At 42.6% G+C, this 130,624-nt stretch overlaps 1 protein-coding gene across 1 annotated transcript; it reads right to left on the reverse strand.

Moving 5' to 3' along the window:
• Nucleotides 1-5,486: 5,486 nt before the first annotated feature.
• CHN1 (chimerin 1) lies at nt 5,487-113,634 on the reverse strand (the record flags this gene model as incomplete). The annotated part of the gene is made up of 13 exons (XM_082483341.1): nt 5,487-6,420; nt 9,738-9,843; nt 11,306-11,443; nt 12,606-12,683; nt 13,395-13,568; nt 25,254-25,338; nt 38,633-38,710; nt 60,442-60,730; nt 76,753-76,866; nt 77,754-77,785; nt 85,762-85,817; nt 87,949-87,987; nt 113,532-113,634. 13 exons carry the CDS (start codon nt 113,632-113,634, stop codon nt 6,249-6,251), a joined length of 1,464 nt encoding a protein of 487 aa, XP_082339467.1. The 3' UTR covers nt 5,487-6,248.
• Between the last annotated feature and the right edge of the window lie 16,990 nt (nt 113,635-130,624).

A 130,624-nucleotide genomic window follows, 5' to 3' on the forward strand; every position in this document is an offset into this window, starting at 1 on the left:
CAGAGCAAGAACTGAAGAACTGGATCACTTGATGTAAGGCTTCCTCCTCTCACCACATCAGCCCGAGGTCCTCATGTTCTGTCGGAGGCAGAGCTCGCGGCGCTAACCAGCCCAGTGCCGCAGAGAGGGGACCCCGGAGAGGGCCGACGGAGGGGCAATAAGAAGCCCCGCATCCAGCTTCTCACGCTCGGCTCTCGGGCACGTGTCCTCTGGTGGTTACGTACGCTCCTGCTGGCGCGTGACCGAAGCAGAAGGCACTCTTGCCTTACATGGTTTGCTCAGCAACCGCTTTAATCCACAACCCTCCTTCTCCTGCATTACATAAGCTTTCTCGGGCCGATGTGCAGTTGCTAAGCAGTAATTTCGCATGACTAAAAAAGAAATCCTTGATTGCTAGGTTCACTACATGTTCCCCCCCCCTTATTGCAATATAATTATAGTTATAATAAAAACATTGCAGAACATCCATCAGCATGCAAAAATTAGGTCAGGAACAGAGCAAGGATATCATCTATGCCTTTTTAGAAGCCTTTACTTCTTCCATTGCCATCGGAGGGGGAAGGGCAGGAAAAGGTTGGTATTGCACAAAATCATAAATAACGGGTTTTTCCACCCTGTCAGCTAATCTGCCGTAAACAGAAGTTCGCATTCTTGTTTCAGAAGGCAGCTCGCTTCCCTCGTCGCAGGGCTCTCCCGACGCCTGGGCAGAGGCTGCCCGCGTACGGCCCCAGCACGCAGCGGCGTGTTTCCCCCTGCCCCGCGGCCGGAACTGGGGATGGCGACGCATCCCTCCGGCAGGGAGCTGGGGGGCAGAGGTGGCCCCCCTCCAGGGAAGGAGCCTCGCACCCGGGCCACAGGCGTGGGGAGCACAAGCGCGGCTGTCCCCGGGGGGTGCGGGTGTCCCACACGCCACGCATAGCGGGTCCAACGCGCCGCACAGGTGCTGGGCTCCCCTGCATCCCTGCGGGTCTGCCGGGACGGAGGGCTGGACCGAGGGGTGCTGTGCCCAACCTGCCTCCAGCTGGGACATCTTTCCCATGGCGATGCAGAGGCCTGGCCTGGCTGATAAGAGGTCAGGTAACCCTGGGCCAAACCGCTGAGCTAAATCACTGTGGGGATGTTTTCCTGAAATTCCCAAATTGCCACAAGGTTGTTTTTTTTTTTTTTTTTTTTTTCTCATTTTTCCCTTTTCATCCTAAAGCTCCTAATTGTGCCCCTAAGCGCTGTCCTCAATATCTTTTTTCCCCAATAGTTCTGACATTTAACTTTCACTAGACATATATTTTTAAGTTATTCACTACCTCCATAATTTTTAATAATTTTGCCTTCCTTTATCCACATTGGAGACTTGCTTTCCCTCATGCTCTGCGCAAGTTCCTTGACTGCTACTGACTCGTACTTCTTGCCAGCGCCCCTCATTTCTACCTTAGAAGTCTGAGGAAGAAGTTTTTCCCCATTTCATCCCTTCTTTCCCACTTTTTTGACTGTGGCCAATTGCCTTTTGGTAAGATGTTGCCAGTGAAGTGGCTGCAGTGTGTGCCCGGCCCCACGCTGTGCTGTCGACACGCAGCCTGTGGCACTGGAGACAACAAGGTCAACTCCTGACCTAGAGATAACATGCACTCATCATGGAAATCAATTTGTTTAGAGGACAAATACTAAAAATACTAGTTTTCTGCATTTAATTCAAAATTTGAGTAAATGTAACGTAAAACATGTAATTGCTTATATGCCCATGCGAAGCATCTTCCTGGTTAGCAAAAAGAAGTATCAAATTTATTGCAAAGACAACATTTATTTCCGCACTACCTGCTTTAACGGTTACCACTCAGGAAAGACCAGAGTTTCATTAGCATAGTAACAAAACCAAGATTAAAATGGAGGCTTTGCCCTCACACTTAATGGGAAATCACAATTAAATTAAAGAGATTAAAAAAAAAAAAAAAAGTCACTGGAAACAGATTCCAGGGATTCAAAGTCACGCAAGTATTTCGTTGCCCGTTGGGCTCCTCCATCCCACATTCCTGTCCCTAACGCAACACACAATATGTGCATTTGACTCCGAGACACGCGCTCAGTTTTGCCCTGCGACGGATGAGCAGCGTGGCTCTCGGATGCTCTCAGCCCTCTTTACTTGAATATTGAGATTATTTGGTGTTAAACACACTCTGAAGTTTCATCATCGCTTGGCACGTAGTTTCCTTCATATCTCATCAGAATTTGAGGCTCGGGGAAAACAAAGCGGGCTTATTACGGCAGGGACTCGGCTGCCTGACCTCTGAGCTCCTGTGCCTCCCGGCTGCCGGAACTCCTCATTAGGGAGCTCCCAGGGGAGGGCCTGCGCAGGCATTAAAGAAAAGCTATGCTTCTTGAGCTGGGGTTTGGGGGGATTTTGCTGGGGTTTTGGTTTTGTTTGCCTTTTTTTTGTTGTTGTTTGTTTTTTCTTCCCCAGTTGGTCAGCAAACTGACCGCTCTTCTCTCAGCAGTGGGTCCCCGTTTAGGTTTTCTCCTTTCCTGCAGGAACTCCCGTGATCATAAGTCACTTGTTAAACCCTGCTGGAAAACAGGCATCTCCAGCAGGAGCCCGGCGCCCGGCAGTAGCTAGCAAACCTCGTCTGCCCTGCGTGCGTTGGAGGGGTTGACTATCCCCAGAGCGAATGTCGGCTTGCTGGTTTGGGCGGTTTTCCTCTGCCTCTGATCCAGCTTTGCACCTATCATCGTTGCTTCCAAAGGCAGTCCAAAGCATCCGTAAAGCGAGGGGAACAGCCATTACTGTCAGCAGCACCCATCTGCGCTCCACTGAGAGGGAGGAGCTGGATATTTCACACCAGGGGATAATTTAATTATCCCAATTACTACTGTTTACTACATGCTTCCTGCTATATGCTTTAGAAGCGGGACTACAACTACCCGCTTCAGGTTCGCTAGCGCAGCAATGAGGAACGGCAGATGCCTTTTGCTCCCGTAAGCCGAGCGCTCCTCTGGCTCTCCCGGGCTGCCAAAGGACACAGCGTGCCACCGCAGCAGAGCTGCCGAGGCAGAGCCATGTCCTCTTCTGGCCGTGGCCCCCAGCAGCCCCTGCCAGCTGCTTTGAGAAAAGGATGCTTTTGCCGCAGCTGGCTGTGGTGGCATTAGGTGTCAGGGACAAGCACGCAACAAGGAATGAAAACACCTCGCCAGCATTATTTAGAAAAAAATCCTATCTCCTGATGATGTTAGGAATAAAACCATGGGAGAGTGCCACACCAGGGAGGTGACCGCAGAGACGGGGCCAGCCAGAGCCACACGGTCCCTGTGAGGTACCCTGGAAGGGCCGGCAGGAGTGATGGATGGTCCGAGGATGGGGATAACCTGGGCCACCAGGCCACACAGGAGTGAGGAAATGCATCGCATGCTGTTGAGGCAGCGGGGGGAAATGCAGCATGTTTGGGAGCTGGCTCGGAGCAAGGTAGCCGTGAACATATGTGGCTGCTGGAGAGCACAAGGCAGATGGGACTGGGGAGCATATGGGCCATTGCTCTTGGGCTGGCCGGGGAGGGGGGGCAAGGCTGTGGTTGGAGACATAAGTTTTCCAGCTGTGTCAGTTCATTGGGATAAAGAAAGTGATAATGTGTACTAATTAATATGTGAATAATAGCAGAAAGTCACTTCTAGTGCTACAGATGATTTAAAAAAAGAAGGGGGGGGGAGAGCAGAAGAAAAGGATGACACTTCTTTAGATTCTCTTAAACCCTCCCCTTGCTCTGTCCCCCAGCCCAGAGCAGCTCTCCCCATGCTTACCAGCGCACACCCTTTCCGTCCTGGGATCCTCCATTCCCCACTTCCAGGGGAGCTGTAGAGAGAGCTGCCGTCTCCTCTCCCCTCCTAGCTGGGCGCGTAAGGGAAGGGGTGGGATGCAGGGAGGCACCCTGTTGCTGACAGGCAGGGAGCACAGCTGGTTGTAATTGCCAGGGGATTCTTCCTCCTCCTCCTCCTCCTCCTCGTCTGGATGGTGTTGGCTGCCTGAGAGGGGGGAAAGGGCAAAACCTCCAAACTGCCCAAGCAGCCTCACCTGGCCGCTCTCCGGTGGGGCTGGTGTTAGGGAAGGCGCCCAACCAAAGCATCTCCCTAATCCTAGCATCTCCTATGTCTTTCTTCCCTGCAGGTTCCACACTCACTCACTCCTTTCTCCTTTTCCCTGATTTATTGCCAGCCCTTGCCTCCCCCAGGGCAGCTACGCCACTTTTCCAGGACTTGCTGTTTCATTCTCACACCTCTTTTCTACCTCTGTTTACCCCGGTTCCTCCACTCTGCCTTGCGCCAGGGGGTTCTGCTTTCCTTGATAATCAGACATTTCCACTGTTCGTCACAATAATTAGGCTCCAAAGCATTCCTCAAAAGTTTTGAATTGAATCAATGTGCCATTTGCCATTGATCTTCTCTGATGTATTTTCCCGTGCACAAGGCAATGAAGAACAAGAGCCAGGTGGGTGACACGGAGACACCGTTCGGTGACGAGCAATGCCGCTGCCTCGTCTGCCGCTCCCGGCTGCAGCAGGAGCTGCCAGAAACTCCAACAGGAGAGGGGGTGTTTAGAGTCAGGAGGATTACAGCACAGAAAATTCCTATAATGCCAAACCAAACTCCCTGGCAAACTTGGTTTGGCTTTTTTTGTTGTTGTTTGTTTTCGGGGGTTTTTTTTTTTTTTTGGTCAGGGATTGTAGAAAAGAACACTTGTAAGGACCGTCAACCATCCCAGTGTGAAACTCCATGTGCCCTGGGATAGGTACTCCACTGGGGCGGCTGTTTCTGCTGCGCTGGGAAACGCTCCTGGGGACAGACCATCAAGGGACGGAGTGTCTCCATCAGAGGGGAGGGACGGCAGCAGAGGCTGATGACAAGTGATTTTTTTACGCGTTGCTTTATCAGAGCAAACAGAAATTGTTTATAAGACGTGGTCATGCTCCTTTCACGTGGTGTCACGGTTGGACCCCAGTAGGCAGCTAAGAAACGTCTTTAGGACAGGCCAAAGCGCTTGCACCAGCGCTGAACACTTTAATAAGCGCAAAGCAAACGTTCTATGATGCATTTGCATTTGAAATTCAGCTGCGTATCCATCCACTCTGGGCAGCTACAAATGCCTAATGGTAAACTGCAATTCCGGTCCATATATAGGTAATTATAACTATAGCTATATATATACACATAAAATATTAAGTAGTAGATGGCAATATTTTTCTGGTTTAAGAGTTCTGAAGCACCCTTGAGAGGCATCTTGGACAATGAAGAAATTTTCAAACCAAAGAGGAATTTGTGGGAACCTTAGCAAAGTGTCAGGCTCCAAAGCATTTCAATCAGAATGGTTTTGGCAAAACCGGTAAAACTTGTAACTCACTTCTTTTAAGTCAGAGGTTGTTCGTAGTTAAAGCGACAATGTCAAAAATTTAAAAAAAACAGTATTTTTGAGACACTTCTGTTAAGCAAAAATAAATAGCTTAATGTTAGAGTTCTAAAAGCAAAATTTAATAAATTAATATATGCATGCCAGATAAAAATACAAAATTACAATTGAAATAGCAATAATAATAAAGGAACACTGCTCAGCATTGCAGATTTCACTGCAACCACCATAAACATCATGGAGAATTACTTAAAGTAACATTTAAAGTACACATTTTGTTTCTGTTAAAAACAAATTACTATATGAGGAAAAAAACTGAAAGAAACCCAAGAAGAAATCAGCCCCCAAAGTGGCAGAGAATGATATGAAATGTCAATAAACTGCCAGAGGCTCCCTTTCACATAAGTCGGCTTTCTTTTTAGTATCAGAAACCAATTACATAGAACATAAAAGCAAATTCACAACAGGTTTACACGGAGAAACATGCTGATAATTACAATCACAAACTATCCAGAACAAAGATGCTGCACCAGTTCAGTTGTTTTCTTCATGGAATGAGTCTCACCAGAACAGGGAGAACAGGGAGCAAATCATGCAATAGCTTTTTGTTTTGTTTTTTTTTTTTTTTTTATTTTGACATGATAAACACCCAGGATTACTAGTACTGGAAAGTATGTGTTAACCTTTTTCAACATCAGCTGAATGGCACTACAGAAACGACAAAGAGTTCCTTCATTTTTATCCTGAATACATCGAAAGCTCTAGCAAATATGGAATTCAGCGACAAGAGCCATTAAATTACTTTTAAAATATTCCTTCATCCATAGAACACTGTTGCTTCCTTTTTATTACAAAACCCCCAAAATATTCAAAATAAAATGTCTTCATTTTTTATAAGCATCTCCACCACAAGTCTCTGATAACGGATGTCATTCAATGCAGCCATCGCATCCAGTTCTGGCGCTCTCATAAGAGTTGGTCCGAAAACTATGCCCAGATTCTCTGCACTCATCAGATTTTCCTTTTCATGGAGCGTTACTCTGTGAAAAAAGGAGAGTGGTTTTCACATTCCTGCAGTGCCAAACTACGCCTGCATACGCTCGAAAACCAGGGAAACTGGACAGAACTGTTTGCCTCTCCCCAAAGCCCAGGAGAGGCTGCCGTTCCCCGCGGGATACATTCGGAGGCGTCGGGTGCAGCGCTCAGAAGTTGGCGAGTGCAAAGGCTGTGCGCGTTTACAGTGAGTCAGATGCCTCTGTCCTCCCACCTCGCACACAGACCGTGGTTAGTTGGAGGAGGGGTCGGTACTCCGCGGCGAGGGAGGGGGCCGGGGGGTGAATTCAGATAAATCAGAACAATTTGGCTCTCGCTTTTTACGGTGGCACCATTCGGAGGCCGTTCCTACGGGGACCAGACTGTGCGCGTTACTTCGTTAGCCGTTTTGCGGTCACTAGAGACGTGCTGTTGTGGCCGCCCAGGTGGGATCCAGCCCAGGTTCCCCTGGTGGGTACGACGGCAATGGGGGCGAAGCACATCACACGTGAATTCCCTGCCTTTGGGGGCTACAGGTTGACTGTGCTATGCAGGACAGCCGGCTCACCCTTCAGGACAAATTCTGTCCTGTGGCGTGCACTTAAAAAAAAAGGCGATTCATCAGTTCGGGGTGGCTTTGAAACCACCAGGGCCTCGCTGTGACCTCACTCGCACAGCAGTGTGAGCAGGTCGTTAAACCTGTGCTCTGACGGGCCCCCTTCCGCCCTTCCTTCTTCTGGGGTCCTCAGCAGCTGCTGGGCAGCCGAGCCCCCAGCTCAGGGAAGCCTCCTGCCGTCTGGTTTTCATCAGCAGAGGAGGAGAGGGAGGCGGGGAGGCCGCGTTTTGCTGCCCCGCAGGAATCTGACCTGTTCAAAGCTGCGGGGCAGGTTTGCTGGCCACCTCCCGAAACGTAATTTGCCCAAAGAATTATACCTACAGGAGAGGCAGCCTCTGCAGAAACTCGTCTGCTCAGCAAATGCCAGAGGGGTCACTGCTGCCCAACCGCGACAGTCTCCAGGATCACGGGATGGTATTTCTCCATGTGTCCAGTTCTGGGCTCCCCAGCTCAAGAAGGACAGGGAACTGCTGGAGAGGGTGCAGCATAGGGCTACCAAGATGATTAGGGGACTGGAACACCTCTCTTACGAAGAAAGACTGAGGGAATTGGGTCTCTTTAGTGTGGAAAAGAGACGGTTGAGGGGGGACCTGATCCATGCTTATAAATACTTAAAGGGTGGGTGCCAGGAGGATGGGGCCAGGCTCTTTTCGGTGGTGCCCAGTGACAGGACAAGAGGTAACGGGCACAAACTTGAGTATAGGAAGTTCCACCTAAACATGAGGAGGAACTTTTTTACCTTGAGGGTGGCAGAGCACTGGAACGGGCTGCCCAGGGAGGTGGTGGAGTCTCCATCTCTGGAGACATTTAAAACCCGCCTGGATGCGTTCCTGTGCAACCTGCTCTAAGGTGGCCCTGCTCTGGCAGGGGGGTTGGACTAGATGATCTCCAGGGGTCTCTTCCAACCCTATGATTCTATGATGTGGGCTCAGAGGCAGGTTTGTGGTCTCCTGCGCTGCTCTGCCTCAGCACGGAGAGCACAGGGTCTGTCCCGCACGGCGGGGGCGGGAGGAGGACACCCTGCCTGCGGTATCCTAACACGGAGCGCGCTCATCGCTGCTGCCCGCTGCCACGGACACAGGAGACGCAAACGTGCCTCAAAGCCCGAGCTTCTTACCCTGGTGAATTGCCTTGCTCAGGGAAACAAATTCAGACTATGCAGATGTTTTAATACACACTATGGTTTAAAGAATCCATAAGGATTCTCAGAAACAGCTAAGAATCCAGGGAGAGCGACCGAAGGAGTCCGGCTTTTTGCACCACTTTTTTTTGGTTTCCTTTTCTCTTTATTTCTCTTTGCACCACTGTGGCATCTTGCGTTGCACGAACAAATCCTTTGGTATATACAAAAAAAGGTCAAGATTTTTCTTCCTTTTTTTCCCCCTTTTGCCTTTATTTTTATTTTGAAAGAAGTCTGATGTTTCCAAGCTGCTGTGTCTTCGCTTTGTAATTATTCCACATAAGGGATCTGTGTCTGATTCCCTGAATTCAGCAGCAAGACAAGAGCCTGTCGAGCACCACGGCTCTTTTTAGCAAATGGATTAAAAGGAAGTTTAAAAAGGAGTGAATTTTGTCACCCTTCTACCTTATCATTCAACTATACCAGAAAGACGATGTGCAAAAGCAACTTGCTAACTAGAGCAGCAACAGCTACTCTTGAACGGGGTAAGGAAAAATCAACTTCACACTTCACAAGCAGTACGGTGGGGTTTTTTTTGTTCCTGAGTCTCTCATCTCTGTGTCTGTTCTAAAACATCCATTAGAAATGTCATTGAAATAAATGGACAAATCAGGCAGAAACCCTGTAGCTGAATTTTGCCTGAGGCACTCAGCAGAGTCAACGTATTCCTGCTTGTAGAAGAACTATAAAAGGAAAAAAGCAGAAGGGAGCTTGAAATAAAGTATTTTTTTAAGGAAAGCGAATGATCCTTATATATTGACAATAACTTCAGTTTACTTGAGAAACTAAAATGGATACCCTAATATGCCACATTGATTTCCCCCCCCCCGCTTTCCTGAAAGAAATAGAACCTGTGCTGTTGTACCGGATATTCATCCGTCAGTCTCTCTCTAACAGTTTTTCAGCCTACTGACCAACTTCAATCGTATCCCAGGGAGAAGGAGAAACCTCAGGCAGAATTTACGCTCCTCCAGTTTTGAGAAGGTGGCAGGTGGAATGAGGGGCCTCCACGCTGATGACGAATGACTGGCAGACCTTATCAGATGTGTGAAGGCCAATTAACACTGTGCCTAATTGGCATCAGCTCAAGGCTAGTGCGCGCTGTCTGATTTAGGGTGTCAGGGATGACCATGGTAGACAAGACTTAGCAGGAAAAGACACCAGTCTATAGCCATTAAGCTGTATTAGTTCCTTGCCCAGGGAGTGATTTATCACTCCCAGAGGTACTAAAGGCTTTTTTTTACCATAAGTATTCACTGTAACCTTAGATATAGTACATATTTGTTAGGCAGTTGACTTTTGTGTTTCAAAACTGTGGATTTTTTACTTATTTCTTTTAAGGACTTTGCGAGTGCTTTAAGTAGGATAAAAACCAGCATTTGGGTATTTGCTGTTGTGCAGAATATCATTCCCCGCCACAGTCCATCTCCAGGATTTGGTGGGCCTTGCCCAGACTTTTCTGGAGGTGCCAACACGGACTTTGCTAAAAATGAGTTTGGCTCCGAGTCCTTTCCAGCTAGTCCACCTACCTCTTCAGATGTGCCATGAGATACCGTAATGTTTCACAGTGTGCAGGTGGCAGCAGTTTCAGCGCCTCATGGAGAATTTCCAGCTGTTCATCCGGATCGGTGGTTTCTGAAACACAGATGTTCAACCGTCACCACACGTACAGCCAGAATTCACACACAGAAAGACAGCACTGGTGGCCTGCAGAGGAGATAGGGTCTCACAGCTCTGCTGGGTTACTGATTTCCAGAACCTATCCAAACCTCGTAGTGGAAGATTTGCCCGTCGAGAGAGGTGCTGAGAGCACGGTCAGGATGTGACTGGTTTTGGACGAAGAAAACTTCCCAAAGCAAACTGCACTCCACCAAAACAAATCATATGAGGAGTGGTTGAAGGAGCTGGGACTGTTTAGTTTGAGGAGGAGGAGGCTGAGGGGAGACCTCATCACTCCCTACAACTATTTGAAAGGACACTGTAGAGAGGTTGGTGCTGGTCTCTTCTCACAGGTAATTAATGACAGAACAAGAGGGAATGGCTTCAAGCTCCACCAGGGTAGATTTAGACTGAACATTAGGAAAGAATTTTTCACCGAAAGAGTGGTCGGGCATTGGAACAGACTGCCCAGGGAGGTGGCTGAGTCACCATTCCTGGATGTGTTTAAGAGACGTTTAGATGTGGTGTTGGGGGATATGGTGTAGGGGAGAACTTTGTAGAGTAGGGTAGATGGTTGGACTCGATGATCCCAAGGGTCTCTTCCGACCTAGACAATTCTATGATTCTATTATTCTATTCTATGAAAAGTTTCCCTGCAGCCTACTGAAAAAAAAAAATCCCCTGGTAATCCTTGCTGACTGGACTAGTTTTGCACAAATAACCTACAGGTGCAACCCTGGGATAGCAGAAGGTACCGGGAACTTTGCCATCAGCGTCTTTGGCTGTGTCCGTACTGCTTGGAAAAAGCCTTCTCAGAGGAGCGGTAAGCCCAGCATCTGGCCCTTGTTTTCCACCCATGGCTACCTCACACCTTTCCAGGTGTGGCTGGTGTGACTGCTGCATCGCAGAGATGCTTCGGGCAGGCAGGATGCTTGGGAGAGACGTTCCAGCCGGGCTTACCGCTGCGCTTGCAGACTCACTGTCTGCAAGGTCAGCCTTGAAGGTGGCCTTAGGATGAGCGCTTATCAGCTTGTGAAAAGGCTCAAAACGGACACCTCTAGAAACAAATGACTTCTTATTTCTAAACATTTTCATAAATCACCTTCTTTCTGGCAACGCAAACCCAACAGACTTTGAGTGTTAATGTCCAGCAGCTCTAGGGATTCGTGCAAGACCTAAAAAGCGACGTAATCCATGATGCGTGACGAAAAGGAAGCATTCCTGGTGACAAAGGCAAAGAAAAACGTAACCCTGATCACGTAGCACCACGTGACCGTGTCGTAATGTGCAGTGCATATCTACTCCTGCAATCCTTACTAAATAGGGCACGCAGGGTAAGAGCTGGTGGGACAGCTATTAAATCAATAGGCAAGTACTGCGCAAAATGGGGAAGAAAAGGATGAGAATGAAAACTAGGAGCAAAACGCGTTATACTTACTTGCAGACTCTATAAACTTTGGGTAGGCATCATACGTGATGAGCGGAATTGGCAAATCCCTGAAGTACAGTTTAAGTGCACCAGTGATAATATTGATATCTTCATACATATTCACAGAAATATCAGCTTTTTCCCCATCTGTGGGGAGAAGGCACTGACATTAAAGCCTTGGAAACGTAAACAGATGTGAAACAGCATTCAAAATAAAAATAAGAAGTTGCTCAAGCAAACATTATTAAAAGGGACACGACGACAGATTTTGGCTTTTATAAGCAAAACAGAGATTTACTGGGCTGGGAAGTTCATCGTTTCAGGGTGAAAACCTCAAGCATTTTATAAAGAAACCTATCCTTTCTTCGTTTCAAACGATTACAAAAAATGCAGGGTTGTTTTTTTTTTTTTTTTTGGAAAAAAAATCTGCCTGATCTAGCAGTATCTATCTCGTAGAAACGTGTGGAAGTTTAGCTATTTCTGAACACGCTGCGTTGCCAAACAACACGTTTGTCAGCACTGAATGAGAAATCAGGGGAGCCTGGGAAAAAAAGTAAAAGAAAGAAAACCAACTTAGCCTCCTCGTTTTATAGGAGAAACGTGTGTTCACCATTTCGCTACGGCGTATACTACCTACTCCTGACCGCGGCGGACACAGATCCCGAACTTGGCTTCTCCAGCGCATCCCCGCCCTGCTAACGCTGCAGAGGAGGCAGATGTTGTCTGAATAGGTCCAGTCCTCCGGAAAAACAGGAGAGAGAGTTTCCAGCATGGATTTTGGCCTTCATTTCTACTGGGACAGGGGGACTGCAGCTGGAAAACCTTTAATTTTCCCACTGCCTTTCCTCAGAGAGAAGAGTTTGTTCTCACTGACCTTCTTTTAGACTGTAACGATTCAAACTTGGTTCGCGCTATTGTATTCATCTTATTATTTTGGAGCTTTCATCCAGAAAGATGGATTTAAGTTGCACAGCCTTCTCAAGGCACTTCACCACTTGCCCTCTACCCCTCCCCCACCCCCCTGAGCGTAGTTTTACTTGCAAACTAGGGCAGTAGTTCAGAGAGCTTCCTCCTTTCCTATACACATCATTACTGAAGCACAGATACTGAGGGAAGGAGAAAAGGAGATTCTGGTAATAAAGGCCAAAGTGAAGCTGATAACGCTTTTCTGATGGGGAGATTCCCCTTCCGCAAGCACAGCTGCTGGACTCCTTCAGCCCACCGATGCAGGGGAGCATGAGACAGAGAGGGGCTGAGCAGAAAAAATCCCGTACGTTTAATACATCCAGCATGCAGGAAAAGACTGTACCTCTGTCAAATGCCATTTTGACATCTTCAATAAGATCACTAAATCCTGAGACCCTGTATAGTCCTTCGGAATTAAGACCTGCGAGGAATATTTGAACGAGATTAAAATTCGTCTTAATTTTACAGTTTCCTTCCACCCACTTCTGCCTTTGCCAGGTTCTTCATTTGAGGCAGAAAAAGCAGGCACGTTTTAAAAGCCTTATTGGGCTTTTCTTTCAGAATGAAATCTTATCCTGGCCTTTTAACCCCGACCCTTGCATTAGCCGCCTTGTTCTATCAGCACTAAATTATGTTTATACAAACGATTTCAGAGCTGAAGAAACATATTAAACCAATTACAAGCGATTTAAAAATAACCGAGATTAGCATACTTGATGTTCAGTCATTACTTCAGAATGAAAACAAATATTCTAATTCTAGAAAAGGACACTCAGTGCGGGCTAGGGGAACTAGCAAGAGGAAACTCATCATTACTAACTGCCTTTTTTTTAGCACATTCACTTAATTTTTTTAATAAAAATATTACTGGAAAGATAGGTGCCAATATATAACTATAAAGCAGTAATTGTCCATTAAGCAATCTCTAGCAGAATCTATAAAAATTATAAATGGGCATGAACCACGAAATAATGCAAAGGAGAGTATTAGCTGTGCGGGGTAATTGGCAGTCACAAAATGTCCTGTGCAAATCTGTTTTGAGCCATCATACATTCAGCAGAAACCCAGATGACCCAGATCAATCTAAACGGATTATCAGTAAAGCAACCAAAGTCCATTAACTATGCCTTACCTCTGGATTCAATTTCCCTAATGCACATGTCGACTACCATTGGTCTCTTAGTGAAGTGTGCTTTTACTAGCGTCGTAAGGTCACAGCTGTACACTTTTTTGACATGCTTCAGGTCTGGCTTGCAGTCATTTGGGACCATCTTGGAACACTGCTTGTGCACATTTAAACCACAATCTGAGAGAAAAACGAAAAGACGATTAGGCTGGCGGTTGGTGCAAACGCGTATGGCAAGGTCAGTGCTGCGGAGGGCGTACAGCTCCTGCAGGATCTGACCTGATCTCGCAGCCACTACTTCCGTTAAGACCTCTTAACCATCCAATGCGCCAGGTAGGGACCGACCCAAAGTAAGACACATTTTTCTACCCAACGCATTTCTTCTATCCCTAGAAGATTTAGCACAAAGTGACAAACTTTCCATATGTTTTTTTTTTTAATCAGTATCTAAGGGTCAATTATGTTCCTCGCCTCTATTACGTATTTTGCTACCACGACTTAAACTGTCTTCCCAAGTTGCTGCCGATTTCCTAACGCTTACAGTTCTAATGTAGCGCTGGACGGTGGCACTCCAACACCTCCTGGGGGAGCTGAAGGTAGGGACGGGGTCTCGGAAGGCTATGACCCCCGGCAAGGCAGCCCCAAGACCCGAACCACTTCAGGGACCGCCACGCTCCTGCCAGATGCGGCAGCCCACGCGTAGCGTCGCTGGTGACAGGGCCCATTCCCTAGCTCGCAGGGGAGCTGAACAGCAGACGCAGGGGTCACCAAGCTGGTTCTGGTTGGTGGTTTCTCGCTGCGGAGCAGTTTACCAAGGACTTTTCTAAGTCACAGCGGCTGCAATTCTGATGCCGTTTCAACAGGGTGTTTCTGAAACAAAGTGTTGGCAGGCACCAAAACAAGTCTGTTTACTTTAAAAATGACTTAGGGGAGATCTGTTGGCTCTTTTAAAAAAAAAAACAAACCATAAACAAACAACTCCACAGCTTTGCTGTAAACACACTGAGAATGAGATTTAGTTCAAGTGACACTTAATTGAAATCAGGTTACAGAAAAATGTTTGTTCTGCCCCAAACCATTCAAAACCATAATACTCGGGGTCTGGGGAAAAAAAAAAAAAAAACAACAACTTGGAAAACACCAGCAATTACACAGTGAAGGTGGGAAGAGCAATACAGTCCCCTTTAAGCTAAGCACACACTGCAGTCAACACTACCAGGCAGCCTCTTGCCCTGCGCAGGGGCACGGGGCAGCCCCCAGTGACTCCATGTTCACCGCCATTCCTCCTGTTCTGCAACGGAGACCCACAGGTGCCTGCGAAGAACCAGTGACCAGCAAGAAAGGCGGCACTTGGCCATCAGGGTGTTTGCCATGCTCTGACGTGCGCTCGGTATACACCGAGACTCCGGTTCTGCAAGCGTTTCTCTGCACTGCTGCACTGCCCACAGGGAGCTCCCTGGATTTCTGCAGAATTAAGGGATGCAGGAGCTTGAAGGATCAATGCTTCGATGAAAATCTGTGCTTTCCTCTCCCACTGCAATACCGAGTATCTGTCTATACGGATTCCCTTTGTATTTGATTCCTGTTGATTTTGCCAATACTTCTGTTTTCATTAATGCTCCACAGATTATTTGACTTTGTTCCTTCCAAACCAGTAAAGCCCAGAATTCATCGCTAGGTTTAATTTCCACTAAGTCAGCTGCAGCCTGCTGCTAAAAGCACTTTGTTTACTTAACAAGCCTGTAAAAGCAACCAGCTTTGTCACTTAGGATCCTCTGTGAAACATGCAGTCTCTGGTTGCAATTAAAGTTCGGCATGTCACCTTCAATCAGTCAAAACACGCGCAGATCCCGATCCAGATGAAATGGCTGATTAAAATTCTCTTTAGCTATTTCCCTGCAGGAGCGACTCCTGTCCTCGTGAGGAGTGGTTAACGCGCAACACAGGCAGCTGTGAATGCCAAATTTCCCACCTGGTTGTGATTTTGGGTGGCGGACCCCACCTTGGGCACAGCCACGCAGCGCGGCCCCCGGCCCCCTGCAGCCAAGCAGTGCTGCGGGGCCCCACCCTGGCCAACCTCGGTCGCTTGCATTGACCCACAGCCCTCTCCTGGGCTTGCTCCAGGTGTGGAGGAGTTCAGTGTGGTCGCTCGGGTTCCTTCAGCGTTTGCTCAGTTGCCTCATTCGTGACAAGAGAGGAAATAGTAACAACCAAAGCCTTCCCCTGACCATTTATTTAAACGCCACATTTAATCAAGCGCTCTAAGACCCCTAGTTGGAAGGTGCATGACCACACAACCTCCTCATGCACAGCACCTACCCTACCTGTGGTTCTGGGCTGGGGAACGAAGAAACTCTGAGCACGGCAGCCAGCACAGGCAGGGGGACCTCCACCTACGCTTTAAACATCTACCGCCAGCGCTGCAGTTTGCCTGATCTTTGAGAAATCAGGTCCCTCTGTGCTTTAAACGGGGAACCCAAATTCATTGGAAACACGTGAGCTGAACCCCTTAGTGTCTCGGTGCTTCAGCTGTAGGATGGGAAGGAGAAGCTGTTCTTGCCTCCTCTTGTCTTGTAGAAACAAATTCATTAAATGTTTGTGGAAATACAGAGGAGAAACGACTCATCTTTGGTGTAAGGTTTGAATACTGGGCCATTAAGAAGACCAATGGCTACACTTTTAACAACAAGACGACGCAATACCGAATAGGTGCTACTAAGCAAGTACCATCCGTTCTGCTTTCAGAATAAGAACGGAATTGTGGATTAAAAATAATAAGTAGTCAAATAATTAGAGGCAACGTGTTAATGCACACAAAGAAGGGAAGCAAATTAAGATCACATAGGAAATCTTAATTCTTTATTTCGAAACCCAAACTTCGCAATAATAGTGTTTATGAATGCAAATATAATTACTATATATAGAATTCCTACAATTGCTGCAAGAAGCACCTATTCCTACATGCGTGAAAGAGTCTGGTACGTCTGTCGAAAATGACGTCTACAAGACCGGAATGGCAGTGCCTTGCTCATGAGGACTCGCTAGTGATTTTGTGAGTGCAAATTAGCTGCTTCACACAGACAGCAATATAGTTCAGAGTAATGCTTCTGGGAATCCAAGGATAGTTAAGACTAAAACATACACAAAAGGAAAAACACGCTTCAAAGTATCTTATACTTGACTTAAAACAATTATCACGTTCACTGAGATCATCCTAATTATATTTATATACAAGAAAGTTTCATTTCATTAAAATAGCTAACTTACAGAGATGTTTTCGATGAGAAAGCCTTGCTTCTGAAAATAATTGCGTTACTGCTAATCCCATAGATTCAAATGGGCTTTGGATCTGACCTCATTAATACCAGAATAATAATTACAAATGCAAAAGTCAATTTTCCTCCTCTCTCGTTTGTTCTTCCTTTGCATTTGATTAGACTTTATGCACCAGCCCTCTGCTTAAGGGCTTACAAACACTCCTGAGAAACATTTAAAACCTAGAAATATTTCAGATACTTAATGCTTAGAAAATGCATGAGCACTAGGTTCAATATTACTGGGCTGTGTGGCATCCTCCTAACAATCGAGGCTCTTTACCTCTTAAGTAAGGGCAGCAGAGCACCTCACTTTAGCAGTTCTGCATCAATATATACTTCTAGAAGCCTTCAGCGACTTTGCAACAGAAAATTTGTATTTTTTCCAATAAAGAAGCTAAAACTCACCAGTGCCGCGCTTCCTACCAGGTGGGCCCCTCTCCTGAGCTAACAACGCTCCGTGAAAGGCAGTGCAGCCACGTCTCAGTCACTGGTCTCTGGTTCAGTTGATAACCAGCGCCACGCATGGATGAAGGATGATCATCTGTCTTGCCAACTCCGAGAAGGTAAAAGGCGGCCGGGCAGGAGGTCAGCCCTCCTCTCCACTGAGCACTGGGAACGTGCCAAACTTCTACTCTATACTCAGCTTACTTCTTAGTACTAAAAGACAGGAATTATGCTGCAAATTGCATATTATTAAACAAAAATGTCCTCTCTTCGCATTGCAGATGCTTCATGAAAGCTTTGAAACCCATTATTATAGAATAAACTAGGAAGGAACAAGAAAGCCGAGTCCTGAATCAATCTGCGTGCTGCCACGTGGTGAAGCTTTAGGACTGCTTGCCTTGTTCACACACAAACTTCATGATTTGGCTGGGTTTGTTACGACCAAGAGGATTCATTTGATTTCAAATTTAGGGTCTACTTACTTTTGGTTATATCAAAATAAATCCAGAATAGCTAAGTTGGCGTTAGCAGCTTTACTCCGGATCTAAAGTAACCAGGAGCCTTATCCATTTCTTACAGAAGTTCATCAGAGCTTATCTGCTGGCTGGCTATAAAAATTGGAGAGGAGCTAAAGAAAAATCCTCCTAAAGCATCGTAGGTGCCAATAAATCCTACAATAATACAGGACAGATTTAAAAGATGCAGTCGTGGACCCCTGCAGGTCAATAGGAAAACTTCTGCTGACTTCAGTTAATCAGGATTTCACCTTATAACAGAGATGATTTGTCAGGACTAGAAATGTAAGTCACACGTACTATTCCTTTTTACAGTGCTATCAAATCGTGGCCATCTTTCAAACACACCAAATGTGACCCAAAAAAATGCAGTTGTAAATTCCAGAGTTTATAGGAAGTTTGGAAATTTAGAAAAAAAAAAAAAAAAAAAAAAAGAGTAATTTTAGATGACAGGTTTAGAAGTCTGTGATAAGCTGCCCTGACTTTAATAGCATATTGATCTAGGAGTTCAGGTGGGCTGTGACATTACTTCTATGAGAGGTATTAAATTTAAAAATAGCTTGACAATACTTTCCTATGATACCTAGAAAAAGCTCTAGTAATGTTTTCGAAACAGCTAATACTGATGTTAGTCCACCGGGCTGAAAGAACAAATAACGTGTTCATATTAATGCATGAGCTGAGCCAAAAGATAGATGTGCGTTAATACCGCCCCATGAGCACACATTAGAAATATTTGCAGAGACTAAAAAATACTTAGCTGTCGCTTTTTGTTATACTGCTGATTTGATTTTAGATTTCCTTTGGTTTATGATTTACTGGCTGACACGGCTGCCGATCACGCTCCATTGGAACAATACCCTATGCTACATACATCACTCTAATTATATTTTTGAATCATCCCAAAGAAAATTTATGCGTTTTGTCACTCTGAGGAGCAGCTTGAAGAGCGACAAGGTAGATTTACATTATCTGCATAAACCTCTGAAAGACTCTTCAGAGGTTTACGGGAAGCGTGGGAGGGTGGGAAGCGTGGAGCTGGGGGGCTGGCACGGTCCACTGCGGTACCGGCCTGACGGGAGAACACCGCCGCCTTTGGTAAGCTGACATACGAAGACGACGGGTTCTACACAAGCACAAAGTATCGGCATCATTACTTTTGCAAGGGTGAAAAGGTTATAAAGGGATTTGCTCTCATAAATCGATCATGAGCTAGTAGCTTTCCTTTAATAATTTAACGCTCTTTTCCGTAGCAGAGGAAGCAATGTTTTCTGTTCCCTTGGATGCAGTGTGTGCGAACAAGCATGTGAATGGCCCCCTGTGCTGCACTTTGTGCTTCCAAGCACAAGGCAAGGGGGTGCTGTGAAGGTCTGACCTCTTCCTCCTCCTCAGCAGAGCTGTCCCTGCCCGGGTGGCAACACTGGAGCTGCTACACTGCCTTACGTACGTGCCGGTTGTTAACGTGCAACGCACATCCGGGAGCATCCTCGGTCCCACCAGACTCTTAAGCCACTTTATTAAGCAGCACCAAGGCAAAAATTGCTTCCAAACACATGTGCATGCTCGCCTAAACCTGCTGGCACCCATACTACTGTATCATGCACTAGGGAGTACATTGTTCTTTAGGAAGGACTTTCTAGAGGGTAGCTAGTTACTTGGCAACAAAATTACCTAACAGCAAAAGTCAGGGCTTATGAAAGAAAAAGAAAAAAAGCCCTTCCAACAAGCCAATCCCCCCTTACCCCAAATCAAAAGAATAAGTATGCCAGTGCCTCCAAGACCTGGCTGGAAACACAGGTGAAATGTTCTTTCAGCAGAACACGTCTGGTGGCGATGGTTTGATTTTATGGACGTTTTGAAAGATCACAGAGCGTTTGTTCAAAAACTTCCCCAGCCTCCTGCCACGACACCTGCCTACCTCCTCGACAGCTCCCCTGCCGGGCCGCTGGCTCGCTCGAGGCTTCCAGGTCCGTGTGGGCTTGGAGATGAAACCGCTTTTAGGACTTAACAGTTTCAAGAATATATAGCTCCAGAACAGCTTTCCCATGGGAACGGCTCCGAAGCAAGGCTCCACTGCCTGATTAGCATTTCAAAATTCTGGAGCTCATTTCTCGCAGGAACATCACCAGATCCTGAGCTGGTGGAACAGCCCGTCAGGCAGCACGCATCTCCTCCAACAGCATCACCACCTGCCTGAGGCGGCCAGGTTCTCCAAACAGTCCCCTTCCCACAGCCCTGACCTCTCGTGCCTTTGCTTTGCTCTCGTTCCCTTTTTGGGACGATTGTCTGTGCTTTACACCGTCAGGAAAACCAGCAGAATCTGGCTGCACATCTCAGAAGCAGCTTGGATGTGTTTTTAAGTACAGGTGTGGGCAGAATGGGAGCTTATCACGACTAAGGCATGCAAAAATCCTTCAGAGCGGGCAACACCTTGCCTTCGCCTTTGCTGAGCTCCTGTCACAAGAGCATCAGCCGTTCTTCCACGCGCTAAAAGCGCGAAACGCTGTGCCTGCACAACTAACGGCTGAGGGTGGGCAGGCTCCTTTGCGGTCTCCTTCATCCGTACACACCAGTGGAGCAACACAGGGCTGTGCAACACAAGGGATTTAACAGCAAGGCAAAACAAAACAGCAAAGGAAACGGGGCAGTTGGATGTTTTTCAGTCGCTGGAGAAGGAAATGGATGAAAAGGGGAAATTAAAAACCTAAGCGGTAATTCACAAAACAATCCTGCTTTGAGACTACACTTTAACTTTTCTGAAAACGAACTCCTGGGGCTTACTGGGGTCAGGGCTGGCGGCAATACTGCTCGAGCTCAGTCAGCGGCAGCTGGTTGCCCCCACACTGAGAGTTCAGCTGCAAGTTTATTTCTATCAGTTCTTCAGAGAGAAGTTACCTACTCCAAGGGAAACAAAAGATAGGCAACTGCTACGTGGGTGGCAGGCTGAGATAGTTCAGAGCACATCTATCAAGGCAGCAGAAATGGTGTTTCACGTACAGCCTCAGAGGGTGGTGCTGCCTGGTGTTAAAAGGAGCAGCCCAAAACAGTATCAGAAGCATCTAGTGAAACCGTAAAAAAAAAAATAAAAAAAATATCTTTCCTTTAAGATAAGCTAACTAATGCTCCTAAATCAGCCCGTTCCAAAAAATCTTCTGATTAAATCACTTATTCGTTAAGAACAAGCAAAAGGGTCCAGAAGAAGGAGCAGATTATACAGTAACTTAAACAGTTCTGATGGGCTGGGGAAGGGGACAGGACACACGCAGCAGCTTGACAAGTCTGCTAGCCGACAAGTCTGCTCGGGTAGTACACTAACAGCATCGTTAATGCCATGCTCTAGTCTCGGAGAACACACATATTCTTTGTTAATGCTACTGGGTGTTATGTGTTTGTATCATTCATAAAATGAACTCCCTGGTGCTTATCTGCAAATTTTCTTTGGCTATTGTTATAGTTTCTCTCCTGAACACATTCTGGGCAATGGGATGAGCTCTGTGAGCACAGGGGAGCCTTACATAGGAGGAATGTAATTAAGAATACATTTTTTTTAAGTTCATGCATTGGATTTTGAGCTGGGGTAAACTCTTATGTCTTCATTAGCTTCTGCTGAGCTTCAACGTTTACACAAGCTGGTGGCATTATAATTTCAAACGCTTCTTCAGTCATTTCTACTTATGGCAAAAGCCTGCAGGAAAGCGTGCTGGAGACGGAGCATGCCGTCAGAAAAGGCAGATTCCTTGCATACAGATGAATCTTCATTCCACAACAATTTTAAGGGCCTGTGGCTAGGATGCAAAAATTGGAAGCACGACCCTCCAAGGCAGTAGGGCAGATGCCTAATATAAGGATTCATTCCAAGGAAGCAAATTTGACGTTAAAGAAGTTGATGAAATAAACATCAAATTTGAGAGAATAACATTTAAGGAAAGAGAAACTATTCCTGTTCTGCTGGATATACCTCCAGCAGAAGTCAGACTAAGTCCACCAATTAATTTCCTACAGGTTCCAAATCCTGGACATCACCTTAAGTCTTAATTTTGGAAGACAATAAAGTCTTCCCATGTTTGGTGGTTTGCATTAATCCCAAAACCTTTGTAGTCAAGATGACAGCGAACATCTTACTTCAACCAGTAACAACCCCTCAGGTGGCAAACACGGGGTCTACATTTACCTCTTGTCTTTAGGGAAGGAAAAGACGTACTCCTCCTCCTTTATCTGCCATAAAACCCAAACAAGGATAAGCTAGGGAGAACCAATCTTCCAGGGGTTAATCATCCGGGACTGTACCTGACAAGACACTGAACGCCCTCAAGGCTGTATTTTGGCTGAGAGGGACACACTTAGTCATGCCAAACTGCAACAAAGCATGAGTCAAGGCATCTCAAGTCGCTAAGACAGCCTTGCTGGTTGCTATGGCATGTGTACTCTTATGAACGTTTGGTTCTGGTTTATTATTTTTCAAAGCATTGGCTTAGTTTGTGTAACATAAACTAATCTATCAGCCATTAGAAATAAGCTGCACTTTTTCCTCTGGCTCCTCCTCCTCTTTTCTGAAATGGGGGAGATTTATCTTTGTTGTCCGGTCTTGGACTGTCCCACACTTTTCTTCTTGCGTGTTTTTGTGCTTCTGCAGAGTAGAGGATTTAAAATGGTTGAGAGTAGCCCATGCAGTAACCCATTTGTATTTGTTAAACTTATCACTTCTGTACGGCAAATAGAGTCCTCTTGAGATGTGCAACTGTTTGCCGTAAAAAGCAAATGCTTTAAAAAGTATAAAATTACATACGATCAGTGCAGTTTCGCTCATAGGTATTTTCAATAAAATGCTCATACAGACCACCAAACAGATTTTCTGGATTTCCCTGGAGTGCCATTGAACCCCATTTGAATGCAAGTGGGCTGCCTCCTGCTAAAAGCTGTAATTTTTTTGAAGTACGAACCCACTCTGAAGAGCAATGGCCTCATGTGGCTCCTTGTTTACTGTGCCTCATTGTTTCCATATTAAAATGGCTCAGTTCAGAAGCAAAATGCTTACTTTTTTTCCCAAAAAAACCCCAAACAACCAACCCCACCCTAACACCCATGTAAACTTAGCCAAACTCATGGCACTCAAGCCCGAGCTCTTCCACTAGTATGTTAACACTGGTCCTCACTATCTATCTTTGCACCTCTGACTTTCCTCTGATACACCCAGATCTGTACAGCTTCTCTCTCTGATGGCTTGTACAGCCCCAGCTGACGGGAGCAGGTAGACACCGCTGAAGGTGAGGCATGGACAAGGCAGATGGGGGAACCACTGAGCCTGTCCTGCCATCTCCACCTCCATGGGGCTCTGCCTGGAGTCCCTCTCCTCTACCCAGCCGCTGATTTCTATAAAATTTATGAGAACAAAATCACCTGCGAAGCCCCTAGTTCTCTATCGGCTATCGCTGAGGTTGGCCAGTGGCTAAAAGGCAGCCTTGCGGTGAGGGGAGGACAAGCAAGGTGGGTCAGCTGCAACACATACCCTTGGAAAAGCCCAACTCTCCTGCTCCTCAACCCCAGCAACCAGATTTGCCAGGCTGAAGAAGCTCTGCTTGGCAGCTTTTGCCACCACACAGCTCCTTGCCTGGCTCCTCCATGCATCCCACCTGCTGATGCTGCACATCAGCAGCTCGCCTGGTCATGCCCACTGACCTCGAGTACGGCCCAAAAATCCTCAGCCTCCCCCCATGCCTCGCTAATGCTTCAGCAAGCGTGGTCATACAACACGGGATTTTAAAATATAAATAAGATCATTGAAATTACTGGAAGCTACCAACGCTGATATGAAACCTTACACAAGACCGAAAGCTCCTAATTATAGTTTCTGAACCTATGAAGTCATCTAATACACATATGTTCCTCTACACTGCAAGGAGGAGGAAAGGAGACATGCAGTACTTATTACCATCCTCGTAAGGAGGAAAGATAACCAGACTTTGGAAGCTTTTGGAAACTCATAATTGAGAAAAATCTGCATAAAACCAGAAAATCAGCTCTACTTCAGATTTAAAAAAAAAAAAAATAAAATAGAAGCAGTATAAAATCAAAAGCACTTAGGGTTTAATTCTAAAAGCAATGTTATTTGCTCATTCCGCAGTGCCATGCAGCATTGCGAGCCTTCACACTGTTCGTTTTTATTGATTTTCTGGATCAAAGTTACTTAACATAAATCTGAAAGATACCTGGTATTTCTCCTAAACGCCCAAACTGAGGAATCTACTTCAGGCAAGGAAGGAAGATGGCACACTTACTGGCTCACGTGTCATCAAAAAATGACTACTTTAATCAGAAAACAATTTGGGAACAAAATCAGGCTTCCTCTTTCTTTTCTAGCACTGTACACCCTGTGTAAAATCAACAGCCGTAAAAAGTACTAACAATCTTCATTCAGAAGCAAGGGACGTGGTTGCAACCCTAAATACTTAGTAGGGGCAAAATACAGAGAAAGAAAACGCCATTTTTACAGAATCATTACTTAAAACAGAGCTGCACTCTCTAATACATCCTGGACAGTGCAGAGTCTATCGATAATGACAGAATATTGCATTCAAATAATTATTGGTGAAAGAGTTTAAAATATTTTAATCACATTTGGCTATAAATTACTTTAAGTTCTACATTATTTTGCAGTTCTGTGATAAAAAGCCCTCTTATTTGCTTGAGACAAGATTTCAGAAAGCTTTAGACAGAGCAGATTTTCTTAAATTAGCTTGAAAATTCAGTTTCCAGGGCAACATACGCCGGTCTTCATACATCAACATTTCTTTGCACCATTTCTATAAATGTGGTTGCTTGCTAGAATATCATAAAATACTTTTTAAGTACAGTAAACTACTTTGATCACTTCGAGCCTTTTTTTTTTTTTTTTTCCTTTGAAAAAAGCTGACTGTCCTTTCTTTTCAGAAGAATCATATCAATAAAAGTGTCAAATTGTTTTACTTCAGAGCGGCTTTATCCCAGAAATGCCTCCAGTGACACCCATGCGTGTAATACATTTCTACCAGCACCTGAATGTTTATGTAACATTTCAGTACGCATCCCTTATCCGTCATCCCTTTCCTTACTTTCTTTTAAGTTTGCAAGTAGGAGACGTGACTTAGGGTCTCCGGCACGCTGGGAGTCCGCTGGCTTATACAGAAAATTAACCCGACTGCCCGTTTCACGGCGGCGATGTGAAATTTGCCGATGGCCCACGTTGCACACTGAGATCCTCAGCGAGTTCCTCACACCTACCGATATACGCAAGCGTTATCAAGGAACTAAAGCTAACAGCACATCCACCTATTGTCTCCTCCACTCTGAAAGGGGCGGGTGGGGGGGAACCCCTTAACGATGATTATAATTTCCCCTCTGTGTGCGCTCGAGAGGCGCTCAGCATCACTGCAGTGACGTTATGGAAGTGGTACCTGAAACCATCAGCAGCAGAGTGGATGTGTTCCCCCCTCAGATTTTAACCCGGGTCAGATGAGACCCTTGCCACGCGGCGTTACGGTGGAGCAGGCAGCACATTAAGTAGTTACAACATTAGGAGTGTCTTAGGAAAAGAAGACTGAAACGACTGTTACCTGCACATTTTACTCCCTGAGCGATGAGGCCCCACATGAAGTTGGCGCAGTATTCACACCAGTGCGGGCCCCTGAACGTGTGCACCTGGAAGACAGCAGCAGAAAGGAAAATTACAGAAAACGACCCAACTATTTCACAGACATCGCTATCAATGTGCCTAAACAAGGCAGAATTCCTCTTCTTCGAAGGCACAGCTCGCCGTCGCTGGAAGCTTCCCTTTATCGCTGCAGGAAAGGAAGAAAGAAACATAAGACTGATTTAACTGCTAAGATTCTTGCAGACCTATGGGAAATGGGAATTCTCCATCCCGAGCAGTCCGGAGCGCAGAACCGGGTCTGGGGGGGGTGTGGGGGTGTGTGTCTGCTCCTGGACCACGCGGGGCAGAGGAGCGGTGGCAGGTCGCAGCCCTTCTCCTGCCTCACGGCATCCCTCCGTCTGGGGAGGATTTTAGCCACGAGGTGATGCTTTTGCAGCGACCGTGCAGGAGTTCACCTCTCAATTCAAAATGTCTTCTGCGTTGCCCTCCCCTCCAGAAGGCGCTGTGTGAAATGCGTAGGGGGCTGCAAGATTTCACCTCCGGCAGAGGGAGTCCTGCCAGGCAAAAATACCAGTGCTACACAGAAATATTGCAAACGCACTCAGGGGCTTTCCAGTTCAGAATAACTCTAAAAGGAAATTATTCTTTGCGGACTCATGCTACATATTGAAAATCCAAATGAATCTAGTAAATGGAAACAAGAATCCACTGAACCAGGAAAAAATTCAAAGCTAAGGAAGAAAAAAACCAAAAACCAATGTGGCTTTCAATCCCGGCTGGCACGCTTGCTACAAATCCTGCAGCCACCATTAGCTGCTTCTGATTTTATTCTGATAAAGTTTCTGCTGTAGAAAACCACAGGATTCTTTGCAGAGAAAATCATTACTTCCTTAGCCAGCGTAAAAGCCTTCGAGGCTCTATTTAGAACAGACAGGCCGACAAAAAAAAAAAAAATCAGTAACTACTGAGCACAAAGAAATGAAATTTGCGGTGAAACGTAGTAAAAATGCTTTAGGCTTAAGTCACTTGGTTCTCCAGAGCCACAGCGGGGGTATCAGAGCGGGCAGTAACCTCACGCACGTGCACTGCCCGGTCGGATCAGCGCGGCGCAGGAGAGAGGAAGGAGCTGGGTGAAACCCACTGTGCCTGACGCTCGCACGGCGCTCCGGTTATAAACAGCAAAGCGTGCCGTGGCCTGACCCAGGTGGGGAGCATCCCCCGCGCCGCTGATTTAACCAGCGGCTGGATCCCAGGTGACACTTACCTCCATCAAGTGACAACCCCGAGCAGCACCCAGTAATTCAGACCACGTTTCGGTTTTGGCTACGGGAAGGTCTGCAGCCTCCTGGGGGCTTGCTGCCCACCAAGCAGCAGTAAGGTAGATCGCTGGGTTAGTTTGGAAAGCAACTCTTAAAACTCAGCAAGTAATTCACGTGCGTGTCTGTGCTAAGCTTAGGCTTATAATCGCCTCTAGCCCTACACTGCCGAGCATCTCTGGAGGAAGCGTAACGGTGCGAAGCACTGTGTTCTCCCAGCGCGGGCAGATGCTGCCTGCATCCCCTGGCCGCGCGAGCTGCCGTCCGCACCCACTCCCACGCGACTCCAGAAGGTGCGATGTGCTCCACCAGCCCCCTTCTCCCTGCAGCTCCAGCTGACTTCTACAAAGCAAAGCAAACGATGACGAGACTGTCGGCAGCTGCAATCTCCATTTTCTTCCCCCCCCCTTCCTCTCCCCACAAAGAGATTTTTCACACCTTCCTCTCCGTTACCCACCTGCACTGCCCACACCCTCTTGGCTTTCTTCCTCAGCCTTGTGGGGCTTTTTTTTTTTTTCCAGGTCCTTTGGCTGTGTTCCCTTCCCAGAATAACCACATTCTAATATCCTCAAGCAAAATGCTGTGCTTTACTGCCTGCAGGACTAACAGAACTTTTTCAGGGGGTAAAAACCACTTCCTTTCAGTCACCATCTTTTTTTTTGTCAAAGGAACATTGCCCCCAAAACACTTATTTAAAATATTTGTCAACATTTCTGCTGAGGAAAATCAGGAAAAAAAAAAAAGATGGCAGGGCAAAAGTTTGAGCAAAAAATAATCTTTTTTTCAGAATCCTTTTCAGTTTTATAAGAGAATTTTTTTTCCCCCGTATTCCTGATTGTAAAGGAGGGGGGATTTTGTCTTGTTCCTTGAAATACTGACATTTTAACTTCTTTCTTTAGGCAGAACAGGAACAAATTCCAACACATTACTATTTCTTGCTAAATAAAAATAATGATACGATCCTGTGCCTCTCTGCTTGCTGATTTCAATTCATCAAATTCACTGAAGGTGCCATTTGCTGAAGCATTTCTAATGCTTTCCTTGGGTGCTGGGGCCCTATCCTGGCCTCTCCAGGGCCGTCTCCAGTGCTGACACTCACCAAACCTCAGGTGCCCGATGTCTAACTGGCTGTTGTTTTAGCAGTGAACATTCCCTCCTTCTTGGCATCTTGCTCCCCACCATGGTCTGCACATCTCCACTTCCTCCTGGCTCTCCCTAGAACTCTTCTACGGGGTCTACCACATCCCAAATCTGCCACTCCAACCTTTTGCTTCCCTTCATTTTTATTTTTATTTTATTATGATGATTTTTTTTATGAGCTCAGTTTCTTTCATGTTTCTCATAACAATTATCCACCTAGATAAAAAAAAAAAGTATCACCTTCCTACTACAGCCAGTCCCCCTGACATCATCCTGGCTCTCAGCTCACCCCTCAGAGAAGCTTACGTGGCTCATCAAGTTAAAAATGACAAGGACAAATCAGACTTTCCTCTTCCCTACCAACACTGCACGTATTGGTCACCCTTTGCAAGATCAAGATTGACTTTCCCCTTCAGGATCACTGTCTCAGCATCATTTGTGCTGTTCTCTTGTCCCATGCATCCAAGCTTCATCCAAATCCTGAAACGCCTTTCCGTATTATCAGTTAAGAAATTAACTTCTCTGCTAGAAGATTTACCCAGAGCCTGCTCAGCTTTACACTGCCCCATCCAAATCACTCTATCTTATCCATTATTCTGATTGCAAACTCGAAACAAATTCAAAGCCGAGAGTAGGTTTTTCCATGTTCCATAATGCTCCACCTTGCTTCATCCGTTATCTGATGTGAAATAGGGAGGTTCTTTGGCAATACTAATTAGGAGGCCCAAAGGCCATAATGTCCTTCCATCCCCGGTGTACACAACCCCGCGGGATCAGCTCTGAAATCTCTTCTGGGGTTTCTAAGCGGTGCTGTCCTTTCCCAGAGCTCAGTGGTGCCGCAGCGTTAATCATCCCACTACCACAGAGCGGAACTGGACATCTAACCCTGCGCTGGTCTGAATACGCCCCATCTCTGGAAATTAAATCCGACACAGTAAGCGATGCCAGAAAATAGCGAAAAATTGGTCTTCTGAGGTCAGAACAGCCTCTGATCCCGTTTCATCCCGCAGAGTGGGACCTGGCAGCATGCTAAAAAGAAACACGTTTGCATCCCTTTGCTAGTTCTAGAGCCAGCACCTGCAAACAATACTGCATTTATTACACGACACTGTTTAATACAGCATTCTGAATCTTGTATTTAATTCCCCATTCTAAAAATCTGCCAAGCGACTTGCTTGTTTTCAAAACTAAAACATGCTTTCCAGAAAAATTTCCGAAAACACACCCAGCAGAATCCCAGAGATCCTGACTTAAATTACAAGGGCTTTCTTTCCCCTTATAAAAAGAGCATCTGCCATATGCAGATTTTACTGTCTTATAAAATGTGAGAGAGAGGGATTGCCAACTGTGGCTTTATATCTCCCAACCCTTCCATTCTCACTCCCGCCCCAAAAATCTTTTCCTCTCCTTCTTTCCATAAGACTTCAACTGTGAGTGATTTTTTGAGGGTGTAGAAAAACGGGTGAGCGAGGGAGCAAGATAAACTGGTTTTAATCTTAATTTGTAAAATCCCAGGGGAAATATCCAATTTAAAAGAAAAATCTAGATAACTTTAAAGGAAAATACCTGCTTCAAAAACTAGGTAAAATCCCATTACTAAGCTGTCCCACAAGTCTGAGGCGAGAGAAGAGCCTCACGCTGGGCTTCCACCTAGGCATTTCCATTTTGAACTCTCCCGCAACATCAGCAAGGTATAATAAACATTTAACTACTGTGATTTTATGTAGGAGGACAGTTTTTTGCTTAGGCTTGAAAGACATTTTCTTATATACAGGGAAAAATAGCTTAACTCCTGTGATTAAAAACTATAAGTGCTACAGAGCTTCATTTATTTAATGAAAATATTTCTCAGAAAAAGAGACAAAGTTTTAGGAGAACCAAATAAAAAATGATGCGGTGTCTCTGACAACAGATTATACCACAAGCTGTGAACTCCTCAAGCAGATCTCCCACCGTTATTTTTCAGGCTCTATAAAGGTCACTGTTCAAGTTAGTTACCCATGTATCTCGTAACTCCACTTATTTTTTATGCTTTTGGTTTTTACCAAGCAGTTGTTCAGCGAGGCTCGACTGCTATCTGAAAACCAAGAATGAGCCAGCAGATAATTAGCATTCATAACTGGGAGACTTACATTATATCGCTTGTCAAGGCAGGGAGGAAGATAAGGAGGAAAAATCAGCAAAGTGCTGCGCAAACACGATGTGAAAGAACACGATGGATCGGCAGAGCTTTAGCAAAGGCACTGCTGGGAAGCAAGCAAGGCTGGCTCTGACAAACTACGGGTATGCAAAAGTCACACCAAACACAGAAAAACAAAGTCTTTGTGACGTACAAAAAAAAGACTTCCCTGTTGAGCGGGTGCTGCCACGGTCTCCCTCCGTACAGAGCAGCGTAGTTTCTTCCGCGACCCTCCACACTGAACTGCTGGTGACAATAATGGGTTTTGGAAAATCCAGACACTACCATCTGGGTTGGGATGAAACACATCACCTTGAAAAAGGATGGAAAAGACCATTGCTGATCTACCCTCTCGGGCTACCAGCGTTCTACGCTGTGGGTAGAAGCCTCGTTGGTGCTCCGGGGTCGGCTCCCCAAGCCGACCGGGGACTGAATAAATGGCACACATCCAGCATTTGCGCTGCGTGGTGCTCCAGAGGTACAGTTCTGCTGGCTATACTGTCTTTCAAACGAATTCCCAAGGATGACGGGACACTGCTGATGAAGGCTGTCAGCTCAGTGGTCCTAGCTGATTTGCAATTCCATCAACTGAATTCTGCCTGTTGGGACTCTACCAAGCTTTTAATTGGATACGGGAGACATCGTAAGTCTCAATTAAAGCGATGAACTCAGCCTGTATTATTAATGTCTGTCTTCCCTGTCACAGTTGATTTTATCAGGTGCTGAGCGTACCCATGCTGGCACCCAACAGGCATTGCCCTTTTCATCCATCCCTGGTCCAGGCAGGGATTGCCTGGATGCGAAGGGAACAGAAGAGGTATCAGTGAGAAAGTCAATTGACTCAACGATCAGTTTGGGCAACGCTTCAATTTAATCATTGCATATATTACGATGATTAGATAGTGCTTCTAAAACAAGGGTCTCAAGCACTCCCAATACTCCAGTACATGATATTCCTCCTGTGAGGCAAATATTGCTGCTGATGAGTAATCTGAGAAGCGAAAAGACTTCCATGACAACCCACACAGCAGAGCTGTATCTGCAACATAATCGCTTCCATGAAAAGGCGTCACAGAAATGACACTAAATGAGACCATTGGAACATACCTTCTCCAAAATGAGAGCTGATTTTGCCTAGAGCAGTGGGGGTGCTAACGCGGGGGGCCAGTCTAGGACCACCCCAATGACTTTGTCCAGCAGCTCTTGAGAGGAGAAATGCTGGCTGAACGTCGCGTGGTTCAGAGCGTGGAGTAAAAATAGCATCGTTATCGCCAGTGGGTACGCTGGCACGAATGCTGAGCAGGCAAACCTTCCTCCAGGTCCTCATCCACTTGGAGCCAGAAGGGCTGTCATGTCTCGTTTACTTTCTGGTTTGCCCTGATCGTGTCAGCAGAGATGGGAACAACTGGAAATTGTGGTTAGGTCGTGCTCCACAAGAGCCAAAGCAAAAAAACGGAGAGTAGTAGGCCGTTGGCTTTTTTTCGCTTGTAAATTCAATGAAAATTGCCACCTTTCTTTCAGGATGGAGTAGAAGATTTCCTTTAAACTGGTATCTAGAAATGGGAACACTGTCCATTTTATTCCACGTCCAAGTTACTTGATACCTGTGTCCATGCAAAAAATTCTGAAACTAGAGGTGAAAATTCAATAAAATCCTTAGAATTAAAATTGTATATATATACACATACTACATACGCTATATGTAATCATGTAAATATAGTATATGTAATGATGTAAATTGACTATAAAACCCTAAGAGACTCCTAAGGAAATGCTTTTGCAGCGATGCTAAGGCTAATTTGGAGGAAAAGCTGTTGATTATGAGAGAGCATGACGTGCGCTATGTGCTCTTTGAGGCAAACTCTGTCCTCCTCAGCAGAGCTCTTCCTCCCTTCACCACAGACACGAGCTGGTCCGTTCTTGGGGCTGTGCACACAGAAGACTCACAGGATCCACATCTGGGGACTAATAAAACCGCTGTTATGGTGGGAAGGAATTACAGCTCCAATAAATTAAGGATTTAGAAAAAAGGTTGTTTTCTTTTTTCTTTTTTTTTTTTTCTTTTTTTAAACAGAGGGAAAGCTTGAATTCAGGGACTGGGAAACCAGAACGGGTTAAATAATAATGTGCTATTTGGAATCTGCTTTGGAAAAGCCCTGGCTTTTCCAAAAAAGTAAAAAAGTAAAAATAACATTAAATAAATAACTTCAGAGACTAAAATCCATCAATGGCTAAAAGCTTTTCTGGCTTGAACTGTCTTATAATACACTATGAGTTTCAGAAGCAACAACATAGAGCTGATGAGACCTTCTCAGAAGTTTTGCGGAAGTTTTTCTCCAGTTTTGTTCTCCAGATATTTCCTCTGCCTTTGAACATCTTCTTCCCTCAAGTACTAGGAGTCTAAAAGAAACATCAAATTTCCTGAGGTTTTCTTATCTGTGAGAACGCGCAGAGACTCTCCCTGGGGACTGCGCTACAGGCACCCAGCTCTCTTTCTGAATATTCATTTGAGTGCAGTGACTCACTTAAAGATGCTTTGAAAATATGTTCAGTGCCGTGTCCGTACCTAATAACAAATCAGCATCCTCTTTTCAGCAGAGCTAGACCAATTTACCCCAAATCGGCACCTGCCCCGGTTTTCAGAAGATCAGAAATAGAAATGAGTTCATGTTACAAGTCACGGAAAAATGGCTCTGCTTAATATAGTAAGAGTTTGTTACAGTTTCTGGTCTTTTTGCAGCATTTCTTCTGCACTTTCTATCTCCCCGTTCCCGGTGTTTAGGCATGGCTTTGCTGAGCAGCTCTTGTTAGAAAAATAAGATTTGGCACGGGAGTGATTTGCTATGGCTTTTTACGCTAACGAAACACCTCACACAGATGCAATTACACCAGTAAAATCTGGGCAAGGGCCAGGCTAACTTACGTGTTTCCAAGAAGCAGTACAAATTTCACCGGCAGAATAACTCTTGCTAAAATCAGTGGTGTCTCCATTAAAGTGATGCTTGAAGTCTGGCTATATTGGCAAAGCCTTTCCAGTAGAGACTGGTCCAGTAGGTCCTCCCCTTCACTTTTTGTGCACATTTAAGGCTATATTCTACTCCCTGTTATTTCTGGAAAAGTACGTTGTCTCTGTTCTGGAGCTCGCTGTTCTGCCTTTCAAACGGGCCACGCTCAAAGAAAAAGGCAGGATGTTGCTTCACTCGAGGAGGGAGACGAGGAATCTCAACAAACAAGACTCATCAGCATCTCTGCTGACTTGGCTTAAGCAACCGTGGAAAAACATCTCTCCTTTCTGGAAGAAGCGTTGGCTTGAAAGGGAATTATGTTCTGAATGTTCACCGGTTCACCAAGCAGCCCTGCAACTGTTATTTATTACAATTAAGTGACTGTGCCGTCTCAGGCATTAGTAAGATTGTAACTAAGGAACAGCATGACAGCACCAAATACTGCACACAAAGAGTGCAAAAAATAGTCTTCTGAAGACATATCTATTTTGTGAAGAGCAAGAGAGAAATGAGACAATATCCTAGGGAAAATGATGCATGGAAACACAGATTTCAGTCCAGCTCTGACAGGCACGGACACCTTCTTGCTTCAGTGAAGCACCACACTACTAATCTAGGCAGAAGAGCGGTTTTATGCCTTGAACTATTGGCAGTTACGAAACACCTGCAGAGTGCTCTGCTGGCTCAAGTCATCAGGAGCCGGAGGTGTCTGAAGGAAGACATATAACCAGCCAAGGGAGCTAAAAATTCCCCAAGGCCCATGAGTCACACAAGCTGGAAGGGAGTAAAGTCCTTTAAGGTGTTTTGTCCAAGCTTATTTTAAATTTGCCAAGCGATGGAGAGGTTATCGCACCAACTAACAAGTTTCACTACCCAGGAGATTTCTTGCTGTCAATCTCAAATTTTCCCTTTCCTCTTCCTTCTAAGCTATCATCCCATAACTCCCCGCTAATGCTCCTCTTCCACGATTGGCCTCCTTGCCATTAACATTTTCCAGGCATAGTTTTACCGTTTTCTCCAACCCCACACAAACAGCGGGCAAAGGAGCGAGGTCAGTGCCCAAGTCCAAAGCACAGCACCAGCTCGGGAGGAGGTGCGGAAGATGTTCCACGTCGGGTAGGGATGGACTCAGGGCAGAAAGTACCTCATTAGCCATATCTTTTTTTTTTTTTTTTTTTTTTTTTAAACAGCAAAAAAGTATGGGATGTAGGGGGGAGATGGAGAGATGAGGAGATGCAGAGAGGGAAAGTCCAGAGGACCGAGCAAGGGGAATCCTGTGTGTTGAGTACCCTAATAAAAACTGCCTCACCAGAGAGAGAAAATGGGGTAACCTTAAAGCCAACTCGGATTCCCCTGCTGCGTAAGTCCTTTGGCCTACAGCCCACCTCGCACACCTCAGCCCAGAGCTCCCCCTGGTCCTCCTCTCAATAACCAACCCAGAAGGTTTCAAACCCCATGGTACCTTGCCACAGGCCTCTTTTCCCCTCAAATTTGAGGTTCCTGGTGTTGCCTGAAGCTCCTCCTTCACCTGCCTGCCCAGGAGGTGCCCAGCTGCTTCCTCCCCTTAAAATTATTGAATGGATCAGATATCAGCTGGGTAATTGTATTGTAATTTACAAATTGTATTTTAATTTTAATATTTAATTTAAAATTATATTTTAATTTATAAGCTATCACGGTTGCTGCATTTTGGGCACAAGATAAGCAAATATGAGATTTATAAGGGTCAGAAAAAAGCATTTTTATTAGTAGGGTCCAGCTGTAGAATAAATTTATGGGAACGATTGTGAATAAATCTACTCTGTCCACTTCTATGAAATGTTACAGAATTTTCTCCTATGATAAAGCTTCTTTTTGTAGGAAAGTAATACCATTGGCTTCAGCTATGATCCTTGTCAGCACTTCAAAGAGCACTCCACAGATCTCTCAGAACTTCCAAATAGAAGATGTTATTGTTCATCTGCGCTGGGGGGAACTACGAACTTGACATCCATCACACACATGTCCATATAGATACATGTGTACCAGAGAGTGTGGGGAGATTTCTTCCCCATAATGGGTAAGAAACTGAACGAGAGGAAAAGCCTTTCTGTGAAACAAGGTGGGGCTGAAATTTTGAGGATGGTGAAGTGACTGTCCTGATTTGATCTGATGCTTAATTTTACAAGAGATCTCATTTGGCGTGCCGGATTTCAGAAAAGCGGAGTACATGGAGGGAAAGCAAAAGAAATCAGATATGCAAATAGAATCATAGAATCAGTGAGGTTGGAAGGGACCTTTAAGATCATCAAGTCCAACCATTAGACAGACCCAATCAAGTCACACTCACAGTCCTAGCTCACCTTCGAATCCCATTATTCAATTAGAGCAAAATAAAATACTGTGTCAAACAATGTAGATCTTTCAGCTGATATATTTGCATTAACAGAAAATTAATGTTTTCTATTAGGTTTATAGACAACACAGAAGTATTAACCAAAAACTTTTTATAAATTAGAAGAAGCCCAAATATGCTTAAAAAAAACCACAAACTATTTTTAATACCTAGCTCTCATCCTGAGCAACGGGCATTAAAAACTCAGTCAGATCTGACATTTATAAATCATCATCCATTTCTTTACTTATGGAAATTAATTTAAGAGAATTCAGCCACTCAGTATTTGCATTTGAGATGTGCTCGGGGGAGATCAGACCTCCCCAGTCAGGAGGACGTTACAGAGCTGGAGACCTTCACCGGCCAGTTCTGCCCACAGAGCTCCCCGTCACCCCGGCTGGCCAGCCTGCTCACTTCAGGCAGGAGACAACTCACATTCCAGCAGATTTAAATAAGATTAAAACCTTTCAGAGACCCAGCCATGTCAGCACTCCTAGCAGAGCTGCCTTCACAACCCTCGGAGCAAAAGATAGCTTAATAGATTTATTCAGGAGATGTCTTGACAATTTAAGAGTTAAAAGCAGCTTTTGTGTTCACCCCTTCTCTCATCTGCACTCCCGTGAGGACCATCGCTACGCTGCTCCTCTGCCACCACGCTCCTCTACTTGAGCTTTGCTGGAGGCAACAGAGCCTGAGTGTCCAAACTCCACCTGCGCACCCATCTACGCACCCCCACAGGGACAGGAGGTGCAGGGGCGGAGGGAGAACTGAGGTCTCCTAACCGGTGGCCGGTTTGCTAACCCCAGCCCGCCTCCGGAGCGGCTGCTGCTGTCTTCATCCTTTCTCCAAGACAACAGCGATGGTTGTCCTGCATTAAGGATTCTCCACTTCTCCTCCCTCTGCTGGGATGTTACAGTGTTTCCAGGATAAAGAGATTTTCTTCATTTCTGTGACTAGCAATGTGCCTGATCAAAGAAGCTGCCGGGAAAGGCTTAGCGGTCCCTATCTGTTGCCTCGTGCCTGTATAAGGAAGAGAAGATTAGCCGCAGAGGTGCAAAGCAGCGTGCATCCTCCTTTTTGCTGGTGGAGCCTCAGGGGACAGCAGTCACTGCTGGTTAGTTGAACTATACGAATTTATTTCATTTGTGGGTTGTTTTTTCTTGTTTTGCTTCAGAACTCCAGCTTGAAGACTCTGGGACTGCCATTTCCTTCCTCCCCACATGGGTGGCACATTTGCTGCTTGGCAGGCAACCTAGGAGACTTCTGTAGACATTTTAAATGATGACGTCTATACATGCGAGAAGAAAAATTTGACAGGTGCAAGGAATGGTAAAGGAGAGATGCGCATGAGCTAAGGATGGCCATTCGTTTTAGATCCATAACGCAATAATTATGAAGAGCTTATGGTTATCTTTTTTTTTTTTAAAAGGGACAGTGGCCACATTTAGAGCTCACGAATGCCAGCGGCATTCTTTCAGCAGGTACGCTGGTTGCTGTGCACCCTTTATGGGGTAAAGGGTTTGTTCCCTTCTACTTTTTTATAGCAACAATTATCTGTGTAAGGTGACGCCATTTCACCGACTTCAGAAAAGAGTTACTTCTCAAGGTATATTTTTGTGGCAACTGTGTGAATAAAGGAACTACAGTGCAACTATTATGAAGAAAACAATCTGTGTGGAAAGTCTGTGCTGTACCTATGACCTTGGATCAGACACACAGTTTGGTTTTGAAAAAAGACTGGAAAACTCAGAGCTTCCAAACTTTCCAGAAACAGTTTCTGGAAGAAAAACAAATAAACAAACCCAAGCGAATGAAAGTCAGGTTACTAGATTATTTTCAGAACAGATGCGTTTCAGGCTGTTCTAGGAAACCAACTAAGGAATACAGATGTGTGCAAAATTAAATATGCATTATCCTACATACACTGTAGTACATGGAAAATAGCTGTCTGCAAGAATTATCTTCAAACTCTAAGGAGCAAATGAAAGTTGTAAGACATTTCAGATCTCTAGGACACCTCAGGAGCCTGTGAAAAAATACTCTGCATTTAACTGACAGCCAGCAGGAATATTTTATGCCAAGCATTCGTATTACACACTTTTTTATGTAACATTTTGTACATGGTTTTCAAACTTGTACTTTATTGAAGAACTCAAGTGAAACAAACCATCCTGATCATATAAAGTTTCCGATTTTATTCATTATCTGAACTCAAAAGCCAGAAGCTGGATTAAATAAAATCAAATGGACGACAGATAAATGTGTACGTGCACGCATGCGTACATTCACACATGCACATGCATGTGATGGAAATCAAAACTGAAAATAAGAGACAATTAACAGACGCTTATATCATCAGATGCCAGTATTACATGAATCATCTCCCCTTCTCCTAAAAGAAATCAAAGCAAAAGCTACAGGGAGGAGGGGGAGAACACACCTTATGGATAAAATCTGGGTTTCAGGTACTATATATGAAGTTTGTACCGTCATCTACAGGAATGCAGTATAACATCAATTCACTTAGTTTTACAAATACAGACTGCCTATTATGCAATGCATTTGACCGCCAAAAGGTTAATTTACTAAATCTTTACTGGACACTTATTACAGATACAGACACAAAACATGCATATGATGTATTGATGTATGTCTCTCTTACCAAAGAGCATCGTTTATTTAAAATAATTACAACAATAATTAGAAGCTACGTAGAAGACTAAGTAAAACACAAGGTAGTTGCTAACACCAGCAGCTCCAATAGCCCCATGGTATAAGCTGTGCCGCTTTCAACACACTCAATTCATTAATACAGGAGGAAAGCCAGAAACCAAAGGAAATGCAGACCATCTGCTCCATCCAGATGCAGAACATGCTTCTTACCTCCAAAGCTATTTACCAGCGACAAACTGAGATAAGATCAGTTTAATCCTCTAATCACAGACCTAAAAGATTTTTCGGCATCGTATCATCGTAAATTAAACTGAACTACGTTCATTTGAATTGAAAGAAAACTTCGCCAGTTTCTCTCGCCTTTAGCATCTCTCTGGGTATAAAACCATTCTAAATAAAAGAGAGAACCTAGGTACGGCAAATGTTATTGAAGCAAATACATGCACACAAGCAGCCAACAACAAAATCCTCATTCTTCTGCTGATACGTTCTAAAGATGTCTAATTGATTTAACCAGCAACGAGATTTAATTGAAGCATTTAAGTTCCCAGAAAGTCATGGTCTGCATACATATTATGCAACACCGGACCCATTTTAAAATAAAAAACTACAGCCCCTGTGCCTGAAAAAGAAAGAAGTAGCGTAGTGCCTTACCTTGAAGTTATGAATCTTCTCGTATTTTGGAACGTGCTCGTTTTCTTTCAGAGTCGCCCTCCTGACGAGCGATGTCAACTGCGAATAAGCAAAGAGTTTAAGAGGTTGCCAGATTGTCACAGACGACTTCTGAGCACCCAGCTTCATCCCCAAGGCTGCTATCAATAAATCTTGCTGACGGCTCTCCTGCTTCGAGTTGTGGACCGCAGACCTATTCGCTCTGTGCCCTGACCAGCACTCTTTGGACGGCATGTTGGAGCGGAGGGGGAAGGAGGCGCAGCCCCTACCCCGCACCGATCTGCGCCCTCCGCGCCTCTGGATCACACCCGATGTGGAAAACCCGGGAGGACCATTTCGGGAAACTTAAACTGCTGGGAAGGGCGGCGCGGCCATGGCAGGGCGCTCGGTTCACTCAGCGAGGCGGGCTCCCCTTCCCGCTGGGCTCGGGGGGCTCAGGCCTGCCGGGGGGGGCGGCCGGCCGGCGGCCCGGGCATGTGCGGCGGCGGCGGCGGGAGCGGGGGGACAGCCCGCAGCCTCTCCCTCCATCAGCGGCCCGGCCGGCGGGGCTGGGGGGGACGCACGCCTCGGCCCCCTCCTCCCGCCCCGCTGCCCGCTTCGGGGGGCGACGCCGCTCGGCGCGGAGCGGGCGCGGCACCGGCACCGCCCCCGGGGCGGCCCCTCCGCTCCCCACCCACCCCCCGCTCCCGGCGGCCGCAGCCAATGAAGCCCCGGTGAGGCGGGCGGCGCCGCTCCCCCTCCCCGGCCGGCTCCGGCACAAGTGCCAGCGGGAAGGCTGTCAGCGGGGGATGAGTCACGCACCGCGACAACATGGCATCTCTTCGCCCTTCGCCGGGGGGTGTCGGGGCGTCCTCAGGTGCGCAGAGTGAGCAGCTGCCCCGGGGGACCTCACAGAGAGCGGCTGTCGCCGACATCTCCCCCCCACCCCCACCCCCCCGGTCTGACGGATTGGGCACCAGGAGGTAAGGAGTTATCGCAAGCGTTGATGCTCACCGCCCTGCCTTTAAAACGACGTTTTTTTCAATGCCTTTCATATAAATAGAGGCTCGTCAAACTCACATCCTGTATCAGCCTCTTCTAGTAGTGATGTGAACACAAATGCTGCCAAAAAGTTCACCACACCACCCCTTCCACCAAAGACCCAAACCCTGCATTGCTGTGGTGTCTCTCATTAGGGGTTTATGACTATTAACAGGAGGTGAATGACACGTAGTCTTAAATCAGACCGAAACCCGCTGTTTGGAGTGATGCGACTGGAGATGAAATGCGCACAGGACAACCTGGTCCTCACTACTCCTCACACAAGCCAAAGGAAACGGTATTTCACAGCAGCATCATTAAAGCGTTGCCGCAGGACGCAGCTGGGTCAAAGTGTAAGGGGCTGACAAAGGACCAGGGCAGACCGCGCCGCATCCACCCGGAGCAGCTCACCCGGACAGCCCAGCGCAGGGAGGCTCTCTTCGGCTGCACGCCGATGGCCGGGGGGGGTGTGGGACACCACGACCACTCAACTCCTGTCTTTTTTCTTCTAGTGCCCTCCAAGCATTTGTGGACAGTTCTTGTCAGAGACTTGCAAAAACGGACCTTTATTCTGACTTACTATGGCAGCGATTCACACCGTGGGGCTGACAACCGTCCCAACACATAGGGCTCCAGAGGATGTCTCTGTGTGCCACTAGCCAGAGCGCAGCCCCCCCCCCCTTCCCTTGCCACGGGCTGCCGCACCACAACCGCTCTCCCTGCTGCAGCAAAGGTATTTTTATCTCTCATGACTCAGTAACAATCCAAGACAAGCACGGTTTGTCGCAGTCTTCTGGGTGGAATTGGTGTGTGTTTTGCAGCTGGATCACAGCGCTACCGTTTAGCTCAATCCTGCCCATACAGCCGAGAGTAATGCTCACCGTGAGCCCCTCCTCTGTTCCCTGGCGCCGCCACCAGTACCTTCTGGACAGGTTTTAAAAATCAGCTGGGTTTCAGCGTAGGGTCAGGTTGCAGAGATTAAGGATCAACATACATGCTTCACCAACCACTAATCTGCAATGCAAGTTAATAGCTAATAATCAAAACACTGGCTATAGATTATACAGGATGAAGCTGTGGGGCATTAGTGGCTCATACAGGGGCCTTAGGAGTATCTGGCTCAGTTCCCGGTTTCAATCCAAACCAGAGGCTGGCTGATCCACCCCACTGAGAAATACTTTTCCGACCTCTACCTCAATCTGCCTATCTTGCTTTTAACTGCTCATTTCTGCTGTAGGTGAAGAAATGCCCCTCTCACATTTTTCTGCGCATCCTTCTAAGCGTAACACTCCACGGCAATACGAGACCAAGAAAAAGGAGGTGAGGAGTAAGAGATGGCAAAAACTGACCCCCTCATCTGCGTGAAGCGTAAGAACAGTAGGGACTCTGAGGAGGAGGAAGCAGATAGGCTTTCGAGCTTGTTCTCTCCTTTCTTTTTAGCTCAAGCCACTTCACAGAATCACAGAATGGTCAGGGTTGGAAGAGACCTCTGGAGATCATCTAGTCCAACCCCCCTGCCAGAGCAGGGACACCTACAGCAGGTTGCACAGGATGGCGTCCAGGCGGGTTTTGAATGTCTCCAGAGTGGGAGACTCCACAACCTCTCTGGGCAGCCTGTTCCAGTAAAGAAAGTAAAGAAGTTCCTCCTCGTGTTAAGATGGAACTTCCTATGGTCAAGTTTGTACCCGTTACCTCTTGTCCTATCACTGGGCACCACTGAAAAAAGACTGTTTCCATCCCCCTAACACCCTCCCTTTAAGTATTTATAAGCATTGATAAGATCCCCCCTCAGTGTTCTTTTCTCTAGACTAGAAAGACCCAAGTCCCCCAGCCTTTCACTTCATGGTTTTATTCCCAAGGACTACATCAGATAAAAGTCCCCATGGAACAAGGTGGACCTACTGCCCCACAGGAGTCATCCTCTCCAAACAACTTCAAGTGACAACAGGCTCAGGAAGCAAATTGTGGAGTTCGGGAAACATAGGTTTGTTACATGCTTCCTTGGAACCCCAAATTCCTCGTATTTTTTAAAGGGAAAAAATAAATCACCAAAACTTAATATTAGGAAATATACTCTTTGAAAATTGAATTTGTTGGAAATAAATAACCCAGCAATTTTCAAGAGTGTATTTACTATCTGAATCAACTTCTACTATTTTGTATAATTCCACTTAGGAAGCAAGATAAAGCATTCTGAATTTCCCTTGCAATTGTTGTTAGAGCGCATATTTGTTTTTTGACATACTTATTACTTAATTGTCAGCTTCCTTTTTCCTAATTCTGAAGAACTGATTTATTTCAATTGCACTTCAGAGTCCAGTTAGTAGAAACCAATCTCTGGATTCTGGCAAATTAGATCTTAAGATTGCCAATAAAAAGGTAAGCAAAACTACCCAACAGGGAAAGGTCTTCTCCCATGGCTGTAATTATGAAAACACATTGTAATCTGGAAAGAAGTTATAAGATTATGAATTTTAATTCTAACATTACTTTGTGTTACAGTAATCTAACTCAGTTTTATGTAAAACTATTGGGTTTACATAAAATCAGCTTCCCATTGTTCGGTGCAAAGCATTTTCTGCTGTTTACAAATATAGGAATACTGGGCTCACCTACACCTATAGCCCGTCACATGTGCTATATGCACTATAGTTGTGCACACCAGAAACCTCGACTGAAAGAAAGCTAAAGCCATAAATCTAGCAACTGAAAAATTATGAACAATATATATTTGTTATCTATCTTACATATATTTTCCCAACATAAAGTAGTGTTGAAATTAAAATTCATACAGCTGCTTTCAGATGACATAATTCTATAATGCATACGCTCATTCAGAGAATCATAGAATGATTAGAGTTGGAAGGGGCCTTAAAGATCATCTAGTTCCAAATTCCTGCCATGGGCAGGGACACCTCCTGCTAGACCAGGTTGCTCAAAGCCCCATCCAGCCTGGCCTTGAACACCTCCAGGGATGGGGCGTCCACAACTTCTCTGGGCAACCTGTTCCAGTGCCTCACCACTCTCAGAGTAAAGAATTTCTTCCTAGTATCTGGTCTGCATCTATCCTCTTTCAGTTTAAAACCATTACCCCTCGTCCTATCGCTACACTCGTTGATAAAGCATCCCTCCCCATCTTTCCTGTAGGCCCCCTTTAACTACTGGAAGGCCGCAATGAATTCTGAAGAATTCTTCTGCCACTGCCTAACTTTGGGGGTTTGGCATCGCAACCTAGTGAACTTCTTAACACAGCAAACTTCCTTTCTTTTGAAACGACGAATGAAATTTCTGTTGTACACATCTTCCTGACCACAGTTAGGGTCATGGGGCGGGTCCAGGTCTTCAGCCTACCAGTATGTGAGATAATAAAGTAAGAGAGAGCAAGCCACTGCCCTCAGGTAGCCCTAGTCATTGCGGAGATGAGTCACCATCCCTGAGAGCAAACAAATGAAGTCATGGACCTGGGGGTTCAACTCAAATCCTGCAGGAAGCTGTTTTCTCCCAACGCACTCTCCTGCTCTAGGCACTCTATGCTGCCTCTATTCCCAGCCTGCAGGTCCTGCTCTTCTTCCACCCTTGGCAATGCCTGCTCTCCACCGGTGGCTCCTGCACTCCCACCCACCAGCAAAGTCTCCTCTCCATAGCCCTTTCATTTTCCAACAGTCATCTTCATAACCTGCTCTGTCTGAAGTCATCCTTAACAGGGACAATTATTAGATACTGTCTGCTACATACTGGATGAAAAAGAGGTAGAAATCTGACAAGGAAAATCTTCTCCCTTCCACTTTCTAAGTCAAGTCTTGATTTTATTGCTTTATTAATTGTTTGTGACAGACAGTTGCAGTCATTGCATGTGTAGGGAGCAATATGCTGTGCAGACTCCAGGAGGAAGGAAACTGCAGGGCTGTCTTTTTAAAATTTAATTTAAGGACGTGATTTCACAGGGTTGAGGTGAACTGCAAATGGTATGACTGGAAGTCATTGCTGAGCGACCTTTCAGCAGAGCACACAACCAGAGCAGCCCCTCAGTCCTGTACATTTTAGTGACTTCTATGAGCACTAAAAAAAGTCAAACCCAGCGAGGTGACAACCTTTAAACCAAGACATCTGTTTAGAGGTTCTACATTGCACATATGGACTAAAGAGAAAAAAAAGAAAAGACTGTAACCTGCTATTTCAAATGTTCTCATTTGTTCTAAAACCTCAACCACAAAAGTGGTTCAGCCTAGGTCCTACTGGGACTCCGCTTTCCTTACTTCCCCCTGGAGCAGTCCTTCAGGGTGCAGGAGAAACAGCTGTTTTATTGAGCGCTGTTTGCTCTCAGTGTTAGCTGGATAACGTCTGCCTATTTTGTGGTACTAATCTCACAATCAGTAAGTCTTATTATGAAGATTCCACAGAATTGATTTTAAAGTCTTCCATGGCTCGCAGTAAATCCCCATTAGTCACTCTCTGAAAGACACATTATGTAAGTTTAATGCAGTCACACAATTCAGTCAACATCGGATAAATTATCTTTCTAAAAAGGCAAATGGATGCATTTCCCATTTGTTGAGTAATAAACCAACATCACCTCAGAAAAAAAAACAACAACCCAACAAACCAGAAAATTCAAGAGTCAGGTTAAACTCAGCAAGTCCTAAAATGCCCAGATTAGACCTGATCAGACCTCCTGAAGCCCACGTGCATTTCCACATGATGTAGTGTTTAGTTTCATGACTACCTGGCTCCTCTCTCAAACACAGTATCATGTTTTCTTCAGTCTTGGGAAAGCACTGCAGGCTTTTCATTCTCCTATGGTATTTTCACGTTGTTATGACTAAATATGCCTTTATTGTTTCAGACTTATGATCCCTTGCCTCTAAGGAATGCATTTTAATAATAATAATAACCAGCAGTTATATTGCACGCATTTAAAAAAAAAAAATCAAAGGTGATGCCCTATTGTACATATCTAAAGAAACAGGATATTTGGGTTGCTATGTGGTTAGCCACTGTATATTTTGTCGTGTTCTGTTTCACTGTACAGCTAACTTAGCCAAATGTATATGCTCGGAAAACCTTCCTTGCCTGAACACTTTATGAGCGTATTTTACGGGCTCAGTACACAATTTTCAAAACTAATCAGTCAAATTGTGAAACTGAGCCCAGTTTCCCCAGTGCAGTTCTCGGTGGAGGCTTGTTCCATGCTAAATATAATTTTGCCAGTCATCTCTTTCACAGAATTATTCCAAGGGGGGAAGAGGAGCCCACAATTTTACTTTTTATTTAAAATTGGTCATAAGCTGTTTTCATTTAATTTTTCTTCACTTGTAGACATGCTGATGCCAGGCATGGCCTCTGCCCACAGATAGATGGTGTCAGCGGAGGGTAGGAATGCTATTCCAAGAAAAGTTCAACCTGAAAGTTGGCATTTCAGGAGCTGGGAAGGACCATCACGTGGTCTCAGCCATCAGGGTAAGACTTCTCTTGCTGCCGTTCCAAAACGGCCACATTTACCTGGCACGTGGACAGCATCGGGCTCACACAATGCTCAAAGTATACTGGGATCCTCAGGCAACACACAACCCCGCTTTGAGTCCACAGTTACCCACAGGGGAGTTGAGGTTTAAGACATGGTTGAATGATGAAAACTTGCTGCTGAGAAAAGTTTCTATTTTTTATAACAAAATTTTCCAAATGGACTGGCTTCTAATTAAATCAGATCTTCCCACCCCCCCAGTGAAATACTTATCACAAAAGCTAAAGAAATAGCTATTTATATTTTTGAATTTTTATTTCTGGTAAAAGTATATGTGATTTCCACAGCAGGTAGTGAACATTTTTATATCTAAAATTTAAAAAGAAGTTTTTAAATTTTTTTTTATTAAAACCTTAATTAAACAAATTTAGCCAAAGCGTTGGCTTCGTTTAAAGTATGACTGTTAAATTAAAAAAAAAAAGTAATCTAAACCAAAGTTTAAATTATGGAAAAAATGTTGCCCAATATTGCTGCTACAAATTGCTGCATAAAAAGTGAGTTCATTTGGTACTGTATTGTGCAATACGAGTGTATTAGCATTATTTGGAAAGATTTTATGTTCATGGCTACCAGAAATACCCTGAAGTACCCTTGTTTTCCTAACAAGAGAGCATATTCACAAAAATGCAGAGAGATCTTAGGGGAAGCCACCAGAGAAGTAGTTTTTCTGCAGCTTTAGTCCTATAACCTACCGGTCACTGCAGCTGATTCGGATGTAGGTCAGTTGGCTTATTTTGTTCCTAGTGGGACGACGGGTTGTAGATTTGCTCCTGGCAGTTACCGATATGAGCCTTTGGAAATGACAAGTCGAAACTGTGCACTGGCAAAAAGCAGCCACTGTGACTATTCCTCTCTTTCAATAACTGACAAGACAAAAACAATTAACATTTGCTGTTCTGGATAGAGGCACAAAAGCAAAGCACTTTCCAGTGGCAACCACCATGTTTCTTTTCTCAGGGAGGGGACTATTTTGGTATATAACCACGGACTTAGCCACGGCAAAATAAAACAAAAATTGTGCAGTACCTGCAGTAAGAAGTTCTGCTTTTGTTCTGGAGGACTTTGCTAACATCAAGCGACTTAGCTTTTAGTGAGGTCAGCAACTGGTCCACTGAAGGAGGGGATGTAATTCTGGGGATTTCCTTCACACCCCATAGGTACAAATACCACCACAGGGGTGTACCTGGGCACAGGAGAATGCACACCAGCAGGGATGTGGATGTTGCAATCAATAATGGGGCTAAGCTGGGTTTTACAAGCAATAGCTACGACTTCATTTATGCCGTATAAGTAATAATACACTGCCTCACAGGGTCATGTTCTGGGCGAGACAGCACAGTCCTGACACCCTCCTGGGGCTCCTGCCTTGTCCTGGTTTGGTCCTGAGCTGGCCGAAGCCACAGGGCTGTTCCCTGCAGACACCGATGCAGGACATCCCTACGGTCCCGGCTGCTTCTGTTAAAATAACCAACTGCTCCTGCCCTGCCCTTAAAGACAGAGACTACCAGCCTGCTCGCAAGGGCAAGGTATGGCTGCTCGACAAAAGCAGAGCTGCTACCAAGCTGCATGACACTGAGACAGGATATGCCAATCAAACACCATGATAAAAGCTACCCAGAAAACTAAGAAACGGCCTCTTTTCACTCCTAACTCTGTCTGCGTTGAGGAAAGCAGTTCCCCATGACCATGAGTTCAAGGTGAGGTATCAGCCCCAGAAATTCTCTCCTTGCTTTGCAGCAGCTCGTTACTGCAACCCCGTTCTTTCCTCGGGGAAACAAGCTGCCTTTAAAGGGGGCCAACCCCATCCAAACTTGGTAAGTACAGAAGGGGACCAAGAGCTGGTAGAGTATAGAAGGTACCACCTCTTTGCCTCAGGCAGCATCACTGTTCCCAAGGCAAAAGGTGCAAGACAGTTCACGAGCAAGAAGAGCAGCATCACGGAACACCAGAATTTGTCTCCAGTAAATCCTTCAGATGAAGCCTGTCCTTTACAGCTTTGCTTTCAGTCCTTTCCATCCATGCTTCCATCCTTCATAGCTTTGGTTTTGGTCCATCCTATCTTCCTCTCCCCCTGCCAGGAGCCTAGGCCGTGGAGGTGGTAAGCTGAACAGTGAGTTAAAGCAGCCACCTGCACCAGGTACTCCTCTCCCCAGAAAAGGCAGAAGACTGGGAGGCTCCTCACATAGTTTGTTAACTATTACAGCGTTCCACATATTGATAAATTTGGGCTAGAGAGGTCTGTCGTGCAGCTACGAGACCTAGGGGAAGACGAGTTGATGGAGCAAGGAGCTCTGCCTGAAGGAGCAACCCTCGCACCGGCCAGCAACACGCTGCGGCTGCTCCTCAGCAGCTTCTCCATCTCGCTCCCATTTAGTCAGCATTTTCTATTTCAGCTAACAGCATCACGTTTTCTTCCTTTCCCTGGTCCGTGGCACATCTCCGCGCTGGCCTGCGGGGAGCTGTGCTGTTGTGACCAAGGCACGACTGACGGTCATTGCAGCAAGGAGTCACTCCAGCAAAAGCCTCTTGACTTGTGACATGTCAAGGCAGACTGTATTCCAAAAAGACCTTAAAAGTCATTTATAAATGCCTCAAGACAACGTGTGCTATAGGAGTGATAACAGCCAAAATGTAATGCAAATTGGCAGCTGCATGAATGCTATTGGCGTTCTGGCGAATGCTATTTGTTACTAATATACTACATTTAAGTATCATATGATAAAACAGGCTGTTAGACTAATCTTCCGGAACCACAAGGGACTGGTGATAGTTTATTTCTCATCTGACCCACAGTTCTAAGGATTTCTTCAAGCAAAAGGAAAAATAAAAAAAAAAAAAGAGAGAAGCCATCAAAAAGCTTAACCATTACCCTTTGATGAGGAACCTTACTTGTATCCTAGGAAGGAAATGTTGACAGTGGCCAAACTTTATGAAATAAATAATTTACAACACTGTCTTTATCCATTTAAGAATTATATTGATAAAAGCAGTTTTTATAATGAACCTCTATATCTTTTTGTAGCTGAAAACATATACACTTAGGGATAGTGACAATCATGTAATCCACAAGGTCTTTCTATTATTATATTTATTAGGCTTTTTTTCCCATCTATTCCTCATGGAATAGGAGTTTTGGCTACTGGTATAACATGGGCAAGCAGTATGGAAATGTCTTCTTATGTCTCATTAATATTTTCTTACCTGATGTATAATATTAATTTCACATTAGTCTTGTCTGGCAGTCTAATGCATCTAATATTAGCCTTTTTTGTTCTACACAGTAATTCAATTTAGAGTAATTCAATGTATGTTATAATTGAAAACTGCAGCTCATTAATTTCTAAACACTCTTTGTATTTCAGACTACACCTGCTCCTTTGGCACATCCTCTATTTTGAATTCATCCACTTCTTCCTGAATAAGCCATGTTGCTATGATACATGTGCTGTCACAGTTTCTTTCTTCAACACACTTTCAGTCCATAATCATAGTTATTTAGCATAAATAAGACTAAGAGTGCAAAGTCTCCTAATCTTTCCCTAATTATCACTTGATCCAACCCCATGAATCACAGAGAAAAAAAAAATAACCTGAAGGAATACTAGACTTGTGACATGGACACTCTTGCAAAATTTACAATGGTGAAAACCTGCTTATTGACCACCTAACTGCAGAATAATTACGAAATAGGGTAACCCCCAGTGTCCACCAGCACTCCTTATAGACCCCGATTACCAGCTTTCTAGGTGCACGTGTGTCCATGGGCGTAGCTGCATCAGCGCTGTGGGTCAAGATCTACATTCATTTTATACAGGGCAATTAGGCAGATTCAGAAAACGAGGTAGGCTGATCATCCTTCAAATGAGTATCTCATGTAGGGTCCCACCATCCTTGCTTAAATCTCTATTTAAATCAGGACTGATTTGAAACCTGCAATGAATTAAAGCAGAGTGGAATTGGCAGTGGAATTATACGCTGCTCCCAAAGTCAAATTAATAGTTATTATGAAATTATCGGTTTATTGCCACCCATAAAATCTTCTAATCCCTGATCACATTCTCAGAAAAGGCTCATTTTACATTCTGTTGACCAGCGTTTCAATTTTCTTATTTTTCCTTTTCCACATATGGTTCATCTTTCCTATTTATTCCCTCTTAGTTTCCTAATTAACATTTTAAAATGCCTCTGCCATGAAAATTTTCATGTAAGGGCAGGAAGCATCTCGTTCCCCTAGAGGAAGCTATAACTGTTAAAAATTCTTACTTGAGATAGGCACTCAAGAAACCATCATCTCAAATGGTGAAACCCAGCATCTTTGAAACAAATTTAAATAACGTCTTAATTTGAAAACTGAATCATTTCAAATGATTCAAAATGGGGCTGGCAATGCAACTCCCATCATAAATTCGGGCCACGCAGACTATTTACCTTTTGGGGGAGAAGCAGGCATTGGCATGTGGACAGGTTATACAACTTCTGTTACACAGGAAGGACGGGGACGGGTGGTATTTTTTGTTTGTTTACTTGTTTCAGCAAGTCTGTGGATTCTTGCAACATAATGTTTAGTTGATGTCTATTTTCAGTTGAAATACAGTAGTCCTAGGTCCCAATCAGTACCTCAAAGATATGACATTTGGGATTTCAGAGGCATACGATGTTTGGAAAACAGCTCTTATTTTGCGTATAGGGCTCATCAAAGCTGAAAGACTAAGTTTGGGGTATGGTTCAGTTTCTTAAATTCATTGGCAATGAACAAACATTAGCAATGAACAAAATCTTTATCCAGCACAACTGCTTTCCTCTTACTTAGTCACGTTTTTCATCTCATCTTACAGGGCAATATTTTATTTGTACTGCCACCATCAATTACCACTTTAAGCGACACTGTTCATAAGATTTCCAACACTGAGGTTGTTTGAATTTTCAACAATAAAAATAGCCCAAGAGAATTAACCCATAAGGCCCATTAAAAAAAAAATAAAAAAATCCAGTAAGCTCTCAGCGTGATCAACTTGCTGAGCAGTGAGTCTGCCTTGCGAACTCCAGCGTGTGACAAAGGAGACTGGCAACTTCCAAGCACCAGGCTGCAGCGCTGTGACAAATGCTAGCAAGGATTTGGAAGCTGGAGTGAATGAGAAGCTGTCACTTAAGAGACTGAGCCCTTCAAATTCTGTGAAAGTCAACAGCACACGATACTTTCTGCAATTTTTGTGCATTTGTATTAAACACATCATTTACTCTAATCATCAGCCAATTCACAGAAATGCCTGAATGCAAATGTAATTCACTATCATTAACTTTGGTAAGTGCTTCAAGATATTTCCAGCAATGTAAAATCATTAGAAATCTTCAACCAATAAACTATTTGATACATGATATAATGCATAGAGCTTTAAAAATATTTCCCCATTACATGCAAAATGGAAACTGGGAATACAGCCTTTCCCATTTTCACAGTATTCCTCCACTCTTCTCAGGAAAGGGAAAAACTGCTTGCCTCTAAGTGCTACTAATCCAATTCACAAATTGGAAATCATAAAAAAATTTACTAAATCACATACACATATGAATAAGGTTTAAGAGAGGACATTATAGTTTGTGATACTAGCGCTAATGTTCCTTAGGCAAAGTACTTCAAACTGCTTTAGCTCTAACGAAATCCAATAATAATCCCCCCCCAAAAAGCAATATAGTCTAAGTGCATTACAATACGAACTTCACTATTAGAAACACATCATCCTGTAGTTATCTTGGAAGCTGTATGGATGTGAGGAATATCAATACTAAAATGATGAGGATTAGAGCAACAACTGTTCATCAACTGAGAATCAGATTTTCCAGCACGATGTTGCTTCACTTGCTTAAGCATTAGGACTGTAGGAACAGCGAATGCCAAAAGCAACACTGTTTCTATCTGCTGATGCCATGCAGAAAAAAGGTTAAATATGGAAAAGCTTAATGTTCTAAAAGTTAATGATCAAAGGAAGACTTTGCAAAGCTGTCAAGAGTTGCTGTCTTCACTGATGACGAGTGTGACAGGTTTGAAGTAATAAGAGCACACAGTTTATTGAGCTTAGTAACAAAACGGCTCTCCTGACTTTGTTCAAATTCAGAAAAGAAAAACATTCTGCTGGAGACTAAAACTAAGCATGAGAAGTTTTATCTGAAAATATCTTTTTTCTTGTGAAAGATTAAAAGGAAAGAAACAGGGGCTAGAACAGACCAGCTTCTGCAAGCATTAACTGCAGGATAAATCGTTGTTCTTTTTTTCTTTCATAGTCTAATACTTCATTTAGGATCCTCTAACTACTCCTCTTTCTGCTACCACTTCTAAAACAAGCATTTCACTCTTCATGGGTCTTAAGGGTTTGGTAACCACTTATGAATGGGCAATTATTAGTGGAGCAGATGTGCCTGCCTATCAAGGGATTCTCTAACCGAGTGAGGGGCAACACACCAGACCACCACAGCTCCACGTCCTTTCCATCTTTGTACAGAAGCCAAAAAACATGTATTTGTACTTGTGAGCATGTAAACAGTGACCAATGAAAAATGCTTTTCCCTCTCCCACCTAAATTCCCCCCCCCCCCCCCCCAACCCCTGCAACCAGTAAGGAGAAGGAGCTTATCTGAATAACGATAGAGGCAAGTGGGGAAAATCCCTGGTAGTCACACTCTTAGTACAGATTTACGCAGGCTACATAGAATTGCAGAGGGTATAAACACAAGACATGTTGGATATTAGTTCACAACAAAGGTGCTACAAACCCCGCTTCCTGCAGCCCCGGTTTTAACTTGTGCCTCTCATGTTCAACTAGTGACCAGACCTGACCCTGCCTAGTTTATGAGATTAGACACAATCGTAGCCCAAGGTGATTATCACCAGCTATACAGTGTCACGTTATAAAGTCTAAGTGAGGTAAGAAACTTGTAAATAACAAAATTATCCTTTTACAGGGCTCTTAATTCAACAGTCCAGCCTGTTTCCTGTAGAAGTGATTAGTAATAGAAAATAATTAGGAGATGCCAGATGGGAGGGGGAGTTAAAAAAAAAAAAAAAAAAAAAAAAAAAGACCCAAAACTCACACAGCTAAGGAAAGAGAACAACAAACGAGGGAGCTGCCAGCTAGCAACCCACCGCAGTCCCTCACCGTCCGGGAAGCTCTTTGCATAAGCAATAAATGACAGTCACGCGCCTGCTTTAGAGACTGCTCTGAAGGAGACCCACCTTCTCCTTACTGTGGCCACTGCATGGATTATTCAGTTGTGAGAAGGCATAAAAAGTCAAGGGAAACCATAGTTCAAAAGAAAAACAAATATTATAATTTCCTTATACACAGCTATGAAGCTTCCCCATTATACATCTAGGCAGCCTTTTTTGGAAACTTCAAGTATAAGGCCCATAAGGAAGGTAAGCAGCAGACTCCTACAGCTTGTTAGGACTGAAGCCGTGACAGCTCTCCGTTGCTCATAAGGAGTTGAGCTGGACCTCTGTGTTTCTGTGTCCCACCTACTAACGTCCACCAGGTTGGGAAAAATCTTTCCTCCCTCTGAAGAGCGTCCAAAGAAAGGTATCCTCTTTGGCTAAGGGAGATTTCTTCCTCCCTCCCCGTGATCCTCGTGCTAGCCTATTCCAGTTAGAAAGGAAGGAAACTTCTGCCAGTACACATAAGAGAAGCTAAAGCTATATGGTATACTTTTTGAAGGGCATTAAAAATGTAACCAGATCCAAACCACCATGCATTAGAAACTCTGGAAAGAACTGCTGGTGAGGCCTTCACACCGACTTACCTCACAACACCGAGAAACACAGGAAAAGAATAATAGCTTATTCATTGCTAATGGTTTCACTTCACCAGTAACAACACAACCAGTATTCTTCAGATTTAATTGCACAGCAACTGTACTGCTTTACAGCCCTTTTAATAGTTATGTACACTATTCATTTTACAAAAAGCTTGATCAGGCACAGGGCATATACTCAGGGTAATTACTCCCCACGCTTTTGCTGGTCTGTGAGTCTGAGTGACCAGACACCCCCCCCCCGCCAAAATTCAAATGGCAGCTGCCTGTCTCGGTATAATTGGACACTGGACTTTCTGAAGACTCTATCTTTGTGTATACATCTCGCATGCCAGATCACAGAAGAGCCACACTTGCATGAAAAAGCAAAAGGTAACCTGAAAAGTCATCTCAGCGAGCAGCCAAGTGACTCGTGCCCATGTCAAAAGGCTGAGGCAGGATGCTGACCCTCAACTGTGCTTACCTACAAAACAGGGGACACCTGTCCACAGGAGTAGCATCGTGATGGGAGGTGTGCTATGCATTTGAAATACAACCGGACCTAAGCCACTCCTCACTATCTGAAGTTTGTGGAGCCTTATTTGTTTTGAACCTTGCAATACTAGACCAGCAGTATGCAATCAGGCTACCAACACAAGCATGCCACTTTCATTTCACATTAATCCCACACATTATTGTGTGAGCAGTAAATTAACGTGCTTTGGAGGCACAGGCGCACACACACAGAGGAAGGCAGGTGAGGTCCTAGGAGGCTAACTGCAATCAGCTCGGACACCGTTTGTAACCGGCAGGAGCTAATAGAGCACAGCTGAGCACCAACCAGACCTGGCAAGGAGAAAAAATGAAGGAATTTGGCCTGGGAAAAACAGGAGAGTTATGGGACCCCGTTCAGCACTGGAGCTGAGCTGCAAGTCCAGAGAGAAACCCTTAAAAAAAAACAAATCCTGCTTGCTAATTTATCCTTTGTAAGCATGAGATACCAACAAGAGAAAAACTAGATATTCTGTGACCTGGGGATTAAATTAGCAAAGTTTATGCTTCATTTGGAAGCTCTGAATCTTAAAACAAGATCAGTTTATATAATCTTTTTAGTGTATCAATTTTACTGCCACACTGAACATAAATAAGGGCTTAGGTTACTCTCAGTGATTACGAGTAGAAAAAGCACCCTCCAGGTTGGAGAATGTAATTTTGTCTGTGCTGGTATCTGCACACTGGACAGCACGTGCGACTAGCTCACATTTCTTAGGTCTTAATAAACATATAGTTAAGTTAAAAGTTTACATGCTTATAAAAAGGCATCATAATCATTTGCAGTCTTAGCTTGAACTGTGTGTGCCATATATAATGACATATATGGCACTAGATCCCTACCGCCATAAATGCTAATGGACAGAAAGGGAAGATGCAGACTGAGGCCGCGGCAATCTCTGCAGTGTACGATCTTACAGATACACTGGAGCAGCTACCTAAGAAGTAGGCTCGTCTTTCATCCTGCTAGGAACTTTCTTGGTATTGACAAAATTGTCTGTGCTTTGAAGCTTGTGCTGAAAGATGGGCTAAACCCAGAAGAAATAAATAGAAGTTTTTGCCTTCCACAGAGCTATGTTTTATTTATAAATTACATTAAACATACAGAGTGATTGTCATGGACACCCGCGCAGGGACTGGAAAGGAAAATTTGTGAGAAAAGAGTTGACAATCAACTCAAGTTAACCCATGGGATTCTTCAGTGCTCAGTCTCCTGTGTCTTTAAATGTACTTTAATGTAAACATTTATTAGTTGTACTTTAAAAAACATTATTGCTTTGTTGCTACCCTTGTTATAGCTACGGCTTGTCTAGAGTTTTATACGCTGAACACCCATCTTTTCTAATAAAATTAAGTTAATTTGAGTAAATGGAAAAATATACAACTTTCAGCACCAAGATCGCTTCACTCTCAAAGCACATTTTCCTCCCTGATTATTAAGACCACATCTTCTTTTTAGTTCCTATCAGTCCCAGTATTGGCATTACTAGGCACCAAACAGTGTTGTTCAAAGCTGTCTTGCTCCATCACAGACCTTGCTAAGGGGGCTTATGCTTCTACAACAGCCTACTGTAACTCCCGTGGCTACATTTTCTGATGTCCTTTCACCAAAGATAAAATGAGCTTCGGCGAAGGAAGGTTTAAAGCAGATCTTACTAACAGATTTGACTGAGAGCAAAAGTAGAAAAGCAGTAGTGTCATTAATGAAAATATCAGTGTCAGTTCAAGGTTGCAAAGTGAGACTGGTCCCTCTGCATACACCCATAAGTATGACCCTTGATTTTGTATGCAGAGGCTGTTATGAATCCGTTAGAAACGTACACAGAGATCGCAATTAACTTTGTGATCTGGATTATCTTCAGAGGCAGGCTTAAAAGCATGTTTCCCACTAAAATGACACAGATTTACATTTCCAGATCTCCTTGCACAGGGTTGCAGACAATCAGCCTTCACCACTATGGAGGAAAAAATGGTATCACCACTAATGTCATTAAAAATAGAACAAAAGAGGGCTTTTGTTGGGTGACTGCTGCCACAAACCTCCTCTCAATTCTTTCAGACTGCAGGAACTGAACTGAATATAGTACGGTCTAGAAAGGCTCTTTAATTGATATGCAGCCACTGAGGTTTCTTGAAGAAATAGCACTTATCACCAAAGCAAACATTAATAAATGTGATTCAGTTGCTATCCTAACATTAATCTCAGCATTTCATTCTGAAAGATGGGATAACTCATAACTGATTATTTCATTTTCTCATAACAAATATCAAAACTTAAATAAATCACTCATACAACTTCTCACATTCATATCTCAAAAGCATGTCAAAATGAAAATAAAATCATTTTTTGCAGGGCTTTCAAGAAGGACTTTGATATATATATCAAGGTATTTATTAATTTCTGAGAGCTACCATTTTTATAAGGTATTTAACTGAATCAAGTCATCTGCTCCAAGTCCATAATTATCTTTGAGAGTAGAGAATGTACAGAGACCCATCAGTATTCAAGGCACGGGAGGAATAGTAAATCTTGTGATACTGGGTATTATTTCCATTTCCACACTAGGCCATACAGACTGAATCCACATGGGAAGCCCTCTTTCAAATGAATCTTAGCCCTCTCTTAACATACAGACCACGATGGCTGCACAATTGAGTTCTGAACAATCTGCAGACTGTTTTGGGAACCCGCATTACCTTTTTGGCACGGCAGCTAAAATAACTGTTCAGGGCATTTGAGCATGACAAGCACTCTCCTGTTTTCAATCTGCACTCCTCCAGTTATCTCTGATTATTTATTAATTCTTTCATAGGTTATGAAAATCATAAATCATTAACCAGGAATTTTAATTTTAATATATACTTGTATATGGTAAACAGTCATATTCCTTCTCATAATCAGGGAAGCACATGCTGCGCAGTGGATTATATTCTCATGCTTTTCCTATTAAAAACTGCATCTTAAATCACACCACAATATGGTGTCTTGCAGGACTCAGTACTTTGGAGTATTGTGATTTGCGTCCTACAATCCTCATCTAACGATTGCAGAATTTTTGTCTTTTCATCTTTTATGGTCTTTAAATCCTTCCCCTTTACTAAGGCTCATTTTTAATGTATTGCATATGACAAGTCACCCAACACATGCTGAATTCTTCTACTATAAATTAATTGCTGAAAAGAGCGGGGAACAAATAAGGTATTATTAGTGCACGCTGGGAGGCATCTAACACAAATATGTGACGTTCCCTCCTACTGCCCCACACCAAATTGAAGGCTAAGTGAAGTGCTCTTCGATATTTCATTCTCAAGTTTGAGGTGTGTTCTCTGGCTGCCCAATTTCCTCTATTTGATTTTATGACAGAAAGCGAAACTACATTCCCACCGGCTGTTCCCAAGTCAGAGCCTGAGTGTCTCTCCTTTCCTTCTTCTCAAGGATTTATCTTTCATACACCACCCACACAGGAGTGGGCAACAGTCACAGACACAAAGTTTAGACTCGGATCTGAACAGCCTCAGAGTCTGCAAGCCCGGGAATCTATTTTGGTTCAGGGTGATCAATGTTCAAGACCCAGACTTTTCCCTGTCTTTACGGAAGAGGAAGCATACAGTGCAGGGAGAAGCTGTGTGGCTACAGCATAAAACTGATAAAGATACATTAATTGCCAAATACTGTACACTGCAGAAATTTTCATCCTCACCATGGGGCTAACGGGCTGATGTTGTGGCACACGGATTTTTGTTTGGGTCATAAAACAATGGCTTTTTCTTCTGGATTTTGGACAATTTTATTTGCATTCTTTGTTAGAATTGTCAATATCGATGCAGTGATATTGTCTTTATATTGGACAACAGGAATCACTCTGCCATCAGAAGAGAAAGAAAAACTGCTTGACCTATTTATAAGTGTCCTGTGAGAAAGCTTCCTTGGATCATGGTTAAATGGTTCATAATAAGGTAAATACTACGCTATTATTAATTGAAGTTCTCAAGTAAATTTCAGTAGGAAGCAGGAGGCTACACAAAAAGGGTAAAATTACCTTCTGATCAATTTAGTAGTGGATACATATATTTTCCATATGACATTATTATTATTATTATTATTATTATTATTATTATTATTATTATTATTATTATTTTACCAAAGAAAGCTTATAAACTAGCAGAGAGATTGTGTCTTCTGTTAAAGCGGAGATTTAATATCTCCTGTGTTCCTTGTGCTAGCATTTTAACTTTTTATAGTAGGTAGGTTTTTTAAAAAGCTAGAGAAATATTTCCCGTCATCCAGTACTCATGCTTTAAATGCAAATTATTTGTCAAACAAGTATGTATCTCATGATTTCAATGCTTTTTTTTTATATAAAATTAACCACCAGATGTGATTTGGTCACCTGCCTGCACAGTCCTCCAGCCAGTCAGTTCTGTTCACCCCCCTGAACCTGAAATAGTTCTCCCAGACTGTCAAGGTGACAGCTCTAGTGGGTGTGCAAGTAACCGAGTCCCCCAGGCGGTGGTGGGAGACGCTTGGGAAAGCCCTCCAAGGTCTCCTCTCCCTGCCACTCCTATACTGCACATAGCCACCCCCCCGCCCCCCGCCACGAGACATTCAGCGAGGCCACCACCATCTCTCTCCCCCTTCCCATGCTCCCCACATCCTGTGACTTACAGAGGAGGGACAAAGGATTTGGCAAGCCTTAGCTGGACGCTGGGGCTTGTTCCAAATGCTGAGGTTGCTACCGGGGTCAGGTGTTGGTCATGGGGTTGAATGCTTTATTCCCCTTGGAGATTTGCTGGGTGAAGCGACACTCAGGACACTCTGTGTCATCTTCCAGCAAAGGCCCTGAGAGGTGTAAAAGCAGCAAAGATGTCACCTCTGCACCACTCCACTGTAAAAAGGATCACACCGTGCCTTTCCCGTGCAGCTATGGGTAGTAATCCCAACTGGATAATGAGTTGAAAATTAAACTGAAATCTCCCCGTTTGTTACTGTGATGTCTGTGTGCCTCATTGTGTCCAGAACAACATGGTTCCAAGACAAATAAAGAGAAAATGCTCAAAAACTGGGCTTCAGGCCAGTAAACAGCATCACTGTTGAACTATGTTGCAGATATAGCCACTTTAGTTGCTTGTAAGTTACAGACAAACAGGGCGGGATGTTGCAATTACATGACTAACCTCTACAGGTTTTTCACCTAAAATTTCAACCTGTGAGAAACATTGAATAGTTCTTGAGCTATTTCATGAAAAATGTTTCAACAGGCACACCCTGTAGATGAATCTGACATAACACCATGTAATCTATGGAAAAAACATCATTCTTCAACAAAATCAGTAAAATCCCTTTACTGTGAAAACTCCTTCATCAGTCTAAAAACCGCTGTGACACAACAGAGTTCTGTCGTCACCTGAAAGATGCTAAATGCAGGAAGAGTTAATTTTACCAAAGAAACCCAAAGCGGTGACTTCCAGAACTCTTATTTTTAACCGGGCTTTGCATTATAATGAATTCTGTGATGACATGCAAAAAAATCCTTTCGAAACAGCACGCTGCAAGTCAGTGACTGTCAGGAACTGTAACTGATAACTCAGCCTTCTACTACTGATACCTAACAGGCAAGAAATTGGATATTTAACGTGGTCAGCTAGCATCAATATCCCCAGCAGTATTTCTTTTGTCAAAATGATCTGATAACAGTGAAGATTCATACTTTAAGCTAAGTTGGGTGCTTCATCTCTCAGCAAAATCAGTGCAGGATGACAGACTGCTGCAGAAGGATTTGAAGGACCAGAGCTATGAGCTTCCTCTCTCTGTGGACTCCGTATGGAGCTTAGTTTCACTATAATGGTCATGCGTGTTGGAAATTGTCAGTGAGACCTTTCCTCCGCCTCAAGAAAAACTGAAATCACAGACAAAATTCTGATTGGAAGGACAAACAGATGATCCCAACTAAGGTTAGCAATTCTTCTAAGCACTGTAAGCATAGTAGATACTCCTAATGTCATTCTGAAGTTTGTGAAATAGGGGAGTGTATCATACTATTATACATGCATTAACACCTACACATATGTACAAATACAATTTAAAAATGCTTTCACATGTCAGCTTTTCAATAAACAAAGTATTTAGTTTAACATGACTGAATATACATTATGATTTCTTTTTAAGTTTAGTCTCTGTCACACAAATGAAGTTTCAGGCAGCTGCTTTGTCTGCCTGATACATTCCCAACCTCCTTTAATATTTCTATTTTCACCGCTTCTAAGATTTCTTTGTTGTTCGTTTTTCTTTTATAATCCAGGACGCAGTTAGTTCTCAGCTGATACTGCAACTCTCTGAAGAGAGCAATCCTTCTTCATAAGTCTGGCTGAGGCCAAAAATAGCTCTGTCAGCTTCTGACAGGCTGAACTTAGCCAAGTGAAATGTTTTAACACTTTATCATCTTAATGAACAGGCTTATTTATAACGTGGACAACTTTACTGTCATTGTATGCAGACTGCTGAATAGATTATGGAATGCGTTTGTTTGGGGAATGCTCAATATATTAAGAAATACAATTTTTGACCAAAGGGCAGTTGTTTTAGACTCTGTAAACAATTTTAAGATAAAATATTCTTACCCCATTTGAAATAAAGGCATAGCTTAATGGTAACATCTATAACTGTGAAAATACCTGAAGAAAGGAACCTCACAATGATAAATAACTAATCTCCAAATCAGAGAAATTTGCAATAAGCAAAAATTACTATTAACACCCTCCATAACCAGTTTAAATATTACTATTAATGCAATACTGGAAATAAATATGTAGACTAAATATCTACAGATACCTTTAGCACTTTATGGTAGAGAGGGAGGGTTAAAAGTACAAAATAAAAAGTTTAACAGAAAAAAAAGTGTGGGTTAACAATTGCTTACCCTCTTTTCTGCTACCTCATCCTCTCCTGTAGACTCTTTGCCATCATGTTCATCTCTCAGGGTTGGCATATGTTTTTTGTGTGCTGGCTCTCTGTTTAAAGTTGTATATCCTATGTGTTCATAAATTGGATTTATTGTCATCTTGGCAATGTATTCAGCTGCCTTCGTTTCAATATAAAGAGTAATCAATCCATCTGTCACCAGGTCATGGATGGACTCAAAACGTTTCTCCCCAACAAAGTGCTTTCCATCGTAGTAGAGTCTGAAGTTTCTGGTTTGACTTCCAAATCTGCCTCAATGAAACGGGAAAGTTTTTTTTTAAAGAACAGTAAGCAGAATAAAGAAGAGTAAGCAAGCCTTTGCAAACAATAAAACACACTTTATCACTTAAAGCCGTGACTGTACTCTGCGTCTGGTCCAGATGAGAATGAAAAACTCAACTACTACTTAGCACAGATAGGAAGGCGAGATCAACAACAACTGCAGATAGATAGCCAAAACAGTGACTGTCCCAGTAGGAGCTGTTTGTTCTTTTATTCTTTTAGCCCCTCCATTATCCCATGGAAAAACTGAAAATTACTTCACACTCTTTATGGCTTTTTTTAGTACTTTACTACTGCATCGCCGTAGTCAATTTGCTTGGCTCTGATATGAAGAGTTCTCATAATAGAGTCCTCTATTACAGTTGATCAATACGGAGTTTTGATGCCGTCTCGGACCTCTGCGCCCCTGCTTGCTTGCAGGAAGAGGCCATTCAGGGTTCAGCTCAGCTTCAGTGCCAACAATTACACTGAAGCAGAACCGCTGCCAGAACTGGAGCAGCGCAGGACAAAATGGCACAAGGGCAAGCATTCTTTATTCCTGGCCAAAAGCCAAGGACTAACTCTTCAAGCTTTGTACAAAAGTCCTTCTGTGTTATGCTTGTTAAGTCCTGAGCTTCAAGCAAATCTTTGTAATATACAGGATATATAACGTGTAAACTATCTGCTGCTAGCAATTCTACAGTCAGGGTGCAATAGGATTTCGATACAGCCTCTTAACAACCATAAGAATGCCAATTTTACCTGAATATTAGAATATTTAAAAAAAAAAAAAAAAAACCAAAAACTTTACTTTGAATCGGCAACAATTTTCTGGCTGAAAGCAATCTAAACATGTGAAAACACACCAGTGTTTGCACTTGGCAACAGCCAAGTTGTTCTCCTGCGGGGAAGATGGAGGCAAGAAGCTGCTTTCACAGCTCACTCCAGTGTTATTCCTCGGTCAGGCAGCAGCAAGGGTGGCTGCTCAGGGTATTGGGCCCCCTTGTGAGGTCAGATCTGCCAAATAAATATCAAAAACTAAATTTGAAAGGATGGATTGCTTTCATTTTACAATCAAATGCTTCATAGGAGATGTTAAGGCACAAAGTAAACACTGGTGCTTTGCTGAAGTGGCTCCTTTTCACCGGGGCCTTGCCAAACAGGGGAAAGCATAATTTTAGACCTTGCCTCAAGTGAAATACTGCACTCTTCTTGCAAATATAGGCAAAACCACTTGTTCTGGGAGGTAGATTTTTTTCGTGTGTTCTGAATCAAGATGCCAAATCTTCCCAACCCCCTATCCATAATCTGACAGTGACTGTAACTTCAGGAGCTGCTATTTTTACACAACGCTCAAACGTGAGGAGGCCCTCAGGAATCCACGTCCTGCTCAGTAAGAAAAGAGGACGCGATGCGTAGGAACTACCTGGGCATTTGACTGGAAAGGAATTGGTACTTCTATGCCCATTTTTATGCCACACAAACTAAAAGGTCACTGAAACAAACTGAAAAGCAAGAAATTACAAAACGACAGAAAATACATTTTTACCCAATGCTATTTTCATCACGAGATGCAATTCTGAGTGAATACAAGTCATTCAGAAAGTAGAAAGATCATGTCCCTAAGTTACAGCAGAATGGGGTCCCTAAGTTACAGCAGAATGGGTAGGAACACGTTCCGGCTCATTTTTCATAGCATCTTTCTACTCAGCATAACGTGTGGCAAATAAGCCTTGACCGTGAGACGTACTCCTTGCATACCCCCCTCCACCATCAGAGAGATCAAGACGTGCCAAGAGTGCTCAGCACTCTGCAGTGCCAAAGTGAGCAACCTTCACTGTCTTCTGCCTGAGTCAGTGGGATAATGCACACGGAGCGCATACAAGCACTATGATGTTCAAATTTGACAAGAGAACCGAGTAAGTTGGAAGGTGAAGACTAATGGCCCTTAAACGACAATATGCAATAGAATTATTTTTATTAACAGATGTGGCAGGTGAACTGCTGCTCTAATCAGTAACATATGCTCTGACAGTACTTATAGCAGAGTTTTAAACAAGCTGGAGGTCACTTATTGCTCTTAGCTTTCTAGAAGAGAAAGTATTACACTAATCTTATCAAGAGAAGATAAGGCACAGAAAAGCTTCTCAGGGCCTATTACTAAGTACACACGGTGTCTCGATTTTAGTAACATCCTTCAGAGTCTAAAACAAAGTTCTGAAGAACAAGATGGCCAAATGCAGAGAACCAATGAAAGTTCTTAAAGGATTAATCCTCTTCCCATCAGGGTCAGTAGGTGCATGGTTCTAGCCCAGCTACGTTTTAGCGAGCAGCCCTTATGCTGTACATCTGTTCAGACTGCTGCTGCACATAAAGCGTGTCTTTGAGAGATACTACAAGGAATAGGATTCCCAAAAGTACATAATCTTTATCCCACTGCTCCTGACCCACATTTCAGCGCATGAGTATCTCATAAACAACGTTCCACAGTTTTAATTCTTTAACAGCACCCCACACCTAAACTCATCTCTCTCGTAAACCTCACAAACAGACTGAAACTTCCTCCTATATGGATCTGAGGAACTGCACATCAATTTCTTTTGGCATGAGTGGCCGTCCAAAGGTACATTCAACTTTCTCGGTTTAAAATACATTAGGATAATTTAACAATCACCACTTAAAGAAAGGTATTTAGAAAAACTAATTACTGTGCATCTGTGTCATAACCACTTGGAAAAGGTGCTTAAGGCATATCAGCTGCAGGAGGTGAACATTAAATGGTTTGCCTTGGTCTGATTTCCCATTTGTTCCAAATCAAACTTTTTTCTCTCTATTCATTTCTTATTGGATACATTGTGGGGAAATGTACTGTTTTTCAAATAAAATCCTATTAGTAACAAGGAGGAAAAAACCCCACCCCAAATCCTCACAAATCAATGAAACGCCAATCTCTTAGAAAGACTGTACTATCGATAATGTATCTCGGAATCCTCTTTTATTTCTTTCAATCTCATTTAAGTTTCTTTCTGACCACACAATGATACTATTTGATCAAATTACAATATAAATGCAAACATACGTGTCTAATTGCAAATGATCAATTAAAATGTAATCTTCAGTCCCTTCAGTCTTACTTAAAACTATGGTTTAAATTTTCCACTAGCAAGAATATTTCCTTATGTTTACTTTCTATAACATTACCACAGCCTGGTTAATTATACATCACCGTGGCAACTAAGCAGAGCCAAGATTTGATATTTCAACTTCCTGATGGTCTCTTCCTGAAGGCAAGCACTAGTACCAGCTGGTTTTTGTTTAAGAAATAGAAAGCAGGACACAGATAATGTATGTTCTCTTTTGGTTTAAACAGGGGAACATTAGATGTTTTTCCAAGAAAAAGAAATAGACCTCTGACATGTCAAACAGTCTCATTGTGTCCATTGTGCATTTGTTTGCAAGCAGCAGGACTACAGATAAAAGACTTTTTTTATTCCAAGTTGTCTGAAAAGCAATCAGTCTGTCTAGTCCCTTTGGTTGCCAGTGGGGCAGAGTGGATAACAACGTGGGAAAACGGATTAAATGGTAGAGCAAATGTGGCTAGTAATAAAGGACTGAGGAGTTGAATTAGGTATCATAGCATGAGAGAGACAGGCTTCAGACTCAGCCACCTACTCTGTATGCAGCATTCACTGGTGAAACAAAGGAAGAAGTGAACAACCGAGAGCCCATCCGCACTTTCTTACCATCTAAGAAGATGGATTTAACAGTCCACATACAGAATTGTCCAGTAGCTATTCACCTCTTTCACAGGCTATTTTACGATGAGAAGAGTACCTAGACAAAGGCATTATTTAAAATGTGTAGCTGCAATCAGACCACAAAGTTAACACCCCTCGCGGCTACTTGTGTCCTTATTAGTTTAAAGCATCTTCATACACTGAGCTGGGAAATCTTAAGTTCTGTACATGTGCCTGAAGGTCACTTGGACTTAATCCTCCCTTGGATAAAAGGTGTCTTAACGCGCTTTGCGGCCAGAAGGTAGAAGTCTCACTTAAATTTAGGTGCCAGAATTTCAGCTCTAACTTCTGAAAGCTCTCAACCGACACTTAAATCTAGAGGCTTGACACTCCATAAAAAGCCACAGAAACATAAGCAATCTTGCAATCAGGAATGTCTCCTAATCATTTTGTGCTCATGTAAAAGAAAACAAATTATTCTGCAGATCCTCTTTTGGCCCATTTCCTTATCAAAGATACACAAGTCTTGCATGCAGCCAAAACCTCTTGTACACAGCTATCCCTGAAGATCTCCAACTCATGAGAGCGGCTATGGTTTTGGTTGTTTTCTTTTTTTTTTTTTATGGCAACAGCATTTCTGAGGATGGCCAGGGAATTGTGGAACTTCCCATCCTCCCAGAGTACCTGGCTGACAAAAAGCATCATTTCCAGAACCTTAGCAGTAGTTTACAAGAACGCAATATGCATAAATGAAATCAAATGCATTAGGGATCGAAAGTAAAGGTGCACTTTATACAAGTGGAGACAAAAAATCCTCATTGCCCGACACAGCTGAGAAAGGTGCCAAAGTACCGTTACTACAGAGAGTTTTCCTCTGCCATTTCAAAGGGCAGCATTGGCCACCTGGCTGACTGTTGCTTAATGAACATTAATTAGGTATAAAGTTATCTCTAACCTGATCAGACCCATGCACTGGCTGAACGCGTGACAGTTTAGTTTAGCATGGAAAAAGTGTGGCATCCTTCAGAACAGAAAACAAATCCCACAGCTGGAACTGTAACGCGTGGACCCTACACCAATGCAGACACAACCCAGTCTAATCGGGATCAAGGAAAAACAAACAACAGAGCTGGTGCTGTTATCATTGACAACAGCCTCCAGCAGTCTGTCTCAATTGAGGCTGAAGACCTGCATCACTGCCCAGACTTCCTTGTCCAAGAGGGAAACAGTATTGTGCAAACAACAGGCAGTGAGGACCAGAGCAATGGCACTTTCCTGTGCACCCTGAGCACTGTCAGAGACAGCACAAGTGAGAGACAACTGCTCTCGGGCATCAACAGTGGGTAACAGCTGCCGAAAACAACGACGACTCAAAGTGTTATCAGCCTTTGGTACCTGTAATCATGTGTTTCACAAATAAATCTAACAAAAGAAAAGACTTATTTTTGTCGCAATGTCCTATTTTAAGCTTTTAAAAGCTGATTTTCACCATCTCAGACTCTGAACAAACGTCAGTTGATCAGGGACCATGTATGCTGTTAATATGCAGTAGGATCACTTAACACTTAAAATCACTCTTAATGTTCTTGATCAGTGATCGATCGTTGGAAAATAACGTTTGGTTCTGAAAAGAAGCTCGTGTACAGATGTATTACCTCTTCTTAGTGCTGTGCTTGTGTGCCGTATTCCATTTAAACTTTATATATATAAAAATAAAAATATATAATTGATTTGATGATTGAATCAGAATCAATACCAATGTTTTGGGCAATGTTTTACTGCCTTCTCTACCCGATGAAACCTCTGTGCTTCCTGGGAAAAGACTCAGTGTGGTTAGTCATTAAGACACATTTGAAGTCTATATACACATGGGAAAGTAGTAAAAGCCTGATATCTTCTCTTTAAATGAAAGCAGTATTTGGAAACCTATGTCAACATACCTTCTGGAAATGTTATTAACAGGAATGTTAGTAACTTTCAGATTTTCATATTAAGCAAATAGTTATGTTTCTTTACCAAACATTTTGAAGAAATGTTTTCCAAGAGTTAATTTTACAGCGTGACTTCGTGCTACTGAGATATTTCATGTTACTTTAAAGCAGAATTGTGTTTTAATTCTTCTAAACTAAGTTATCAACCCTCACCAATGTCTGCTCAGCAAACTTCAAAATGTGTGTGCACGTTTTACTCTGTCTATGTGTAACATGTTCATTTTAGGTCATATGAGACATTGTTTTCCTGGTAAATTTAGAACAACATCAGATCTGTAACAGAAATTCCACTGCAACCATGCACACTATGGAGAGAGAACTGCCACAGCATAATGCTCAAACATGTTAATTTTTGTTTCACTTAAAGCAGCTTTTCCTACAAGGGTTTAAGTTACTCATGACTGTCACATTTCTTTTTTGCTTCTACAGGTTTTCTCATGCTAAAAGCAACTTGCTCTTAATTTATCTTACTAAGACAATATGCAGATTTCAATTCAATATATCAAGGAAACCCAAGTGGAAGACATCGAGTGAAAACTCGAAGAAATATCCTTATCATAAAATAGCTTTGCAAGTGCAAAAAGGGCTTTTGGAGAGCAGAGTGGGAAACACTGGTTTTGTTGTTGTTCCTGGTTTGGTTTGTTTTTTTTTACTGTACACTCTACAGGTTCTTGTTAAAGGTCTCAAAGTTTTTATTTAAAAAAAAATAAATTTAAAGTTTCCCTTAGATTAAAAATAACCACAGTAAGATTTCTGTCCCAGAGAGATTTTGTTAAATCTGATTTGCCTTAAACCACTGTTAATCCCAACCTTACAATGCAGGTTTACTTAACTTATTTAAAGCTATTACACAATTTGGTACTTACTTAAGTTGTTTTCCCAATGTATTCTACCTCTGATCTTCTAGGAATGACTCACCACTTTTTTGCTAACAGCGAGAATCAGCAGCATACTACTCCTGCTCTCTAAAAAATTTTTTCCTAAAACCTGCATTCCTTAACAATATACATGCATAATAATGCAAAATGGAATGGTTCCTGCACATGTAATATGCATGGTTATAATTTTGGGGGCTACTATCAGCTGATCAATAAAGATCAATAGCTTTTCTATTATTATATTCTGTTTTTCTAGAATACCATTTCTTCCTTCGTGCAAGTGCAGCAGTAGGTGGGGCAGATGTCAATTTATTACTGAAACTATTAGAGTTCATTTACTCATCTCAAGCTATAAAAGGAAAAAAAAGTTAACTTGATTCTCTTCCTAGCACCTATCAAATCAGGAGGAACTATACTTAACTCAGCTGAGCTACATCAGCTATAAAAGAGGGAGAAGGAAGAGGAAAACTGGGCCAGATAACATTTATTGCTGTCAGTTGTTTTACTGTTTGAATAATTCATAAATGTTTTGATAAAAACAATTATGAGATTAAACAACAGTATGAGGCTATTGTGTGTTATTTTGAAATATATTTATAAAGTATCCATAGTATCTACAGCTGAAGGACTTCTTTGTTATTGATGAAGTACAGGAAAAAGGTTGTTTCTCTGAACACAAAGACTTATAAATATGTATTTCAAAAGCATATAAAAGAAGGGGCCAACCAAAAGGACTAACTTGAAGATACATTTCTAACTAGCATTTTTTGAAAGCAATAGAGCAAAAAGGCATTCCGGTAGAACCTGCAGAAGACAGAAAAGATATGTATCCTTTTGACAGGGGAGAAGAGGAGAGAGCAATGTATGCTATGCACACATATACACAAATCAATTATCAACTGATTGCATTATAATTTGACTTTTTACTACTTCAGCTCCACAGTGCCAAAAAGCTTCAAACCAGGTGACCTTATACACCATAAAAGTAGCACAGTACAACACAGAGCTCCTGCTCAGGAGCTGCGACTGGGAATAGTCTGACAGATGGGGTACAACTTTCAGTTTGTCTGGGTCATTTTTAAGAGATCCTAGACTTTTGTACTGAACAGGCATGTGAGACAATATGGGAAAGAAAATACCCTCTCTAATGGAGAAATGAGGCACGGAAAACTTAAAGGCCTTGAGCCAAGTCATATATGAAGCCAAGAAGTGAGCCCAGATTTTCTGAGCTCCACCACAGTGCCTCACCACAAGCCCAATGCCTCTGCTGTGCACCAGATTACAGTAGATCTTTGTGGCACGGCAGGAACTATAGTCAGAGGTGAAGGACACGGCATAAAATGAACATGAGCTATATGCACTGAGCACAGACAGCTCTTGGACAAGTTACCAAAAAGTTCACACCACCACCAAAGCAGAGAATATTCCTCTGAGAAGTGTTGAACTTACACGAGCAGGAGAAAGACTGCAGCAAACTGAATTGCCAAAGATAAATTAGACACTCTAGCCAAAAGAAAACAGAGCTGACAACAACAACAGATGGGAAGAGGAGGGAAGGAGAACAGGAACACAGCGAGGAGACGTGAACCATAAGGAAAAATGCATTCTAGTCTGTGGGAGCGCCTAGGTAGCCAGTTAATTACTCATTAAGGTTAGTAGCTATTTATTATTATTCTAAATACTTAAGCGAAGCCATGTCAGTAGTGCCCAGGTGCACTCACATAAGGCAGATGACATGCAGGACACCTATGCTGTTTACTGGTAGCTGAACCTTCCGCATTATTGACAAAGTAACAGAGTAGATTATTTAGTATGAAATTTTATATAGGAAAATAAACTTATTTTACATGGAAGATCATTTAAATCGAGGTCCAATTGTTTTACTTGAAAGCTGAAAAGCAAGCTCCAAAATTTATCAGCACACTTTCCCCTGGGGCTAGCACTAGCTTGTGTGATGCACCCAGCCAAAAGAATGACAGCTTTAGTTTGAGCAGAATTTAAGCCTCCATAAAAGAAATATTTTGCTCTTCAGAAAAAAAAAAAAAACAAACAAAAAACCCGAGCATATTAGCTGGCATACCTGTTGTGTGTTAGCCTATTAAAATAGCTTTAAGCATGAAATGTTTCTTTCATCTAAAATAAGCCGCAGATACCTGAGTGGCCAATTTTTGAAACTCACCTGAATTCTACGCCTATGGAAGTGTGACAGGCTAAGCCTGCGGGAGAAGGAAGAGGCCCCTCCCGAGAGCTTCAGCCAGCCACAGAGGAAGGAGAACTCTTTTGCCATTTCATGCAGAATAAAGAAAACTGATCAAAATGGGTCAGGCTGAAATATATTTATCCTACAGGTATGTTTGATCACATTTTTGAGCAATTCTACTTAACCCAGGTAAGCTTTAAAGGTGGTGCATGCATGTGTCTGTACACACATATGTATATATAATTTCCCAGGTTTCTCAGCTGCCAACCAAGGAATATTGTGCAAATATTTTAGAAAGGTTTCTAGGAACTGAATTCAGCCCTTGCTACTGCTGATCAGTGCCTCGCATAGAGCTGCAAATCAGGTAAAAGACACACAGGTAGAAAGATACACAATGTTTAGTCTTTAAAATGGTCTTTACGATTTTTTCCAACCAACTAACACGATGTCACAATACTGTTACCAAGATAAAGTGAAGAGATGCAGCCAGCTCCTGTTTTGTTGGGCTCCCCCTGACTACTTTACAGATCAGCTGTGGATTCGGGATGAAGTATGACCAAATTTTGCTATGGCCATAATTAAAAAACCCACACCATAATTCAGCTATTATCACATAGAAAGTTGTTTCAAACAATTCCTCTTTCCACAATTCCTCTCCCATGTCCCAGCCTGTACAACTAGGCTTTCCAGCAGAATGCAGATGCACACTTTTAACCTCTGAATTCAAGAAGCCTTTTGCAGATGTTGGATTTTACATGTGTAAGTAATCCCAGGGCAAACAATGCATGTCCTAGAAGAGCACTACACATGTCCCAAAAGAGCCGACTGAAAATCAACAGAATTTGGCTACGAAAGCAATTGTCCTCTGAAATTAAAAAGGTTCATTTTCAGTGTTATGCTCTGATAGCCTGCCAAATATGTCTCCTTTTAAAATATCAGTGGCTAGTTTCTTAAGGCAATTTCATAATTTGGGGAGAGGGAACATATGTATCAATTTCTTGCACAATACATGCAGTTGGTCAAAAAACCTAAGGATTAGTAATTTTTGACATTTATTTCACCTCAAGAATTCTCTTCTGATGCCACATAATCTTGAATGTACCTTAACTCCAAAACATAAAGAAAACATGACTCATAATCACGGCTAACATTATTACCCTTTTTTTTTTAATCATGCTGCAGAACCTTATTTCGATTCATTCTCAGTATCACAACAATAGAATTTGCAGGAAGGGAAACCATGGTAACCAACTAAACGCGCTACAGCAGATATCTGCTCAAAAGAACATGCAGTACCATCACACTTCAACGCCTACCACTAGTACAATCTCTACCCATTTCCTCTTTATCCTCATCCTAATTATTAAACAAGCTCTCAACCACAAAAGGCTACATTGCGAACCATGTCTTATTGTTACTGTCATTTGCAGGTCCTAGCATTAAGCACTGTACTAGTCTTTCGCCAAATTTAAAAGCAGATCTAATACCTCCAGGAGTTAATTAGGAATTTTCAGTTCTTTTCATCTGTTTGGAACATCTAATTAACATCACAATGTATTTTATGTATTTTTATTGTCACAGAGACTTGCTGATATGTATGGACATACATACATACCTACCATAATTTTCTCTTGTAATTTTTTTTAATCCTCAGAGTTGCAAAAAAATATTCAGTAGCATCCTCTGATTAATTAATTAGTAAACACTGGTGAATTCTGTTGTTCTCTTCTTTTTTTTTTTTTTTAAATAAGCTTTGAGAAACTACATCCCTGATTAAGTACAGGCATTAAATATAGTAGGGTGCTGATTTGCTGCTCTCATTTGTGTTCATGCTTCATTCTCTTTTATCCGGTATCTGAACTGATACAATTTCACAGGCCTTCTTAGACTCTGAACATCAATTTTATTTGAAGGACAGCTCTGAGTATTTAGCCAAACTCACACACTTAAAAAACATTTAAATTATCATTTTCTTTTTCCCTGAAACCATACTTCTACCTCTGTTACAAATTCTGAGAAATTTGTTTTCTGAAAACAAAAATGGTTTTGTTTCAAATTTAGATTTAAAAGGGAGTCAGTCTTAAAAAAAGTCATGATGCCAATTAATTGCACAATAATGGATGAACATAGACAAAAATAGCTCATCAGAAGATGATCAAAATGCGGCTTCTTATATAAGTGGAAAGCAGATTTTACTGTAACTCACCGGCAACCTTAATAACTGAGAAGTTTTTTGGGGTAAGAATGACTTTTTCTACCTTATTAAAGAAGAAGAAATATTCAAAATCTTCACTTTGAACTCAGCTAACTATTCCACCACATTGCACTAAGAATATTTGACTGCCTCGGTTAAGCCTGCAAAAGCCATTATTTATCCTGTCCTATATTTAGTCATTTAATAGGTGCTAGGCTATGCCTATTGCAGCTCAGGAACAAGATCTTTAGACCTACTAAAGTTAGTTCTATAAAAGCATCACAGCCTAATGCTCCACAGCAGTTAAAAATTCACTTAGAAAGGTTTAGAGGACAAAGAAAGAAAACTCCATGGCCCACTTCATCTTGAACAGGATGTGCAGTCCCGGTCCCCTCATCTCCAAAAGACCATTACAGAGTAACAGAAAGGCACAGAGGAAGATGACAGAGACGATGAAGGGTATGGAACAGCTTCACTACAAAACCTGAATGTATAGCCTAGGACTTAGCGACCTGTAAAGAGAACAATAAGGGGGACATGAGTGGCATGGGAGATGTAAATGGAGATCAATTGTTCACTGTTTCTCATAATACAAAAACTAGAGATCATCCAATACAATTGCAAGATGGAATCTTCAAAAAAGGGATGCTGCTTCCTATAAAACCTAGTTAAGGCACGGAACTCATGCTACAGTTGCAGACAGCAAAGTCTACGAAGGTTCAAAAACGTGCTTGGAAAGCCACTAGACAAAAATAAAAAATTGCTCCATCAAAAGCATGAAAAAGTAGCAAAGATAACAATTCTGCTTGGAGGCCACTGAACGGCAAATTTTCAGAGGCTGGGAGAGAACACCAGAGAACTACTACTACGTGTTCATCTTGTTCTTATACTTTTCTTTCAATGTCTGCTATTAATAGCTACCGAAGAGTGGATACTGGACTGGACTACGAACTAGTCCTTTTATCTGACCCAGTGTGTTCACAGAGAACTTGCTAATACAGTAACAGAGACATATAACTGGGGAGAAACCCTCTGCAAACAATTACCCAGATCTCTCCCCAGATCTGCCTATTTTATGATGACTTAAGGCATCCCTTCGAGTAACTTAAAAAGAAGTGAGATGTGGAAGAGTTGTGTTAGAAGTACAATGGTCCATAAAAGAACCTTCACACACCAACTGCATTTGCATTCTGTGCATTTTGGCTGTAGCTGAAGGCTGTAGCTTAGTGTGATTGTCCAATCTGCTCCAGATTTCACAAAAACATGTTTTTGTAACTGTGAATTCTGTCTGCCTACAAAGGAGTTACAATTTGTGGTGTTAACAGTTTATTCTTCTAGAAAGATTAAGTTGTTTAACAAGTGGAAATCTTCAGAGCATAGACAATCTGAGCATCTCTGGAAGATGCCCGCTATAAGTCAGTCTGGAACGGAACGAGCAGTGAGGACAGAGACAGAACAAGAGAGAATGTCGCTGTTTTTCCCCTATAATATAGCCCTCTGTGAGGTGATCTTCTTTAATAATTCCAGAAGAAGATAAATACTCACTTTACAAAGTTTCTATAATATAGCCCTCTGTGAGGTGATCTTCTTCAATAATTCCAGAAGAAGATAAATACTCATTTTACAAAATTGAGCTAGGGTTCATTAATCTCAATCAGATTTGCAGCATAGAGGATGATATATTCAAAAGTACAATGTTTGGGCAGTCGTAGCAAGGATTCTGAGTTCTACCTTTGTCTCTCACCTAGCTTGCTTTGTAGCCAAAGGGTTTTTTTTAGTGTTTTTTCTAACTTCCAATTTAACTACGTTAGAAACTCTACCAACACAACTGATACCTGATATTGAAGTCAATTAAATAAACTGTAATATAAAATAAATAAATCAAACAGCAGGATATCTTCCTTTTCGAATTCCAAGGATGCAGAGCCTTCCCTTAATTTAGTAACACCAAACCAAAATATCTGACAAAACAGAACTAAAATTGGAACTAAATTCCAGAAGAATTTCACCAATGGTTGGTATGAACATTCGATTCCACCAGCTATTGTAGCTAATGTCTAAAATCTCGATGTGGAATCAAATGTAGCATTCAAATTGTTCCATGATGATTTGAGGAGTTGGCTGGTTTGGATCCTCAGGACAAAACACGAAAAGCTTGTTTTTTCCATTGCAGAAATGAAGACTGGAAATATTTCATTACAGAGACATCATACCTTGCCACAGAAAAGGTTATGATCCTGTTTCACTAAACTGCTCTTCACGACTGGGTGCACGGGGCTTTTCAGGATTCCCAGGCACACTGACACAATCGCAGGAAGAAGACATCTGCCAGAGCTGGGTGTGCTGAGCAGTCTGTATTACCAAACCGCCTGCCCCAGCAGGAGAACCAGTAACTACAAGCCAGGAAACAACCCTGTCTCAGTCTCAACAGCAGCTGATCCTAACCAATGTTTCCACAAGACAGTTAGCTCTCGATGAACTGGGATTTTATGATGCAGTCACACTTCATAGGGAGTTACCAATTTGTCCTAATCACAACTGACAGACTGTCAAAGACAAACACGTCAGGCAACAAACATTCAAAGTGAGAGATAGATTGAGCAGATACACAGAAATAAAGAGGGAACCAAGTATTTATGTCAAGAGTCAATGGGTACCCTCAAGCACCTAAATTTTACTCAATATTTTCCATTCATTTTCCAAAGCATTCCCGAAAAACAATCAGAAAACATGAATATTCCATTTTATGTATTGTCACTATGTTATTTATTGCAGGATTAGAGCACCACTTCAGCATCGCTGGGTTAACTTTGTAAAATGCTGTGAAACCTGTTCTGTGTCTGTTTCTTTATATAAAACTAAGTTTTATACAGGTTTTTTTTTTCTTCCCACACCTTCTAAAGGGTAAAAAAAGGTAAAGAAGGATAAGCAAAAACCATACAGAAGTGATCTTAAAATTAACATACTGTTTGATGACAGAGTGGCATTTAAGCCCAACATGAAAAGATCACACTGATTCACACGGCTAGAAAAGAAAGGGTGAAATTGGTGACCCTGAAGTCAATCAAAAGTCTTCCATCGAATTTGGAAAGGATTTGCCCATACATACCACCCTACTGACAAGCTCTGTTTCTGGCCACGGAGATGACATTTTGAAATTCCTACTGGGATTATTTAAGCTGCAGACAGAGCTACCTTTGCTGTCTGGCAGTGTAGCGACACAAACACAAATGATGGTCTCAAAAAATGATATAAATTACAGGTAAAATTACATAAACTCATCATGGCATCAAAGCAAACTTCTCACAGTCACAATGAACAGGCAGACTGCAGAAATTACCTAGTTTTTAAGAGATGCTACAACGTCAGCAACACACTGAGTGGGAATATTGACTAATGGGTATATTCTGCATATATAATTCCTGGGAGAGGAAAAACAGAAACTGACGAAAACTCTGCCTCCAGTCAATGGAAACGCAGACTCTTGTTACACTTCTAGTAGACACAAAAAGAAATCCTAGTGGTAAAATTCCCATGTGTGGAAGACACAGCGCTGCAGTTCACAGACAACTTTCACCTAAGGTATGAGAGAAAAGACCCTCAGTTGTATACTTTAAAGGCCAACAGCAAGACAACACAGCATTACTTGCTGTGGGATGGAAAGCAGCCCCTAAGATACAAGTCATCCAGCTAGCGCTTAAACATGATGAATGGCTGCAACATGCTCCAGTTTCAGATTCTGAGGTGTTTTGCTAAATGCTGAATTTCCTCAAAATAAATCAATGATAATAGCTTCGGTATCATTTGAAACTGTTTCCCAAATTGATCACCAGCAGCTATCCATTCTCTTTTCTATTTGGTATAAAACCAGATTTTATTGTTTTCAAAGAGGTTTTCCAGTTTGAAAGAGAAACCAGCAAACCTAGAAAGTCCCATCTTTTGACTTGCTGGGCTGGAGGAGCATTTGTAAAACAAGCTATATCAACACATCCTGCAAGATGCTCAGCAGCTTCATTGTTCACAGCCCTGTGCCTTCTGCACCACCAGAAGCAAGGGACAGGAGTTCTGTCTTCAAGCCAGGTGTTATGACAACTGTTTTCTTTTCAGCTTTAAATGAATACTGCAAGAGCAGAAGTAGATGAAATGGAATATTAGACCCTAATAAGCAACACCAATTTATTTAAACTGTTAATGCTAACCAGTGTAAATGTCAGTAACATTTCTATTTGGAATCTTATTACTAGGAGAAACAAATATCTCAGTAAGATATACCCCATCCTCCCCCCCTCCCCCCGCCCAAAAAGAAAACTAATTCATCACAACCTATTATTTCAAGACATTCTTATTTTAATCATAATCTTATTTTACCCATATAAAACTTTCAGTAATTAAGTAATTAAGCTATTTAAAACTTAAAACTATTGAAGTTATTTTTTATTTCAGTTTTTATTTCATGTTTTTTATTTATATCTGATCGACTTGCCAGAATTTCGCAGAGTGAGGAAACAGACCTGCAAATGTTGTTAGCTAACAGGTGTTCAGACAAAAAACCCTCCTGATTTATTGGCCATCCCACAGAGGGACTAGAGAGAATTAATTGCTCTTCAGCAACAGCTAGCTAGCTAGTAAGTAACCCACACAGTAGACTAGTCACGTGAACTCATAAGATGCCTTTTATTTCTTGACTGCCTGCTCTCCCAGTGTCTACATGGGGTCACATCTGTAACGTAGCGGGACAAGAACAAAACGAAGCACCACCAGCAAAAATACAATTGCTGTTATCCTGATGGTGCAAACAATAAGTAATGTTACCACTTCAGAAAGGGTCAGGGAAGGTTAAAGATACCAAATCTGTAATTAGGGTAAAAAAGTAACAGTTCATTAAATGCTGACCATGATTTTTTTAAAAAATTAAAACCATCACAAGGAAGTTTAAGCACTAAGGTCAACAACACAGTACAATCTTTTGAATATTTTATAAATTTAAAAATGAAATATTAATTACCAACCTTAATGCCAAAGTGTAGGTTCCAGGTTGCCGTTGGCTTTCACGAATGAGATAGCTTCCCTCTGCAACACTTAATAATTGGTCAGCTTCCTCCCTTGAGATCATCCCATGGAATCTAAGGAACAAAGACTTTTTGAAGCACACGCCTTTTCACTTTTAAATTACCTTTTCCTCTTCTTTAAAAAACACCAACCACGGTAATTAAAAAAGAAACAAACATAAAAATGACTGATTTGCAGGAATCTACAGCTTAAATTAATCTCTCTTTCTGCCTGCATTTGAAGTCACTTTAAACAGTTTAGAAAGGCTTCTATGAAACAATATCTATGAAACAAGTACATTGCTTTTTAAATCTGCATCTACCAATTTAATATGTAGAAATAAATCCATTTTCTCCTGCTGGCTTCATATGTTTTGTGCCAGTGGCATGCAATCCAACATTTTGCAGCAGCATTCAGGGATATTGTGGCAATTTGCTAAAATCTTGGGGACTGCATATAATCTCAGTACTTACTGGGGTAATAACCTTGCAATACTACATATCTTTTACCAAAATAAACACAAATGAGATCTGCTTTGTTTCCCACACTAAATCTAACCATCTTTGCCTTAGCGGCCTGAAATAGAAGACACATATATACTGTACACTTATATTACATTTGTGATCCTAATCTTTTTTTTTTTCCTGCACACAAATATCTTTTGCAAAAGCCGACTGGAGGTGGGGGTAGAAAGAGACAACCCTTTGAAAGTACAGAAACATGTGTTTTTCTCACTTAAGGTAGCACTCAATGAAATACATATCCATCAGAAAATGCAGCTGTAATTTTAGGCAGATGAAAGTGATGGTACTGCAATGATAATCCGATGGTGAGAAAGACACACTGCTGTAAAGCACACAGAAGAAACAAAGGGCCCAGAGCAAACACTTGCAACCTCTTCTGTAACTGGTATCAACCAACAGGTCTGGATAAACCACTTTCAGAGATGTATGTTACTTACTCTCTTCCATAATATTTGGGTCTGTTCTCCACCTAGAAGAAATAACAGAAATTGTAATGGTTCATAACAAGTGAATCCATACAGTAAGCATACTGCCCATAACATGGTATTAAAGATAGAAAGGGACATAATGTGAAAGTACAGACAAAAATCATCTGCTATCACTGCATTTTCCCTGTGGGTGGAATATAGGGCAAGCAAAGGTAGACTTTCGGGAAAGATCGCACTTCTGAACGGCTTAAAATGGAGGGAGAAATGATGATGAGCCACTTGAATCACGTTATCTTCAGGGCTCTGCTAATACAAACTGATGGCATGAAGCATTGCTTGTACAAACTGCCAAAAAGGGGAAACAAAAGATTCATTTCATGGGTTTAAGTGTACTACATTGTTATGTGCAGTAATACGGTGAAACATCTACAAAACTCTTAAATTTACAAGTTGTCTTCCACCATAGAGCTGCTGTTGCCACTGCTGCGAGAAATAAAGCCACTACCATATCACCTCAGAGTGGGGGCAAGTGGTAGATTAAATGATCAAGTGCCTAAGTCTTGCACTTCTTGACTTCACTAAACTGTGTGATCTGCAGCATTACCTAAAAGACCTCAACAACAGATATACTGCGTAACACCAGCCCGTCCGTACTCCAGAGACCATACAGCGTAAATGCACATGACATGCAAGGGTGTCAGAACACAATTTGCCTGCCAAGTATCTCGGACAAAGGAACTCATCTGCAATTGTCCAGGCAGCTTATAGACAAGCGAGGAACTGCAGACCTCCCAGGAATCAGCTCAATAATCTAAACCACCAGATTATGCCTCCTTGCTTAAAGAAGGAAACTCTTTGGGGAGTAAAATTCAATGGTTATACAACCCAAACTACAAGAGTATAAAACGATCCAGCTATAATAAAACACAAAATACTCAGAATAAACTGCCACTTCGGTTTCTTTTTTCCAACTTTTCAGGAAAAAAAAAAACATTAACATTGGCTCTTCTCTGCAGTTATCTCAGTGGAGTATAAATAAAGATTTCAAATGTCCAAACCAACAAAAAATACATCCTGGTGTACAGTCTAATAACATCCCAGCAAATAAAAAGCTATTGCGATGGTTCATCACTTCTGAAAAATCATTCCATTGCTGGAAAGATTTATAATGTTCTAGAAGATTTCCTTTTCCTACATAACAGCAAATAATTGTTGACCGGTGTGATAACCGTTTTCAAAGGGCCTGAAGAGACTGGATCATTTCAGAAAATTAAAAAAGTCTTACGTATTTTTTGTTAAATGTATGCTATTTCTTCAATAGCAAGATAGCAACATGAATGGAGAAAAAGTGAAAACATTTTATTGTTGTTATTATAGAAACTTGCAACAATTCCTAACTAAAACCCTCAAGACAAGACAATAGTGTCAGGCAGTTGTTACAAAAAGAATCCCGTCATGAATAAGATTTCATAGTCTGTCTGTTGAGATTTTATATTTCTCAATACAGTGAATTTATATGACACAACTGGAAAAATTATATAGGCAAAAGCATTCCATTTCAGAAACGGATTGATAAGGTGACAAGGCATCCTCAGAATACTTGCAAATCCTCAAGACAAATTATAATATTATACTCCTTGTGCAAACATTTGAAAATGTGACCTGGCAGGTGACTGGAGCAAAGCATCAGAGAAAAGCTCCACTGCACTTCCAGGCAATGGTAGCTGGGTTTGTAGCTCATCTTGGTGGATGATGGGTTAAAGAGGAAAATAAGCACTTCTGTTAACATCGAGTCTCTACTGATCAGTTTTACCAGCTCGCAAAAACTTCAGTATAAATGTTCATGTATAACACTGCTTCTATAAGATTCAGTATGACTGGAACCCTAATTCACTGAGTCCTACTGCCTGGTTTTCAGTGTCTTGGGGTTTTTAGTAACTTTAAATTTATGATAATATTAGAAGGTTTTGACATCTAGATCGAATGCATACATTTAGACTCTAAGGCAGCTCCGTCAGAACTCAGCAGGGGCCTTCTAATTCACTCAGAATTAGCTGAGCTACATACAGACGCAGGCACCCACATATCCTCCAGTTGCATGTGAGCACTGAAAACCAAAACAGTTCAGTTCAGAAGCATCATTAGCCTGACTTTCACACTCAGTCAGCCGTAAAGAGACAAAACCAAAACATCCATCTGGACTGGAACTAAAACCCACCTAAGAAAGGAAATACATTTTGAAATAAAATCAAAGCAGTAGCAAGAAAACGGTCATTTTAACTAAAGCTGTTAGCTGAAAACACAGTGTAATTATCCTCTGCAGAGTTTCTTTCTGATTTGTAGTATTTTTGGACCAAAGTATGATTGAGCATGAGTAAAGGCAGCCTTAGCTACTTCATTTTCTCTGTATCCAGTGAAGATCAGCTGAATGCTAAATCTTTTGACTTCTCAGGACTTTTTATTTATGGGGAAAATTTCCTATTGCAGTTTGTTTAGCCTGTGTCTGGCAGAGTTTTAACAATTGCTTCTAACTTAGAAAAAAAATCACAGAATCACAGAATTATCAGAGTTGGAAGGGACCTCTAGAGATCATCTAGTCCAACTCCCCTGCTAAAGCAGCATTGCCCAGAGCACATTACTCAGGACTGCATCCAGGCGGGTCTTGAAAATCTCCAGAGAAGGGGACTCCACAACCTCCCTGGGCAGCCTGTGCCAGTGCTCTGTCACCCTCACCGTAAAGAAGTTTTTCCGTGTATTTGAACGGAACTTCCTATGTTCTAACTTGTGCCCATTGCCCCTTGTCCTGTTACTTGGAACCATTGCAAAGAGCCTGGCTCCATCCTCCTTCAACCCACCCTTTAGATACTTGTACGCCATAATAAGGTCTCCCCTCAGCCTTCTCTTCTCCAGGCTAAAGAGTCCCAGCTCTCTCAGCCTTTCCTCATAAGGCAGATGCTCCAAGCCCCTAATCATCTTAGTTGCCCTTCGCTGGACTCGCTCCAGCAGTTCCCTGTCCCTCTTGAACTGGGGAGCCCAAAACTGGACACAGTATTCCAGTTGTGGCCTCACCAGTGCAGAGTAGAGGGGTAGAATGACCTCCCTCGACCTACTGGCCACACTCTTCCCTATGCAGCCCAGGATTCCATTGGCCTTTTTGGCGACAAGGGCACATTGCTGGGTCATGGATAATTTACTGTCTACAGAAAGAAAAAAGAATTGTGAGATATTTGTTTTCAATGTACTTATTTGTATACCACTGATGCAGAGGCCACAAGAAAGAGTCAGGTCTCACTATGATACCTACAAGACACACAAAGGTCAGTGAGGTATCCACAATTGCTTTGTTTCTGATTTTTTCAAACTGAGGTGTGAAGCCAACGAAACCAAGTTTAGGAAAAGGCAAATGGGGCAGACTTGGCAAGTGCCTTACAGGAGCCATTCCTTTGGAAAAGAGCTTAGTTACCGTGAAAGTTGGGAAGTAATTCTGGGTGAATCACACACCGATAAAGCCACCTTTGAGAACAGCTGTCACAAGGATGTATGTTATATATGCCCAGTCTATGCTATGTTTCATGACTACTCACAGAGGCCATTTTCACAGGACTACATAGAGATGCTGTTTAACAGGCTCGTTAACTACTAGCACTGAATTAGGGTGAAGCCTTGTAATAGGACGGAAAATGCCAGTGATTTTAATTATCTCCATCGTTTGTCTGTTTGATTTTTTTCATACATAGTTATTTAAAATTTATCATGGAGTGCCTTCAGAGAGCAGTCAAGGATGTCCTAAATATGCCTGCGTGCACACTGCACATGTATATAAAAGATTATATGCACAACAAACACAAATTCCAGGGAGGTAATACAATATTAACTGCACAAACAACATTACAATTTGGATGTAAGCCTCATGCAGGAGTCAAACATCCTTAAAATGTAATGAAAACATCAACTTTACAACTGAACTTCATACAGTGTTGAAAACCTTGGCTCTGTTGCACCTTCACAATAAAAAAAATCCCAAATGAATGCGACGCTCTTTTTACCTCAGTGCAACTCCACTGATCTGTGTGTTGCTCTAATATGAAAGTGGTGTAACAGAGCAGAAACTTGAATTCTCTGTATTTGAGAAGCATTTCATGTTAAGTAGGTCACTCTGTTGAATATACCTCTCAATATCAGCACTTGTACAACACATGCCTTTGCACCTTAAATAAAAGGTGTTTTTTTTTTTTATGGTGTGATTTGCAATTATTCTTTAACAAGTGCTTTTCCTCCTAATTGTCACTCTTGCTTATGTCAACAAGTGGAATACAATAAGGCAAGAGGAGCAATTTACGTGCTAATACCTTACCAAATTACATGTTGTTCCCTCCCACTGACCTCTTTGATGTTCTCTGGACCAAAATTCTCATCCTAATATTTATGAATTTGTTTATACAGCTGAATAATTCAACCACTTAGGAAAAGATTCTGCTCCCCACTGACTCATGCATGGCTGCTAATAGAAACCCAGCTGAGAAAGAGCAGATCACAAAGCTCAACACTAGCGGGAGAGGCTGAGACCAGAGAGAAAGGTTAAACAAGTTATTGCTCGCTGAATATATTTTCACTTTAAATCTGGCTCAGCTGCAAAAATTGTTCAATACTTATAATGAAAAACACTTATCTGCATTATAACAAATTAATGCAGAAGTAGGAAAATGCACACTGATAATGTATTCTTTCAATTTTACCTTTATTGGGTAAAAATAAGCTTCAAAGAGCTTTTTTTTTTGGTAAATGGGTTCTTTAATGAGAAAATGTGTATCTAATATGCTCTGTTCTGCAGCTAAATACCTGCAAACTGACTGATTCTTTCATAGCTTTATTTTATTTAGTTCAATTCTCACTAGTTTCTAAAAACTGCAGATTTTATTTCTCAGTTTCTACAACAATGTTCATGGTGCAGATACAGGTTTACTCTGCAGTTCAAGGGCTGGGATGAAGGTATTTTAAAACACAGAATGTCTGTCTTCTATTTTTGTTCCCTCTGGCACAGGGGAAGTTTTACACTTACTGAAAGTTTTTCATATGTTATAATCTTGTTTTGGAATAAATTTGTAGAAATGTGATATTATATAAACTAATGTGTTGCATTTCTTTCTTCTGTGATGACAGGACTTAGCAGAGTGTTTTAACTGCTTGTGGAACTTTGGCTAATCCCCCATTGACTCTAACACACCACCTGTTTATAGAATTAGACTGGGAGGATCTCTCTACATTAGGGATGCAGTAAGCTCAGATACCCTCCAAACAGCTTGGATAATTAGTTCATGCAGGACATCACCCACCCACAGCAAATTTTCCTTTGTAAAACAGTCCAACTTTTCAATTTGCTGCCCATATAATAGCTAATAAAATTTTATAATTAACAGCATTAAAATTCAGTGATTACACGGATGAGAAAATTATAGTGGTCAGTGTGATTCATATTTAAAGAAGCTTTACACAGATGATTTTATATTTGGCTGACAAGAGTAGGTCTCTCGTTTTATTCTAAAAAAGAATGTAATCTGGATCTGATCAATAGCTGAAGGATTTCCAGCATTCCAGAGGCAGGAGACATTTTTAATTCTCAGATACTGAATATATATTAATACCTCTGCTTATTTGACTGACTAGGCTAATAGTATTCTAAGAAATACCATGAAGGAGAACTTAGTATAAAATTTGCTTGTGACTTCTAATCACCTAGAACAAAAAGACCCCAAAGCACTTCTCTGCAGTCAAACTAGCATGGGATATATTGCCAACAGATGTTATTGAATATGCTGGACCCCTTTATCAGTTTAGTTTCTCCCTGACTACAGCATACATAAGCGTTGTGCAGTTGACATGCAAAACGTTTATAATCATTATGTTATCTGCTGTAAGATTTTCTTAACTGTGCTGGTACTTTCCCACTCCTTACATTTCTGGGGGCGGGGGGGGGGAGGTTGCTTTTTGTTTGTGTGATTTTCTGTGGTTTTGTTTTTTGTTTTTTAAAACCAAACAAAAGGTATATAAAAAAATTAAGGTTTTAATTCTGTAAGAATGAAAACATTCACAACTGAGGCTCTCAAAGCATCTCACTGATGAAACTGAAGAACTGTTGCTCATCACCACAAGAGTCAGGCAACTTTATGAGCATACACCAAGTCTGTCACTAGATGAGTAAACAATAGCAGGGCTCCGAAATGAGACTCAGCAAATAAAAGACTGCAGTGATTGTACAGGCATAATGTCAGGATCCCAATGAACAGTGTCAGAAGGCTACCAAAAATCCCTCATACGTTTTACAATATGCATATATACATATACCTACATATGTACTAGCACTTCTTCCACCAGTGAAATACTTTTGAGGAGAGGAAGGAAAAAGCATCTATTCAACAACACTTGGCAACAATCAACACAATCCATTGGAGGCAGGGCATAAAATACTTCATCCTATCCAAGTGAGCACTCTGTACAATCACAAGCCACTATTATAAGACTAAGCTCCTACAAGACTTCAGGTATTTTGTATATTAATGGAATGAAAAACCCTGTCATAGAGAACACACAAAATCGCAGAGAACCTTCCTAATACTGTAGTAACGGGAATAAAAAACTGGAAAACCTCCCATTTTTTTCACAGCTCAGATCTTATCTTCTATAGATCTCTCCCTTCAAATCTCCATCCCACCTTATCTGATGTACCTAAGATATCTGCACAACAACCTTAACCAGAATACCCCTTGTTTGGACCCTCATTAACAATAGGAACACTGGTTAAAACAAAACTTTTTTTGCTACTATGCTTCTTGTAAAATTCACGTGGTGTTCTTTTCTATAGCTATGTCTTGCTTAAGTGCAATCAGCTGTAGCTATCCCTTTTATAAAAATATAAATATATCAAATTAACAAAGGAAAACAAGAGTGCTTCCACTAAACACAGTATTTCGCTTCTGTTAAATCTCTACTTTTTATCTTAAAAACTGACAGACTACTTTATAGAATCACAATTGGCTACTTGAAAAGACGACAGAGAAATGCCTGTTTAATTCTGTAAAGTAACCCTCCTTGTGATCTACACTGTAAGCTATTAATGTTCCTGACAGTGTTATGTCCCTCTGTCTTTAATTCTAAGTCAAAGTGACTAACATATTTCAAAGATTAATCTCCTTCTCTTGGCACATGATAAAAATGCTTAATTTTTCTTGCAGCAATGTAATAACTCTCAGTAGTTATTCAGTAAGAGCTGTGTTTTGTAACACTCCTTAACAAGTCAAGCCTAACATTTTAGCATTTTTGAAATTGAAATTAATGTTTCCCAGGTTCCTAACTGAAGCTGCAAGAGAGATGCAGTTATGAGTAAAATCTTGCTGTCATCCATGTTTGGTATCAGTTAAACCCTCCAGTACCACAGCTCTGGAGAGGTGCTGCTCTGCTGGACGGCAGCTCAGGGCACACTAGCAATCAAGGGTCTGCCTCAACAACTGTCCCCATGAGCAGGTGCTTCTGTATCGCTGTATATCAATAGGATCCCATTGTTACTGTTTGGATCTTTAAAAGCTAGGGCTCTGCATAGCTTAGCTGCTAGTATTCATGAGTCTTAAGTACTACAACTCAAATAACAGCATGAGGGGAGGTTCCAGTCTTCCTTCTGTTGATTTACTGCACGCATCTAGCAGTGATGTGTGTGCAGGTGCATAGTTTCCCTCTACAGCTCTGCTCTTGCTTCTGTGAATTTCTGACCCCAAAAGGCGGAGAAAATGAATGTTTCTATTTATCTAAGGATCAAAAACCAGTAAATGATTCTCAGGTATACACATCATACTCAAAATGCATTTAAATTCAATTTTTAGATCAAATGGATTTCCAGGTACTACTGGCCCCAAGGCTACTTACTCTAATCACACTGCCAAGTCTCCCAAGGAATCATTGTTTGGGTTGGACAACAATAAGTATAGACTTGAAATCACTGGACTCTATAAAACTTTGTAATACCCACCTCACGAGTGCAGGTTATCCTTCTAGGATGGGGAGCTTCCTGTTGCAACTGATACACTGAGAGAAGGCAGAAGTTAACTTCTTATTAATACACAATCATTGTACAAATTAGGCATTTTAACATTAAATTTTTCTGTCTAAAAGACAAGAAGACTTTCTGCAAGATTTAATGAGAGGATACACATATCAAGGTCTCAAAAATTACGTACAAGTGTCAGAAAAAGAATGTTGCTAGCCAAACTGGGATTATTGATCATCTTCACAATTAATTGATCAAGTACTAGGGAGTCACTGAGTTAAGACCAGTGAAGTTTCCACCAAGCTGATCAAAAAAGGAATAATGATAAATGCAAATTAAATTTTATTATATGCCAAATCAGGCTGCTGTCAGACTTTCTGCAGTAAGCACACGGAGTCCCATCCTACCATGTTGAGCACACACTCAGCCACCTGAAACATGTCAAGACTTTACAAGAATCATTCAGAACTTTGCAGAATCAAACCCTCTGCTTTTGCCACTGCTCAGTGATGACTTTTGTGAACAAAGAAAAAAGTGATTTTTGCATTTGCTGACATGAAGACATCAGGAATTGAGTAGCGGGGTAAAACAGTCAAGGCCCAAATTATGACATAGACCTACTAGTATCTTCTCCCCCCCCCCTTTTTTTTTTCCTTCTTTTCTTTAAACAAGCCTCATCAAGCCAGGATAAATTTTAGAAGCTAGTTGTAAATTTAATGGTACTAATGTGCGGACTTTCTAGTATAATACCAAAGGAGTGACTTTCAACTTTTATCCCAAAAAGAGTTTGGTTCGCAAGTCACCTTCAAAATGAGGCTGTCAACACTAAATTAGTATTTGAATAGTACGCTAGAACTGATGAAATGGACCTTTGGAAATTGTAATCTTTTAAAATTAAATTATCTTTCAATCATTAGTACTAACACCAAGGTCTAATAGCACGTGCTGTCACCTTCTTCAGGTAATAAGACCACACATTGATTTACCCAATGAGGTTTGACTCATTTGATCACAAGTCCTTTCTGCTGACAAATGCTACATTTATGTGTTAAGTTTAAATAATGTGCTAAGTTTTAAGTAAATGTAGGTTTGACATCCCTAAACTGTTAAGTGTGTTAAACACACAAACATTCTGCTTTCAAAATCTGCTTTTAACAGAAGACTCTTCTTCCCTGCTGCGGTTCCTCGAGTCTCAAAATGTCTCACACCTTAGCTATTCTATCTACAAAGAATTAGAATTTAGAGGTGAGACACTGTGGGTAGCTACGATGCTTTGCTATGCTGCCATTTGTCTCATGTATTCTCTTCAGTCTTCCTGAACGTCCGCCAGCACTGCCAAATAACAGGTCATTCCTTTATATGATTATTTTTTTTTATTTAAAAATGTAAGGGCTTTTGCCTTTATTTTATTTTATTTTGTTTTGTTTTGTTGGTTTTGTGCTTGGTTTTAGGGTTTCTTTTTGTTTGTTTGTTTGTTTGTTTTTTAATTAGGAATGAAAACCAGTGAGTTGTGAAATTCCCAAGGAAGTGGTGCTCTGATCTCTGGGCAACGCACCCGGACTACTGCCCTGCACACCTGACGGAGGCAGCCTGCAAGGGCAGCTTCCTCTGAGCTAGGGCACGCGCGTCGAAGAGCTGCAGAACTCGAGCAGGCAGATTGATAGGAAAAGAGGCCCTTATAGTCAGGGCTTCAAAAAACCTGCTTGTGATTTGTGACACCAGGCCAAACAAATGCTCTCATTTTACTACATCAGCAAATTCTGGGGGAAAACTATTTATTTTGAGTTTTTCTAACCAGCTCAAGTTTCAACTCTAGTGATGCAAGGTGCTAGAGCACAAGAGCCCTAAAAGTTTGCAAGTGATACCAACTTTAAGGCACGGATGCACTTTATGTAAGCCCCGGTCTAAGCAACCAAACCAATATAAGTCAGACCCACACAGGAGTGGGACCACTTATATTAGTAAAGTGCAGAGAATCTACTCCTCCAAATAATCTGCATTCACTTGTCCTTGAGGATGAACATCTGCACCTATCTCTAAATAGTAATGAACCCCTTGATGCTTCTTAAACTCACATTCTAACGAAAAGAAAAATGAGTCTTTTAAAACACCCAACTGAAACATTTTAAGCTCGACTTGGAAAAAAAAATAATCTGTTGAGATACTTACAGTAAGATTTCCAAACAGGTGGTCTGTATTCATCAGTATCTGAAAGAAAAACAACAAAACTTAATGTTGTGTTGGAAACATTTTAACACAGAAATAACCCTGCAGAAGCACTTGCAGATTTATTAAGATAAATATTACATCTAAAATAATCTAAAATAATTTTTCGCTGAGTATAAAACACCCCCTTTTTACTTCAACTGAAAATATGAAAAGGTATTTTCTTTAGCCAGCTAGAATAAAAACTCTAGAAATACATTTGCAAAATGGCAAACATGCAGATCAGAAGCCAAAATACTGGCAGGGGGGGAAGGGGAATGCACATCATTTTACTATGTATATATCCGTAAGTTCCCTTTTCAATTACACCAGAACGATTTTTTAATCTCAATTTATATGCCGATAAATCAGTTTTCATCCAATTTATTCCTGCTATTAGCTTTTTACTCTTCTGGGTAGCAATTAACAACTCCTAAAATAAAATCAGAGTATGTAAGTACTAGGAAATATTTGGGGGGGGGGGGGGGAAGAGAGGCTTTTAATACTGAGTACAAGTTGTACTTGGAAGCAGTCAGTATGTATTAAAAGTACCATCATATTTCTAATCCCGAATTTTAATTCTCAAATAAAATTAAAGAAAAACAACAATCCCAGTGTTTTCTGAGTTCTGTCACCCTTATGACTTCCTGACAACTGATCTGACATTTTGAGCTCAGGGCTCTGTTGCAAACTTCATCTCTGATCCACTGTTTTACCACCCTGGCCAGCTTCAGTTCTGATGCTACAAGGTACCAAGGCTTTGTCCAAGATGCCGTGCTTATCTGCCTTGGAGCTCGTGGGAGTTACTCAGTACTCATTACACCACAGGGTCACCAGTTGAGACAACCACGCAGCCAGCCTTGCTGTTTGCAACCTTTTCTCACTGCAGCACTCATTTCTGAGCTCATTTTACAATTGTCTGCTCACTGGGACTACCTGCTGCATCCAACAAAACCCTAATTCCTAGTTTTTATTATAAGGTTATGTAAAGATCAAGCAATCTGGGAACCTGTTGCTTGAATTTTGGCCCAAGTGACACCTCCGCTTGAGAGTCCTTAAGGCCTCCAAAACTGAGCCTGAAGCTGGGAAAGGATTTTGTTTTGACTCTCCTTAGAATAAACAATCTGCCTTCTTCAGATACTTGCTTTAGTCCGTCTCTCCCACATACAGTAATATCAAAATATCTCTAAATTAGAGCTTAGAGGAATGAGATACTTTCCAGTTTAATTGGCACAGACTAGCCCAGACCCTCCCCAGACCTACCCGTCACGCTCTCTGCCCTGCCTGAGCTATCATTTTGCTCCATTTTTTATCCTGTATTTTAGCACTATGCGTGAAGAGGGTGCACTCCTTACGGACTACCTCAGTGGTAGTGGGTTTTATAAACACATTTCATTATGACTTTATTATTAAGGCAGCACTTAGTCAAACTGCCACCCCCAAGAATATGATGGGGTTTGATCTTTGGAAGGTCCTGCAGATGCGCTACCACGTCCTGGGGATCGGCCAAAGCACCTCGAATCTGCACAGAGACCTTCAGTGGCCCCGCGCTATACTATGGCAGTGAAAGAAAATCAGCAGCAACAGATGCAGCCGCGGTTATTCATTTCTACTTTGATACCTTTAATTAAGGCAGTGCAAGTCGATTCATTCCAGAAGCATTGTAATGTGATCCTTAGCACTGCAATGTCACATGGAAAAAAGGCAAAACTTGCAAGTAAAAATAATGGGTTTAGTCCCAGAAGACAACTCTCACCCCACCAGCTGAGTTTTCTTTTGCTCTAGTCTGTTTTTTGGCAATATATGCACTAGCTGAATTTACAAATAAATACTTTAAGTAAAGGACAACACACACCGCATTTGTAAAACACGAGCTGACTGTTATGAAAATACAAATATCTTGGCAGTCTAACCTATACTTGCTCACACTCAAGCCATATAATTGTTACAACTAAGGGCAGCATGATTATAAAACTGAAAAGCAACAATATTTGTGCCAAACAAAAAACCCCAAGCCTTGTTTAAGTCAGGCAACAACAGCAGTAACTTTCATACAACAAACATTTAACCTTCAGAAATTGGAGGGAATGATTTATGTTATGCAGCTGTGCACAAGGATTTGGTTAGAAAAATCTGTCGGTGAGCTTTACTGCCTTTACAGTGTGAGAATACCCTCCGGCCATCCCACATGAGGTAATGAAAAAACAAAAGGTCATTTCTATTGTGATTAAAAAAAAAAAAAAAAAAAAGTTATGTGATATAAAATACTGAAATACTGTAGCAGCAAATACAGTGCAGTAACAACAGTGAAGCAGAGGGCTTGTAGTGTTTATTTCTGTGCAAGAATGTTTCTATCGCTAAAACCAATCCACTACACAAAGATAAAACAGAATGAGCATAAACATCAGACCAGTCTGTTAGTTATTCGTTTCTAAAGATTAATCGATGTGGTCCCATTTAACACATCATCAGTATTTTGAAATGCATTATTAGGTAAAGGGCTTGATTTTCAGATAGCACAGGCTTCCACATACAGCATCTCCAATTAGGCATCCAAAGTACCCGAAAAGCCCTTTAAGGCATGATAAAAAACCCACAGAAAATGCTGAACCCAAAATACCTTTTCTCACTAACACTGCACCACTTTCTAATTAACGCAATAAACTCTATGCTGTCAGTTCTCAGATTTTCTACAGCTCCCATCAGCACAGTATCTCAGCTCTGCTAAATATTTCCATGATAAAATAAAATAATTTTCTACAAGCTGTGCATCCTGTTTTATCTTAACTGTATTTTCTGCCTTAAGTGAGATGCAATTCAGCTTAAAGCTGCTCTTCTCCAAAGGTCTGGAGCACTACAGAAAACATAAATGCATAAACTGATCCTACCAACGCCCGTGATCCTTTTGCCAGCATGAGGGCAATCTCATCAGCAAGTACATTTTAGATTGGGCACATTGTCCGTGTGCATAAATTGCAATTTCAAACTCAGCTCATTTTCAAACTGACAGATGCTGGTGCTGAATAGTCTTCTAGTCTTCCTAATATTTAAAAGTGAAAATGTTTGGTAATATCCCACTATCCCAAGCAATGAGTTTTTTAATTCCTCAGAATTTTGCACTGATTAGAAGGGTATCTGTGTAAGTTTTATTTTTACATATATAATGGAACTTCTTCAAATCCTCTACCCTGAATCCATACTGATATCTAATAATTTTCCAGCCTGGAATACATTAGAAAAGAAACAGCTGTATGCCCAAACCTGTACTTTTAAACTCCTAAATAGATCTGTCATAGTATAAATACATATGTATGCGTAAAGAAAAGAGTAAGACTGTCTTAAACAGATACATCGCTTGAAATCCCAGAGACCCAAAGTTATATGCAAGGTAGAGGGGTGGGGGGAAACAATGCTCCAGGACACATGAAAATACATTCACAGTTCTTTACCCTATAGAATCAGTTTTTGCTCTTGAACCAAGAGCAAAATCAAACTCATCTTCAAAGCAAGCACCTTATCATAGACCCGTAACAGCTGGTGCCTCTAGTTCAGGCACGGACCTGCATTTCTTGAGTACCCTACATAATAGGTTATCTGCCTCTCAGCTTCTCCAAGGGCAAAGGTTTGCCAGCCCATCTCTCTCTCCAATGGACAAGAACAGAAGTGATCTCTATTTCTTAAACAATACTCACCACTTTCTTGTGGTCATCTTCTTTCCTCCCAAACACACTCTCCTCCTATCCTTTCCAGGACTTAGCCTTCCCCCAGCCTTAGCAACCTTCATCTGCACACACGACCTCTCCCCTCATCCCTGAGCAATGCTTTGGTTTGCTCCCCACTGCTGTCCTGCTAGGACTCACCCACCCAGCTCACTCTATCTCCTCAGCATCTCATTCTCAAGCCATCTCATCTCTGCTCATGGCTTCCTTGAAGTTTGCTCAAATGCAGAGAAAACAGAGGCAGAAAAGCCCAGAACAGCACAACAGGCAGCTTCTGGCAGCAGCCCCTTTACAGGCAGAAATGTCACAGGGGGGCAGGAGAGTTGCTTTCTGGGCCCAGTGTACCCTCCTTGAAGCACACAAACTAATGAAAGAAAAAGGAAACTATGCATCTTGCACGCAAACCGTCTGCAATTACATAGTGAAAAGCACAGAGTGATCATCAGAAATACATGCTTGCACAGAAAAGTGCTTCTGCCAATAGAAAATCATACAGCCATTTAGAAGTTCAGATACAGACAGAAACGCTAGGAGAGCATCTCAGATTTTTCCATAAACACAAATGTGACTAATTGTGACATTACAACGCAGCATTTCCCTTCGTTATTTTCCTTTGTCCTTACCCATTTCCATTTTATCCCTCATATAAATCTGGACAACTGTAGTACTTTCAGAGTGTTCATTTTAACTGCAGATATGAAAACTGTTACTATTGCCTCATACTGTTTAGACTGCTTGTCTCTGTGTATTCCTTTTATAGAAAGAATAAAAATGTTTACCTCTGCTTGAAATGGTTCTTTCTCTCTCCCCACTGAAGATCAGCCAGGTCTAGGGTAGAGCAGCAGCAGCAGCAGCAGCAGCTTAAGGACGCACGGTAACCCCATAAAGCAATTAAAGCAAAACCCCCTGTAGAGAATTCAGTTTTATTTTTCTTTTACCGTACGTCACTCCCTGCAGCACGGTGATCTGTAACATCATGCTGGAGATTAGTTTAACGCTGTCTGGGAGGAAATAATCAACTATCTGCTGACACAGCAGCTCTTGCCCCAAACTTTGATTTTATTTGGCAATATCCCCATTGAACCCAGGTGAAGCCTCAGGTGGTGAAACCTGTGGAAGAGGCCAGTTCTTAGCCATGCGGACCAAACATCAATATGATCAGGAGAAAATCTAATTTCATGTTTTCTGAACTGATCTAGGACCAAAGAATGGTCTAAGTCATAAACAAGAAAGTATAAAACATTCTTCTGTAAGCTATGTCCTAGGAAGTAACCAGTAAGCATTAACATGTGTTTTAAGATGCTAATCTTGCTTTGTTTGGCAGCAGCATGTGTCAAAATTTAAGTCCTGGAGAGATGCACAAGGAGCAGATGTGGCCGTTTGCTGACCCATACAACAGACTCCTTTTTGTGCCCGAAAAACAACTTCGAGAAAATTCCTCCTCAGCCTCGAAATCTTCCTTATTAGCACCTTCTCTGTGCCCAAAGGATGCACATAAAAATCACTCCACTTACAAAAATAAAGCCATCATTTATTTGCTGGTGAGATTCTCAAGCCCCCAAAACAGCGCAGTTGAACAGAAAACGTCATTTCATCTCTGTTTTTCAGAGTACAAGTGCCAACAGCATTTCAGAAACTATGTTCAAGCCATCACGAAACATTTTAAGCAGCAGCCAAGCAGACCCTAGCAGTTAGGGCTTTTATGCACTCCAACGAAAATAAAACTCAAACAGCATTAAGGTAATTAAAGGATGAATACAGCCACCACCCTAGGCAGTGGTAGTAAAACAGATGGGCTGCAATACTATGGTTTCAGGGTAAATATGAGAAGCTGATCGCTGACTGTGGCAGCACCCAGGAGTGCTGGAAGCGTTTTGCAGAAGCCCCTGTGCTCCTGGCAGCAGGAGGAGGGGAAGCTAATGGTGATGGCAGGTGGTTCCCGGAGAGGCGGTTGCAGGGCGCAGGGTGCAGAGAACGGCTAAAATATCCCTGTCTATTGCATGTGTACCGAGGAAGGAAGAGCACACATCAAAGGTCCTTTGTCACTCCTAGATGAGACCTTGGGATCCACATGTGCAGACGAATATGCAGATTGGAGTGCGAGGATGATTAAAAGAGACATCAGGGCCTTGGGACAGTCACTATGAGGATCAGGAGCACAGGTTATTTTTTCATCCCTACTTCCTGTTGTGGGCAAAGACGTTGAAAGGAACAGACGAGCTCAGTCTGTTAATACGTGGCTCTGTGGCTGGTGTCACCGCCATAATTTTGGGTTTTTCAACAATGGAATAGACCAGGCCTGCTGGCAGCAGATGGGGGGTTGGCTCACTCAAAGGGGGAGAAGGGTTTTCACCCCAAAATTAGCAGAGCTTATTAACAAGGCTTTAAACTAGATTCGATGGGGGAAGGGGGTATTATCGGGTTTGCCTGTGACCAACCAAGGGATGTTGTACCAAGGATAGAGGAACAGGGTGCTGGTGAGGGCCTGCAGCCATTCGCTCCAATATGTGCTGGCTACACTGCAGCATGCTCAAAGACTTACACAGAAAAGCCAGGAGCTCCTGGACCAACAGGAGCCAATGGGGAGGCACCGCTAATACATGGCATAGGAATGCCGCCTGGAGAGCAGCGCAAAGTAATTACAGCTGCTCCAGCCAAGTCAGCCTCAATGAAGACATGGCTGAAGTGCCTCCATGCAAACGCACGTAGCATGGGGAACAAACAAGAGGAGCTAGAGATGTGTGCACGCCTCCAAGGCTACAACCTCATTGGCACCGTAGAAACTTGGTGGGATGACTCCTATGACTGGAGTGTTGCCATGGAGGGCTACAGGCTCTTCAGAAGAGACAGGCAAGGGAAACGAGGAGGTGGTGTTGCCTTATATGTGAAGGAGCAGCAGGAACGCATGGAGCTCAGCCTAGGGATGGATAAAGAGCCAACTGAGAGCCTATGGGTCAGGATTAAAGAGAAATCGGGAGCAGGGGACATTACAGTGGGGGACTGCTACAGGCCACCCGACCAAGAAGGCCAAGTGGATGAAGCCCTCTATAGACAGATAGGGGCAGCATCACGCTCACAGACCCTGATTCTCATGGGTGACTTCAACCACCCCAACATCTGTTGGAAGGATAACACAGCCAGGCATAGGCAATCCAGGAGGTTCTTGGATTGCATTGAGGACAACTTCCTTCTCCAAGTGGTTGAGGAGCCAACGAGGAGAGAAGCTATGCTGGACCTTGTTCTTAGCAACAAGGAGGGGCTGGTAGACAGTGTCAAACTCAAGGGTAGCCTGGGCTGTAGTGACCATGAAATGGTCGAGTTTGAGATCCTCGAGGCAGCGAGGAAGGTGCGCAGCAGGCTGACCACCCTGGACTTTGGGAGAGCTGACTTTGGCCTCTTGAAGAATTCTGCTTGGTGCGGTGCCATGGGATGAAGTGCTGAAGGGAAGGGAGGTCCAAGAAAGTAGGTTAATATTCAAGGACCACCTCCTCCAAGCTCAGGAGCGATGCATCCCTACAAAGATGAAGGCAGGCAGAAAAGCCAGGAGGCCTGCACGGATGAACAAGGAGCTCCTGGACATGACCAAAAGGAAAAAGGAGGCCTATAGGGAGTGGAAAGAGGGGCGGGTAGCCTGGGAGGTATACAGAGGAATAGTTTGAGCAGCCAGGGATCAGGTTAGACAAGCTAAAGCCCAGATAGAACTAAATCTGACCAGGGACATTAAGACAAACAAAAAATCCTTCTTTAAGTATGCCAGTGAGAAAAGAAAGACTAGGGAAACTGTAGGCCCTCTCCAGAAGGATACGCAAGAACTGGTTACCCGGGACAGAGACAGAGCTGAGACTTCTTTGCCTCAGTCTTCACTGGCAAGGACAAAAGATGCAGCCACACTACCCTTGACGCAGAATGCAAATATAAGGACTGGAAAAATGGAGAACCGCCCACTGTAGGTGAAGATCAAGTACAAGACCACCTGAGGAATCTGAAGGTGCACAAGTTCATGGGACCTGATGAGATACATCCGCGGGTCCTGAGGGAACTGGCAGATGAAGTCGCTAAGCCACTAGCCATCATATTTGAGAAGTCGTGGCGCTCTGGTGAGGTTCCTGCCGACTGGTAAAGGGGAAACATAACCCCTATTTTCAAAAAGGGAAATAAGGAAGACCCAGGGAACTACAGGCCAGTCTCACCTCTGTGCCTGGCAAGATCATGGAGCAGATCCTCCTGGAAACTCTGCTGAGGCATGTAGAAAACAAGGTGGTGATTGGTGACAGCCAGCACGGCTTCACCAAGGGCAAGTCATGCCTGACAAATTTGGTGGCCTTCTATGAAGGGGTTACAGTGGCAGTGGACAAGGGAAGACCAAATGATGTCATCTACTTGGATTTGTGCAAAGCGTTTGACACTGTCCCACATGATATCCTGGTCTCTAAATTGAAGAGACATGGATTCAACAAATGGACCACTCAGTGGATAAAGAACTGGCTGGATGGCTGCACTCAAAGAGTTGCGGTCAACGGCTCGATGTCCAAGTGGAGACCAGTGACGAGTGGCATTCCTCAGGGGTCGGTACTGGGACCTGCACTGTTCAACACCTTTGTCGGCGACATGGACAGTGGGGTCGAGTGCACCCTCAGCAAGTTTGCCAATGATACCAAGCTGTTTGGTGAGGTAGACACGCTGAATGGGAGGGATGCCATCCATAGAGACCTGGACAGGCTGGAGAGGTGGGCCCAGGCCAAACTCATGCAGTTCAACAAGGCCAAGTGCAAGGTCCTACATCTGAGTCAGGGCAATCCCAAGCACAAATACAGGCTCGGCGGGGAATGGCTGGAGAGCAGCCCTGAGGAGAAGGACCTGGGGGTGCTGATTGACGAGAAGCTCAACATGAGCCAGCAATGTGCGATCGCAGCCCAGAAGGCCAACCGTATCCTGGGCTGCATTAAAAGAAGTGTGGCCAGCAGGTCAAAGGAGGTGATTCTGCCCCTCTACTCCACTCTTGTGAGACCCCACCTGGAGTACTGCATCCAGCTCTGGAGTCCCCAACAGAAGAAGGACATGCACCTGCTGAAGCGTGTCCAGAGGAGAGCCATGAGGATGATCAGAGGGCTGGAGCACCTCTCCTATGAGGAGAGGCTGAAAGAGTTGGGGCTGTTCAGCCTGGAGAAAAGAAGGCTCCTAGGAGCTCTTATTGCGGCCTTCCAGTACCTAAAGGGGACCTACAGGAGAGCTCAGGAAGGACTTTTTACTAGGGCACATAGCGGTAGGACAAGGGGGAATGGCTTTAAACTAGAAGAGGGCAGGTTCAAATTGAACATTAGGAAGAAGTTTTTCACTTTGAGGGTGGTAAGGCACTGGCACAGGTTGCCCAGAGAGGTTGTTGAGGCCCCGTCCTTGGAGGTGTTCAAGGCCAGGCTGGATGTGGCCTTGGGCAACTTGGTCTAGTGAGAAGTGTCCCTGCCTATGGCAGGGGGGTTGGAACTCGATGATCTTCAAGGTCCTTTCCAACCTAAACCATTCTATTATTCTATGATTTTTTTCCACAAAGCCTCTCTCCACCCCTCCACTACACCCCTGCTATCAGCAGCCAGTAAGTTAAATGACAATCTTCAATGGGGTGACGGGGAGAGGCAGAGTCTTGATTAAAAGAACAAGAAGCACCATGCATGGCTAGCTTGCCCATCAACACAAGGTCCTGCAGAAACCAACCCATCCCTGCCCTAGCAAGCAGGGTACCATGCACACTGCTGCCAAAGGCTGCCGAGATGTTCATTTCAGCTGGTGTGCGGTAAACAAGAGAGAAAGTCGTGGTCAACATTTCTAGCCTTGCATGAAATGTTTTCTTAGGAACAAACACTTCTTCGGCATTTGGGTCCTCCACATGAATATAAAAAGGGAAATGATCCTCTGGCTCAGTCTTGTTCTGTCTTTGCCTTTCCATAGCATCAGGGTAACAAATTATTTCTGACTCAAATATCTCGCACGGGCTTACAACACACTTTTTTAGACATGTCAAGCAACTTTTTGGTATATTCCCTTTCTCTTAAATAAAAACTGTTATATTGTTGTGTTACAAAAAATGTTGGGGTTTAAAAGTGACTGCATAAATAATATAAATCCAAAAGTAATGTTGCTCTATTAGTCCCTAAAAACAAAGACATTAATGACAAGAACGCGATGACAGACATGGCCTGGGCCCATGTGGAAAACATGCGGGGTTTCACAACTAGGGCATCACAGAATTTCCTTTGTTTATGGAAAGATCCCTGCAGGGCTGAGAACACCCCAGGCAGCAAGCAACACGTTTTCTCTCAATTCCTGAATACACGATATACTGTATGACACTCAGCAATGATGACTGATACTTCTAGACTGTTACTGAGTCTTTGATGCTACTTTAATGTTATTCTTGCGCACAATTTCCTTTGAATTAAGAGGGGGAAAAAAAGAAAAAAAAAAAAGCTTTGAAAACTTTTAGGCTCTTCCTCAGGCAGGCAGACACCATTGCATGGTGTAAGGCGCTTCAGCGCAAATGCTTCCAAATAAACCACCATCTTCTCCAGGTGGAGAAAAGACACCAGACAGGTGTCCACTTTAACATGCAGGCAGATGCAAGATCTCAGCACATGTCCCAGCTGCGTGCAGACAGCTAACACTCCCAGCGGAGGACGCCCTGCTCCGAGCCTGCTGTGCTGCTGACACAACCCACTCTGCTGGGGAGCTGGAGTGGGGCAGCTGTTCAGTGCTAAACTAAAGCCCAGTCTGACCACAGAGGCAAATGGCCTCTAGGTGGAACGGGGAGCTATTGCCACCCTAGGCAGTTCGCTTCCTGCCAGGGGACAGCAAGTGACACACAGAGGTTCCAAAACTGGCAATATGCTCAGTGAATCATTGCCTGGGGCCTTGGCCCACAAGGTTTAAAGTTGGGCACTGCTGGGCGAGCTCTTGAGGGTGGGCTGCCTGACTTAGGACAACCTTCATGTGGACTGTGACATTAATGGCTTGGTGTCAGGGGGTGAGGGGGTGGCCCCTCATTGAGAGCCACAATCACCACCAGCACCTATCCTAGTGAACGGAAAAGATCTTCCAGCCGTTGGGCACTTTACAAGCAAATATGTGTACAATATTGACCTGATTATGTCAGCTGTGACTTGTAACAACACGACTATGCCTGTTTTTAATTAATTTATGCTGTGCAGGTAAAAGGTGGTATGAATTGGGACCTCATAGTGATTACAATAACATGACGCATCACCGGGTGATACCAACTGCTGGCTATGACTAGGTGGACAGGCCACCTTCCTCTAGCCCAGAGAAGGAACATATATATGAGTTCAATAAATAGCCACCTCAACCGCACCCAACTGTTTCCAGGCCAGCCCTGGAAAAGCTGGCACACCAGAACGTCACTCCACCACTATAGCCATCCATCTACAGTGACATGCCCAAGCCTGCGGGCAGAGGGCACAGTCACCAGTGACAAGTCTCCTTACACAAAGTTTTACGCTTACCTTGACCTTTGGCTCAAGGTAGTCATACTCCTTAATGCCCATAAAACCCCATGCACCTAGACAGCTTTAGACTTTTAAAATTAAACTGTATTTGACTTACAAAGCAAGAAAATAAAAACAGCTGAATGTATTTTCTTCACATTTTCCAAAGGCATTCTCACCTGGGAGGAGAACAAGAGTACAATACAATCTAAGGGAAAGATACAAACCAGTGAAAACATGCACCAATAATGAAAGTACCCCTTTGGCTGCAGGATGGCACAACATCACACACATTGTGCCCCAGGAATTTTTTAATGGAAAAAAAACTTATTTTTCTCTGCTTTTTCATCCTCACATGGTTTTGCTTATACCACTCCAAACAAGTACAATTAGGTTTCTAATTATTAGTGGAGTAAAAATAATTAAGAGAAAGCTAGTGTAAACAATGCCCCAGAAAACTACAAGGGCTACTGCCGTTTCTCTGATGTGACCAAGTGGGAGGCAAGAAAGCACTTTCAGCAGAAGCGAAGAGGCTTAAAGAAGGGCATCCCTGAATTATTGCATCAGTCTTGAGGGGGAGAGAGAAAAAAGACCGCACTACCATCCTGGTTTCCACAAATGTCTGATCTGGCAACAATAAATTCTGTGGGAATGCTTTTAATGGGAGACCACCAAAACCAGCTAGAGTTCAATGCCATTTATTAGCAGGTCTACTATTACTGCCTCTTTGTGAATGATGGGAAAATTTTAATGAGTAATATTTTGCCTATCACAGGCACTGCTGCTGTTAAATGAACTCATCTTCTAACTGATTAGACCAGGTCGCAAATGATCTGTTTCTAGATTTTCATTTAACCAAAGCAAGGGAAGCAAGTACTCATTTTTCCTCATCTTTGCCAGATAAATAGTGGCATCTGACTCCATGAGCGATGACAAATAAAAACTCTAAAAATCCTTTATAACAACAAAAAAATTATTTCTTAATTTTAAGCTGGAATTTTCACATGTGCCACGATAACACAGCTATTGCCCTCTTTCTCTTGACTGTCATTTAAGGGAGGAGCAGGAAATACCCCTCCCATGAAAGCACAGTTAGCTTACTGTTTAAGAAAAGTTTCAAACCTCTAAAATTATTTCTTAGTGTTGCTGCAAGTATAGAAATTCAGACCTCAGAGAGGTAAAAAGATGACAAGTGCCACCTTGTGGGCATTTAACAAAGACAGAATTTAATGTTGCTTTCTGTTCCAGTGGGGTATCACAGCATTCAGACAAGATGCTGCAGCCAATTTTCAGCATTTCTGGGAACACTATCTTCGCTTCCCAAGAAGAAACAGACACGATGAGAACTACTACCTGACATGGCTCTGCAGGTTAGATGCAGGTACAACAACTGAGTCAGGCCACCAGCTGTCTGTACCCCTCCGATTTATCTCGCTATAGGAGCTCTACAAACTCAACGGTATCCCAAAATGTCTGGTTTACACAGTAAACACCTTCCAACTGAAAATGCTGTCAAAATCAAATATGCCTCTTCAATTTATCTATTTTGAAGAAAAACAGCCTGTCAATTTTTTATTTTTTTTTTCCAAATTCATTGTGGCAAAACTGACTGCGGCTGGTTGCAGCCCCAAAGTGCTGGATCAATGAGTTAGGCATTTTCACATCTTCCCTAAGGGTTATTTGAATGGTCTTTTGCAAACTAATTTTGCAAGTTCAAAATTGACAGAAATATGCCTTTATTGGATTAATTGCATCTTTTAGATTTGACAGATAATTTGTCCAAGTATCTTCTATATCAGTACAGTAAAGTCTTGAAGCAATTCAGAGTAACATCAGGTAACATAAGCTTGAACACTGTAATAAAACTTCCCTGGTTTAAATCCAGACTGGTTTTCATTGGAGACACTGTTTCGATCATGGTCAGTGAAGTTTGCTTGGAAGCCTGGAGAAATACCCATCGAGGCTATTGCTCTTACACTGCTCTCATTCCGACCGTGGCAAGGGATAATGCAGGAGAAAACATTTATCCTTTGACATTTCCTTTCCTATTTTTTGTTTCCACAAATCCTTCTCTTTGTGTCCTATTTTAAAAGTCTGAGCTCATTTCCCACCACTCGTTTTACTTCTCCCAAACATTAATAATACCAACAAGGGCACATCAGTTTTACCGTAACTTCAAGCCAGTGACAACTGTTACAGCCACAGCCTCAAGGCATTCACAAAAATATGTTTTTGTCATGATTTCTGTAACATATCTAACAGGGAATATTGATCGGAGCTTGACTACACAAATACTCTGAGCAGTCACCCTAATAATGAAAAATAACACCATGATATGGTATAAAAGTGTCTTCTAGTTATAAATTTATCCCCTGCCCTGAATAAGAAGTCTGTCTGGTCAAGGTTGAGCAGAAGAGATCCTAAACAAGGTTGAGCAGAAGAGATCCTAAATAAAGGACGAGCTTTCAGGCACTTTTGAAGTACAACTCCTCTATCCATTGCATAATACCCTAATTTGCTGAATGGGGAGGCATGTTTTATCACCGTTCACTGCTGCTTTAAGTTACTTTTTTTTTTTCCTTTACACAGCACTGAGACAATGCACATACATTCACCTTCCTGCTCTAAAATCCCCTTTTAAATAGAGCGTTGTGGTTTTACCAAAAGCTGAACCACAACAAAAGAGCACAACACTGACCCTGCCCCCCTATTCATTGGTAAACATCTGCTGAGAACTTGTCCTCCCTTGCATTTTAGACCAAGATAGCTGCTGTGCATTCATGAGTCTCCTGGGGGAAAAACAAAACAAAACCAAACCACCCATTAGCAGTCCAGGCAAAAATCAGAGTCACCTGGAGAAAATTAAGAGCAGATCTGATTTCTGACTGCTGTTATAACTGGCCTAAAGTTGGACTCACATGTTCCAAAGCACATATCTCTCTCTGTGTCAGATGGTCTAATAGATGCTGTTGCCTCTCCTTCCTTCCCCAAACTTGACCCATTTAAATTCTTAGACCATCAGAGTTATAACAAACCTATTACAATTCTTATTACAAACAGATTTTTCATTTTCTAAAACAGTCATCAACAACACACACCATTGCTTGTGCAAAAATATGGCTTGTATTTACGTCCTTATTTCCAGAACAGATGCAATACATCAACACTTGTGGTTGGAAGGAGGACAGACTACCAAGTAAAGTACCCTTGCCTGCAACCGTGATCATTTTTTATAGCATCATGAAGGAAACTCCTAAAAAACATTATTGGCAGGGTCAGAGAACGGGAAATGGACACAATGTGGTGGGATGCCTTTTCTTCAATTGGAATTAAGCTTTCATTCCAAAAGTCATTCTCCAGTTGCTGTGAGCTTTTCCCCAATCTGAAAGCTGCAAGTGTCATTCCTTACCTCTTCCTGTTCTCATATAAAACATCCAAGAGGCCTCCAAAGGCACAAAGTAGGATGCTCCAGGTAGAAAAGCTAAAAATTTCACATTGCTTTTTGGCAATTCTGTGGCTCGCTATTGTAATTGCAGTCAAAGAACTACGGTGAAAGATACTCACCCACCAGCCTCTCCCTGTTTATAGCATTGAAACCATCTTTTTCATAACTCTTTTCCCCCTCTGCAAGTTCATCTACTGCACCAGGCAGGAACCAGAGAAAGGAGAAAAAGCAGGTGTGAGCTCCAGCATGTGGAGAAGCTGTGCTCAGAGTCCACTCCTGCACCAACCCTCACACTGTGGGACTGCAGCAACAGCCGAACAATCATCTTGAAGGTGGTTTAGCAGCTTTGCAAACACTGAAAGGTTTTCTGCATGGGCCCACCATTTGTCATCAGTTCCCTCTATTTTGGGAAGATGAAAGCAGAGCTCTGCAGGCAGGGGAGCTGGGAACAGGCTGCTGGAAGGAGAGCTGAACACAAAGGTTTGTCACTGCCCCGCAGGAACAGGAGAGTTGGCCGGAAAGCTCGATATGATCCATGCTCTGAGATAACCTCCAAGTTCTTTTCTGGGTAACTCCATACTTCCCCCCCCAACCCCAGGAAATTAATTCAGATGGTTTTCTTGTCTCTGTTTTGAAGTTCTTTGTCCTTTTTTCCACTAATTAGAAGAAAGACAAATTGGTCCGCAAATAATGGAAACTTGGATTTACTACCTCTCACTTTATCATGGCACTGTGTTAAACAGGAGTTTATCAGCAATTATTAGCCGCATTTCTGGGATATTGATGGATTGTTACTGGAACTGAGACCCTGTGGGAATGTCCACAAGTGAAAAGCAGACTTCGTCCTACAGAACGTCATGTCTAAACAGAAAATAGGAACAGTTGCTGGCAAGAGCAGCAGAGACCCATGTAGATGAAGTCATCTTACAGATCAGAGATCAGTATCTCTATTCCCAAGTCTTTCCAACCCAGTACTCCCCCAGGCAGCATTGCCTCTCTGGGTAACAGCAGTTTCGGTGTCTTTAGCTCTACTTTGACTTTATAAAAATAACCCTGTCATGGCAACTGGCAGGATGGGAAAACACATACAGACAGAGATACGGAGAGCTGTAGGATGTGACAGAGCAAAAATCCAGTTTATAGTTTAAAAATGTTCCTGGCCTACGTACGTGGCTAGATGGGGACTGCGGTAACAATTGTCAGAGACTCTGATACACAGGATTTCCATACAGAAATAAAGGCAGATGCTAATACAGTTCTGACATCTGGCAAGTCCCGCCTGTGTCTTCCGCGGCTGTTCTTGCACAGCAATGGGAGAAACAAGATGCCTTCCAATAATGGCAGAGTTTTTACATTTAAGAGTCACAACTAACAGCAGGGCTACCCCATCGACAAAGCATTTAAGCAGCAGAAAAAAGCTCTTCCTGCTTCTCACAGACCTTTCTACTAAGTAGAAAAAAAAAGCCAACAAGCTTATCAGCTGAGTTAGCCAGTGTGAGCTCTCCCTCAGACAGAGCAGTCTGCAACTCACTCATCTCGGAGGTTGCTTGGAGGCATCCCCCTGAGTTACATTCCCAGGAGCGCAGCATTCTCTGTCCCACTCTGGCACTTGCCAGGCTTTGGGGTGGCAGCAACACAGGAGCTACGTTTCACCTCCTGCAATTTCTGAACCTGCAGAAGAGAAAGTTAGGAAAAAAACTGAAAAGGAAATCAGTAAAATTAATTGCCGTGTCAAAATCATGGTTCCATTATTGGAAGGATATACCCATGTGTGCATGTTCAGCCAGTAAGGCAGAGGTAAGGAAGAGCTACATCCTGTTTGGGGTTTTTTTTTTGTGAGTCGATTTTTGTTTGCTGGGTTTTTTTTTAATGAAAAACGATCCAAGATTGTACTGAAGCGTTGTGTACAGATTCGTATGGAAACCATAAAGCACAGATGAAAAAGTATGGAAGACTAGCCCTACCAAATAATTAACAGCAACTTTTATAGTCTGGTCTGGACTGTATATGTATCAGATACTAATTCAGGATTGAGGAGACTGACTTGTACCCTGCCAATGTGAGAGCAAGGAACAGTTAGGTACTGCACTAAAGCACTGGGTTTGTCTGTCAGAACTGTACTCTTCCTCTGTTTTTCACAGTCCCCTATTTACTCTGCACAAGGAATAATTCCATACCTCCTTCTCCATTGCTGCAGCAGTACTCAGCCACTTTGCTACCTGATGCTGTCTTGTACTTGCTATATAATTTAAGTGGTTGCAGTTGTGGTTCTGCTGATCACTGTAGCACAGCACCATGCAGTGGGCAACAAAACAATTCCAGTATTTAGGAAACAGTGTTTTACCTTTACTTTTGGAGTAGGAATTTCCCACAAGCAAGCTGCCCCAGGACATTCGGTTTCTGATCAAGGTCAGAAACTATGTTTTTATTTCAGTTTCTTAAATGGCAAGGCTACCTGTAAACAGCTGCTCTTGCAACAAAGGAAGCAGGAAGGAGACGGAGATGGGGCGGAGGAGAGCAGCAGAGAGGCAACCACCACCTCCCATCAGCACCAGGAACATCCATCCCCGACCTCGTGATGTATTCTACAGAGCCAGATCCTGCCACCTGCACCAAAGGTGGATGTGACTGTGGGCTTCCTCACAGAGACCACTGAGACCAAAAGCACAGTTACCTGCTCAATGTGAGCAGCAAGGTCTAGCTTGCAACTTTGACAGTGGTGCACAACCAGAGGATGCATTTTTCCCAATGCATTCTCCCAGGGGACTAAGAATTGGTCATGTGAAAAAACAGACCCCTAACCAGCCCTGACAGTCTCTCCATGATGCTTATCACGGAACTGCTAACAAAGTCACGAAAATAAATTTGGGGACAAACGTATCAAAATATATCATGGAAATCAGACTCCCACAGGAATAAATAAGATTTTACAAGCATATTTTCCAGTAACTATGAAGAAGATGAACAAATACTCTGAGTGCTGGAAATGTCAGATGTCAATCAGCTCTTTCACATTCACCGAGGCTGTTGCACACACAGCAAACACTCCTGGCTTCCCAGCTGGGTGTGATCAACCCTCCTCCACCTGACTAGGACCGGGACATTGACCCACCTCTCCACCATACAGCTAAACCCTCGGGAACAGTGTGGAGAACTGCAGGAACTCTTCCCAGCATCTTCTTGCATCTGGCCAGCGAGAGTGCTTGAGGCCTAGACGCCATGCAATTACAAAGTCCTAGCAGTATTGTTAAATGCTTTAGAAGATCAAATATTTCAGCGATTTTAAATTACACTTTTCCTTGTTTCCGGACAGACTCAAAAATGCAAAATCTGGGGGGTTTTAATTTTCTGCTGTCATTTATGAAGACATAAAAGGCAGATACAAGCCACCCCACTGAAATGACAACCAAGCCAGATTACGATTTTACCAGGGAGCAGGAAGCATCTCATATTCTGCTAATAACTACAAAACTACCCTTGGGCCAGGTCTCGGGTCTGTTTTGTTTCGTTTCACCTGAAGACACGTTTCTGCAGAACTGTACAATCTCTGTCCACAAGGTGGAGCAGCTAAATAGCCTGAGATGCAGCTGCTAAGCCCCAAGTGCAAAAGAAGGAAAAATAATCGTCTAACAATGCACAGTTGACCCTTAGACTGCACGAAGCAGTTACCTATGCCTACACTCTTGGAGGATCCGGATTAATGTGCTTTTATTTGTCAAAAATAACACAGTCTTCCAAAAGGCTTGTATTAAGTTTATGCTTTGAGTTTACTGATTAAAGTAGTATTAAGTCATAACTATCATACTGCCACTGTATGTAAACACATTCCTTTCTTGACACCGAGACATGCTTTCTATCACACAGAAATCTTTTAGTACATCTAAAAAAAACAGTTAAGAACTCTTCGAGAGAGTTAGTAAGAGAATAAAGTCCCCAAACCCAACAAGGCAGAAAGGATCAGCCGACTCCAAAACAAATAGAAGAAAACTCCAATTCACACCTGAAACATCAGTCCTTGGCTGACATGAAGCGTGCATCAGCACTCTTCCTGGATCCTTGGATCCAGAGTATATTTCACTTTAACACTGTTGGATGAGATTCTGTGCTACGCATACTGTCTCCACTTCCTAGCAGGTCACTTGATGCCAAGGAAGAAAGGGATGTTGTCGTTCAATGGTGTGCCTGAGCTGATGATATCACAAGAGAATATCTCTGGAGAAAATTCCAAAACCTCATCTTATTTCATTACTCATGCACACAGTTGGACCCGCCCTTGCCAACTTCAGCAACAATACTCAGACCTCTGATTTCTTAAGATTCTTATACAAGTCACAATTAATAGAAAACACAATGTTATACCAGCCACCGCATGAAGCACACTTCTAAACACTAAGCTGAGAAGCCATTACTGAATTTTTTTCATCCTCGTTTATAAGTGTTAGTGTCACTTCTCTGATATTTTGATCAATTGATACCACTTTACTAGTTAATAGGTCTATCTTCTTTTCCCAGTTCCTATGCAGGTTTTCCTTTCAATTTTTTCTCGAGATTGCATTGCCAGCAAAACCTTTTCAAGGTTGCTCTCCTTATTTGCTTCATTAGGTTCTATAAATTAGGTAAGGTTAGCATAGCACCTAGGAGAAAATAATCTTATGATTCTCAGCACTTGGACACTTTCCCTCCCAGATACCTGAATGGGAGTCGCGATGACTGAATTTCTCTCTAACGTGGTTTCCATTGTTAACAAATCACCTTCATTTTTAAATCTTGTTAAAAAACCCAAACATTGTACTAATGTCCCTAAATTGTTTTGTCTAATTAGACCATTTGAAGCTCCTACTGTGACTAGATGATGAAGTGCTTAAATCTCCTTTAAAATTAGCCTGTGTCAGTCAGTACTGAATGAAGCCCAGGTATTTTAAGCAAGGGCTAAACACTTCAAGAGCAGCTACTGTAACCTGGTTAAAAAGATCACTTTGAGTTCACTGCTTTACCAGTGAAAAAGATCTAGCATAGGCAGTGCAACACAGGGTATGTATTCACTCTGAAAACTAATTCAAGAGCATAAGATGAGCAATGAACTTCTTCAAACATTTTTTTGGCCAAGAATCAGTGATGGGTACCATTTCTATAGCACTCCACATTTGTGTTCCTTGCAATGACAAAAGCCCTACTATAAATGCCCCAATTTCATGAGCAAACTTCCATTACCTACTTCAGTTAAGGAACAGATTTAAAAACCACTTTTCTGGCACAAATTGACTCTTTAGTTAAGGGGCTCTGCCAGTAAACTTTTACCATCACAGCCAGCCACAAGTTTTAAGCGTTGTTCAGGGCCATGTATAAAAATACAGAGGAGAACAACTTTAATTGTAGGTGATCTGTTTACCTCCTGTTCTTAGGTGGCTCTGCACGTAAGAAATAAGCAGATTAATTTTTGAGTATTTCCTACCCTGCAGAGAATCCGCAGGCATTACCTGGTTGTAAGCCATTTTACATTTTACTTTCTCTGTACCTGTGACTAAGCTAACCAAGCACTCTAAAATTTAAAAGCCTTCCCTAAGCAAGCAAAAGACTTATTTAGAGAACAACAAATTTATTTTGTTTCTCTATAAGACTGTCATATTAGAAAATACGTGCTTGTACCAATATAAGCATATCCTACTTTTTGAAGCAGCCGTGAGACAGTAAGTACAGTTTGCATGGAGAATAGCAATCACAGATGCACAGAACTTAAAATACTCATTTTTTAATTAGCATTTCAAGTATGGAAGAACTTATTTCAAAAGGTTTGCTTCATACCCGTAGTAGTAAATGGATTCATAGAAAATTACTTCTGTGCAGTATGACACCAGCGCTCACAGCTGTGGAAAGGCATTCTGTTAAGTGGGCAAATTAATATTTGCGTGCTCTTTCAACAATGTATGGATACCTGAAATTGAGGTATAATTGGTTTCTTTGTCCATACCCTCACTGCCTGTAGCAGCATATTGCTTGTTTCTTTTCATCTGGTATTTTCCCTACAAATTTCTCTAAAAACTGCCCTTGTTCATCATCTCCTTAAATAACCATATCTGTCATGCTGACTACAGCTCTGTCTCTGATCCCATTCATCTGTAACCACTCATCAGAGTGCAAGCACTTCAAAGATTAAAAGAGAATTGCTTCACTTCTCATTTCTTAACAACCAATATTCAGGAGGGTGAGTTTTCATCCATTCGCAGGCTCTGAGCAAGAAGGCAAGAGCATGAATAACTAATGACAAATATGTCCACGAAGATCTCTCCTGGCCCTTTTGAAATGTCTTTCTTTGTTCACACAAGAGAGTTGATGAGCAAACAAATGAACAGAAAGGGAATCCATAAAACATAAGGACTACAACATAACATAAAAACATCTTTCTTTCAAAGTACAATGCTGACTTTCTTTAAACACTTTCCAGGACATTCAAAGACACAAGAAAACAGCCATGGCGATAGGGTAACTTAACACTTCCCCTCCTTTTTCCTCTACATTGTTTGTTATCTTTCCGATACTTGAGTCATCCAAGTGGAATGACAGCACGCACCTCAGCAGTGTCACCGCCAGATCTCACAGCTTAGGGTATTAACAGACGGGCGCTAGGAAGTCTAGCCATAGAAACATGACTGATTGCTTTTCCTGTCTCTGCGAAGCTCCTACCCCTCACAGGGATTCAGCAGAGCAGAACCGGTGGGTATCCTTAACTGCTTCCCTGCTAAACCAGGAAAGTGGCTTCAGCCCAGCTCCACTAAGGCTGGGCATGAAGCCACTGGACTTTGTGCTGCAACGGCAGAGGACACCGGCTTATATGCCATTCCAGCTGCTGCAGCAGGCAGAAAGAAATGGTTAGAGAGGAAAAAAGAGGATACACCTGCAATTGCCACAGGTAAGGGAACGCGAATCTGCTGTAAGATGAAAAACAGGACTACAATTGGACACCTGCTCAAGTTCCAGACATTTATACACACCAGGTGTGAAAATCCGCGCTGCTTTGTGGACAAAGACATTTTTAAAATCCCTGCCTACTCTTGGTAGGCCATTCATGAAAATGGACATCGAATTCATTGCATCTATTATTTGCGACAAACAACAGGATCAGGCAGCATTTTTTTTCCACTTCTTAAATATATCAACTGTCTTCCAGTTTTCTGCCAATGCGGTCCTAGTACGGGATCTGCTTTCCCCTGGTAGATCAAACCTGGACTCTAAGTGCTTGGCCACTAGAATACAACTCAATATACTGTTGAAACCTTACTTCTACTGGTATCGCAAAAAGCCATGTCACATACAGGTGACGACCTATGGTCACAACAGGCCATTTCTCCCACTGTAACTTTGTGTAACTATGAATTCTGTTGGGATGACACTTTTGCCTGAAGCGGTCATCGCGGTTGATAGATATGTTATCAGTCAACAGTATGTGTTCAGTCAACAACTTCCATGCTCTCCCATCTTCAATTGCTTCCAACAGGGGCTGCTCTTCCTCCCCATCTCTGTGGAGCAGCTTACCTCCTCTCTCCTTCATAACCCACACCACACCCTTATTCATCAGCTGTACCACTGCACTCTGGGAACATGGGCAGCTCCCCACCATCTTCCATATAGCCAACAGTCAGCACGGGATACCTTGGAAGGTCATGACTGGGAGAATATGACAAAATTAAGAAAAGAATTTTAAAATAACTAAGACTGAGAATGTGAAGAGGCTTAACATTTTCCTCCTCTGTGCTTTAATGTTGCATCAGGACCTGGACAATAAACTGTAATGGAAAAGGAATAAGAAGTCAGGAGACACATAAAGCCCAAGGCTAACAGCCTTTTTCTGTAGCAGAAAAACGCTGCTGATATACACCAGAAGCTCTTTTCTCCAACCAACTTTCCAAAGAGTCTCAAGGTGCCACCTCAAAGGCGCAAACTGCAGTTAGTGCTCCAGCGCTACGTGGTGCTGCTCTGAGGACAGCGGCAAAAGGCAAGCTCCAACAGGAACAGGAAAATCCCAACCACTCTGGCAAGTAGAAAAAAATAAGACATATCCGACCTTTCAACTGCCTGATAACCGCATGTCCGTTGTAATACAGAATTCACAACATCACCCGTATTTTTAGTCCTGTCCCCTTTTAGTACAGTCTTTGGACTATGCACCAAAATAGCCATAAAACAGTATCAAGAGCATGGAGAAAGCATGTTATGACATTTCCCATCCCTCTCCTCTTTCTTGCTGTGCTCACACACATGCACACATTAACTGAAAGGGACTCAGCAAACTTGGTGGATTCCCCCCCCCAAGGTGACATGGCAATTTATCTCAAGTTTTGCACGCTTTGTAGCACATCCTATTAGAAGCAGCCCTGGAACGTGCAAAATTTGGTTCAGTGTGATATACCATTATGGGTTAGGAAAAAAAAAAAATGCAATATTGAGCCTAGAATGTATGTGAATCAGCAGAACCAAAACGAACACCTCCCTCAGGGCCTATCTGCTCAGGACAGTTTTACTGGTATAAAACAGGTGTAAATTTAAAATAGTACAATTATAGCTGCTTAATCCCTCAAAACAGGTATGTTAATTCAGGCACATTTACTCTGCGCCTTTCCCCAGATTTGCTGATGTTGCTTTGGTAGGGGCTTACATTGAAACAAATAAAAAAAACACTCTTTCGTGAGTTATACTTTTAATGAGTTACTATGGGTCAACTGTGGTGCAGTAACTGAAAATGTGACTACCCACATGCAGCCAAAAATCAAGATCAAGGCTGAACGCTGTTCTTGAAGTTCAGAGCAAGCATGTTGTGGTCCGTCTTTGTTACACGCTAAGAGACAAATGGTGGCAAGCCACCTCAGCTCAGAGGACACGCAACAACACACTAAGCTGTGCTAACTCAACTGTAAGTTAATCACAACCTCATCTGCAAACACATTGTGCATTTTCTGCATTTACCCAACTCACACTCACACTCCTGCATTCATTGTTTAAGACGTACTCTAAAGCTTTTACATTTATGAAAGGCACGATATTCATTTGTTGACGCTTTGTGTGTCCTTAAAAGTGTTAAATCTTGAAGCTTTACCCTTGGCAAGATATTATTTAAAACCTACACACAGCAGAGTAGCCCGGTCTATCTTCTCTTTGCTCATTATCTTTTACATGTATCAATGTAATCTACTCTAACAACAGACGCGATAGCATACAAAAACATTTAATTCAATTTACTTTGTAATGCAAATTTATATTAATAGAAAAGTGTCATTAAATTGATAGAATACACGTGAATTAAAAAAGAATCACATAAGCTTAAAAAAACCCTAGTACCTGACTTAGGAATACCACTTTACTTAAAACCTGAAATTAAAAAGAAATCTTAATATTTGCAGCCAAAGATTGTAACGACACATTAACTACCCACCTTGGAAAAAGTGTGTATTTTCAATAGCCAAAAATTTGATTTTTGGTTAAGGACAACTACAATATTTACCTTGAGTGCCTGTGTAACAACCTACGCCTTTTCTTAACAAGATGAAGTTACAATTATACAATGTAATATACACAGTAGGTTATTTTACAAAAGCCAATCTGCCATTTGAACACTCTCTACGTTCACTTGTGCCTGTAAGTTTAAGAGCTTAACACTCACCCTGCATCTGACAAGGCGCAGGGTCCCCCGTACCTGCACTGACTCCTCCAGAAATCCAGGGGCTCACATGAATCAAGTAACAAGATCACGCCTATATTGACGGAGACGGTTTGCTCCACTTGAACTATGATTTACAACCTTTTGCATCCTGAAAAACTCAGGCAGGAAATATAAATTTAAGTGACAGCACTGTAGCTAAATCCAATACTGCATAGATTTTATCTACAGAGAACTATTTCGCAACATGTGCTAAACTTGTTTTTAGATGGGGCTTAATAATAATATAATATAACAGGTGTCAAATTTTATGAAAACCCATGAGACAGTTTTTATTCTTTTAAGAAATTGTGCCAGCGCTAGAAACATGAGATGAATGAAAGCAAATTATTTGTTTACACAGGAAGCAAAATCCACAGTCTAAACACTACGAATAGACTTCGTGTCATCACATAAACCTATTCACTAGAAATCACTCCTAGTGCATGAGCTTCTTATGAGAAAGAGCATCCCGATTATCCTGTTAATTCCGTACTGATGTCAGTCACGCTAATTTCTGCTTTCCTTTGCATTGTTGCATTTACCTAAGGTTGCTAGACGCAGTTCGTAGCGCGTCCCCCCCCACACACTGTAAAATTAAGCATAAGCAAGCTAAATTAAGCACATTAAGCATAAGCAAGCTTAATAACCTTACTTAAGGGAACCCACATGTTCAACAGTTCGCACTCCAGCTTTCACACGCTGGTTCCCGCTTCGCCGTCCCCGGCTGGCAGCCCGAACCCGCGCCAACCCCGGCAGCCTGCTGCAACCGTCCCTTCCCCAATCGGGGCTATTACACGCAATTACAGAAACGCACCTGACCGCTATACGGGCCACGAAGCCCCATCCCCGGAGGCTCCCGGCTGAGCGGGGGTCCCTCACTAGCTCGCCCGCGGCTTGGCCCGGTGACCGGGGAAGGGGGGGTTCGTTGCTGAGGCACCGTAACTTTTATTCGCCTATCACGCCCCACAGCCCGAGCCCACGCCGCGGCCGGCACCGGGGGGAAGGGGTGGGGGGGGGCGTTATTCTCCTCATCTCCCCCGCCCTGCCCCACCGCCGCCCCCGGGGCGCGGGGCGGTGCGGCGGGCCCCGGCCTGCGGCAGCCCTCCGGGCCGGCGCCCACGCCCAGGCGCTGCCGTGCGGCAGACAATGGGGGCCGGCAGCCCCGCGCCCGCTGCGGGGCTGAGGCGGCGGTTACTCACCGAACAAGGTCAGAGCCATCGCGGCGGCGGGGCGGGCCCGAGGGGCGGCGGGGGGGGCTGGCCGGGCGGTGCGGGGCTGGCATTGGCGCGGCAGCTCTCGCATCAGCGGCGGGGCGCGCCTGCAAACACAAGTTGGGCGCCGGGCTGTCAGGGCGCCCCGCGGCACTGGCGGCCGCTGCCACTTGCTGCCGCGGGGTGGGGCGGCCGCAGCCCGCGGCGGCGGGGAGGAGAGGGGAGGGGAGGGGAGAGGAGAGCAGGCGAGGGCCCGGGGGAGGATGGACGGGGACGCGCGGGAACGGTAAGGAGCTCCCCACTCCCGCCCCCCCCCCCCGCCCGCGCTCACGCTGCGGCCCGCCGCCTCGGGGAGCCATCTTGCGCCGCCACACGACCCGCCTTCCTCCCGCCGCAGCCGGCGGGACGGTTCCCATGGCAACGCGGCCGGCCCGCCGCCCGCCGGGGCACAAAGGGAAGCGGCGGCTCCTCGCGAGGGGCGGGCGGGCGGCCCGGCTCTCCCCTGGCCGCGGGAGGGGACGGCGGCCCTGCTCCCCCCCCATCCCCTCACTGCACCGGCAGCGTGGGCTGCCCCGGGCGACCCCTCTCCTGTGAGGGGGTTCTCTGTGGAAAGCAGCGGGCGGCCTGTGCCGTTTCAGCCTCGGCCGGGCTGAACCTACCTGGTACAGGAGGAGAACCGACGGTCTTGTGAGGAACATGGCTTTTTTTTTTTTTTTTGTTAAAGCGGGAAGGAAATTTGCGGTGAAATGTCAGAAAGCATGAAGAGAGCGAAACTGTGGAATCCCCTCCAGAACGTTTTGGCGCGAGTGATTTCAGCCAGCCAGGATTTCAGTCCTTTCTCCCCGTCCAGGACTGTAAATTTCAGAGCCAAATGCGTTTAATTGAAAAGACAGCGTCGCGCCCACTGTAACTCTTTTCCACGGTTGACGTTTTTAACCCAAAACCAGATTATTTAAAGGAGAGGTTGGTTAGTACTCGGCCGATCATAGGTGGGATAACCTGACTCCCCCCTTGTTTGGGCATACAGTAGTTTCTCACTTGCGAGAGCATTGCTTTGCCTCTCAGGTGCGAGCCGTGTCTGCCGAGGACTCAAATCCAGCCCGAGCACGATGGCCACAAACCACTCACTCAATTTTTATCCGTTACAGCCGTGCAAAGCCACAGCCACCCGCAGAGGTTTGGGGAAGCATCCGCCGGGACGGGCCGATGATGGTGCAGGTGTCTCTCTAGGAGCGTCGCGCAGCCCATCGCGCCTTGGCCTGGGGCACTGGGGTGGCTGCCACAGAGGGTACGCAGGGGGAGGGATGTGTTCAGGGTGAGGGATGTGTTCAGGGTGAGGGTTTTGCCGTAGGACAGTCTGATGGAGGAAGAAGAGCATCTACAGCCGCCGCAATTAACGGTTCCTGTTGGGTGAATGCAGCTGGGGGTCAGCAAGTACATAAAATACAGCTAAATATTGCAGCTAACGCATAAAGGTTTAAATAATGCAGCTAAAACATAAACGGTTAGGAAAAAAAAAAAAAAAAAAGGGTGTTTTATGTATTTAGTTGCACACCAGTTCTCATACTCCGAGTTCTACCTAATCTTTTTGTAGAGAACAAAAGGGAAAGATTGTGTGGGAAAGTTTTCGATATATTTAAATTTTGTTTAATACCACAAGAAAAACATGGTGTTTTGTTATGTCTGTCAAATGTTTCAAAGCATAGGTTTTTATGTTAATGTATTTTGCTTAGTGTGCAAAGTTAAAAAAAAAAAAATTTATCCCAGAGTGATCATTTCCTCCATTTTATTCCTTCCCAAATGAATTCTAGCCCAAGGGACCCAATTTCACAAAACATTTTCATTTTGCATGTATAAAGTGGAGGAATTTATTGAGCAGCTGGGCTACTACGGAATAATATTTTAATGGCAGGACTAAAAGAAGGTTAAAAGTAGATGAAAAATGGTTTGGAAAAAAGCAGCATAAAAAAAATCTTTGCCATTCTGCCTACATGATTTGACCTTTGTGTGCAAGGAGTGTTTTGCTTTGCTTTTTGGAAATAAGTTGGATCTTTATAGAGATTTTTTTTTTCCTCTTACATTTCCTGGAATTAAATCCCAAGCTTTCATTCCAACTTCCTTCAATTAAATAGCCAGCTTTTACTCTTCCACTACTCCAAAAATCTTTTTTTGCTATCTGCTGAACTGCATGTTTACATTAGAAATGTTTTCCTGTCCAGGGAAAGCAACACTATTTTTCATAATAGGTATTATCAATACTGGAGTTGTTAAGATCAGTCTGAGTGATTTGATTAGTCATTTCAATTGTCAAATAATGCCTCTGCTATTAATGCAGTCATGGCTGAAACCTAGGGAAGCATGTTGGCCATTTCACAGTTAGTTACTAGAATCGTATTCCACCATGCCGGGAAGAGTTCTGGAGCTGATCTGCATTTTCAAAACAAATTGAGCTCCATCATTATTTCTAATTAGATTATTTGCTTGGTCTGGGAGGATGTTTTGGCCCATGCTTTTGAAAGGACTTCATTCATCGGCAGGCTCACACCCATAGCTCTCGACATGCCCTCACAGGTGGTGGCCCAAGAAACCTGCTGGGGGTGGCAAAGAGAGTGGCCGTACGTGGTATGTGCCATCGTACTCGATGGCAGTGCTGGCTTTTACAGAGGCTGATAGCCTTGACACAGCAGGAAGAAATCAAAAGTGCAAATCAGGAAAAAAATTAGCCTGAAGTTCACTAGGTGAAGGTCCCTTCCCCCACACCCTGCTTTTTGAATGGACCTAAAATCCTCACGGCAATTTCTTTTTAACAACATCATTATCTTAAAATTACATAATGCCTTATCAGGCCAGCACATCTTTGCGCACCAGCAATAACAATGATTTAACTACAACTCTGGGAATTTCGTTGGAGGAGAGCTGCAGCTTACCGAGCACTAACCCTTGCGCAGGGGCAAGGGGAGGAAACGCGGATGCTCCAGAGCAATGAGCACAGTTGGGCCAGAGGGGCTGTTCCGGGCCGGAGACCCCAGCTCCTATGTTTGCTCTTCTGCAGGGGAGAGCACAAACGAGGATCCCGAGGCAGTTTGCCATTGATTTAAATGGCAGCAAGGATGAGCTTGGTGTCTTGTTCCCCTGGCTCTTTAGCCCTTGAAAAGCCTTCCTTTTCAAAATTGTTTTGTTAGCATCACGTGCTGTAGAAAAAGCATTATTATACTTGCCACGTGGCAGGTGTACTTTAAGAGTAAAGTCTCCAGAAGATAGAGAGCGCGACAGAGATATATGCATATGTGTAACATGCTATTTTCTGGCCTGATTGTGGTCCTTCAGCCTCATGTCCCAAGCCTCAAGGCTCTATAAATACTGCAGCCAGTTATTACTGCTTCATTTTTCATGTAAAATTTCATTACTGGGATTAGGGGTTGGTTTCCAGCGTTTAGAGTTAAGGTTTTTTTTCCGCCTCTCTCCTTTTGCCCCCTGGCTCTGGGTGCTGAGCGCTGCGGGAGCAGCGTCCCGTTTTCCACAGTAGCCTTTCTTTGATCCATCACCTTGTCTGAGGGTCTGGTAACAAAATTGTCTCTAATTACCTGACATTTATTCTCCAAACCTTAACTAATTCACTAATCATATAGTGATAAATGAGATTTTAAAATTAATCACTGACATTTTTAAAGATTTATACACAACTGTAAAGAAAGGTTCCCAGCTAGTAAATATAATGCTGTGTGCAGAAAAGAAACCCATAAATTAAAGCTGTCCTGTACTAATGGGAAACAGTAAAAGTGAAGACACAGTGAGATGTTACCTGATGAATAGGGGTAGCATCTCATCGCAGTTAGTGTCTTCCTGCAACAGAGCCCCTTGACAGCAGGAAAACAGCATCGTAGAAGCCTTGTCACGTGCAGAATTTAATTTAGCTTCTAATGCGTAATCGCTGGGCGTTTGTGGGGCGAGCCGGGGGGCAGCCAAGGGCTGCCTTACTGAGCAGGTTCAGAGTTCACGCTATTTGCAATGGAATATTTACTGCTTGGAAAACAGCGAGGCAGGTTTCTACTACTTCTTCAGCAAGATAAATTCAATTCTTCTGTCTAATTTAAAAGTCATCAATAAAAAGTTTAAAGACTGACTACCAAGCCTGCTAGTTAAAATTAATGTTTATGTAGATGACAGCTATTTGAACATGACATCAAGCCTATCATCAAACCCAGAATTATCATTGCACATTACCAGCATTTTGGATAATTTTTCTCCCTTTGATGAGAGAACTGGCATTTGAGCTTATCTTTCGGACGCTGTTGTTGTTCATTATTAATGGCAAAGTCATTTAAACACAATATTACCCAAGACTGTACAGGCATAGCGGGAGACAGAATCCCGGCATCAAGTACAGCAGCTATGAGCAACCTTTTAAACCAGACATAATCAGTGTTTTACTGGGATCTATTCTAGTCTGTAGATTGCGGTTGTAATTATTATTATTATTATTTTCTTTTATCTACAGGGTACAGACTAGCAAAGTAACAGTTACTAGGAGGAACTTGCATGTTGGATTTGATGATCATTGCCAAAGAATGAGAGATACGTGTTACATATCCACCATACCTTCTGTTTTAAATCACAGCTACCACGTTATAAACTCACATTTGGCATCCTATCCTGATCACAGGAATTGCACTATATCCCATAACAACTTAGAGCAGCTTAGTACACAGTAGGTAATGTACACCAATGGAATGAAAAATGGGCTTAACGTGCCTGCTTTTGGCTCTCTGGGTCATGAAAATATGTTTAACAGACGTAAGTGACAACGACAACATTTAGAGCTAGATTTTTTTCTGGTTACACTGGAAGTGAACGCCACAAGATCTAAGGGGAAGCAGCACAGCAGCACAATCCAGCACAATCCTCATTTTAAAACTAAATTAAAACTGTTTGCTTAACATCTAAACAATTCGCTGTGTTTAGACTGATGAGACATTATGCCATCGAAGGGAAAAAGCTCCCTCTTGGCTATGTTTCCTGAGCAAAGCCCTTTCTAAACTGATTCTTGAGGACTTATACATTATGTCTCCCACTTAATTGGATTTCCAAGATGCGCATAAATGTGATGAGAATTACATAGTGAACAGGTACTATGGATAGGATATAGTAGATGCTGTCTATGTATCTTGGCAAAATCACACGGTCTTAATCTTTGATGTAGTTTCCATTAAAAAGAAAACTTGCACTTGAATTACTTTTTCTAGCCAGTTTTTCCCACGCAACAGATAAAACCAGCAGCACTTTCCAAGAATATCCACCTTTGCCCCCCCTCGGTAACATATCTGTTCTATTGCTGCTGGTCTAAGTAGGCTGGAGAACAGAAAATGCTGGGCTCGGTACATATGAAATATGCTTTCTTTTGCTTTGAATTAGGTGATGACTTTCAGGTTCTCCAACAGGTGTCCTGCCCTGTCTCTCACGTCAAGGACATCACTTCATTCCTATTTTCTTCCAAGCTTTCACCTTTACCTTATTATTTAATAAATATTGACAAACTCCTCCGATTCTTTCAAACAAATTTACAGGTGCTTCCAGCACTACAACTGCATCAAGGACGGACTGGTCTTCCTGTCTCCCACACGTTTAAGGATGGAGGCTGGAAGATGGTTAGAAAATGAAGTGTGCTCTATGGAAAGGGAAAATCCGGAGCTACCCAAATTTCTTTTATAATCACTATCATACAAATCACTAGATTTGACCAGAACTAAGCGAGCCTTACCATCCGTTAGGGTGTGAGCTTCCCGAGGGTGCGAGCACGCAAACAAGGTGCTGGTAACCCTAATGCTCATTGTGGATCATGGTCGCTCAGCGTGTTGGGGTTTATATTGACACTCGGAGCTTTCCTCTCCCAACAGGTTCCAGGTGATGTTTAGAGCAAGCGATATCAAAATAGGCGAGTGACCGAACTCTTTGTAACAGCAAAAGGGCGCTTTTATTTGCAGCTGGTCTGAATATACTTTAACACCAGACTTTTTATGAGCTTTCTTACTGCTTGTGTGTACACTTAGCACCATATCCCATCAGCACAGACTCGTAACGAGAGATCAGTTATTAATCAAATTACTAGGAAATTTCAAAATTGCTTACACTTTTGCTCAGATGTAAGAGCTACGTACTCTAAGTTATGTTTTTGAGAGTCCTGCATATGAAACACAATATGTTTTTGATTGCTTGTTTTATTAAGTGAAATGAACAGGCTAATTAAAGAAATTCCAGGAAGTTTCTGCTTTCTGTCTCCTGGGGACAAGCCTCAAGTGTCAAAGGAGATAATACTGATGGCTATAAAACACCCAAGTGTGTTTATACTGGCTGTAAAATGCAGCTTATAGCTTCTATTTAACTTTCATAATATTTTCTTTTTACACCATGCTTAGAAATAAGTATTAAGACATTAGTTGAAGTAGTGCTTGTATATATTTGAAAAAAAAATTGGTAATTGCAAGTTAAAAAACAGAAGGCAAGCCATTGGCAAAACAGTCTTAGGAATAAACTGTTATAATTTCATCTATAAACACTAAAAACTAAGAACATGCTAGCCATCAAAAATATAAAAATCTGCATGCTACTTCTAGTCCTGCCTTTCAAAATGTCTAACCATGAGCGGATGATCTCTTACTTGAGGCCATAAGCTGTGCCACAGAATTGGCGGTGGTTCTTCATGCAATCAATTAGGACTTCCAGATCCACTAGGTGGCTTTGAAGAATTGCTAAAGAAATTAATTCTTCTCATAAAGCAACCCAAATCTGTAATTCTGAAATGCTATATAGAACCTCCACAAAAGAGATTTTGTACTAGCTCTTCTTTAATTAATTTGCCAGTTTTATTCCAAATAAAAGCTGAAAAGATCTGTTTACTCTTTGACTACTTGAAGACAACATTTGTAAGTTGCATGTTCTTAGTGCAATTATTTTATTTTCTAATAGCAAAGCCCTCAAAGTGATTTCTAAATTCTTAGAGAAGCCAACGTATGTGTCACTGAAGCCATTCAAAAATAAAAAAAAGAATGTTTTTAACGAGGCTATTAGTTACCTCATGCAATTTGCTTCTCAGAGTTGTATCTTGTAGGATATTTAGGGTTCTTTGAAAGAATGTCCAAGTTTTAGAGCACCCGAAACATTCAGAGGTATTTTAAAGCTCAATAATATGCTTTATATCAACAAGGGTGTATGGGTCCCGGTAAGGCAAACTGCATCAAATTTAAAGTTTAATTTTATGCGCTAGTTTAGATAATTGACTATATGAATAAGAATTGAACTTTGGAGATGTTCTGAGAATTTCCTGCTGTATAGACATACACAATCTAGTTATCGAGTGCCTTTGTAGAATGAACTTTAATGACTTGAAGATGCCTTTATGTCCAAATCTCAAAGTGTCGAGAAAGCAGAAGCGATGGGTAACTAATTTGCAGTTCAACGAATCTCTGAGAGAGGTGTGCTTTCTTCCAGCAGGAAGGCTTTTGGAAGAGGATACAAAACCTCCCAAACCGAGCAAGGAAGCACATGCACTGGTGGTACCTTTCCACTTTACTGCACTTACCACAGCTGACTCCGCAAGCAGGCAGGTAACGGCAGCAGCACGGTGTGAAAAGTGGCATAGAATAATGTCGAAAATATCTTTCGAGACCAGCATTGGCTCTTCAGGATTGCGGAGAGATGACATTAACCAAAGCAACTTCAAAGAGCTGAAGGAGATTAAAGTTTTTCCTCTTAATGATTCTGAAGTGTTATTGAAGGGATCAATAGCTTTTCCTGTTAAACAAGCTGTTTAAATCAAGTATTCCTGGAGAGGAGATAAACCAATCCTGGAAGAAATAGTGGGATTTAATTAGGATTTGAGATTTTCACTATTCATTAATTGATCTGCCAGTGTCACAATAGTTTTAGTGAACTGTAAATTTACAACAATAAGATTCCTTATGAAAGGACAAAAGTATCTGATCCCTTCTGAGCCCTTTTATTTGTGCCAAAAAGAATAATTCATTATGTGGTCCCCACAGAGAGAAATTTCTCACTTCTGTACCTGATGTCACTGTTTTTTTCTAGGGGAGAAGGGGAGGGGGAAGGGAGGAAAAAAGTGTTATTTCCCTTTTCCTTAATAAAAAAATAACTACATCCCGTGGTTGTGCACATTTTGCTTATTTTTAACCAAGACACGTGGAAAGCCCCTCAACAAAGCAAAACTAAATCAGTAGATATCCAGGTCCTAAATTGACAATGCCAGAGACAATTACTAAGACTTGGTGACTTTTTAGCTGTGCACGCAGCAGTTTTATTTTAAACAAAACTCAGAGATCACACAACTGAGCTTGCAATCCGACTTGCATATCACTGCACCAACCTCAGATCTGGAATTCAACCTCACATATTCACAGAATCTCCTAGATTGGAAAAGACCTGTAAGATCATCTAGTCCAATCATTAACTTAACACTGACAAGCCCACGATTAAACCATGTCCCTGAGCACTCTTATCTACATGACCCTTAAATACCTCCAGGGATGAGGACTCCACCACTGCCCTGGGTAACGCGTTCCAATGCCAGATGACCCTTTCACTAAAGAAATTCTTCCTAATATCCAATCTAAACTTCCCTTGGTGCAACTTGAAGCCATTTCCTCTTGTTCTATCAGCTGTTACTTGACAGAACAGGTCGACTCCCACCTCTTTGCAACCTCCTTTCAGATAGTTGTAAAAACGATAAGGTCTCCTCTGAGCCTCCTCTTCTCCAGGCTAAACAGCCCCAGTTCTCTCAGCTGCTCCTTGTGAGACGCGTGCTCCAGACCCCTCACCAGTTTCGTTGCCCTTCTTTGCACATGCTCCAGCACCTCAATGTCCTTGGGGTGAGAGGCCCAAAACTGAACACAGTACTCAAGATGCGGCCTCACCAGTGCCAAGTAAACTCACACAATCCCCAATCAGACATATAGGAAATTAATTCCTGGTTTAGTCCTTCCAAAATGCAGTTCCTAGTGGTTTTCTACACGTGGTAGAGATGCGATACCAATGCTTTCAACCTGTGCGAATACAATAACTTCCGAATTTATCTGCAGCAACAAGTCACTGATAAGGGGAGCGAGCAGTTTCCAAAGAGCTTTTTTTTTTTTTTTTTTTTTCCCTTAAACCCCAGTAAGTCAACGAAATACATGTTGAAAAGATGCAACCAAGTAGAGATCTTGGGCAAACGCGTGAGCAGGGGGACCCAGGCCTCACCGCTGCAGTGTGGGTTGCAGCAAAGTCTCAACTGCCAATTTGCTGCTTGTTCTTCGAAAACAGCTTCTTTGGGCCACCAAGGGAAAACTGCTCTCCTTTCTGCTCCTAGAAGGACATATTCTTAAGAAGAATGTGTCTTAAAATTTGTACCATGTTTTAAGGGGACACGGCACAAAGAAATCCAATTAGTTTGTTCTCCGAGAGTATCGATATCAAAAGCAGTAATCCAGATTATCATGTTATACAGCATTAAAGTTCTTTTTTACAGCGTGTAATCATTACCCATATAAAAACATTAAAAGTAACATTACCTGTACTCTGTCCAGTTCTTTGAAGGAATGAAGAACATTGTGTAGGCACTGCATGCCGGTTCACTTACATTTGGATTTAGCTTGATAGCTTCAGGAAACACACACACAAAGTTCAGGTGGAGCATTACTAATCAGATTGTTTTCACTGTTCTTTCCCTTTTATTTAAAGGTTTGATCGTATGGACAATTGCTCTTAAGATTTCATTTCTTTCCCATGCGCACAACAGAACACCTTCTCGCCGCCTGTGAAGAATCGTGTCCTCTTCAAAGCGCTCCGCTGCTCCGAAAACTTGAGAGTGAGGGGCAGATGCAGCCACACCACCTGCGAGACCACAGTTGTTACTCAGAGAAAGGCACTATTCTAGCACTGTTTAAGAAATTGTCTCAGATCTAGGGATTTCCTCATGTATTTTTAGGTAGGACAAACAAGACAGATTTCTTGATGCTTTTCAGACTGCATTTGGCAGCACTCCCCAAACTCTTCCTCCTCTGCCTACAGAAAAACGCTTCCTTGGAAATTTACTCCCACCTAAACCAGTGCTGCTCTAGTCCTGTTTCCGCTCCCTCCTCTTTCTTTGCAGCTGTGGTGGCCGTTGCCCGATGCCACGGCCTGGGGAGACAACCAAGCACATCCCAGAGGGGCGGATGAGCGCACGAGTGCCAGTGTTGGCGTCCCAGCGAGGGCAGTGAGCCCACAGCAGCACCAACTCTCAAACGACCCTCATGGCGAGCTGTGCTGGGAGCGCTCTTCTTAACCAGACTCTTCAGTCTGCTGCAGTTTACTTCAAATATCATACAAAACAAGAATCAAAATGAAGGATTCTTTTATCCATCCACAAACTCCTTCACGGCCCATCAAACCAGTGTCGTGGCATCTTCATCCACTTCTACAATGGCATCACCAGGGCAGATTCGATTTCTGCACCAGCCTGCAGAATACCTGTCAGAGACCCTCAGCCTAATTACAGCCCCGTCGACCGCTGCTGGGAGCGCCTTGCAGTGGAATGGTGTAACAGGGATCGGTAGAGGGAGAAATTCAGATAGTGCGTGGAAAAAGCAGACCCGTAAACAACAACAATGAAACCCCCATCACAGTGGAGTGCAAAACCACAGAAAGATGAAACACGGCAGAGCTCCCTTCAAGTCAGCTCTGTTTCTGAAGCGGGAGTAGCGCCATCAGTGGGCTCAAATCACACTCAGGGTGTGGCTGCTGTCTCCTATCCCCACTTTACATTGGTGAATACATTTAAATATAATTACAGGGGGCATTTTCTTGTTTGTTATTGCTGTACGAGCAAAGTCTGTTATGCTGCTCCAGAAGCCAGTTCATGGCAGTTACTTTTTCAGGAGTCTATTCCAGAGGCCAAGTTTTAGTTTTGATTTTTTTTGTTTGTTTGTTTTTAGAGTTTATATTCCTCTCTAAGGAGTCGAGCAGGCAAGTTGTGCTATGAAGAGGCTTGTACCATTCCCTGGCAGTTCATCAGAAGAGCAGAGGGAATGGTTTCCCCTTATCTCCTTAGAGAACGGGTGAACCAGCGAGAAAAGCCTCCTACAGAAGAGAGGCAGATGAACAGCCAGTGAAGCAGTGGTGGCTCTCCGCTTCTCTTTACCCAGCGCTGGCCAAATTAACATTTTTGTATTTCATTATCAAGTAACAGTAAGGGGCAGCCTGCCAACTCTGAAAGTTTATTCAACCCTTAGCAGGGGAAAACTGCCGGTGCCCGAGGCTGGCGGCAGAGGAGGGGATGGAGCTCTCAAGCAGTCGGGCAGCGCAGCATCCCAGCCGCTGCAGACCTGGGGAAGCTGTCCCCTTTCCCCACCCTCTCTGTCGTCTTCTCTCAAGAGCTTAAGGTGGTGTAAAACATAGAATATCAGGACAAAAAAAAAAAAAAAAAATATTTACAAACTGTATGTCGATATAAAGAATGTATTTGCTCAAAATCTTCAGCAGTTACCACTAGATGGCATTTTATTCCTGAGAAATTAGGAACTCCCAGGTTTCAAATTACTTGTTACAGACAGCAGGAAACAGTAGGAAATGGAATTACTTACCTCATTCGGTCAATAATTTATTATCCATTGTCTTGTATAAGCAAGGCATCACTAACACAAGACACTTTTACTTGCAAATTTATAAATCTCCTTTATGTAACTATAGCTTGTCACTCTTCATCCCCCTGCTCAGGAGGTACGGGTTTAAGCTGTAGTCAGCACTTACCAAAAGTCCTTCCACATCTTTAAATGAAAGACAAATGTAGGCCAGTTCAGACTTTGCGCACGCCATGGGAACCTGCCAGAAATGCCTTGCTCCAGTAACTGTGCACAGTATTTCCTGTGTTATTTTTGGATAAACCCTTAATATGGATTGCAGCACAAAAAGAAATTCCTGTTCAGGAATAGAGCGGTTACAACTTGATTATTATGAAAAAAAATATTTTCATAATATTCACTTATTAATATTATACTTTGCGGGAGTTCGTTTTAATTTCGGCTTGTAGGAGCTACGATCTACAAGATGACGTTTCCATTCTTAACCTTCGCAGGGTACAATGTGTCGTACCCAGAGGTGCAGTGAGGTTCTGCTGGGCACATCCTGGGGTGACAGGTAGGTAGCTTGTTTAACGTCCATAAGCCTCTCAATATCAGATTAAAACTAAGCAAGAGGATTTCCCTTAGTCTGCAGCAAAATGGGAAACTAAGTGAACTATTAACTTTTTCCTTAAAAAAAAAAAAAAAAAAAAAGACTAGAGTACAGTTAACTCTTACTTACAGAAAGCCAAAACACCTTCAAAAAATGCACTTAATTTTGCATGTATGCAAATATACACGATACTATAAGGATGTTTTTCCATTAGACCATCATAAATACTGCTGCTCTGAGCATATAGCAGCCTGTTTAACAGTTCATCACAGGAAAATTCAACAATCGGAATATTCACATAACTTCACTTCCCACTGAAATTCTGAGAGAGAAAAAAAAAAAAAAAAAAAAAATCAAAAAACCCCAGGACAGAACCCAAAAGATATTCCAAGTATGGTCTTTGAAAAACAATTGAGCTTTTTGAGCAATACCAAACTGCATACCAACATGCTGCAGAAATACTTCACTTCCAAGTGGTTTTTTAATATATATTCAAGGTATCTAAAGCATAGGTCTCACACCAAGGTCTCTTGCTCTTAACGGGTCTTCAGCTCCGCTGGCGGCAGCAGTGGTAGTTGCTGCTAGCCGCAGGCGAGGGGCTGGATGGCTGCTGGTAGATGAGACAAATTATCAAATCTTTCAGGGTGGAGGCTTAGGGCGGCATTCAAATAACCCATAAACACTAATGTAATGGATTTCTCAGCGCTTGAAGAGTAAAATTGAGAAAACATTCAGGACAAAAGCTTCCCAGCTTCGACTAAGCTCTAGGTATGACAGCGACTTCTGAGGAGTAACTTTGGGCCGTAGAAAGAAATGCAGCATTGAGGTAGAAGAAAAAATAAAATAATTGCTGGATCACGACGCACAGAAAGTCTGTGCGTCACTCAGATTTTCTTTGACTGCTTTATTGTTACTGACAGAAGCACCGATGGTGACTAACGGCTGGCTAAACCAGAACCTGCTCTCATACTTGCTCGGGAAAGCCTCGCTATAGAAGGAATGTAACTTCACTAGGGTAAGACTAATCTTCGCCTCTTCACAAAACAGCCACAGTTTTCTTTGAAATTGTCATTGTGGGAAAGCTGCTTTGGTTTCAGCCAAATATTAAAAAAAATGGTGTACTGCAATATTTTAAGTGGCTTTGTATTGGTTTAGTAACCATACACAGACACTTTTTTTTTTTTTTTTTAAATTTAGCTTAATAATGTTCTCTGGCAACATGAGCTGGACTTTTAGAGATTGTAAAGTTTTGTTTTGCCATGCTTATTGATTTATAAAAGTTTGTGCTTATGACAATCTAACTCGGCCAAAGTGTCTACCTAAGAAGATTTCGACGAGCCCCGCAGGATTTTATGCGCCCTCACACACACGTCTGGGTGACTGCTATATTACGAAGGGCAGTTACATTAAGTGGGGGGTGTGCCCTTATCCAATAGGTGAGAACAACAACAACAACAAAATCTAAACTAGATGTGAAATTACAAGAGTAGGTAAAGATCATGCATTTCCTTCCCGAAACAAAATGACTTTGCCGGACCTTTAGCACAAGGCAGAGGCCAGAGTTTATAACAAACTGGTACTTACGGTTTAAAGAGACCATAGAAGGGAAACATACAAGTCAGCACAACAGGTTTCCATCCCAAGGAAGCCAATGCTGTGCCACATGAGGGGCAGAAGCGGCAAATACAACTATGCTGTGACAACTCAGAAACAGCATTTCGGGTGTGTGGTAGCTGGAAATGGAGCTCTAAAAGATCTATGGCCAGCAACCTGCTCATGCAGCATTCAAGAGTGCGCTGTGTAATTTATGGAAGAGAGACTCCTATTAGAATCAGAGCTCCAAAAAGTTTGGCTAAACCGTTAGAGACAGTGTAAAAAAAAATAAAAATCTTTTTATATATTCACATATACGTGAAAGTCATAAATTGTAAACTTACTAGCTTGGGGTTCATTAAATATTCAACAAATGATCAAGTGTTGAAAATGTTCCTATCACCCAGTGAAATATACAGCATCTGTTTGGCATTTACAGGGATTATCTATTTTTTCAGCAGGAATCATTAGCCCTTTAAAGCAATTCTTCTGAAGGGGAGGACGGAAAACTAGAAAACTGAAATATTAGCCTTTTACTTGTTTTGAAATCATAACCATGCTGCCTATAAAGTTTGTTGGCATCTTATAGACAACTGGAATGACTGTACTGTACATTATATCGCCTTTAAGAGTACCTTTCTCAACACACAGTCATGAATAACAGGATGTTTATACTACTTACCTCACGTGAGAGCAAAACATTTCTAACATCGCTGTAAACATTTGGAAGAAATAGATCATCACAGAAAGTGTCCTCACGTCAGAGTGAGTGTCCGAGAAAAGGGCTGGCGTGACTGAGATGTGAAACACAGCATCTTCTTGTTCAGAGGAAAGAGTGGGCAAACGGTGCGGACTTTTTTTCCTCTCCATTTCATTTTCTCCATTTATTCAGAAAGGAAATTTATTTTGTTTGTTGCTAAAGCAGAGGGCTCGTTCTCTCTTTACTTGTCTCCCTTTTCCCCTGATTGGGATCCTAGATGTAGGAGGCGGATGCAATTTCCCATTTTATTTTAAAACAAACTAATATGCAGGCTTTTTGAAACCATTCCATTTGTAGAATGCATCAGTCCAGCGATTTCTCCAGGACAGTATTTTTACCTTCTGTAACGGTCTAGAACAAGCGATTCAGCTAAAGGGAGGGAAATACAATTTATCTACCATGCCAATACTAGCTTGCAGCGAAACAAGCACGGGGAGTTTTTAGGCAGTGGGGGAAAGAAAAACAAAACAAAACAAAACCAACCTTAACTTTTGTCTTACAGGTAGCTAAACACACCCATCAGACTTGCTTTCATTCCACCCGGGGCCAGATGGTATTAAATGGAATTGTAATAGCTCCTGTTTGTACTTCGATGTATCAAGCTAACCCCCGGCGAGAGTTACACGAGGAAAACCTGGTTACCTGTAATTCCGTTCCCTCTGAAGGCATCTCTGTGACAGCGCGCTCCTTCCTCAAGCTCATCTTCTCCGCCTACCACTGACAGCTCTCCCTAAGCTACAGAGGACTATCCTTTAAGCTTATTAATTGTAAGCGGGAGTATCACCAGACCCTACTGTCCAAAGAGGTTATAAATACTGCCCGCTCACTACTCTGTCCACTATTGGTATTAAAAACAAATAGAAGTTCCTAAAAGCACGAATCCTTTCCTTTGCTTCGAACTGTTTGGTACCTTTTATGCTTGTAACTATTTCCAATCAATTTATGCAGCTCAAGCTACTGTTTCTTTAGGGATTAAAAACAATAAAGGTACTTGCATAATCATTTCACAATGCTTTTCAGACTAAGTATTCGTTAATTCTGTTACGGGTAGTTCATTTAAAAAATTAAGAAGGTTCTCTCCCCTCTTCTTCCCCAAAATGAATAGGAAGAAGGTGCTCAGAACAACATACATCACGATTATAAGCATGGTAATAGAAGAGGGATAGAGACTTTGAGCAAGGCTTAGAATAATGACACAGACCGGATCAAGTTTACATGTCCCGTTAGCCTATTGTCAGCCACGTAGTCAGGAGATAAGTAACCCCACACCAAGGAAGTTACAAACTCTTTTTGAAGGCAGTTGCACTTTGCAGAATTATGAAGCCTGCATGAAGCACACAACCTGCACTCATTAGCCGTGCAGAACATCTGTAATGAAAGTTTTCGCAACACAAAAAATCCATACTGGAGATTGAGGATGTCCTTCCAGACCCACATATGTATTCTGTAATATATCTTGTTCTAGGAAGATGTAAATGTCAAGCTTTCAAAAGCTTCTCATACCTATTTCAGCTGAAGAAACAAGATAAACAGTGTGCAGAAATTCCGCTCCAGACTACTAACTTGTTGAAATGAAAGCTTGCTATAGAGTTAACGCAATCAAGGAGGAAGCAGTATGCAATAAGAAATTCCACACTAAATATATTACTAGCACTTTCAGGGGCTCATTACACAAAGAAAAACATTATGAAAAGGAAGAAAGTGAAGAACAAGAAAGATCACGATCTTAAATTCCATGAAGAAAAAAAAAGTCATTAAAACCTAAAATTAATATTAAAAGGACAGGAGTCTTACTATTAAAGAATACAAAATTTTGAAAATCCAAATCATTCCACAGTAGTGTCATCTGGACCTACACTACACAGCGTTACGCAAGATGGGTTAAATAAATCATACCCGTGTTCCTGTTGATACAGTGGTTGAAAACAAATGTAAAGGCAAAAGACTACTGTAAGCCAATCTTACATGCACTGTTCTGCAATGCAAATGAGCGCGGTTCAAATTATTTCTCTACTGAGGGAAGCAACAGGCAGCATATAAATGCAAACAACCTTCATTAGACACATTGTCATGAGTATATTAATCATGTCAAGCAGCATTGCTGAAGTTTCCTTCAGTGCAATTTAACATACCTTACTTTATTAGGATGCACTTAATTTCACTATGTTTTCTCCTCATTATCATTTATGATGACCAATTAAAATGTTTGTGTCTGTCTCCGAGCAAATTACTTCTGTAATTCCGGTAGCTGAAATCGCAACTCATCCAACACTTCTGCCATCTCCTTCCATCAGTGTAGTATCTTTGCTCAGCCTCTATTAGCATTTTAAAGAGAAAAAGCTTACTTGGATTGGACAGTTAGGTATAAAACCGCATCTTTTTACAGTGTAGACATTAAAATGTGGGTTGGTTCCCCCCCGCAGCTGCCCCGTTATACAGCCTGCGTGGTTTTCCCCTTGGAGTGACAAGCATGACTCATAGTCAGAAGAACATAATGAAGCTACGGAGGCCTCGGGCATTATTCTCG

This window comes from Vanellus vanellus (genome assembly GCF_965231255.1).
Source record: "Vanellus vanellus genome assembly, chromosome: 5".
In the NCBI taxonomy this organism is placed as follows: Eukaryota; Metazoa; Chordata; class Aves; order Charadriiformes; family Charadriidae; genus Vanellus; species Vanellus vanellus.